At 32.8% G+C, this 144,179-nt stretch overlaps 3 protein-coding genes and 1 non-coding gene across 5 annotated transcripts in view; 2 read left to right on the top strand and 2 right to left on the bottom strand.

The window, feature by feature from the left end:
- Positions 1 to 25,389: 25,389 nt before the first annotated feature.
- Trnac-gca lies at positions 25,390 to 25,461 on the bottom strand. Its single transcript has one exon. It is a non-coding gene; the product is annotated as a tRNA-Cys (tRNA).
- A 14,090-nt stretch (positions 25,462 to 39,551) lies between these two features.
- On the top strand, positions 39,552 to 88,327 carry LOC124354876 (protein fem-1 homolog B-like). The gene is made up of 14 exons (XM_046805636.1): positions 39,552 to 40,040; positions 55,494 to 55,671; positions 59,856 to 60,059; positions 63,306 to 63,467; positions 66,045 to 66,237; positions 67,878 to 68,024; positions 68,437 to 68,611; positions 74,023 to 74,166; positions 76,319 to 76,447; positions 78,026 to 78,114; positions 78,310 to 78,426; positions 78,967 to 79,073; positions 81,211 to 81,394; positions 83,770 to 88,327. Exons 1-13 carry the CDS (start codon positions 39,915 to 39,917, stop codon positions 81,378 to 81,380), a joined length of 1,941 nt encoding a protein of 646 aa, XP_046661592.1. The 5' UTR covers positions 39,552 to 39,914; the 3' UTR covers positions 81,381 to 81,394; positions 83,770 to 88,327.
- Positions 88,328 to 102,172: 13,845 nt separating this feature from the next.
- Positions 102,173 to 119,741, top strand: LOC124354875 (cytochrome P450 2C31-like). Its single transcript, XM_046805635.1, has 10 exons — positions 102,173 to 102,316; positions 107,625 to 107,739; positions 108,314 to 108,550; positions 109,044 to 109,192; positions 110,496 to 110,732; positions 111,595 to 111,709; positions 113,554 to 113,734; positions 114,980 to 115,097; positions 118,126 to 118,267; positions 119,440 to 119,741. Exons 2-10 carry the CDS (start codon positions 107,655 to 107,657, stop codon positions 119,619 to 119,621), a joined length of 1,446 nt encoding a protein of 481 aa, XP_046661591.1. The 5' UTR covers positions 102,173 to 102,316; positions 107,625 to 107,654; the 3' UTR covers positions 119,622 to 119,741.
- A 6,512-nt stretch (positions 119,742 to 126,253) lies between these two features.
- Positions 126,254 to 144,179, bottom strand: part of LOC124354874 (cytochrome P450 2C31-like) — a 19,111-nt gene continuing 1,185 nt past the window's right edge. For both annotated transcript variants that reach the window (XM_046805633.1, XM_046805634.1), the window contains exons 2-10: positions 143,363 to 143,476; positions 141,740 to 141,976; positions 134,233 to 134,381; positions 133,633 to 133,869; positions 132,547 to 132,661; positions 129,795 to 129,975; positions 129,065 to 129,182; positions 128,154 to 128,295; positions 126,254 to 126,620 (exon numbers count right to left, since the gene is read on the bottom strand). In XM_046805633.1, the coding sequence (XP_046661589.1) occupies positions 126,439 to 126,620; positions 128,154 to 128,295; positions 129,065 to 129,182; positions 129,795 to 129,975; positions 132,547 to 132,661; positions 133,633 to 133,869; positions 134,233 to 134,381; positions 141,740 to 141,976; positions 143,363 to 143,447 (1,446 nt within the window). In that variant the 5' untranslated portion in view covers positions 143,448 to 143,476 and the 3' untranslated portion in view covers positions 126,254 to 126,438. The remainder of the gene's footprint in view (positions 126,621 to 128,153; positions 128,296 to 129,064; positions 129,183 to 129,794; positions 129,976 to 132,546; positions 132,662 to 133,632; positions 133,870 to 134,232; positions 134,382 to 141,739; positions 141,977 to 143,362; positions 143,477 to 144,179) is intronic.

Below are 144,179 nucleotides of genomic sequence, written 5' to 3'. Positions count from 1 at the left end.
TACACTTAGGTTGATGCAGGTTTTTTTATTGTTTACTAGAATTATTGTGTGATTAGAATATACACTTGACCAGTCTATTAAATTGTAACTACAACCTAAATAAGAGCAGCCCGCGCCAAAATAGTCTTATGACATTATGAGGCAATGTTGTTATATAGTTTACTAGAATTATTGTGTGATAGAATATACACTTGACCAGTCTATTAAATTGTAACTACAACCTAAATAAGAGCAGCCCGCGCCAAAATAGTCTTATGACATTATGAGGCAATGTTGTTATATAGTTTACTAAACATTGTTCAAAAATTATCCATCTTATTAATAACTCGGCTAAGTTTGTTGCCAAGCTCGAGCACTTTTTCGTTTCAATATGGCGGCCGTTCGAACAAATTCACAACTCTGCTATTTATGAACCTGGAGAGAAAGATAAAAAGTGTTATGAAATGCTCATAACATTTCCTAAATTTGTTGTTCTAGACAATTGTTTATCTCGATTAGATTACGAGACACTGAGAAGATGTAAATCTCACGAAAATAAATTGATAGTATTACAGTTGTCACAAATTCTACCTACTTATTCCGAGGGACTATTTAATTTTGAAGCCAACGTTCTTTATACGCCAATGTTTCAATAGTTATTTAATTGAAATTACTGTTGTTGACGTGACAACGTATTAAATTAGGTTGCGGCTCGGAGTCACTCATGAAAAAGTGTAACGCCCGGTAACGTTACGATGCCCGTCCAGTGGGTCCGCCGCACGAGATCCGCACGGGATAAAGCAGATAACTGTAGGTCCGCCGCACGGGATAAAGCAGATAACTATGTTTATTCGTGAAAATGTGGAGTGCTTAGATTCGTCATTTACAACAACTACAACAATAAAGGTAAATAATTGTACACTGATATTTCATTATCGTAAACTATGATTGATTGATTAATTGTTAGATTGACACAAAAGTTGAGAAACTGAGTTTATAGGTTATGTCATACTATTGACAAATGTTGATAGTGTTAAGTAAATTATTAGTTTAAATCACTCTGCAATCAATCGTAATTCAGTCGATTGAGAAGAAACAGCGCGTATTGCTAGTCAAACATTTAAAATAACAAATTATAACCTCTAACCTGTCATAACAGTGCGACCAAACAAACGAACTAAACCGACCAATCACCACGCGCGGAGTTAGAATTTAACTGTGTTTAGCAAGAATTTCAAATTCCAATTTTAGTAAATGTTTTATTCAACTTTACCATTTACAATAACAAATTTTAATTAATTTCAAATTATGTACAATGTTTTAGTAAACAAAATATATTTCTATAGTTAAAATTTGTGCAATTCTTATTTTCATTCAATTCCTTGTTCCTATTGTGCAATTTAATAATATTCATATCAATAAATATTCTACCGAGAAAAAGACGTTGTCACGTAAAATCTTCACCCGTAAAACCGACTTTACAGGCAACCATAATTTTTTTCAACACTTTATTCTGCCATTCATATTTTAATTCAAATGAAAATCTTAACTCACATATGAAAGTGAGACAGTGCTGTTATTTTAATCAGGGGCTAACAAAGAAATTCGTCAGCGATTAAGACGTAGGGTGAATGAGATAGATGCCACGAATGATTCGCTTGTTCGTTTATTGTTATTCCATTTTTGACGTAACGTGCCGACAATTCAAAAATAAGAAGTAACAAAGTCGTTTTTAATTTTAACGCGAGACAATTCGAGAGTAAGACTTCGCAATCGAGTGTCAGAGGTCGCACTTCCATCACTGTCCAGTAGTGAGTATGCAGCCCGCGCCAGGGCGTGCCTACCTCTGCAAGAGGCGGACAACGCCCTGCATGCCACCCTCCTTACATAACCCGGCCCGCTCCGTGGTTCGTGGTAGGGGCAGGCTAATTTTCTTCTACAAGTATTCATTACCATGAACATTAAAACACCTTTGCCCCACTGATTCGAAAGTAACAAGCAATATAGAAGCCTAGAAAAACAAACCAATCAAAATATGTATTGAGTAGTTATTTGTACGGGCTGCTATATAGAGGCAATAAAACGTAAAATCGCTCGTACATTTTTTTCTCTTTAATGGACCCTGTTTTATTTTATTTAAAGATCACTCATCGTAACAAAATGATATCTGACAAAAAAGAAATTTATTTCATCGGCAACATTTATTGATCGCTTGGCAAATTCGCCTTTTATGTGTATAGGAACTATAAAGACATTTTAAATAGTAATAGTTTGGAAGTGACACATGGTAGTAATAGTTTTGAAATTCTGGTCATGACTCAACATTTGATGATAATACAATAATATTTAATAATAATAGTATAAAAACATGTATGTTTGAACAGAAATAAAAGTAAAACTCTAAGATTGTTTAATTTGTCTTATAGGTATACATGGTAACGAGAAGCATACACAATAAACAAATTTGTTAACATATTATTCTGTGAAGGTTGATCTTTATAACATTTTTCAGTAAGTCACCAACACATATGATGAAGTAACTTTGTTTCATGGGTTGGTTTCATATAAAGCCTATACTTGTAAAGTACACAGTCAGTTTTAAAATAGCACTGTGCATACTTTAAACTGCAATTTTGTCTGCACGGCAAAGTACTCCATTTCTTACTGTGGATTGAGATTACTGATGAAAATGGGATGGTCGAAGCATGTACGAATAGGTGTAAAGCGAAAGAGTTTTCACTCGCCTTCTTTCAGTATTATAACTACATTTTTAATATAAATGGACTTCTCAATGAAATAAAGATTTGAGATATTTATCGTAGCTTACAACTGGAATCGATGCTATAATATAAAACTATTTATTTGTATAAAATACATTTGTATATGCTCATGTGTGTATATGCTCATACTGTGCACGGCAAAGTACTCCATTTCTTACTGTGGATTGAGATTACTGATGAAAATGGGATGGTCGAAGCATGTAGAATAGGTGTAAAGCGAAAGATTTTTCACTCGCCTTCTTTCAGTATTATAACTACATTTTTAATATAAATGGACTTCTCAATGAAATAGAGATTTGAGATATTTATCGTATCTTACAACTGGAATCGATGCTATAATATAAAATTATTTATTTGTATAAAATACATTTGTATTTGCTCATGAGTGTATATGCTCATACTGTGCACGGCAAAGTACTCCATTTCTTACTGTGGATTGAGATTACTGATGAAAATGGGATGGTCGAAGCATGTAGAATAGGTGTAAAGCGAAAGATTTTTCACTCGCCTTCTTTCAGTATTATAACTACATTTTTAATATAAATGGACTTCTCAATGAAATAGAGATTTGAGATATTTATCGTAGCTTACAACTGGAATCGATGCTATAATATAAAATTATTTATTTGTATAAAATACATTTGTATTTGCTCATGTGTGTATATGCTCATACTGTGCACGGCAAAGTACTCCATTTCTTACTGTGGATTGAGATTACTGATGAAAATGGGATGGTCGAAGCATGTAGAATAGGTGTAAAGCGAAAGAGTTTTTCACTCGCCTTCTTTCAGTATTATAACTACATTTTTAATATAAATGGACTTCTCAATGAAATAGAGATTTGAGATATTTATCGTAGCTTACAACTGGAATCGATGCTATAATATAAAATTATTTATTTGTATAAAATACATTTGTATATGCTCATGTGTGTATATGCTCATACTGTGCACGGCAAAGTACTCCATTTCTTACTGTGGATTGAGATTACTGATGAAAATGGGATGGTCGAAGCATGTAGAATAGGTGTAAAGCGAAAGAGTTTTCACTCGCCTTCTTTCAGTATTATAACTACATTTTTAATATAAATGGACTTCTCAATGAAATAGAGATTTGAGATATTTATCGTATCTTACAACTGGAATCGATGCTATAATATAAAATTATTTATTTGTATAAAATACATTTGTATATGCTCATGTGTGTTTCCAATGTCTTGCGTTGCGCTTCTGCGGAACAGTTTCACTCGCCCATTTCTGTCGGTTGCATGGTTCGCAGACTTGGTATACTCGGTTTCATAGCTTGCGTCTTCTACGTGTACATAAGAAATGCACGAGAAAATATTAAGATAAGTTTATTGATTGTGAACTCGTTAAGTTCACTCCTAAAACGTATTCACATGTTGAAAATGTGATGCTAAGAAATTTAATTTATCATACTACTGAATCACTTAATTTATTTCAATATTGTAAAATAATTTATTTTGCTTACAAACAGATTCATACTCCCAGTTTTATTGTACCAAAAGGTCGTATGTTAATATATTTTTAAATACATCAAATTCAAAATACGAATCTCCTGTTTGTTCATCATATGTAAAGTCACCTACTTTTTAGCGAAAAAATTACAAACTTCCAGAATCTCTATGGTGGAAAATAGAGGTAAACTTTAAAATTTCTTATGGATCACCTTATTATTTCTTGCAATTTTGGATATAAAATAAGATTTTAAAACGTGATTACTTTTGCCAATTTTTTTTTTTAACTTAATCGTTTCGTAGCTATGGTTTAATACAGTTTTTTTTTTTTTTAATTACGTGTTTTGACATATTTAAGAACGTTGTGTGGGTATTTAAAACGAATTAAAAAGGTAATGATTTTACGGTTGAGTAAACTATTAATATCGGGCCCAGTTTCAGTAATAAACCATTAGTGTAATTAATAAACTACCAACACGAGTATTGAAATTAAATACTAGTAGAGTGAAAAAGTAGTAATAGAAAGAACTTGAGTAGCCCGTAGTCCTAAAGGAGAAAGTTAAACATTAATTGCTAAAAACAAAAACATTTGCAAGAAATTATGTTACTCCATAAAACAAATAAAGTTTTTGGAATTATAAATTTATATTTTTTTACTTGTTATTAAACGCAGGTGAAATCTTTAATTTTAATTTATTATTTAGTAATTTTTGAGATATCAATGGTGATAATGTCAAAAAGGATATTATGTATATACTATATAGAGTAACTATATATGTAGACTACATCGGGCCTAACATAGGCAATACTTTTTCTATTACTCGTATAGCATATGGTTGAGGCATTCTGAATAAAGTCAACCGGTATGACACTGGACCCGAATTGCCTATTCACGTGGTGGTCTTGAAATAGTAAAAAATATTATTTATTCATTCCCTTTTTCTTTATGTATTCGGTACCTAAGTTTTCTCAATCTTCAAGAGCAAGAGCGTTCTAAGAATAAAAGGATTTATAATGGAAGTGGTTAAAACCACTGACAAAACCGGAGCACTGGGTCACTCCTGTTTACCTGCGAATGTTGCACCAGTCGAGGAGCCCAGGAAGGTGAACTGGTCTGCAAGATTGCGATAACTGTTTACGTTGTACATAGCTTGGACCATACAATATGTATGGAAGCTAACTAGTCTTGCTATGTAATGGAAGGGGCGAGAATCGCTAGCACTGCAACCACAGTACATAGGTTTACATAGGATGACATGGATGGAAGCTATGTAATGGAAGGGGCGAGAATCGCTAGCACCGCAACCAGAGCACATAGTTTTACATAGGATGACATGGATGGAAGCTATGTAATGGAAGGGGCGAGAATTGCTAGCACCACAACCAGAGTACTGGGTCACTCCTGTTTACCGGCGACCGTTGCACCAGTCGAGGAGCCCAGGAAGGTGAACTGGTCTACAAGATTGCGATAACTGTTTACGTTTTACGTAGCTTGGACCATACGATGTCATGGATGGAAACTAACTAGCCAGCTATGTAATGGAAGGGGCGAGAATGGCTAGCACCACAACCAGAGCACTGGGTCACTCCTCTGTTTACCGGCGACCGTTGCACCAGTCGAGGAGCTCAGGAAGGTGAACTGGTCTACAAGATTGCGATAACTGTTTACGTTTTACGTAGCTTGGACCATACGATGATATGGATGGAAGCTAACTAGCCTACTATGTAAGGGAAGGGGCGAGAATGGCTAGCACCACAACCAGAGCACTGGGTCACTCCTCTGTTTACCGGCGACCGTTGCACCAGTCGAGGAGCCCAGGAAGGTGAACTGGTCTGCAAGATTGCGATAAATGTTTACGTTTTACACGGACCTGACCAAAACACTGCGTCATTCACTCCACTCGAAGCCCCCTTCCCCCTCCACCCTTAGATGATATCATATCAGTCAGCAGGCCAGGTGTTAATTGTTCTGAGAATCGTTTTTAGTTCAAGGTGCTCCTGAAGAATTTGCAAGGCTTTTTGGCTCTACTAGGGCAAGCTAGTTCTGAATTTACATATAAATGGCAGTAACTTCTTTTGGAATATATTAGTTATGTCATTGCACCAAAACATTCCAACAACTAAACAATTTTTATTTTCTTTTAGCTTATTTTTTGTTATTTTAACGATATAAGTAAGTAAAGCATTGAATCTCAATTATACATTACTTTATAGTGTCAGAAGGAGAGAAAGTAGGGACGGTTAGATAATAATACATTTTTAGATTGCTATGAAAGAGGGTGAATAGTTTTCAGTCTGTCAGTATACGGTCTTTCATGATTGTGTAGCTTTAAATTAACGAAAATTATTGGAAATTTGAAATTCTTTGTAATGAAGGAAAATTTTCCTTATGTAATATCTCCACTTTCCATTGTTGCTATAGGATGAATTAATATTTTAATAACTGAACTTCCTTTATAAAATGTTAAATATTCCTAAATTTATAATTGTTCCTTTTGTGTGAAGCTCACATACTGTGTTCCTATATGGACCACATATAAAGGAACCACAGTTTGCGAATCATAAGAATAATTTCATCCCAATGGTTTCCCTTCAACGCCGCTTTTTACAACATCTGAAAATCAAATATTATACTCTGCACTGTTAATATTCTTAGGTTAACACCTGATAACATCCAGATGGCATCCAAATTGTGAAAGCTTGGGTGCGATCGTTCTCTAGGAAAACAGGAATTCGTTAAAAATCTAATTCTAAAATTCTAGAATTCTAAAAAAGTTTTGAGTTAAAGTGAGCAGAGAATGACATCGTCGATTTTTACTGCACCCAGTGTGATTTCTAGTGGCAGATTTTAACCAGACAGAAGTGCACCTTTCTTGGGGTGAAGATTTTCACTATAGCTTTCATACTAACTCACTTCTAGTCAATTATAATTTTCCCTAACGATTAGTTTTATTAACAACATATAAATAAATTAGGACTCCTCAATTCAGACATGCTACGCTCGCTTGTTTTGTCGGTCCGAAAATATAATAAATATACAACTTACCATTTCAATAATAAATCTGGATAAATCAATACCGTGTTCTTTGAGCCGACACTCGGCATAGGAACTTTCTAATTGTAAGTTCAGTAGCGCCAGATATATATTTGATGTATTCTAGGATCTAAACATATATTAACATTTTGGAAGATAACCGCTTCGATTTCATACTCAATAATTCAAACAATGTTTTTAATGATTACAATTTTAGAAAATATTTTAGAAATAGTCATTGAATGACATTCATGACAACATAGCACTAATTAAAAATAATATTCGGGTTTACAGATATAATTTTGATTTCTCATGAAAATCAAAAACGTTATAAAATATTTTGGTTTCTCTAAGACCTTAACATCTTTTGTGTTTTTCTAATTAGGTCAATATACACTGAATATTGTCAAAAACCTATAAATTATCTTTTTGTATCTCAGTTTCTTAAATAGTTAGTTGACTTTTTATAGCACACAATATACTGGGTCAAAATTCAACATTTTATTACACACATATTTGGATTTAAACAATGCTACAAAATAAAAAAAGAATGTTTGAATCTATAAGTAATAATCTGAAATTATTCCACAATTACAAAATACAGTTAGAATATGGAGTTATAACATCATTTTTTTTCTTTGCATACCAAATGCTAATTACCAATAAAGTATGGAATTGAATTCGACTAGATTTCTTATCCGACCCGATTATATCCGAAGTCTCAAACCTGGCGTTTAGGAGTTCTTGGACTAACAGACTCATGGGCATGTATCTATGCCGTTTAAACACCGGCATATATTTACTACTTAACCTTAAAAGCACGTTAACAATCCGTCATTAACCTGATATAATTTTTCTGTTTTATGTCTATTAAAATCCCTAAATTTAATTTGAACTATTTGTAATTTTTACTTTTTATCCAATTAGTCGATCTTCGTTCTAGTAGGCTAACACCCTTGCCACAATATATGCGCGAATGTGCGCGTGCGTGAACGGCTTGTAAACGTCCTTCACCCACTCGAGCACTGACCTGCACCTGCGCTATTTCTGCGCATGCGCCAGATATCACGTCAACTCTGCGATTGCGTCGTCACTGTTACTGCACTGCCACATACTGCAACTGATCATCTTACCACAGTCAGCTATTAACCTCGTTGAGAATATTTCATACAAGGCTCACCGAACATGGTCCCAGGCCCCAACACCATCTATCGTTCGAATATTTAATTATATTTCTTTTATTCATTTACATATAATATTTCAAATAAACGGTACGTTACAGTACAGTTACTTGAGTTCTATATTTAAGCAGGTTTATCACAGCAACCTAACAAAAATAACTCAAAGTAAAAATCAAAATTTCAATACAAAGAAATAAATGAACAATAATTATTAATTTTTGAAACTAGTAAATCACACCTTATAATGCATGTTCTTGGAGCACATGGCAATACTAAAATATAATAACTTATATAGATTCTTTTAAAGTATTTATATACAGGGTGTTTCGCCAGGGGTTAGCAAAACTTCAGGAGATTTTTTGCCTGTTTTGGTGTCTACTATATCATATCCTGAAGTTGTGCCAACCTTTCGCAAAACACCCTGTACATTCTTATGCAGCATATCACCGGCTCTTGAAGATTATACACCCGTAAATCCTAATTGATTACATTAAAACTCAGTATAAGAATAGTAATTATGTGTATTGTGTATTATAAGTTGCAACTATTTATATGTGCTCAAAATTATATCTCCACTAATAGTCAATACCAATTAAATAAAACGGTTACTAAATTTAAACTACTTGTAATTTTATACGTTCATGTAATTTTTGTGGTGGACGTTCAAACGCCATTTTCAAACTATACTTCAAAACGGAATTTATATAATATTTTATTTGCTTACATCAATGACTAAATGTACACTGTTTATATTAATTAACAACTAGAATGTACTATTGAGTGACTCTTTGGAATATCAGAATATGAGGAACGAGTAGATTCGTTGTATTAATTGATGATTTCCACTTAAACGTTCTCATCCCAAACTGATTATTTCATACTTTTGGGAAACTAAAGCAAATTCACCTTAATTCTAATATTTAAACTATTTTTAAGTTCACGCTTCACTCCTTATTAAAACATTACTAATACAATGTAAATCTTAGAATATGTCAGCGACGGTATGAAGAAACATATGCATTATGTATGTAAGATAATGGCTGATTATGTGATACATTATCACTTAAGGGTGAGTGAAAAGGGTAAAGTTGTATCGTGATTGGCTGAAACTCTATATACTCATCACTTATTTATTACAGGCTGCTAATTTTCTTCAAATATGATGCTAACTACTTTTTGAAGAGGTTTTCTTCCTAATTAGTCTCAAGGTTTTTGTTACTGTCCTTGGATAATAATAATAATAACATTTCACAACTACTTTTGCTTTGTCAAATTCTATTGTTTGTTTGGTTTTGTGACTTGTTTGTGTCCTGCCATGAGCGAATTTTCGTTTCGTAATCTGATATTTTTAGGAATTGAACTAATATTTTCTTACCGTGCTCTTAGTCTTTTCATATATCATACCATGTACTTATCGAAGTCATAATTTCCTCTACGCTTGCACCGGTGCAATCATACATTTCTGAGATGTAAAAAATGGTGTATAGGCTACCTCTTCACTTCCTGTTGCTTAAACTATCTCATCTCATCTAATTCTTTCCTAACTAAATACATATCAGAGCGAGTACAATCGACTGAGAGTGTACCGAGCTGTCAAGTACAGATTTATTTAAGTACAAGTAAGTTTTTAAGTACAAATTTAAAACTATATTATTATAAAACTATAATATTAGAGTACGAGTGCATGCAGTTTTAGGATTTTATGGTTTTTTTTAATAAGGCATACCTCAGATATATAATCAATCTCTCCAGGACAATTTGAAATGTTAAAAGTAAAACGCAAAAGTACGTCCGGTTTAGCGATTTCTTCTGTTAAAACGCCCCTGAACAAGAGTACAACTGCAGGACTACACTCAATAATTATAGTCTAGACAATAATAGTGTACAACTTTAAGACGAGTAAAGTAAGTATTTACCATAATTTCTTTACCCAGTAACCTAGTTATCAGCAGTGTTTGTGAACAGCACGCAACAGCCTGGTAATGTTTCGCAAGTGTAGTCAACTACGTATTAATGCAATTATCGCAATGCTGCAACCAGCTCAGCAGTTTACCACTCTAGTCTCCTGCTGTCCTGCTCCAGTTTTCTCGATAAGTTCAACAACTAAGCAGAAAACATCACGCGATATCCTAACATGCTGCAACCACCTCAGCAGTTTACCACTCTAGTTCCTGCTGTCCTGCTCCAGTTTTCTCGATAAGTTCAACAACTAAGTAGAAAACATCCCGCGATATCCTAACATGCTGCAACCAGCTCAGCAGTTTACCACTCTAGTCTCCTGCTGTCCTGCTCCAGTTTTCTCGATAAGTTCAACAACAAAGCAGAAAACATCCCGCGATATCCTAACATGCTGCAACCACCTCAGCAGTTTAATACTCTTGTCTCATGCTGTCCTGATCCAGTTTTCTCGATAAGTTCAACAGTTGTTAAGTAGAAAACATCCCGCGATATCCTAACATGCTGCAACCAGCTCAGCAGTTTTACCACTCTAGTCTCCTGCTATCCTGCTCCAGTTTTCTCGATAAGTTCAACAACAAAGCAGAAAACATCCCGCGATATCCTAACCTGCTGCAACCACCTTAGCAGTTTAATACTCTTGTCTCATGCTGTCCTGACCCAGTTTTCTCGATAAGTTCAACAACTAAGTAGAAAACATCCCGCGATATCCTAACATGCTGCAACCAGCTCAGCAGTTTACCACTCTGGTCTCCTGCTGTCCTGCTCCAGTTTTCCCGATAAGTTCAACAGTTGTTAAGTAGAAAACATCCCGCGATATCCTAACATGCTGCAACCAGCTCAGCAGTTTACCACTCTAGTCTCCTGCTGTCCTGCTCCAGTTTTCTCGATAAGTTCAACAACAAAGCAGAAAACATCCCGCGATATCCTAACATGCTGCAACCTGTTCAGCAGTTTACCACTCTAGTCTCCTGCTGTCCTGCTCCAGTTTTCTCGATAAGTTCAACAACAAAGCAGAAAACATCCCGCGATATCCTAACATGCTGCAACCTGCTCAGCAGTTTTTGACACCCTGTACACATATATACATGTATATATATATATATATAAATGAAACTGTTCGTGTGTAACAGCATCACTCACAAACGGCTGGACGGATTCGCCTAATTTTTTTTAAATTTGTTCGTCTTGATCTGTAGAAGGTTATAGGATACTTTTTTATCCCTTTCCCGATTCAGGATTCCGCCCCACTGGTTACAGAAATACCCGTAAGAAATGCATTGCAGCAAACATATGTTATTAAGTGAAAGAGTCTTTTCAAATTTTTAATCAGCTGTTCTTTGTAAACATATATAATGCGACAAAAAATTTTTGTTATTTTTGACAGTAACTAAGTAAACATAAATATTTTTGACGTTTCTATGTAAACAAACATTTTTTTGACATTTACAACGAGATAGATACGTATATTAAACAGTGAAACACTATTTGAAGGCGCTAAGTTATGATGTATAATTGTCTAAACTAAATTTTTTGGTTGAACTTAAAGGTTGAGTGGTAGACCACTTTGTAATAAAATACATTATGCATGTACAATACATTTTTGACATATTTTCTTGATCGTGACATCAAGGTAAAATCTACATCGGGGTTGGAAATATAATTTACTTCAACCAGAAATGCTCATACGCGGGCAAAACTTGCGAAAAGCGTGCGAAGCCGCGGGAAACAGCTAGTATATATATATATATATATATATATATATATATATATATATATATATATATATATTCAATTTCAATAAACATTGAATCACAAAAAGTACTTGCTCCGCCGGGAGTCGAACCCGGATCTCTCACTAATGAAAATAAATATTAAAAAATAAATATAAATGAATGGCAATAGCCTTATTTAATTTTTCAGTAAACATTGAATCACAAAAAGTACTTGCTTTTATATAGCATACATAAAATAGCGTCTAACGGCGGCTCAAAGAATCTTTTTTGACCTATATTTACAAGGAATTTTTTTTAATGATGAATACTATCGCCCACAGAAGTAGTATACTATATGTATAAATATATCAACGGAATAAAACTTATTCGCCAATAAAAGATCTCTTAGTGGGGCTTTCGTTTCTTTGTTGCCAATCCTTTGATGCACTCCGGGAGTCTGTTGATCACTTTGACACCAACCTGAGATGGAAGTTGTTCATAAACCTCCGTTCTGTGAGACCGAACCATCAAGTTGTCCCTCCCCCTCGTATTATACCCGTGGACGTCACTGCCCTGTGTCAAATCACGTTTGTATCGACTGCAGGCATCTCCCCACGACTATCTAAATTTTAAATTTACAATGATTCTGACTGCCTCTTTTGGAACCGAGAGGCTCTTTCAAATTTCTATTTTGCGCACCCACCTTACAAACTTATTCATCAGAAAACTGTGAGTATACTAACCCATAATAGTTCATTTTTATAACTTCTTCAGTACAACATTTTACTAGGTTCCGCAGAGCAAAGATACCACTGTGTTGTCAACTTTAGAACATAGCACGTGATCACTCCAAGTCAGCCCTCTATCGAGGAGCATTCCTAGGAATGTAGTAGAATCGACTTCCTCTATAAAAGAATCGTTCCCTATGACCACTGGTTAATTATCATCTTCTTGCTGTCACAAGTTGAAATGAGTAAAGTTTGTTTTTTGATTGTTGATTTTAAGGTTTTTCGACAAAGAATTGTATGCATGAATTAATTCCCATGTAGGTTTCGATTTCCAAGTCATCAAAACTTAAATCTCAGACAGAGAGTCGTGTCATCTGCGTATTGAACAAGATGATCACTTTGAATAGTATTGTTCAAATTGTTAACGTAAATCAAAACGAGAACAGAGCCAAGGACGGATCCCTGAAGGACCCCACAGGTCATCCTTATTTATATGAGATTGAGTTTTCAATTTGGATACACTGATTCCTGTCTTCAAGATAAGACGTAATCCACGTGTGAGGTAGCCCCCTAACCCGCAATGTCCAAGCTCACGCAGGAATGTAGCATGATGAACGCAGTCGAAGGCCTTGGACAGATTGAAGAAGACACTGAGTTAATACTGTCCAGCGTTTCCCAAACGGTGGGTCGCGGGTGGATTTAAGGTGGGTCGCGGCGTGACTGTCACTCGTAAAGGCCATGTCACACTGCCGTGGCGTCGCGTCCGTCCATCCATAGTATGAACGTCCGCGTATGCCGCGACGGTCTCGAATCCCGTCGAACTACCAGACACGCATCCGCGTCCGCGGCCAACGCCACGTATTTCTAGGAGGGTGGAAGCTCAGTACACAATAAAATGTCGTTACTCACACTTATGATTGTAGTTCACATTGCAGCTATACAGGGTGTTTGAAAAGTATGGGTACGGCTTAATATTTTAAAAACCATAGGAGATAACATCTATAAACTTTGCACAGTGTCATATGGCTATGTAAACTATTTTTCCTTGTTATTACCATGACATGCCAACCATGGGGGGACGGCCCACAGAGGAAAACATGGAAAGCTTAAATTGAAGCATGGGTCGAGTGATACCTCATTTGAAAGAGCTCACTTAGTAGAGTTGAATGCCGCAAACCGCATCTCAAAAGGTTTATCCAATCAGAAATGGAGGGTTGTTTTAGGTACACATTGTGAAGTACATTATGCGCTGCCATTTCTGACTGGATCGTCGTATTCTGATGCGGTTGGCGGCGTTTCACTCTACCTAACCCATGTGTTTTCACTGACTTTTTTAATTAGCAAATTATGTCATAAATTTATAACACAGTAAATAAAACTAAAAAAACATCGGTATTTATTGTGTTTTATTTATTGTGTTATAAATTTATGACATAATTTGCTAATTAAAAAAAGTCAGTGAAAACACATGGGTTAGTAGAGTGAAACGCCCGCCAACCGCATCAGAATACGACGATCCAGTCAGAAATGGCAGCGCATAATGTACTTCACAATGTGTACCTAAAACAACCCTCCATTTCTGATTGGATAAACCTTTTGAGATGCGGTTTGCGGCATTCAACTCTACTAAGTGAGCTCTTTCAAATGAGGTATCACTCGACCCATGCTTCAATTTAAGCTTTCCATGTTTTCCTCTGTGGGCCGTCCCCCCATGGTTGGCACGTCATGGTAATAACAAGGAAAAATAGTTTTACATAGCCATATGACACTGTGCAAAGTTTATAGATGTTATCTCCTATGGTTTTTTTAAAATATTAAGCCGTACCCATACTTTTCAAACACCCTGTATGTGTCCTGAGTAACTCGTAAAATCTTTGTAGCTTTAGCACAAATAGTTTTTGAGTTTTGACGGTAATGTAAAACACAGGTTTCCGGAAAATCGCTGTCAAAATTATTTTAAACACTAATATTTACATTAAAATTGTTTAAAATTTTAATTTAGCATATCTAACCAGCAGCATAACACCTTCTCTTCCTTGTCTTTTTCAATTCTTAGCTTCCTTCTTGCTCTTCTTACTTCCAGTGTTCCCAATTTTTGCCTTTTTCCTCCGAGTATCCCACTCTCAAGATGTCAAAATTTTCAATGAGATTCCTAATGGTTTTTTTCGACAACATATCTTTGTGAACGTGCCTTTTCAACCTTGGTTCACATCAAGAATAAGTATAGAAACAGACTGGTGGACGTTGAAAGCGATTTATGCCTCAAAATATCTAATTTTAATCCTGACATTGAATTACTTGTTCAGTCAAAACAATGCCAGAAGTCACACTAGTACTATAGAAAAATTATTTGTAATCTTGAATAACCAATAAACTCTTTCTATGTTTTCAATACTAAGCTGTGTACATATTTATTTACATTTTACATTTGTTTCTATACACGTATATAAATATAAATCATGTGTATTTTATATTAATGTTTATTATATATATATATATATATATAAATAATATACATATGCATATATAAAATCACGGGTGAGGGATGGGTCGCGAATGTGAAAAAACATTTGGAAGTAGGTCGCCAAACACAAAAGGTTGGGAACCACTGCTCTAGTCTATCAACTCTCCAACTACCAGATTCATAAACTTTTTATTACATTAATTTTGGAAACATTTTATGGAAGTCAAACTGGTTAAGTGAAGACTGGTAATTGTGAACCGTTCCACAAAGTTTTAACAATCAGTTCATGATAAAAGCTAATATTTCACAAATAGATAACATAAACAACTATCCAAAACGTAACATCCTAATATTTAGAGAGCTAAATAGAGCTAGAAAGATCCCCGATTCAAGCAGGTTGTACGCCAGTCCTGTAGTGAGAGATTTGGGACTTGGAATTGTTTTATGGATTAAATCAAGCATATATTTTAGGGAAAGACGTGCGGTGTTTGCACACATCTCAGATTTGAATTACACTTTATCCATGTGTCATCGTCGAAAGGAAAAGAATGTAAGATGCATCGAGACTTCCCGAAATACGTAAAGAAACGCGCGTGTTTTGCCGTGGTGCGAGCCGAAGTGAAACGTGTGTGTAAATGGTGCCCCTAGTGTTCGACCACCTTTACTACCAATGGTATAAACCATTTTCTGGCGTGGAATTTCAGCACCGACTAAATGCTACATATAAGTTGAAGAATTCTGTAATTCTTAGATAAAGTTTAAATCTGAATACAGATGGTAAAAGTAAATGTTGGTACAACTGAGAACTTGTTTTATTTCTTTATTAAAAGGTAAACGTATAATTAGCCTTCAGCTATCAATGATAATTAACATTATTCAGGTATTAAAATTATTCAACTTTAAAATTTTGGCGTGAAATAAATCAAATCACAAAAATTGATCATTTAATTTAAAAAATTTAAACTATGGTGAAATTGTTTAACTAAATCTATATTAAAATCGCATAAATTGGAACTGTATCTTTCACCACATATCTAAAGAGGATTTGCCATATTTTATGATCGAAAGGTCATTTGTCAAAAACAGAGTGTTCTAAAATATTTTTGATCCACATTATATTTGTCACAAACATAATTTTACGAATATATCAAGATGTTTTCAATTTTTAAGTGTATTTAGTAAAAGTGTTTATTGCAAATATTTATCAGAAAATATTTGGAAGAAAGAAGAGTTGCAACTTTGCAAATAAAAATCCTTCTGGCCACTATGTAACAAACAATAATTGTTATTTTAAAGATCATAAAATCAATATGTAATTTATGATTATTCTCACACTCCCAAGATAAGGAAATCAAAATTCGGATCGCTACACACCGATATTAAATGTAGAGTACTTAATATAATGAGAATAACCTGATATACTAATGGTCACTGATGGAAAGTCTGAAGTAGAAGAATTTCTAATTATAAAAGTTATTAAATCGTACATTTGAAATCTTGCTTATATCATAGTAAAAATTATAATAAAAAATAATGATCTTATATTAATTAATTATTTTACTGTTTAAAATAAAAATGAACAAAATTGTAGGAAAGCCAAATGATTGAATTTTTTAGCACCATCTATTTCACATGATCTCTCAATGTGTAGAATAATTCCTAAAATGTGTTTAGATTTAAAATTACACGAAGAAGCGCTAACTGTTAGAGTTTACAAGTAATACAAATAATAAGCTTATAATAGTGAGCATTTTAAAGGTATTTTTATTTATGCCACTCGAAGTATATATGGTATAAAACTTGAAATGTTCGTGATCAATAAAATTGTGGTTATTAATGGGAAAGATACAAAATTTGATTGAAAATATATATATTGAAAATGACAGTTATAATTTTCTATAGTACTATTGTCTTCATATATTATATGATCTCCTGAAAAAGAAAATAAAGCGGATAATCATGGCTCCCAGATTTAGCTTTCTTCCTTGATAAGCTCCAAATGAAAGTTAAAAGAAACATTCTCTCCACTGTTAGATTTATATATTTAAATCAAAACCATTCTGGTCTGTCCAAGATCCGGCCAATTACAAATGTATTAAAAGTCACGTTGGAACAGTTTATAGATTGGCAGGCCTTGGTCATAGAGAGCGATGGAGCGAAGCAGCGCGGGAGCACAGGCACGTCTGTCGGTTCCGCCTGGTCGACCAGCGCACTTATACAGTACATAACTCAACATGACATTCCCTTGTATTAATGGCCACCATCACTTTTACTTTAGATGATCGATGGTGGACTTAGTGAATTGTAAGATCGTGACGTTTGTGAGCTGCATCTGACCTCCCTCCAACCGGCGCGGCAAGGCGGTTCTTGTTGATGAGGAATATCTTACGTCCGAAAGTTATGTATCCTGTTCGGAAAGATTTTGAAAAAATAGAGCATCGTACTTTCCCATTGGTCTTTTAATACAGTAACTTAAAGGAACGATTAGCACTTTTTTAAATAAAGTGATATCAAGGCACTATTTTTCCCTAAAAACAAACATACATACAGACTGTAAACTAAGAAAGATATAACTGTATTTATATGACATTTCAAACGTATTTTGACCTGAAAATTAAAATATTGAACTTTGATAGAGTAATTTATTGACACTCTATATAAAATTTTAGATATGATCAAATCTGAGAGCTCAAAATCAGATTTGGCTAGATGTAACTTTTAGATATGGCTCTACGAGTGGAATTAACCATATTTGGCCAGCTCTGCTCCAAACCAGATCAAAAGTTTTTATCTGGCCATATTAAATAATTTACGATTATATGATTTAGCATTGTGGATTTAACTAACATCAAAACAAGTTCAGTATTTAAGACTGATATTGTCCACTGATAATACTGAAAGTTTGTTTTTACATTAAGTCCCTTTATAAACGAGTTTGTCTTGTTAAGTTAGTCTTTAGGCACGTTCAGTGTCATGCTTCTTGATTTAATAATTTTAATTTTTGTTTCTCTTATCCATCCCCCCTATCCTCCATATATTGCCAGCAGCATATACGGATCTTCGAATTAAATGGAACAAAGAATTGAAGTAGGAGAAAGTAGTCTTAAGAGCCGGTTGTATACTGGCACGGTGGCTATGTTCATTTTAGCCCCATAACAAAAATATTAAACCTCATACACTTTTACAACCTTATTTTTAGTTGTAGAATTAAAAGCGATAACTCATCTTGAGAATATAATTAATTTGCATCTAGAAGCTTTTTTCGATATTTTTTAGGTTATTCAGAACAATCTCATACATTGTAGTGCTTTTCCTTTTAAATATTCTTAAAGTATACACTAATACTTTTAGAATATTCAGTAATTAGTTAATATAATATTAATATAATAGTTAATATATAGTAAATATTCAGTTTTAAGGAATTCAGTAATACCTACCTTTCAGAATTAAGCCCCCGGATAACAGCTCCTTTAGCTCTGCTTAAGGTAATATGATAGCCACAGAAACCCTAATTGTAATGTTCCTGAGCACATAATGAGAGTTGAGGCTCATATTTACCAGAAGCACAACATAGAACTCTGACAACGTTTTTTGTGTTAAGTTTCAGATTAAAAAATTTAAAATGTTTGTAGATAGAAGTTGGCTCTGTTGGTGCGTACTTAAGCACGTAAATATGCTTTCCGGCTACGCTAAACTTACAAAACAATAATGCCATTCTTTACAAATACTTCTAAATCTTTAACAACAATTTTACCAATTTTAGTGTTAAACACGGTGTAAAATAAAATAAAATGTATTAAATATAATAAATTATTAATGTTGTAATGTAAAATATCGCTTTACTGAAACATATATCCCATCTTTTTGTACAAAATTGAAGAAACATTTCTTATTTTATTTTACATCCAAACTGCAAGCACTCATTACAGCGTACTATATAAAAAAAAACATAAGTTTATATAATAAACAAATAATGTTTGTAAAAAATAAAAATGCACCAATATGTTAATGCACCAAATTAACAAAATGAATTAAAAACAATAATAAACTACTTGGATTTAGTCCAACTAAGCAGGGTAGTACTAAATCCAATGTGGTCTGAAAGAAATTCAGCAGTCATCGTCTGGTGACATAGCAGCGTAATGGAGTAAATCAGTTTCCCGGCGTTTCCCCCGAGTAAATCCCGGCAGACGGGATTTCCCAGATTGTGCATCTTGGGAATGGCATGGTGAATTTAGTTAAGTTACGAATATATTGATGCCTGACGTAAAGGTTCAGCACATGACTAATCCTGAAGTAGAGCGCACTCAACAGCTAGGTCAGTCAATAGATCACAAGTTTGTGGAAAAAAGATGTTGACATTCATCTTTCCCCTGACTTGCAGATCGGGAAGATTAAACGACTCCTGCAGGAACACTGGATTACGGAAGCCCTGTATAAGTCCCACGATCCACAAAAAAACTCATGTGAATGGATTCCAGTTTCTCCCTTTGTCCTACAAGATTCTGGCTCCACACAGGACTCGTACACTGTAATATTTGCCGGACCAGGGAGCAATACAGCGCTATGAGCGTATCCTTGTAACTCGAGTAGAACATATAAGAAATTCGAAGAGCCTGTATGCTGTCGTATAGATTTTATCAACCATGTTAATGAATCAGCACTATGCTGGTATAAACAATATTTTTTAGCTTTTCCTTCATAGTAATAATGCAACTTTTAAATCCTAATTTCTCTTAGAAAGTATCAGGGCTGTTAAACCACAATGTTAAAACGAGATGTCGTCCAACTGGTCGAACTGAGGTGCCAATGTTTTGAAGTGTTTTACGACGGCCAAACGTTCCAGTATGTCATTACCGGCGACATTCACACGTGTCGTGTCCGTCGGCAACACTTTCTCCGGTGACCTTGAGATCTGAGGACATCCGGCGGTTTGATAAGAATTGATTATAACCGTGTCTTCCCCGGCACCGCCGCGCCCTGACGTGAGTGACGAAACCGAGCACGATTCATTGTCGGTGTAAATCACCCACCGGCAGATTACTTTGTTGTGAAAACTTGTTTATTATGTATTAAAGCGTGTCACACACAACACGTTGCTCAACTCCTGCCAAGGTCAGTGTTACAGCATCTTCAAGCTTTAATGGGTAGGCTAATCACAATAGGCCAGGATTGGTGCCAGGTTGAGTCTCTAAGTTAGGGGGCAGAGACTTCCTATGGGCAGCTCAGGTTCCAACAAATTCCAGACAAAAACACCCCGTAGAAATTAAGTGTATAAAAACTACTTCAGAGAAGTAATTTTCAATGTTTTTCCAACGTTCCGTGAAGAAGGACACAAACCAAGGACATTTTCGTAACCAACGACGGAATTTCATGGTTACTCGGTTTTTTGTGCTGCAATCGATTTTCGGTTGCAATAATGAATGTTTTATTAATAAAGAATATCGTAATTGTAGCCCCTAAGGGTGAAGTAAATAAAGTATCATGATTATTCCAAGAGGAGTGGTAGGAATTTTGGGACATTTTATAATCAGGCCTAAAGTCTTTATCTTCTTGTATACTGTTTACGAGAAGGATATCAACTTTTAAAAGTAGTTCGAGAAAGATTGTGAGAGGAAAACATAATGTTCTTAAGAAAACATTTATAAAAAGCAAGTACCTTCTAAGCTATATTTCGTTAAAGTAAAACAGTTTTCTCTTTAGTCAAAAATAGTAAAATATAGCATGTCATTCTCTAAACCTATAACTCGTGTACTTATTGTACACATTTTCAGCAGTTTTTGGACCTACATATATAAATGTCTGTAATATGTATGTAAGATATGACTAGAAGGAGTTTCATGTTTATAATGTAATTTTTTTATGAAAGTTTCATTACAAATACATAGTTTTAGGTTGTATTGAATTTTTAAAATGACATGTTTAAAATTATGTTTTTATATACACAACACAAATGTACGTCTTAATGTTCATTCAATTTCCCTTGAGATTACAAAATTTCTGGTGGAGTTCACAGTATCCCGAAGAATATATAATCAAAAATTATGGCTACTGTCTTCAGGAAAATAATATTAAAAAAACTAAGAATAATATAACAACCAATATTATTCCCTTCCGGCTCAGTTCCGGCTTTAGTTTAGATGTATAATTTACACAATTTTAATTTTCTGGCGAGACAATAGCTCTCAATGTTGACATTTTAATATAACTGTAACACTTTCAAACTTTAAAAAAGTCATAATCTTACAACCTTACAGACAAACATTTTTTGAGCATATACATTTCTCTGTAAAAACGTAACTTTATAAGTTATCGAACGATAAGTAGGAATAAATTTTAACTATAAATTGCTTGACATTTTTAAGAAAATATTCAATTTTTATTTATCTTATGAAATACATAAGATAAAACTTTTGTAAGAATGCGAATGACCGCCATCTTGAAACGTTTTATTGGTTAAGACACAAAACTCTGCAATTTCTTCTCGTATCATGTCAGATAGTACAAATTCTACACTGATATTAGATAATCAGAGTATTTAGTACAGTTTACATGTAAATTACAAATCAAGTCTTAGCTGCGTATAACGAGTTGTATCAGTAACTATTAGCCTTGAGTATAGACCAGAAGGATCTATAATCCAGGCTATTAGTAGACCTAACATTGCATTTTCGACTCTGATACTGGGATGTTGTTTTCCTCAACCATTAGATCAATTACGAAGTCAAGTCTGAGACTGGCATTTCTCCAGTTCCGTTACTTTCCAAATTTTAAAATATGAACAATCAACCTTAATTAATACTGAATACACGTAACTGATACCCTTTTAACTTTAACAAACAAATTATTATTACAAAACTATCAAGTAACGTTCCAATATCCGTGTATAATTTGGCTGACTGTGTATTTAAAATAAACGTTGACAAATCATTAAAATTTTGCCATGTTACTAATATACCCTGTTGCTATATGAAATCTGAACTTCGAATGAGTGAGCGTAACCCGAATATTGACAATGGTGCTATTGACCTTACTCAGTAGAATCTTGAATGAGAGGTATCTCTTTGTCTTGTGCGGTAATACTGACCAAGTTATGTTGGTTGAACATTTTAATTAGCTTATTTGATTATATATCCCACTAGTAGAAGCTAAAGATCTAGACAATTAGATTACCGATCCATTAATTGAGTTAGGATGTTATAGATTTTCTTCTGTATAAAATCCACATAAACTTGAAAACCGTGTATGGCATCTGTACCATCCACACCGTTTCGTTGCACTTCTACTATGTGGAAATAGATTCGTGGTGGCAATGGGTGCTTTCTTTTCGACGTACAAGATGGAGAACCGAAGAGATTCCTCTGAAACACAGTCCAGACAATATTGTTCTACTGCTAGATTCGTGGACTCGTAGACATTCTCGAGTATCTAATGAGGAAATATGCGAGGAATAACTAGTACGAGAAAGAGTGTATATGTAGTTTTCATTAGAAAAGTTCAACTTCCTCCTTCGCCACAGTCACTTGGAAATGAATCTTGTTTTTCAGACTTCAAAGATTAGAATGATTCAATGGTCTGCATCTTAGAGTTCCTACAAGATATCGGATTAGAGCTGTCGGATGTGGCTTCATGAATGTTAATAGCAGACTAATCTAATTACCCGCAGATCTGCATGTGTGTGACTTGTCACGATTCTTCAACTACTTGTGATGTTTTTCCTCCTTTTAACATTGCTCATAGTAATTTTTTACATGAAATCTTTTCCCATGTATAAAAAACATGTAATTCCGATTAGATTAAAATGAACACCATAATTACGATTTTGCGTTCTTTATTGTTAAACTGACTTACTTTTACTTACTTTATAACGCTTTACAATTTTTTAATGCAGTCATATTTAATGAGATTAGTAACAAATTACACCTCCCTTGAGGACATGAAAGTGAAATACTTCTGCAGGTACAATATCGATTGATTACTTCAATGGGTCCAACGACCTTGACCGACTGGGCAGTGTCCGTGGCTGTCGTCGTGCCGCGACGTCCCAACCCTTAACTACCTGAGAACTCCTCGCAGTCGCTTCGTCCCAATCATCCTAATCTATGATCGGCCCGAGCGGAGCCTTGGCTGGGTACATCGTGATTTATATCTCCGTGTTGCAGGAAAGGCCAGTCCACACGGCACGGGAGACAATCTCATAAATGTGTCAAGGGCGTGCGCGTGTCGATATTTGAGCATCGCCGTCGTGATCGGGTCCGTGACCACCCATGTCCGCGGAACACGCGCTCGTCACAGACACCTTAACTCGACATGTGGACATCTCTGGTAACGTATACAAGTCGTGCAATCGGTGGTAGGTTAGGATATTATTTTAAATTTTTAGTGTTAGCCCGATACCATAAATAAAGATAGATTTTTTTCTTCGTGAAGAGTTGTGGGGGTTTTATACTAGTATTTGGAGGCATATTATAAGTAGGTTCAAAGAAAACCTGTTTATGTAATATGTATTTGAAACCCGATTGGTGCTAAATAAAAAAAAATGTCTTACTAGAGTTTTATTAAAATGTGTAACTTTATTAAATTATATTCAACTGCAAAACATTGTTTTATTTTGGTAATAAATCATTATAAAACACGTTGCCCCCCTCAATCTATAACAACTCGTGTATTCACGCTTTTATTCTCAGACGTTTTCATTTGGCTCTGGTTACAAAACTGTCCAATGGTCTCATAGTAAACGTCTATAATTCCTTGTGGAGTGATCAAGAGTTTATATTTGTTATGTCTTCAAGATAGTCATTTGAAAGGGTGTGTATATGAAAGTAAAAAGTTTTATACTGGTCAAAAACTAATTACACACAAGGAATCTGTTGGGCTGATTTGTATCTTAATTAGAAAGTAGAAGATTCTAGTATAACCAGCCAGTGACTAAAAATACAAGTTACAAGATGATTGTATTATATGAAGAAGACTCTTAGACTGAACCAGTCACCAAAGACTTGATACAGCTCTATCTACAGACTTCAAAGTACTAATCCAATGAGCTCGTGATAAGAAGTTAGGCCTAATACAATCCACATAAAACTACCTAAAGGAATTAGTGTCTGCGTAATATGAAAACAAACAATCTCAATCGGTAGTAGACGTAAAGAAGCGTGTTAGGAATTAACTAATAACTAAACAAGTGTGGTAGATTACAATTAGGATAAAAATTATACATTTGGGTCTTTCAATTGATTAAAAGTTGGTTAAATGGAAACTTTGCTAGCCCCTAAACAAATCCGTATTTACACTCCGTAGGAATAGAACTCCTACCCTCAAGATTTTAATAATCGAGGTTTTTATAAAATGTTATTTGCATCAGTATGTAAATGTATCACCTGTTTAAAGTTAAGTCAGTGTTAGGAAAATTTAACATAAAATAGTGTTTGACAAAATATGTTTTCCATTCCGTAGTGTTAATAGAAATGTGCTTCTCACCCATCATAATCTATATTTTACTAGATTCACTAAAATTCCGTTTTTGAAGTAAAGAAATCTTAGTTTCAGCGAATATAATTTGTTATATTCATACTAATAATTAAAATCTCAAATAAATTTCGTTCCACGTTCTAAAACTGTATTTTTTAATACAGTTTCTTTTTATGAGTTTTTCGTTCATGCTAATAGTGTTTTGTTCGTTTATAATAGCACATGTCAAAACAAAAAATTTTAATTTTGAAACTATAAATGCTATTACAACATTCCATGGTGAATTTATTAGTAAATAACATGCAGTTAATACTATCTAAGACATTTACTATTTATTTCTAAAACCTGGAAATAATTAAACAACTATTTGTTTCTTTACAAATTTTTAGTTACATTGAAGTTTAATAATTTAAAATTCTTAAGTTTTTAAAATAATAAATAACATTCATTTTGAGATCTGTTTGTGTGAATGAATTCATATGGATCACATAAATTAAAATATTTATTAAATAGATTAAGGCTCAATTTATATAATATATTATGTTGATTATTGATAAAGCCTCAATTTTTAAACTCGATCCAGAAGAAGATATAAAAAAAGATAAGGGGGCACCCGGGTTTGAACCGGGGACCTCTCGATCTGCAGTCGAATGCTCTACCACTGAGCTATACCCCCACTTGAGACCCGCTCAGATCTACTAAAGGCATTTAATAAGGCAGTCCTGCAAATTATATTCTGAGCCAATTTGCACATTTTTGGCACAAACACAAATCATACAATTAGGTCTGGTGCCTTTGTAAAACAACCGTTCCAATTTTTTAGTTCATAGTAAATACTTTTTTATATTAGTAAAATTAAGCTGGGTTGTATATTTGAAGGATGAGTCAAACTATGTTTTTTTGCATTTACTGTCTTTATTTTAATTGAAAGAAAACCATTACATTTTCTAGAATCACTTGGCTTAGTACCAATCGTGTGTTAATGGGTTTTAGAGTTTAATTAATATTTCTTGTTTTAAATGGTGCCATAGGCAATGGTACAAATTGTGCTTGGAAACGTTTGCAAAGTTTTTTTTTATTTCATGTTTGCAAGCCATTGTCGAAAGAAGACGGGGAAAACCTCGTGTTCCTTAACCTGGCCACTGAATACATATCCAGTATCTAATATACGAATATATAATTGGTTTTATCATCTTCAATCAAATAATATCGATTATTTGATATCGTTTTCAACTTATAATTTGTTCAACATATCTATATTAATGTTTATCGCCCAGTTTGGTTCGTTGGTTGATAAACACACATTAATTCATTTAAAAAACATACAAATAAAACTACACACAAATTATTGATTGATTGATTGGTTGGTTGATTGATTGAAAGACTTTTCAATCGGGAATTTATGTTCGTTCTTACATTAATGTGTCACGTATAATCTGGAAGTCTTTTAGTTATTTAGGATAATTGGGGTCTGTTTTGCGCTCTGGTATAAGAAAGCTATACATAAGAAAATTTCCAAAAGGTTAATACTTTTTTGTTCACGTAGGACAAGACGATGAGGAAACCCCTCATTCTTGTGTCCTGTGAAGCCCTTAACATTTGGTAGCAGTAGCAGAAAAAGCTTTAAAAAGTTGAAAAGTTATATGAATTTTAATATTTTTTATGTAGTAATATTTATCTTTCAATTAAGTCTAATTCTGAGCCTCAATTACATATTTATTGAATTTTGTTACAATAATTATGGTTTATTTTGAGCTTAAAAATTCATTGAAATTTTAGGGTCTTATAATTGTTTAACCATTGTTTTTAATTGGGTTTATTTTAAGGACAGGATACCATGGTTAAACCACATACAAATACGGATACGGACGGCCATATTACGAAACACCTTATAACATTCATTTCATTCTTATTCAATCAACATAAATCGTAGTTTTGTCAAAAAAAAAAAAAAAAAAAAAAAAAAAAAAAAAAAAAAAAAAAAAAAAAAAAAACTAATTTCACTGATATAAAACATATAAAAATAGCTTTAATTTATACTTAAACTGTATGAAAAGTTCATCCAAAAAGATATTCTCCTTAGTAACTATTCCAGAGAGGAACAAACAAATCAGTAGCACCGGACGCGGAAGTTCGCTCTACAAATGGCGGGTAATGGGTATAACGATGATCCTCACTCAATATGGCGCAATTACAGCATGACCTGGGCAATTACACTCCATAGAGGAAGCTAGCGCGGGAAGTTCCCGCGTCCGCAATCGCGTCCTCTTGCCACTACTGCAATAATCTCCACGCCGCGCCGTAAGTCATTTTCAGGGCAGTATTTGTTAAACAATAATTAGAAAATAAAACATACAATAATACAAGTAGATTAAGAATTATAATGTTGTAGACAAACTGTTAATTCGAAGTACTTAAAGATCAGGAGGCAAACTTACAATTCCAAGTATTTGGGTGTTATTATACAAAGTTTATAAATCTTTCTTAAAAACTACATGCAACCATTTTAAAGCACATTTCATTGAATATACAAAAACATAAACCGTAAAAAAGTATGATTTGAAATGTAAATAAAATTGTACAAAACAAAGTAGGTCAAACATTTTAAACAGAGCTAAAATGTACCTAAAATGTAAAATGTAGCTAAAGTCTGTTATTGAGAAGTACACGAAGAAAAGGTTTTGATGTCTATTGCCATAGGTTTGACTTTCATTTGGAATATCATAACCGTTTAGAACCAAAATATGTTCCATAAATTTTCAAATGTTTCTACAGAGTAGAACATTTTAAAATGATTGTATAAGAGTTGTTTGAAAATTAAAATGTAAATAGTATTAGTTTCAACTTTATTTTAATTCGAGTTAGTATAATTGTGTTACGGATAATAATATTCCCTAAATATTAATAGTGAGCACATTCTTATACTTAACAAAAGTAGATCTGTGAGACATGAGATTTTTAAAAGTCGAAGTACGAGTAGCTCAAATTCTTACACATCTAGTTCGTTATAGGTTAGCGTAATTCATGTAATAAATGATGAAAAGTGTACAGTAAAAAATTAAAAATTCTTACTTATCCATTTAAAACAATAAATGTATAAATTCTGGAACACGAGAAGTATGAGAAACAAAAAGTAGCGCCTATGGCCAAAACTTCGAGCTTCATATTACTAAATCTATTAATAAATGTTTCATAAATAATTCTAAAGCTTTACCGATCTATATCGGACAGGAATTGAAAATTTTGGAACAAATGAGATTCCTAAAGTAGAAGTAGAGTCTGTTGGCACAACTTTGATTAGGTGAACTGTTTAAATTGTAAACAAATTACACCTTCAAATGTAAAACTCTTTTTGACCTATTCAGGACAGAAATTGTTTGAAAGTGAAGAACTGGTAGACTAGCACATGTGTTCACAAATTTGAAGTTCTTTCGATATAGTGTATACTAATGATAAAACATAAAAATGTACCTTAAAATTTAAAAAAATGCCTATAGATCCACGTTCAGCAAAGCATTTGAAAATATTATTGACACGGGGAAGAGCGTAACTCATATTTTCACAAGTTTTACCTTTAATTCATTACACATAAATCTGTAATAAATAAAGAAAAAGAACCTCTAAAGTAGTCAAAAAGAAGGGACAATCTCAATACATCTCACTATGTGCCTCGCCAGAGAATCCATGTGATAATCAAACCACAAGGTAGATGGGTACGCCATACCACGTGTCACGTGCAGGCTTTGCTAAGGTTGCTTGGTAAATTTATATAGTCTATAGCTCGATATCTCTTGCGGACAAATATACAGACGGACAATCATACAGAAAATTAATTTTTACGTAAATTTTAATCATAAGGGATAAATTTTGTCAATCTAATGGGCAATTAGTCACTGAGACTTCAATAACGTTCAGCCAAATCCTATGGTTGGACATGCGCCATCGTACAAGTCATTATTGTCTGTTTAGAATAAATTTGCATGTAAACGTTTAAGTCTTCAGAAAATATTTCTCGATATATCTTGTTGCATGATACATTCACATGTTCATTCATTGAGTTCGTTTCATAGCAGTGTTTAAATAATAGAAGTTCCAGTGAGCAAGAGAGAGTACTACCACACACGAGTGTGTTGTCTTAAATCTTGGCACCGATTTTTAACATTGACTTTACACTCTTCTTTTTTTGCTCTATAAATAAAACTCCAAACACAAAGCCACCAAAAGGTGTTGGGGTAGGTAAGCTACATGTGTTAATATGTACATCTTAAATTTCATATAATTGTATCCTGTTTAAAAATGTCTTTATTTTTTATTTTCGTATTGCCAATTCCATAAGACCAATATTAGCCAACACTCAGCCAAATCTCATCGAATAGTATGCACCTTGATCAAATTTAGTGATGCCTGTATAGAGTCTGTATGGAAAATTTCAAGCCCACACAGGTCCATCGTGCGGACAGAGAGGCAGACAGAAATGAACCGTCTTCGCTGACGCTCAGGCAATGAACCGAGTTCAAATTGGTTTACTTGTTTGGTGTCCGTAAATAACAAACAACAAATTTGTATTTATATATTTTGGTTTAGAATAGTCTAAAACAGGAAATACAAAAAAGTAGATAATTTTGGATTGCTATTGACAGATCTATAAAACTGGGACTATAAGTGCTACAAGAAATTATTAACATACTTGGCGTCTAATTAGCATAACTGGTGACGAAATGAACCATGAGCTGTTACTTTAAATTAAAAATTTATAACCAAACAAGATATTTAAAGGGCACATTTTACCAAAATAAATGGAAAATGTGATTTTTCCTCCTAATTTTGTAATGTGAAAAAGGTAATTTAGTTTTATCCAATAATTTTAGGTAATATTAAAAATTAAATCCCAATACTTTTACTTTTGTCTTATGGGTTACCATGGCCATCCACAATATACACAAAAACAGAGCAATATTCAAAATTGTATATAACATATTATGAAGTACTAGGACAGTTAATCGTAGGATGTTTTTCAGTAAGTTACCAACACACTTGATAAACTTACTTTGTTGGTTTTGTAAAAATGGAATAAATTAAAACTGAAATTTTGTCCATACAGTTGAGCGTTAGCGAAGCTCATTAATCGAGGTGATGAAAAATTCGTTTCTGTCTGTCAATATCGACCCGCAAGACATCTCGAGAACAAACTAACATATGCACTTAAATTTTGCTTGAAGCTCTATTTCTAAATAAGTAACATCGAGTTTTATGACGGTGCTTGAAATTTGGCTGAGCGTTAGAGAAAAGTTTTTCATTGGTCTTATCATATCTAAAACCATGATGGCAGAGAGAAAATCGTAGAATAAATAAATGTATGCAATATCAGCGATACCTGTTACACGACTGTGACAAGTTTAGAGTAAACTAAACGGCGAAACGTGCTGCTTCCTTAATGTAGAGATATTCACGCAATTACGTATCTAAAATGGGTTGCTTAGTACATGGGACACATATTCAGTGATTCTAAAGTGAACTTGCTTTCTTGTATGTATTAGTATAATTTTTAATCGATTTAAAATTGAGTTTGCCAAGAAATGTTTAAAATAGGTCAGAACTGGATGGCAATACAATAATATAAGAAATAGAGCACCGCAAGGTCCGCATTTTGCGTCTATGTGTGCTAAAAATGAATTAAATGGTACGGTAAGTTTATTAAATGTAAATTCTACAGTTGCACCCACAAAACGTATTCAAATGTTAAAAGTTTCATGATAACATATAATAGTGAAGTAAATAACAATTGCAGGAATCTAATTTTAATTGCTACTCTGTTTTAATTTTCCATACAATAACCCAACAAAATGTTATTTATTAATAAGTATACAAAATGTAAAAAAAATATTACACAACACTAAAATGTAAACAATTATTACACAACACTAAAATTTAAAAATAACAAATATTAATAAAATACTTCTTTAAATATATCATAAGAGTAAAATCATTTCACCTATTTTCAAGCTTATTGTACTAAGAGTGTGGACGAGGATATTAATAAATATGAACATATTTTTATTATTCAAATCAAAAAAGGAGTGCACGGGTGTTTTTATTAATTTATTTATATTAAAATAGGGGCATTATCTAATTATGTGAACGCCTTCAATAAATAGTTTTGCTGTTCAGTACACACATACACACTACAAGTAAGTATCTAAAATAACGCAGGCGTTTTTACTACCGCAACACAAGTAGTAAAACACTCAGTTGTCTATTAATTTATACCCTTTAGAGTCTGACGCATAAGATGTATCAACATTTTGACAGGTTTGAGCTGCTCCTAAGAAACTACGTACACAAGCAGTGTATTTTAGTCGTTCTTGTTAACAAAAGAAAATGAGGTAGTAAGAAACGACAACATAACGAGCAAATTTTATACTTCGAAAGCAAATTATGTTTGTATAAAAAATTACAATCACAACGCTAATTTTAAAATTATTTAATTTTTTGTTTACTTCCTAGGAATCTCTTTTAAAATTTATTTTCCCCAAAACATCTAATTTGAGCATCCCTTTAGTTAAGGACTCGAGCCCCTATTATATGGTGTTTAGTAATTTCAATTTATTATAATAAATAAAATTTGATTATTTGTTATAATGTTTTACTGGTGATGGAAGGTTTGTAATGCTGACAAGATTCTCCCCGCACATTTTCCGTTCTTCAGTGATACAATAAAATCATTAGCACGACGTTTTTAGGTCTTCAATCTTGTCTTTTCTTCAGGTGGATAACTAACCTAACACAGAATTACAACCTAGGTTAATTGTTATGTTAGTTGTCCACCTGAGAAAGAGATCAGATTCCAACGTAGAGTTCAGAAAAAATAACGTCATATTCACAAAATTCAACTTGTAGAGGAAACTTTATACCTGTATCTGTAAACCAGCTTCCAACACGCTAATAATTACAGAAATACATCAAAATAAGTATACATCTAAAATTATACCAAGATAAAATGTTGGAGAATTTCTTGAAACAATTTGATTATTATCGAGTAAGCTGGAGTCATCAATAAATCGATGCCTCTTACTTGTTGTTTGTTACAACAGAGATATGAAAGTGGTAAATGTAGTGGCTAGTGTAATATCAGACCAAGGTCGTGAGTAGTTCGTGCGTAAAGACACGCCTTCTTCGAGGACGCAATTCTTGAACCTTCCTTATACAGTTACCATCTGATCAGTAATGTGAAGAGATGTTCCTAATCTTAAATCCCCTTCTTTTGCCATATTTCCGCTTTCTAACTGGATAAAACACATTATCAATTCCCCAGTTCCGGTTGATTTCACTGTGTATCGTATATGAGATAAACAAAAACAAAATCATCTCCAAAGTGGATTTACTTTTAACTGGTTTATTCCTATCAGTACGAGTATTCTTGGCTCGACAACTCTTTATACAACATTTACATCTAATTGATTCTTATACTGATCGTATATGAGGTCAACAAAGACAAACTCATGTCCAAGGAGTGTCTATTTATAACTGGTTAATGCTCGTCATTCTGCTGTCAAACTTTGACTTTCGTGAATTCATCGTCATATATGGATTTGTCCTACTTTACCTTACGTTTTAATGTTTTCTGAGCTTGAATAAGAGTATAGATTCAAATCCTTTAAACGTAGTGTTCTATTTTTGCAACAAAAGACCATGGTAAATATCTGAAATCCTATTATTCTTTTAAACTCAACTTTTAGATATAATATAAAAAAGATAATTTGTAAATTTTATAGAACTACTATGCTTAGAATTGTTCAAAATTTATTAAAATGCATTTTCATATTTAGTTAGATATGATAAATAAATTGTGTTACAAAATGTGATAAATTAATGATTTATTTAAGAATGTTCCATGACTTCATGTTACTTTAAGAAAATTTGATATTGTTATCAATATTTGTCATAGTATGGGAAACAGTATTGGTGGCTTAATAAAAGAAATTTAGTGAACACATTGTTCGGATGCAGATTCTAAAAATAATTTTTCTGCATTATCCTCAATAACACAACGTTCTACCATATTAAAGTTTGGTACAATAATACATACATATGTCGCTGTCTCAATTGTCACCATATAAGAATTCAACTTTCAAACCAATCGTCACTAGTCAGTTCGGTCACTTCAACCCTTTAATCACAAAGTACAGATCGGTTATGAATAAGAATGAATCGAAGCTCAATAATGTGAAGGTGCAGCCATAAGTGGTATAGGTGCCAGGTGGCTAGTAACACGCAGGTACAAGAATTGTCACGGATGACTGCCGCCCGACTCCCTGACCCACTGCTGCAGTGACTGTGATGCCGATATTTATTGCTCTATGGTGGGTGCACATCTGATACTACCGGACACAGTCGAATGGCGTCAGGAATTGTTCAATGATATCCTTCTTGATATTGTCGGTCTTGGTGTACTTAGATCCTTCAATCTGGAATACCAAAGTCTACAATAAGAATATTAGGTAACACCAGACAATATGAAACAGCAAGGTTCTTTCCTTCCTTCATACATAATATTCTTCTAATCTACTGAACATTACACTGCCATAGAATACATTAATATTAGCGGCTATAAAAATGCTCTTATTTGGGTCTCGCTACATGTTAATAATATCGGTTTAAAATTTAGGTGGTTGAAAAATATTGATAAATACAATCGAGTCCTCTCTTGTCAAATCTACATCAGAATTTTGGGACTGTAATTTTAGTCAACCTCTATATAACGAAAATCTGCAAATGATTTTGAACTGTTTTTATCAATATCTAATAAAATTTAAATCTCTGTATCATTACTGTATTAATCTAATTCGGTACGATCACTGATCAGGCATACGATGATAGGCGCTGCTTCATACGTCACGGACACTATACACTCTCCGTTTCCCTTGGAAAATGTTAATAATATTCTATTATTAATAAAATTTTTCATTGTTGAATACATTGTATTTTGTTAGACGACTGGTGGATATAAGAATCAATTTGTCCTCGCATATAAAATTATTATATTTTAAACGTTTGAATTATTGAACTACTATCTTATAATTTATAAAAATGTTCTGTAGTTGTTGATCAACACACGTGATAAAACGTCTAGAGACATCTTGTGAACATTATAACGGCTCACACTAGAAAAGCTAAACTCTGCACAACTTTATGTCATGTTAGGAAGTACTTTTTGGGCATGTAATAATTACTACTTCGTTCACAAACCATAAATGGGGGATTTTTGGGACCAGTCAAAAGTTTTAAATGACGAGCAGCCCTCAAGGCTCAAGCGTGGTTATGGTGACAGAATTCGATCATACGATCAAGTGAGATATTTATTTAATGACATTTCCTGATAACAAGATCTGTTGTTGTAAAAACAACAACACGTTTTAAAGAAACTGGTTCAGAGAAGAATCGGCCTAAATCTAGAAGACTAAGATCAGCAAAAACCGATAACCATTTTCAATAAATATTTTAGAAGTATTTATTGTCATTAAAAATAACTGTTCCATTACAAACAGTTTTTGTATTTTGAACCGCTGATTTTTTAACCACAAATGTGATTCAGTATTACGTTGTTGTTAAGAGTAGAGCAGTAAATAAACAATTATTGATGTTTACAGTTTCATCATTAACAATGTAAAACCTTCCTGTTCGCTTCACTCCATGATGAAGATAAAGAACAATGTGACCAGAGTCAGTACGGTAGGACGCTGATGGTTTTTAGTATGTATTATCATTTAAACAAGCTGTTCCACTATAAACCGTTATTATATTTTAAAAACAGCTGATTTGATCAGTAAATAAACAAGTCATGTGTACAGTTTGTTCATTGTTTTATATAATAGTATTGAAGATAATAAGCCTCTGATAAGACAAGTAAAAACAACTGATTGCACGGGATAAAGTCCATAACTTGTGGAATGTAGTTTTTCTGCAGTTAGGAATCCCTAATAATTATTTTACTATTGTTATTTGCTATGATATTGATATGATGCTATGAAATTTTAACCCATACTTTACTGTGATTTTTTCCTTTCCTTAAAATATAATAAAAATACCTTAAAAATGAGAAGTCACTGAGTGGTGCTCAAAATTAAAAACCCGTTTAGCTGCTCTGAAAGGTTACTTATGCTTACGTTGGAAGTATTTGACTTATAAAACAATTTGCTGCCATACTTGGTACTAAGGTAGAATAAAGACCTATAGTTTGCGTTGTTTATTTTCCCATTTTCCTTGGCCCCAAAATATCGCCCATTTTTGAGTTTGTGAACGAAGTAGTAATTATGCTCTAAAAGTACTTTATAACATGACATAAAGGTGTGCAGATTTTAGTTGTTTTAGTGTGAGCCGTTAGAATATTAACGGGGGTCTCCAAACTTTTTATTAACCCTGTATACCAACGTATGAAAGAGGATTTTAGGTACGGTACTTGTTCAAATTACTGTATATACGAGGTATGGCTATTAAATAACGGGACTGATATTGTAAAAAAAAATTATTTTCATTTTAAACATAATTACTTATTATGTTCAAAATCACACCCCTTCAATATACACCCCTTCCCTATCCCTGCAACGCTCCATGCGAATTTTCCATTGTTGGAAACAATGCTGAAAGTCATCTTCTGTCAACTCTTTCAGGAGTCTTGCCGCTTTTTCTTGAACAGCTTCTACGGATTCAAATCTCGTACCTTTCAATGCAGATTTCACCTTAGGGAAAAGATAAAAGTCGCATGGTGCTAGATCTGGCGAGTAAGGTGGATGTTCTAACACTGGGATGCTGCACTTGGTCAGGAACCGCTTGACAGATAACGCGGAATGAGCTGGCGCATTGTCTTGGTGCAAAATCCATGATTTGTCCTTCCACATTTCGGGTCGTTTTTTTCTTACTCTTTCACGTAGTTTATTAAGTACCTCAAGATAGTAATGTTGATTAGTTGTTTGACCTTCAGGAACCCAGTGAAGGTACACAATCCCACGAATGTCAAAAAAAAAAAAACAATCATCATTGCTTTAAATTTTGACTTGCTCATTCTTGCTTTTTTGGCTCTCGGTGAAGTTGAGGTCTTCCAATGCATGGATTGGCGCTTCGTTTCCGGATCATAAGTAAAAAACCACGATTCATCACATGTTATTATTCTTTCCAATAACTTTGGGTCATTTTCAATGGCATTCAAAGTGTCAGTACAAACATTTTTACGAGCTGTTTGTTGATCAATCGTAAGAATTTTTGGTACCATTTTTGCACACACTTTTCGCATGTTCAAATTGTCATGTAAAATTTGCCGTACACATTCTTTATCAATGCCTACAGATTCAGCAACTGCACGAATGCTTAATCGTCAGTCAGACGGAATCAAATTAGCAACTTTTTCGACATTGTCTTCCGTTTTTGATGTTGAAGGACGACCTGGCCGCGAATCATCTTCCACGTCTTGTCGACCATCTTGAAAACGCTTAAACCATCCAAAAACACGAGTCCGCGATAAACATTCACTGACATACACTTCTTTTAGTAAATTATAGGTTTCGGTAGCGGTTTTTCCAAGTTTAACGTGAAATTTAATAACAATTCGTTGCTCTATTATTACGCTAACCATTTTTCCGGCAAAACAAAATAACAACACTTACATAAATGAAGGTTATGACACAACGATGTTGTTTACAGAAACGAGACTAACTGCATTCTGAAGAGGAAGTCTCAAACTACACAGCTGTTGGTCATTGTTGGTTGGCGCATGCGCACTCGTTCCACTGCAGCGTCAGTCCCGTTATTTAATAGCCATACCTCGTATTATGTAAAACTAGAACTGTAATACATAGAACAACTGAATACATGACTTCCTCGATACGTCCACGGGGTAAAAACCACAAGGTTGTTGGGCTTAAATAAAAAATAAAAAGAGTGATGAATTATGAAGTTAATTTCCATAGTAAAATCAATCACGCTGAACAAACCACTAACTAAATATGACTAATAAATTACATGTGAATGTTCAGTTTAGCTCCAATTCACCTTTCTATTAGAGCAGCATTTGGAATCTGACACTAACACCAAGAGGACAACAGCTGCTAACAACAATCAATGCAAAATAACTACACTAGAAATCCACATGTGAACCCACTTATTGGCCATAGAAGCTTCTTGATGTTTTTGATATTTTTATAGCAACCGGAATTTCTCAAAATTCCACCAGATCTTACAAATCCCTTTAAAAACAAACAATGACATATTATCTAAATATTAGAGTTCAGAAGTAATACCCAAAACAAAAGTTTCTCCAATACAACTATCAGTTTAACCCATTTACATTGAGAAAAAATATAGCTGAAAACGAAGACTCCACCGAATATGGGGGAATAGTAGAAATCTTGTCGAAACTGCTTTCAATAGAGCAGCTCAAAATCTGAAGAAAAATTCATCAATGTTTAAAATTCACAATTTTAATAATTTTACGCAAAATATGTCTGCATCTGCAGATACTTATTACTCTCTCTGGTAAACTATTCACTACCTAAAACAACCAGTAAAACACATTCCTCCTTTGAGAAGTAAAGATTGGTCATGGGCAAAAAGTAATGTTAAAAGCGCAAATACTTTATCTAAATATTCTACACAATTTTTAAACCTGATCCTTCTAATCCACAAATAAATGATAGTGAGTTATTTGACTCGCCCTTACAACTTTCTCCTCCTGTCCACCATTTCACTCCATCAAGGATAGGATGGATAAGGACAACAATTTTAAAGAAATATAAGCCTAAGAAGTTACTTGGTTTTAACTTATTATCTAGCAGGCTGTTAATGTATCTGCTTCAAAGGCTATACTGCTATTGGCATCTTTATTCAACGCCAAATTAAGATTGGAGTGTTTTCAATTTAATTGGAAGGTTGCACAGATAATAGTGATCCCAAAGCCAGGTAAACCTCCTCATGAAATTTATTCGTATAGATCTATCACTTTGCTGCATATCGCGTCAAAACTGTTTGAAAGAGTATTTCTCAAAAGGTTTCAACCAACTATAGAATCACAACATAATATAATTCCTGAATCCCAATTTGAGTTTAGAAGACAGCATTCTATAGAACTAGTGTTTAGAATAGTCAATATTTTAAGACTTTCTTTAGAAAGTAAACAGTTTTGGTAAAGTATATGGGTTTCTTTATAAACTTAAGCGTGGTTTACCTCAAATGCTCAACAATATTGTCATTAAATCTTATTTAACATGCAGAATATTCATAATACAATTTAAAGATGTGCAAACAAACTGAGAGTGGAGTCTAGAGTTCTCAGGGTAGTGTTCTCGGGTCGACTTTCTATGCGCCTTATACTGCAAATATTCAAACAAATACTAACACTTTTGCGGATAGTTCTGTTGTACTATCCAGAGATGATAATTCGGTTGTTACCACGTTGAACCTACTTGCATTCAGAATCTTCAAATATGGTTTCATAAATGGAAAATACAAGTCAATGAAATTAAGTCTACATATGTACCGGTAACATTTACTCTCAATACATGAGACGCTCTTTGTCACTTTTAATAAAGTTTTTATGCCTCAAGCTGCCAGCGTAATTTACTTAAAGATACATTTAGCCAAGCGTTTGACTCGGAAACAACATATTTGTAACAAAAGACTTCAACTAGATACAAAAAGAAAAATATCTTATGGGCAATTGGCAAACATTCAAAATTATATTTAAAAAATAAATTGAATGTATGTAACATAATAAAACCTATATGGACCTACGATATTCAAGTAAGTGGAGCAGCACGTATAAATATTAAAAAAATACAAAGTTTTCAACCCAATATTTTACGGCAAATTGTTGGCGCCTCCTGGCATGTGTGAAATAATAGTCTTAACAGCAATTTTAAAATTTAAAAAATAACACAAGAAATACGAAACTTCGGTTTGAGATGCCTAATAATAAAGTTTTATGACAACAGTAAACAAATTCAGCGACGCCAAAACCCAACTGCCTTGACCTCCCATTTTGATCCGTACATTATTTTTTTCTAGAGATGGTGAACTAGTGTTATTTTTGCAGGAACCGTTTCGAATAGTGTCTTGCTCACGCTAATTTGTATGTCCATAGTTTTGTAATATTTACAGAAGAGATTGTAAGATAATTCAGATATAAAAAATACATTTCTCACATTATTTTATAAATAAAAAAAAAACATAATTATTCAAATAAAAATAGTGGTTGGTAAACTAATTGTTTAACTTGTTTGGGAGAACTGGAGGCCGTGTACTCTAAACTTGGACTTTGGATCTGAGTTAGAGATAGCCTAGGTTCAAATCCTGCTTGTGACTATTGCACGTTTTATCAGTAGAGTCGACCTTGTACCGCGCTCCTTATTCTGTTTGATAAGATCCTCGCAATTGCCAGTGATCCACAAGGATGGGCAGAATAAGACTAAAAAGAGGATCCTTAAAAATAATTTTTTTAAGCCCTTCTTCTTTCAATTACGGGAAGTATAAAGGTATGGTCTAATAATAGTTTAATCATTGGATTTTATAAATAAGAGTTTGCGACCGATAAGAAGAGTAAAGTGTTAAACAACAGATAATACAACAGGTTATTCCGGTAATGAGAAAACAATTTTAATAAACGCTTTTTCAGTTACCCGTCTTACCGGTCAAATTATAAAATGACATCTAGCGCTCCAGCTGATAAATAAATTTGCGTAAGAAGTTGAAACTAAGATAAAAATCCGCTTTGGCATTTTTCTGCAAGTTAAGGAACAAGGAAAGGAACATAACGACGGTGTTGTTTGTCGTCATTCGTCAGTCTGCTGAGCTTCGGTGTGGTATTTGTGTCATCAAGCGACTTGTCTGTGCCGAACTAAAAACTCTGATAAATTCTCCTTTTACAAATAGTTACGAAAAAACCTAGTGACGTAGTTGTGCTTTTTTATAATGCATGGTTTATAATTAACTTAGATGAAGGTAATATTTCGGAACATGTGAAGAGTAGGCTACTACGTATGAAGTGTTGCTAATTCTGTTCTAAGGCCATTGTTTGTTCTCTTAAACTTTGTGGTGAATAGTAAATCAAACCTGTTGTTAAGTGTAATTAAATATTCTTCTAAGATGACTGAAATAAGTCAGTCTTTGAAGAATAGGGTCTATTATGCTGCTCGAGATGGAATGGCTGTCACACTGTGTGCATTGTTATCAGACAGAGATGAAGATGTGGTTAAGGAATTAGTCAATCAGGTAAGTGAACATTAATCGGTTTCCTTTGTGTTATATAAGTTTATAACTATAACATCATACAAATTTTTATGTAGTGTTGATGCAAACCAATTTTCATCAATATGACCAGGCCTGTGCTTTAGTTTTTCAGAAATGACATTGAAGAATAAATTTAGAGATGAACACAGGCCCATTCCTTGTTTAAAAAATAATAACTTCTCATCAATTGACAAAACATTTTTTTACATTAAACTTAGGCCTAATCTATACCCTAGATCAGCTAGGCTTTTGTTGGCTAGAGTATAATAAGTGGTCACCACCACAATCAAATCATCAATATTTTATTTTAATAATCCAGTATTACTGCTGAAAGATCGTTCTCAACAAATAAACGGATCGAGAACTTTTTATATGATTATCACAACTACCGAAACCAAAATGTCAAACAAAATTATGTTATATTTCAAATTGCATAGTAGTTCAGTTGTTTTTATGTCTAAAAAAGGGCTAGGCCCTAAATGTGAAATTAACTGCCAGAAGTGGCAATAGACGAGTTTCGCATTATTAACTTAACCTATTGTTATTGTCCCCCTGAAAGCTACAGTATAACAAGAAGCATCGGCTGCAGTATAATAAGAGGCCACCACCACAATAGAATCATATTAGCCTAATTTATGATTATCTAAACTATATAAACAAAAATGTTGACACGAATTATATTACATAAAAACTATCTGTTAAATGTGTATCTATAAAATGTAACAAACAAAACATTTAGTTACTTTTTACTGTTTTTAAGGATATACTATGATTCTTTTGTGGTGGTGGCCTCTTATTATACTGCAGCCAACCATTTTCAAGGATAAACGTGACGCTTTGTGAAACAAAGAACACACATACGTCATTGTTCTTGCTGCCATCAGTCAATAACACATGATTTCACTTTAAATTTATTTCCAACACGATTTTACTTTGAATAAATTGTGAGTAATGTCAAAGTGAATTAAGTTTTAGGTTATTAAGTTTGTATTAGCCTATAGAGAATCTATTCTTTGATATACGTAAGAGAAATATATTTATTTCCAATTGTATAAAATAAATAAACTTTACTTAAAATAGTCTTAAGTCACGTAGTACTTACAATTATTTTGCAGGGTAAACATGTATGATAGCAATTTAAAAATGCTCGATCAACATTATTATGACAGCAAAATTATGGATCGCTACCAATAAGCCTAATCATTACTTCCCGTCAAGGGTAGGGTCCAATAAGCGGACCCGGTTTTTTTATATCGAAGAATATAATCATCGATACCTAACATTCGCATATCGAATCATAGACTATCAATCGATATAAAAGTAATAACAATCATATGTTTTAAATTAAAATGTGAATTTAATGATGTAACAAATAACCTTTACAATTACCTTCTTTTTTGCATCTGAAGACGACCATGTTAGCTCCTCTGACAGTTAGTTACATTTGTTACCTTTCCACAAATATCACATAATGGATTCTTAGGTACTAACCCAACATTCTGAAGCCATAAAAAACATGTTTTATCGTCTTTTAAAGCAATTTCGTGAAGCTTCCTAAGATTGACAGCCATTTTTAATACACAATGTTACTTATGTGAAATTTAAAATATTACCGTAATTGTATTATTTGAAAATGTTTACAGCTGTTCATATAGATTATTTAAGTTAATTGTTAAAAATAATTAATCAGTATCGATTGATTATATCGATGGTTATGATTAAGTAATATCGTTTGCCAATTTCGATATAAAAAACTGGGTCCGCTTATTGGACCCTACCCCCGATCAATGCAATCACTTCTTACATGTTTTTAAGGATTTCTTTGTAGCTCTCCAATTATTAGATTCTGTAGTTTGGATGTTTGCAGAAGTTAATGGATCTACTAAGTTTGTATTTCAAACATTGCTCAGGTTTAAAAATACATTTTAAACAATATCTGAATACTCATCACCTTTGTTTTCTTCGTTGTTAGTAACCTACTCACTAAATAATCAAAATAACAACAGCTGGGTCAATGATGTCACTGTCCTATTCATAATGAAATAAAAACAGCTGGCAATTATTAATTATGAATATCTATAAGTCAAAGTTATGTTGGATATTATCAATATTTAAAATAGATTATTGTAGCGGTGGCCGCTTATTATACTGCTGCAGCCCTCCCCATTGAACTAATGGACTGATACTGATTAATTAATTTGAACAATTAACTTAAATCATTCACATAACAGAGCTATGGTGGGAAGGGTCGATTCTATGTGAATATTGAGTTTAGCTCAATTTCACCTTCCAAATAGTGCAGTTTCTGAAATCTGACACCAACTTTTCATCTCTTCAAATGAATGTAGAATCCAGCCAGGTTCAGGCACTGTTTCTGACAGTGTCAGTTTTCAAACACTGCATTAAGAGGAAAGTTCTAGATGAAGCTCAAAAACTCAGCAAATTTACCTAATTTTAATAATCTTGCACTAACATAAACACATTTTCAGATTGTAAATATAATATTTGATAAATGACTTCAGTGACAAATAAAAATTATACTTTAGAATACTAACCAAAACAACATTGAAAGACGATAAACTATGTTTTTTTCTTGGTGTCATGTTTGTGTTATGGTTTCCTTTTATTTAAATGAGAATTTTCTTATTACCTATCCTAATTATTTGTTTGATGGTTCCTGTATTGTTTACTAGCAATCGTGTCTATGCATGTCTATGAGCACTTTTGGTTTGAGTGTTGCCAATGTTGAGTGTGCCTTCTTGCCAAGAACAATAGAATGTCAAAAAGTGTATATTTATGAGCATGCAATTTGTTTTGGTCTCAGTATTTTGTGTGCAATAGTTGATTTTGTCTTATTTCCCCTAATCAAGGAACTATATATACATACACAGATTTGAGAAACCTACTTATGTCAAAAGACAACTAAGATTTATAATAGTCTTTTAATTTATAGTAAATGTTAGATAGGAACTTAGTATGTGTTACAGTACTATCCAAACACTGCATACTTAATATTTGCTTAAGTAGCCTATATATATATATATATATATATATATATATATATATATATATATATATATATATATATAGTTAAAAGCATATTTTTACTAAAACTTAATTTTATTATCTGAATATTATTCTACTGTGTGTTCAATAGTGATAGCAGAAAAGGGTAAAAATAAGAAGTGTTACTATCAAGTTTACTCTATGATCTCAATACTCTAAATCTCACCAAATTGAAAATAGTTTTATTTATTTATTTTTTGTGTTATTGAATTGCAATCTGTTCAATTTAAGACAAAGAATAAGTGAATATTATATACAGAACATCATTAATAATAGAATCGTGTTAGTAGTTTTGTAACACTAAATTAATTCAAGAACTTAAAAGGTAGTTTCATGATAGCAGGTTGTTTGGGTGATCTACCAACATGAAAAGTTAATTTAGACTGAATTTGATAATTTCTTCTTAGACAGTTGGGAAAATTGAAAATAGTGGTTATATCATATGGTTGAGCTGTCTTAAAACAATTTGTACACAGAACAGTTGATTAAATGTAAGAGGATCTTTCAATCTATACTATTATATAAAATATCTTTTTCTTCTTCTATTTACCTGATTTTTTTCTGCGAAATTGTATGATACTGTGTATTGTAATTTTGTAGTTTTGTGTGGAGACAAATCCAACAATAAGAGATCATTATAATTAGTACAGCCATTCTTGAGTTATAAATGGTGTGACTAACCCGACTTTGTTTTATATGTATAGATGATGTCATGTCATTTTAACTTTTATATTATATGTAATTAATTTCTAAGTTTCAAACCAAAGTATGACTGATAAATTTAGTATTTTATTACGTTGTCATCTGTTATACTAAGTTATATAAAACCTGGTTCACTCATCATATACTATCCGATGAAGTTCTTATTTTGTCAAAACCCTATTCACGTGATACAAAATACTTTCACATCCAGCCTCATTATTTTTTTAACCTGGAAGCTAAAAAACATATAACTCTTTTTAGTGACTGAAGTATCCTGCATCAATCTCAGTAATAGGATGGTTATTTATTTCTAACTCATGGTTCGATGGCATACAGCTCAAACTCAGTCAGCATATAGGCCTAAAGTTGTTGGGAATCACTCTTAAGCTGATTTCTCACTTTATAAAAGCTATTTGTTAAAGACAGCAGGCATGGTGAAGAATACCGTTTTTTAATCCTTAAAGCGTGGCATACGAATTTTTCTGTACCATCGGAATTGTACTAAACACGGTATAAGGAAATAGATTAGTTTATTGTGTAAGTTTTAATTCATGAACATGCTGCTGATGTGTTGGATTGCGTAAATATATTGATTTATAACCATCAGGAAGCAAATTGGATTGTGTGGCGGGTGAAAAATCATATAGAAGTCAGTGCTATTCTTTTATCAGTGATTTATCTTACGATGCAAATCACATCATGCATATATAACCGTACAGCACGTCCACTTACATTCTCTGGGTAGAGTATACTTAAATGTTTACAACTAGTAGAGCTCTTTAAAAATAATTATTTGTTATTTCTTCATACAAGAAATAGAAATTAAGTATAACTTTGGCAACAACTAAATTTCTTAAATCTCTAAATACATGCTAACTGAACCAAAGCCAAATTTCCTTGAGCACTTTAAGAGTTAATATTCAACAACAGCATTAATTTAGAAAGTAGATATTGATGTAAAAAGTCTGCTCTGTTGCTAAAGTTGATTCTGTGAATAGTTTTATTTTTTACAAAATGTGAGCCGTTTTAACATTAAAAGTGTCAGTCCACAGAATCTGTTGATCAAATATGTGCTGGCTGTGGTATACCTGACAGATTATTAGTTGGTGCAGTGAAAATGTACACTTCAGGATTTGATGTTTAACCGTGGACTGGCAAATAACTAGTTGTCAAAAGACTAGTTATTTTTAAATGTTTCCCATTCACAAATAAGGGTACTTACGTATTAACGCCATCACAGATAAAATGTAATAATTATCAAGTGCATACAATCTAAACTTAAATTTTTGCAAAATATTTCGCTCCAGAAAACTTTATACGAATACTATATATATATATATATATATATATATATATATATATATATATATATATATATAAACCACTCACAAAAAAACCAGTGCAGAAGCAAATACCTGAGCAGCCACATGCAGTGTTGGGGAGTGGGACAAACATCTCCTTGTCTCTCTGTTTTATCAGCTGTGTGGGTCGTGTCTGGTTTGCGCCATTTTGTTTACACTGCAGTTACTTACCTATTCTATAAGTATATTGTATTATTGTGTGTAGCGTATTTTGTTGTGCCTATACAAGCGTAAAATATTAATTGAACAGACTAATGTATCAGGAAGACACAGACTTATCCAGGGAACTTGTGTTTTGGTGTAAGGTTAGCCGCTAAGTGTGTGTGGCCAGGTCAGGGGATAGAGCAAGTGGGCGAGTGCCGAGAAGGGGTGAGGATACTGGGAGAGAGCGGCGCAGGGTAATATTACCCCACCCTGCATGAATTAAAAACATCCGTACTTCAAATTGTCTCTGGCACTAAAAACCCCACACTGCGGGCACTAAAAACATCCAAGCTCTAGATAGCACCGGTGTCTCAATTCAAGATTAGACCACTTTAGCATTTCAATCTCGATGTGTGTTGCATCGATTTATTAAATAAATAAGGTAAGTATAAATTTAGTCATTTTTATTTCCATGTATAATTAAGCAGGCTATAAATTTCCAATCACGCACATGACTGATTTGATTTTGTCCTGTATGCCAGTTAAAATGGATGGACTTCCAACCTTCTTATTGTTTAGTAATATCATCAATGATTTTCCGACTTGTAATTTTCATTTTTTTAGAAGAAATTAAATTAGTCCTGTCTATACTACAACTATTACATGCACCTAAACTAATGAAGTTATTCAAACTGTTTCTGGAAATTTGAACAAGAAGTTCCATATAATCTCCGATTCAGATTTTATTTGGGGCAAAAATGTAGCTACAGTTTCTAATTACAGAAATCTATGTTGTACTGTACAGTAAAGCAATGTCGCTTTATCTAATTAGAGGTCTCAATATAACTTACTATTTTATATCTCTTACGAATATATAACTAATCTAAATTTTGTAACTTCCTAATATGAAATACACTTTATTATTTACTTAATTATTTGACTTTATAAAGAATGTAATTATAAAGTATAATTATATATATATAATATAAACTATAATTATATAAACTATATAATATAAATTATATAATTAAACTAATTATATATAATTGAGGAGAATGTATTCCATTTCGTTTTAGTTGTCGAAGTTTTGAGTAGTATTTGTTTATCAGCAGTAAGTGTTTACACTTGAATAAATTCTGATCACTGCTTGCAGGAAATTATATTCAACTCAGGAAAATCTGGAGAAATTTGAAATAAAGTATTTACTATAGAAACTTATTTTTTATATTTTTCTTGGAGGATTTACACTTTTTTTAGATACTTAAAAGGAATTATATGTAAATTATAGTACTGTACTACCATGTTGTTAATTAATGTATTCATCTAATGTAAAGTGTTGTTTTAAATTTCCTAATACACAAGTCAATGTTTTCAACTTTTGAAAATCAGTTTGGAAAATAAAACATGTTTCTTCAGCTTATATTGGAATTAATTTGATGATTCTGAAAATGAATTATTATCACAGTTATATTAAGAATACCATTGTATTTTTAATTGTTAATTATAAAACATTATTCCAGGATTTATTGATCGAGAGCTAGCTTACTTGTATTAAAATGAGTAATTCTGACATGTTGAAGATTGTATGGTTAGATTGCCAATAATGGTAGAGGTTAATGTAGGGCAGGCATTGGCCAAGATTAATCGACAATTGACAGATTTATTGTAACTGCAGCTTTGTTTTTATAGAGTTTGGCTAAGCATATTTTTATATCACTACGGCAACTTAACTTCCAATTTTTCTTTATTTGGTTTGCTCACAAAATGGTTTTATTCATATTAAAATGCCATACCTGATTCTATTTTTTGTTTAATATAACCACACTTTTACTGTAAACGTTTTAAAACCCTATAGAACATTTATTTTTAAGTTACATAAAACATACTAAGTTATTATTTTGATACATTGTGAGTAATCTGGTTTTACTTTATTTGTAAAATATATGAATATAGTTTTAAGTGTTTGCATTTTAAAATTTTAACTGTTCAAGAATCAAGCAAACCAAACAATATATCTTAAAAAGTAAAATATCAAGACAACTATAAAAATATGTTTTAAAATATTTGATAAAAGTTAATAATTCTTTTATTAAACAATTTTAGTATAGTTGTATTACTTACTCTAATACACTATATAACAAAAATAATTCTTTAAGTTTTTAAGTGCAACAGACTGAGGGTGAATAACTTACCAGTAGACATAATATTTATCAGTTTGTAAAACATTAATATTAATGTTTATTTGAAAATATTTATAGAGACATAATTAAGTGTTGATTTAAAATGTAATTTGAACTTGATGGCTTTTTGAAATTTCTATAAAAACTATATTTATCATGAAAAATCCCTTCAATTTACTCACTGTTTAAATTAAGAGAATATATTTTTTCAAATCTTGTACCTTAAAATAGTTAACTGCAATAAATAGTTCCTTTTGGATAATGGATCAAGCTACACTAAAGAGGTGTTCAACATTTGTCAGCCCTGGTTTCCAAATTAGATTTATTTAAATGATTAGTCCCAAGTTTGCTGTAAATCGCATAGAAGTGGTGAACATTTCCAGTGTTTTCAGAGCCAGACCAGGACCTGTGGCACTATTGCACAGTAAAGTGGGATAGATCTGTGGCTCAACAGTTGGTGTCTATTCTGAGCGTCAATTTTGCCGCGATTCACGCAGTAGGCCAGCTGATATTACAAGGTCGCCCAGAACTGCTGGTGCCAATTTGCACACTCAGCCTAGGCCTTCATTCTCTAAAAATAATTTTTTTATCAATGATCTTCCCCATACATCAGTGTAAACTAATGTTCCCTGCCAACGTTCTAGAATTGTCTTGTTTATTGTTAGCTGATGTATGGACATTATTTTCATGATTTAAAAAAGTTTTTTTTCATAAAAATTAGAATTTTGTTGTTTTAGTTGAATTTTGCAGCTTTTTTCTTTATCAGAACATCAGTAGAAATTGTATTATTTAGTTCCTCCTTAACTTATTCACATTAGGTAGATGTATTAAGAAGAGTCCAGAATAAAGTTTGTAATTCTTCTTTATATTTCGTAAATAAATGTCCTATTAATAGAGTAAGTTTTTAACCAAAAAAGTTATATTGCTCTCCAATTTTTATTTATAAAGACATTATTTAGAATATGCACTAAAGCATAATAAAACTTCCATTTTTTTATTTCCATACTTTTAGGTGTCCGTTGTAATTTTACTTTAATTTTAGCCTTACTAAAGTTAGGCGCTAAATGATTAAGACACTTATGTCAGGATAAGCCAAAACGCTGCAGTATAGTAACATTGAACACAGATGTGAAACCATGTTTATAAACAGCTAGTAACAGCTCTATATGAATGAGATGTTAGATAAGGAAATTAAAATGGAATATTTCTAATGATTATGAATACCTGCCAAATTCAAGTGTCTTTACTATCTTATGAAATTCCTAAAATGCACCGTGTAGATATCAATTTTTAAAAGGAGTAGAAGTTTTTAGATTGTTCTGTATTTCTATTATGTCCAAATAATATTAAATAATCCTGAGTTTACACCTGAGAAATTTCCCCTGGTGTGTTCTCCTTTAAAGACTCACTTTTGGTTTCGGGTGCTTCTGATTCCTGAAGAGAAAGATCTATTGATTTAAAATAATTTTTATTGTTGGTTCAATAATATCTATACCATCCGGTTGTGGTTCTATTCTTGTTTGTAAAAACAATATATAAGCCAACAACATACAAGTACAACCTATGAAAAGCCATCTCACAAATCTGCCAGACTTTAAGAACTTTTAAGAAATTAAAAGTATAATCAAGAGCTTCAAGCCCAAAACCTCACTAGGAGTGGACGGAGTCTCAAGTCAGCAAGTTATTACAACAATGCTGTGAAACTCTTATAATATCTCTGATTTTCATAACCAATATGTCACTAAGATCAGGACAATTTTCATGGCCTTAAAACTGACCAAAGTATATCCTAAGTTCAAAAGTGGAAGTCCAAAGCAAGTCTGTAACTACAGACCAATCTCGCTCATCTCCTCAACCTTCTCCAAAGTGATTGAACAAGTTGTACTTACAAGGTTGAAAGGACCATTGTGAGCAACGTTAAGTTACTGATGACAAGACAACATGGTTTCTTAAAGGAACGATCAACTACTACTGCAATAATTGAACTTGCTGAGTTTATTATTGACCATTTTGAGAAAGGAGAACTAGTTACAAGTATTATGCTTGATTTCACTTAGACATTTATTTTGATTGCCAACCATAACTTAATTTTAAACAAACTTGACAACCTGGGTGTCAGAGATCCTGCTCTAAACTGGTTTAGGAGCTACCTTGAAGAACACAGCCAATTAATTGAAGTCAAACATACAGAAAGAGGACTAACTCATACTATAAGATCCAAGCCACACCAGAGGTGTACCTCAAGGATTTGTGATGTTTATCATATTCACAAACGACATGCCACAATATCTGAACAGACTCTGTCATACGTTTATGTATACAAATAACACCACCCTTCTGTCTTCTGGGAATTTTGCTGACCAATTGGCAGTAAGCTCATATACACACACAATTGAATATGGCTTACCAATACTGCCACATAAATGACCTAGTGGTTAATACATAAAAAACAAACCAGTTAGCATTCAGCAGAAGACGAAACCAAGTTCCAACTCTTCCAGAAGTTAAACCACAGGCCAAATTTTTAGGAGTGACTATTGACGAAAATATGTTGGCGTTTTGTGTAAGAAATTGAATACAAGCCTTTACATCTAAAAGGAATAATAGCCATCATCAACACTGCAATAACAAAATCAACATATTTTGCCCTATTTTAAACACACATACGATATGGCATAATAGTTATCTGGGGACATTTCAAGGGGAACCTATAAAGAATTCTGCGTCCTCAGAAGCAAGCGACAAAGATCCTAAATTGCCTGGGACCAAGAGACACCTGCAGAGGATCTTTTACAGACCTCAGAATTATGACCATGATATCCCTCTATATCCAGGAAGTTATATTTCATGTTGATGGGAAAAAACTTACCTCGAGCAGCTGACCTTCATGACTACTGCATCAGACATGCTGCAGACTACCATCTCACGCTGTATTAAAAGAAACCGGCATATGTAAGCCAGAAGCTGTTCAACCTTCTACTGGCAGAAATGAAGATTCTCACAGGAAAGAAGCTAAAGAAATCACTGAATGAATGACTAACTTCAAAACCCCTCTACACTCTGGAAGAAAACATGCATTGGGAAGATTTAAAAAAAGAAACGTTGCATTTTAACTTTAAAAGCACAACTATATGTATTATTGTGCAAACATTATTATTGTAAATATTACAGGTATTAAATTATTGTAAATTGACACTATACATTTTTAATGGAAAAGACATTTCTTAGATACTTCCACAATAAATTTATTAAAAATAGCGCTTTCGCCGGTTAAGGCATCATCAGTTTTTACATTGTTTACAGAAAACAACATATGTGTAAAATAGAATAAACATATGGATAAAAAGAATAAAATTTAAAACAAACTGTAAAGACCAAAATGTTTTCCATTAAAACCCACCTACTTCCACCAAGGATACAAAGCAGAAAATGAAAAACTATACATTTCTCAAAGATATTGTAATAAAGAGTTTCTGATTTCTTTGTCAGCATACATTTTGCTACTATTTATCTGTCATACATTATAAATGCAAAACACTATATTTTTCATGAAATATTAGGTATTAATAATAATAATTGTTGGCCCTTTTTGTAATCTAAAGGTTTATTTGAAAAAAATGTACGTACCTAGTAAGATGTTATTTAATTAATATAATATAAAACTGATTTGAGAAATAAGTAAGGTTATGTGTGAGTGATACAATTGACTGAATAACAAAACAATTGGGAATTATAAGGTGCTGAAATCTATATCCTTACCAATGCTGTGAAAAATTTTCATTTTGCTCAGGGTCACAATCAGGACCATCAGAGTTGCCTTAAAATTTGGATTAGAATTTCCTCAAATCTTAATTCTTCACTTTACAATTCTGCCAGGGCTTGAGCACCAATTCACTAACAAACAAAAGTAAACTTTATAAATAAAACTTTATATCTATAATAAAATAATGTGTCACATCGATGATATAGGTATCAATGTGTTTGGTTTGTATGTAAATAACAAAAGAACAGGTTTCTGTCATTTCCGATCGATTTACTTGACATTTATCATGCTTTGTAAGGTATGTTACAATAATAAAGAAATTTAATTGAAAATAGATCATAATTTATTTTTTTGTTTACTGTTTATAAAGAGAAATCGACTCTCTTTTCAATCTTGCCCTTTTCTCTTTTCTTATTCTGCCCATCCTCATGGATCACTGCCTTTGCGAGGATCTTGTCAAGTACAATAAGAGGAAAAGTCGATACAGTATAAGGTCGATGCCACTGATAAAAATTGCTATGGTCACAGACAGGATTTGAACTTACACTATCTTTAGTTCAGATTCAAAGTCCGATATCTTAGACCGCTCGCCCATTGGTACTTACTCAGAATTCATCTAACTTTCACAGTCTTGTTAAATTTGCTAATCTCTTATTTGACAATTTGAGTTACCTGTGACTCATAAGGATGTATTATTTCAGTGGAAATGTTGTTCCTCAGTAATTTGCGGTTATTGCGGACTTTGGTGTTTCATAGTTTTTAAGTCAGCGCTAGGTGAAGTTTTACCAGATTGTGTTCTGTCAGGGAGTGTATGATATATATTTTGAACCACCATGACTCATGCTGCACATTATATTCAACCAACAATGAATTATTGAATAAAACTCCAAAAAATGACAAATGTAAAGATCCTGTAGCTTGGAAGCCAAAGCAATAATGTAGCAGACGATGACAGCAGCTGAAATTGTTGTGAACAAGAGATAGAACTGTGCATGTCTCTGTGAAACATGCTGCACGCAAGAAATAACTATATAAGCAAACTATGTCATGTGTGATCTGAGGTACCTGTGACTTGTACATAATAATAAACTTGATTGTAATTATTATAAAATACACTTCTTATAACTTAAATTACCAACTAATTAGTAAAAAAGTTTAAAAATATATGTTACACAAAATAGAATAGGTTTGATTAAATCCAGTAAGGTTTTCAACTAAAAGTGTATGGTCACTAATGAACCATGCTGCAGTAAATGTGTTACTAACAATTTTAGAAAATAATGTGATATGTGAAAATAAAATAACCAGTGACAAATATTAAGTTATTGAAACCATTGCAACTCAGGGAATTTGGTTCTGATCAACCAAAGTAAGTATGCAAATAATTGACATTTGTGCTCGGGTAATGGAATATTGGCTGCCTATCGGCCATAACTAGCTTTGAAGTAGCACTCAGCTAAATAACGCAACCTACTGAAAAGCAGATAATCTGAATCTTGTAGTTATGGTTATAAATAGAGAATACATGCCCTTCCCATCCCTCTCTGGGTACTCAGATGGAAAAATTAAATGAAAAATTTTGATGGCAACCAAGCAGCTGAAGGAGAAAATTTACAAACAGTACACTTTAAAAATGTTTTTGTTTTTGCTCCTTCCTTCAAATTTCACAATTACGTACCAATTACAAATTATGGGTTTTTTTTTTTTTAAATAAAGACTATTATTTCACAGTGAAAATGTTATTGATTGCTAAACAAACTTTTAAAACTTACAAATGAATTACAAAAAATTCATTGTAAGTTATATTTTCATATAAGTAGAATTAAGCTGAAACAAAAAGTTTAACGAGGATTGGCAGGTGCAGACAATTTTTAAAGCATTGCATGGCACTTTTGATCGGAGCTGGCCACATTGAATGTGATACAAAGAACCTAACAATCTAACATATATGGAAAACTGCAAAAATTACTGAATTTTGTGAGAACCATTGTAAGTTAGTGAAGTTTACTCTGATCAACTAAACTAAATATGCAAAATATTTGTAGTTTTATATAAAAAGGCAAGCTATTAGTATTGTGGCATTCAAAATTTGTAATTCAGTGTTGAGCACAATTTTAGTTCGGTTAATAAAATGTTTAGTCGTTATGCACATCTCAACTGACCACATCATAATTTTCTTTCATCTAATTGCTAGGTGTGTATTCTACCTGAAGGAGAAAGGATATTATTGAAAAGGAAATATATTAAAATTCAGACCAAAGTTATGACATGTATAGGAAAGATATCTAAAATTTACAAAAATATATTTCTGTATGGTCTGTGTTACTAAATTGATCAAGAAACTCAATCTTATTACATATGAAATGTTTAAATTTCAAATAGGTATCTATTATGTAAAAATTTTTTCGATCTTTTGGATAATTTGTGTTGGTTGTGAACAATATATAAAATCACTTGAAAAGTCTGCAGTTTAATTTTTGAGTGTTGGTAGCACACTGTTAAAATGATGTAGCACAATTTAAATCTACTGAATGAAACCATCACCTTTGAACCAGTTGTAACCAGAAGATTAAGTTCAGAGGATTGATAAAGGCAATATCAGCTATTGGGTTTATCACTTGTTAACCTTTACTGAACCTTGATGTAAATTCTAACTAAAATAATAATACTACTCTGTATTAAAACTGTTATGTTTAAATTTTTTTGTTACTTTTTATCAAATAATTTAGGTGTAAAGGTACAGTTTCATCATGTCAGTAACTTTATAAGTCTGATGTTTTATGTGTGCTTAAGAAAGTAATGTTTGCATGTTATGTAATGACTATAAATATTTGCGTTTACAACACTGTTCATGAAAAATACATTTATGATCAGGATTTTTAAAAGATATAAAATAGTGAGTTCTGCTTATTGCTAATGAAAGTAGAATTGACTATATTTTCATGGTAGTTCTGATAACAAAATCTTAACAATTAATTGTTAGTTTGGTATAGAATTGTAGACAGATTTTTGATCTAAAAGATTTATTTTGATGTGGTTATCGTTCAATTTTTAAATTAAGTGTATGAAGGCATTCACCTGTATTTTGATCAGCTAACAGAGAAAGCCTTTTTGAAACCCTTTCAAGTGTTTTGCTTCTTATGCCTCTTTATCGTAGTTTTAAGTAATGTCAAGAAAATTGAAAGGCCTTCTGGTCTTAAAAAAACAGGGTGTCTTCTGGTCACGAAACTCTGGGAAAAATCAAGGCAGTTACCGAAAAAACACTGGAATTTTCTGTTAAAATTTAAGATTTTATGGCATAATGAAAATATCTATTATATAAATCTTCAACAAAGATTCAGATTCGATAATCGATCCACAGGAAAGGAATCTGTGAAAACTTGCTCCATTATTAGTTGTCGGCTGATTGGTAGCACACAAATTACCAATTGCTAAAACGATTTTTGTTGTTTGTGATTGAAAAATCCTAAATAGAATTAGTTTATAACATCTAATCGCCATTACACAATTTAGTGATCACTGAAATTTTTTTAGTCATACTTAGTGTTTGAAAAATCGTTAATAAATAACCTTATTAACGAATTTTCTGAGTTTTGTAATTAATATTTTGCTTGCAGTTAGCGTTTTCTATATTTATGTTCGTCGTGCATCACCATAAGTCTGCTGCGTATATTTGCGGACTACAATTCATGGGCAAGACATTAGTTACCAATTGTGTTTATTGTTGTACTTTGTACATGAAAATCCGTAGATACATAGACTAATTAAAAAGTTATCTTAATTATACAAGTAATATTTTGCTTACAGTTAGTATTTTGTATGTTAATGTTCATATATCACCGTGAGTCTACCTCATCCATTAGTGTACAACAGGTGATTGGTATTATGTAAATCACCAATCGTAAAACCTTGTACTTTGTGTATGAAAATCCATAAGGTAACGAAGTATTCTAGTTTTATAAATATTTTGCTTGCAATTCTATATATATAAAAAATGCATAGCCACGAGTCTGCTGCATATATTCACGGAAAAACAAAACCTTAAACCTACAAATAAGGCTCTGTAAGTTAACTTTGATTGTTTCTTTAAATTTCTAACACTGACTAACAAGTACTGTAAGTATTTACGTGAATAGGATTTCTCATGTCCAATTGGAGGCAGGTCACTCTGTACTTGAAACCATTCTCTGTAAATTATCCACCCACCTGTATGTTGTAGGAAGTGATAGACCCAGAGGGCCAGAGATGTACACCATTGATAGTAGCAGCAAGGCATGGGCACGACAAAGTTGTCAAAGTCTTCCTCAACAAGTTCTCACCAGACATCGAGCAGGAAGGTTCTGTCAAGGTGGACAGCTACGTCATCGAAGGTGCTAGCGCTTTGTGGTGTGCAGCAGGTATCCTACAAGTTAATTAATTTTGTGTTCGTTGATCCTGAGTAAATTTTATCAAAGGTACCTAAAATTTAAAAAAAATCAACAGGTCTTTCTTAATATTGTGGTATTGTCAGTTGTGCAATAACTATTTATAGAAATGTCTCAAATCCTTGAAACGCAGTATATAGGTTTCTCTGGATTCAAGGAAGAATGCTATTGAGTTTAGAGTCTAAAGATCGAAGGGCAACAAAGTAAGAAGTAAAATTCTAACATTTTTACATTGTCTTATGGGTAACCACTATTGTAACGAGACAAATGCACAGTTACTCATATGCATATTACTCAACAAACAGTATACTGTGAATGAAAAGTTTAGCTTCATTTCACCTTCCACTTCTTGCAATGTCTGAAATATGATACTGTCACAGACTTGACTCCTAGAATCTAGATTCCCCATCAATTCAGTAAACTTGAATTTCAGTTGATTCAATTAACTTAGTGGTGTACTTGATTGTGCATCTGGTGAGACAATGAGAACACCTTTTGATCTGGATTACAATGGGTGGCTACTGGGTAACCAGACATAGCTCTGTTGTACTCTAGGTGTCTGATGTCGAAATGATACAAACAGTTTGTTTTGAACGTCTTTGCCATCGACTTTATTTAATCGGGCAGGAACTCAAAATTCCTAGATTCAAGTCTATACCAGTGTCAGATTTCAAACACTGCAAGCAAGGCAAAATGGAGCTAAACTTATCATTTAATTGAATCAACCCATTCCAACATAGCTGCGAAACAGTATGTATTGTAATATAAATCAAATGACATTTTTCAGCAATTTACCAACATGTGACGAATTTACTTTGTTGGGTTGGTTGATTTTAAACTCTGTGTCCTACAAAGGTGTTTTTATGTTTGAACTGCCACCAGATGAGTATTTATCAGCCAATTTGTAAGAATGTTGCGTACACATATGAAACATATTCAATTTTATGAATAAATTAAATTTTTGATGTTCCTATCTGCAATAAAAACAAATTTGTGGCTGCTGAGAGCTCTGCATGGTTTAAATGGTAGCAAGCACTAACAATAAAATAAAATGTTATTGTGTTATTTTGATAATTATCGTTATTTACAACAACAGTATTAGCTTATGAAACTTATTTTCCTGATTCTTACCTTATGTTATATATAATGTAATACTATTGCTAGTGTTTGCTGCTGTTTAAACTATAAATTAATGTTGGCAACCGCCATGTTGTTTCTATTGTCAAAATCAAAATTTTAGGTTAAAGTTTTAAGTATGTTCCTTATGTGTATGTAAACATCTATGTAAACTAGCTGACATAATACTAATCTGGTGGCTATTACAAAATGCCAAAATATCCTTCATAGGACAAAGGATATAAAAATAAAAAATTTTAACTTAACCTGCAAAGTCGTTACATTCTGTCAGCTTCTTCAATACTCTGTTGTATCGTTTTATTTTTTGACTAAAATGTGTTGATGCACATTTAGAACTGTACATAATATTGATATGTGCAGTCTTCTACTAATCTTACCCTCGGATACAAGTGTAATGAATGGATTTATTACTTGGCAGCTAGTAGCACTCACTTTCAACACACTTTTAAGTATCAAAGACGCATTCAAAGTATCAAGTGTAAATTCACTGTAAACATTAAAATAATGGGTCATAATTTTAGTTAATTTAGCATTTAATAATTATAGATAAATAATAATTTAAGACGAATTAATTAGTAAAAACTATATTATAAAAAAGTGAGAAATTGATTTTGTTTTAAAAAGGATTACTATATTATATATTAACGCTTCTGTGGAAAAGTATATGATGCATGAAATGTGGTTGGTTTTTATGACTTTTCATGGATAATTTTAAAATCTCAAAATACTAGTTAATACAAATGGTTTGAACTTACTTTCTATAAAAAAGTGAATTTTTCAGCTAAAACACATTTTTAATGCTTTTTATTTTGATTTCGACATTATTGGGACAGGTGTCATATTCTTAAAAAGCAAAATATATAAAAATCTGTTGGATAGTTATTGTAAGGTATAAAGGGTAAATTATTCAGTGCATGTTTTGGTCCAATTTGGGCACATACAGGCTAGTGGACGGGTCATTAATATAGACCACCACTATGTTTGTCTATATCAGCTAATTTCAAAGGGGAAAAACATAAAATTATAGCGTTATAAAACTTGGGATTCTACTTGAAACTATAAAATATAGGGAACCGTAAGAAAAAATTGAAGTTAACAGTCATATTGGGAAATGGTGGCCTTTTTGAACTTATATAAAAATGAATAGGTGAAGTGCCTCATGTAAGTTTTGCTGTATTTCTTCAGTTTAAAAAATTCAAATTGTGACACATTTTTAAACTCAGCTTGTGGATCTATGCGTATGCATTCTTACATCTGTGCATTTATAAAATGTAATTATAAAATATCAATTAAAAATAAGGCAGATACTCACATATCCTGTTACATTATTATGTTATGATTTACATTTTATGAACTCAGAAGTATATATTTTCAAAGGAACAATCATGAGTGGTGTTGAGGTGATGTAATGTATTATCATGTTTTCATGGTACAATTCAAAATATTCTCAATATTAATCTCTCTCTAACGTATTAGGATTAAACATTGTTTTAATTAATTATTAAGTAGAAAGTGCTGTCACCATCCTTTAAGCAACCATTGCATATTTTAAATGCAATGGTTGTAAAGTATGAGACGGAGCTTTTATAATGAAACAAGTTTAAACTTGTTATTAACCACAAATACAAAAAGTGTCAACAATATAAATTCAAAACTTTATTCGTAGTAAAATTTTCTTTATAAAATTTTTAAACTTATTACTTCTACTGAAGTCGTTGATTTGTGTCTAGATAGCAGATTTATATTGTATAATCTAAAAGTTATCATGACTATAGGAAAGGTCACATGTCAGATTTCACATTTAACCTTCAATCATTAAATGTGATGTATATCATGTGCCTTGATTTACAATAACTAAGTTTTACCAATACAGTAGGCCTGATTTACTGTTTTAAAAGTGTTAAAATAATTTTTTATACATATTAGAAACAATTACATTCAAGTGCAATATCAGAAGGAGATCTACACTGTTAGTGGCTTTCAGAGGTTTAAAACAGTTCACTAACCTCATAGTGTTATTGCTTCAATGTTATTGACAATACATAGCTACTGTTTATTTTGTTTGCAATCATTATTTTCGTCAACATACTCATCTCGGTATGGCTAGCTCAATATTGAAAAAATAGATAGCTTCATTGTAAAATATATTTTCCTCCTATGTAAAATATAGTCAGAAGGGAGGTATAGATTTCATGGGTGTATATCACTTAGAATTAGTACAATATAACCTATAGAAAGTCATTGTTGAGATAACTTCCAAATTATTACTACACCTAGCTTTGCAGTAACTAAGCTTCGCTGAAAATGTATGATGCCATTTTCAGAAATCTTATTTTACCAGTTTCAAGTTTTGATCTCCTCAATCTCAACAGGAGTGTTCACTTCTGCCTGGTAGCACACTGGATATAGATAACCGATGATCTCGACAGGAAATAGTAAAAATCCTTTTATCTTCACATCTCATGAATATTGTTTCATTTTAGAAATTGTTTTATGTTTAAGTGTAGCTTTCTTAGAAAATAAGAAACAACTAAAGCACACAACTCAAAAACAAATTCGAAATGAAGATATACTTGGCTATCACTGCATTAGGCAGCTTTGAAAAAGATAATATGTTGGCATGTATGCGTTATTGAAAACATAGCAGTTTCTTTAGCATCCCAATACTTGTTTATTGTACCATTTGGAATAGACTGGTTCTGTCTAAGGGATTGTAGTTGTGCTCATTTTAACTGCAATTATAAAAGAAGAAGAACAGTTTTCTGATGTCTTTTTTGTTTGGAGATGCACTCAATAAAATAAACTGTTGCAGTTATTGTGCACTTGCAGCCATCAGAGAAAATGTCTGCACTGATGATCAGTCTGATTGCACTAACAAACACAACACATGTGAGAAAATGAATATATCTTACACATTAATGGAATTAAATATTTATTCAACATTATATCATCCTAGTATATGTAAAGTGAAAAAACTGTAATAAATTCAACTAATAAAATCAGTTATTTTTTATGGTTAGGTGCAGGTCACCTGAATGTAGTGAAGACTCTGGTGAAAGCGGGGGCTAATGTCAACCATCCGACTCTGACCAACTCCACACCACTAAGAGCAGCTTGTTTTGACGGTAGACTCGACGTTGTCAGGTACTTGACCGAACATGGGGCTGACATCCACATTGCCAACAAGTACAACAACACCTGCCTCATGATCGCAGCTTACAAAGGTATAATTTTCTTATTTAGATATGGTTTACATGTTGCAAGTTAGATAGATAGTGCCCATGTAAATTATTTATTTTGTAAATCAAGATGTGTTTCAATTGTCGTGCTGCAAAGTGATCGATATAGAAACAATAACAATATATTGAAAGTGATAGTAAATTTTAATCAATTAGATTGTTACCCTAATCCTTTGAGTGCCACAGAATCAACTATATTGCTGTATAGCTGTAATAAACCTAAAATATTTAATAGAAATTGGTCAAACATGAAATTTATGCAAGATTAACACACTTTGCATAAAACCCCACTTTGTATTGTGGGAAAAAATTTTTGTATTAAAAGTTTTAATTTAGTTAAATATACCATATGTATTTTATTGAGTATAGAAACTATATTCAATAAAATTACAAAAAATATACATTAATTAAGTAATTGTTTAAAAAAAACTTTTACCTTAACTCTTCCTTTATGTAAAATTTACTTTCAGACACATTACAATAGTATTGTTTTATTTCACTCTAGAAAAGAAGTATGATTATTTATATATATATATATATATATATATATATATATATATATATATATATATGTATTTTTCTTGTGTTCGTGTGTATGTGACTGAACTCCTCCTAAACGACTGGACCGATTTTGATGAAATTTTGTGTGTGTTTTCAATGGAATTCGAGAATAGTTTAGATTCACAATTTGGTCCAATTTAAATTGTTTATTTAATCTATATTTACAATATTTAATTTATAAATTGTTATTGATTTTGGAATGTTTTACCTTCGATCCGGCAGACTGCGCTACCATACGTAATACAAAGTAAACTGATTAATACTTTCAGCTGAAGTTCTTCAAAGAGGAAGAAACATTTGTTTACATTTAAAATTTAGAAAATTATTATTGTAACGTGCTTGATCAGTAATGTAATGCAGATTGCGTATAAGAAGTTATTGCCTAATTTCAAATTTAGATTACACCAATGATCAATAAACTATCTAATGCAATGAAAATACTATTAAACGTTGTTATAAAAACCACCTCAAAAAGCTGTAAATGTCTGCACATAAGGTAATCGAATTTGGTTAGATCAAAGGTAAATGAAAAGAGCCGAAAGAAGACGCTTTATGATCGAAATTGGTTTTTGTTGATACATATTCTTGATCAGAGCACAAGGCAAACACCAAAATAATACTGGAAATCTCTTAGACAGAAAATTAATTTTAACAGGCCGAATTTGATTCGTTATAACCTAATTAGTTTATCGAAATTCATCCATATAAATTAATTGTACATTATTGTACATTAGACTTATCAACACCTAGCAAAATCCACGAAAGATAGAGGCAGGAAATATGGTACCTACCTTATTAATGTGCCCAAGAGGCTCACTAAGGAATGACTATCAATTATGTCAGGAGTATTTAGAATGTGATAGAAAAAGAATACGTGAATATAGTGTACTGTTTTTCAACAGGAAATTGTGTGCGAAGCCGCGGGCAGCTGCTAGTTTATATATAAATTTGGTTAGTTTTTATAACCTTTTATATAAATCTAAAATATCTTGAAAAAATTAGATACATAAAAATGTGCTTCACTTGATTTTCGCATTATAAAGATGACAATTTTTATTACAACACATTTTTTAATGTTTTTATTTTTAATTTAACAATAATAGAATATATGTATATTATGAGAAATAGCATTTTTAAAGAGTTATGACAATCTGATGGAGAGTACATGAACAATAGCTTTTTTTCCCAAATGCTTGCAAATTTATAAAATATGACCCACCACTTTATGCATGTAACTTAGGGAAGTAGCCGCAACACTGATAGGGTTAAGGTTACTTGTGCTACTAGCAGGTGCATGTTGTGACGTCAGATCTTGTTTTAAGTCACGTGTTGGCAACTACCCTATGTTTGTTTAAGTTGTTTTATTTGGCAATGAGCTTTGTTTGATTTAAGCTTCTATTACGTATATGTTTTCTAATTTGCATCTCTGTATTAATACGTTTCTCTAATGCGTACTGAAATTGGTCAGACTTTTTAATTAGTTAATAAAACAAGAGGTCGTCTATCTAGCATTTTATGTTAAGTAGTTTAATACCTAAATCAAAGTGAAATTCACTGTTGACAGATTCTGTTGTATTTTGAAGTAAAAGTTAGTTAGCTAAGTAACATAGTTATTAGCTTATTATTTGGTTAGTGTTTTATGCCACTTCACACAGAATTTACGCTGAACTGTACCTTGAAAGTCATACATTAGCCTGTATTATATTGTAAAGTATGACATGTAGTTAGCTAAACAGTGAATTATTATCTTCATTTTATGTTATGTGTTGATCTGAAATTCTGCAACCCTGAAAATTTGTACAATACGGTTAATAAATTATGAACAAAGTTTTAGATTACATTTTTTGATAATATTGTTCATTGTTATTTACAATGGTAGCTTACGAGGTGTGTCACACACACACGGCAGTACTGTACGGAACAGAGCGCTGTGACTCACTGAGTGACCGGATCGTATTCAATGCCGAATATGGGAAGGAGTAGGTTCGCCCCTCCCCTCCAATAACCGGTTCGAGCCGGTCGGTTACGCCGCGGCCGCCTACTGGTCAGCGGTCGGATACTTTTTGGACAGATCTCGTATATATCATTGTAAAGTTTTTGTAAATATTGATATAGTATTTTTTATATACCGGTATATTCTTAATTTTTAAGAAATTATTAAATTGATTAAATGTATCCAATATAGATGCATTTTCACTTATAGGAACACAAATACAAGTTCTTTCCATATAAACACCAAAGCATAAAACTTAAAAATCAGTGCACAGCTAGAATTCACTAATAGCTGAGTAAAGCATAAACAACAAAATAAAGCCAGTGCTGCTAACTGAAACTCCCTTTTTACCGTAGCACATTTTCAAACATCCATATTTTATTGACTGTCCCTGTTTTCTTAATGGAACAAAACGTACAAAACAAAATATTTTAGAGTTTTTCAAAAATAAAAACTTTACATTCCACTTTTCCGTAGATCTCTAATTTGTCCTGAACAAAGAGAAAAACAAAATATTTGAACAGCATTCTTTAGATAGCACACATTTCTACATTTTAGAGAAAATTGGCCTGTACTTGCTTTGGTAGCAATAAATATAAATATCTTGATATTGATTAATGAAGAATTAAGTTTAGCAGCAAAGTTGGAAATGAACTTTTGAAGATATGATTTTGCAGGACATCTTGATGTGGTTAGTTACTTGTTGGAGAAGGGGGCGTTGCCAGATGAGAAGGCTCACTGTGGCGCCACTGCCATGCACTTTGCTGCAGAATGTGGACACACTAGCATCGTCAAGGAGCTCCTCGACTACGGAGCGCACATAACCAAAAATGAGATCGGTAAGTTTATTACTTGTTTTAATTTTATGGTAAATATTTCTACTCATGAAAGAGCTGATCTTTGATAAATTAGCGTTTAAGTAATCTCTAATCACAAAACAAATAAAAAGAAACTAGTTTTTTGGCATTAGTTTGAAGCTTAACTGTTGAGGCACAGCATACGGATATGTCCGTACCATCAAAATTGCGCTAAACACGGCATACGTATGTAAGAGTCTTGTCTTATTTTAGTTTTTTTTTCATAAGGTGATATATGATATTTTTTCATAGCACAGTAATATTGTCTAAAAATAAATCACTTTGTATTGTTCCATATTTTTTTATTAAAGCAAGCTTGTGTAAATCACTAACTTATCACATAAATTACTTTAATATTGCGTAGAATAACAATTTTAACTCAAATGCGATACAATTAATAATTGTCAAATGTTAGTACTTGACTTTAAAAAGAAAGTTAGAATATACAGCAATATTTATGAAGAATATATTGTTCCAAGCGTTTTTGTGACATAAAGCATTGGAAAATGAACTTTCGAACTGAAAGACCTTCGACATCAAACAGTGATAGCAAGTTGAGAAGATTGAAGTTTCTTATAAAGGTAGAGGGTGGCCACCCAACCGGGAAACTGGGAATACGCCGGGAAATATTACAAAAACAAATTTTCCGTCTCCAAGAACTTATAAAATCAAGACATTATTTTACAGCTTCTTGAATCAAGAATTTATTTAATCTCGAAACATTGTATTATACGCAACGTGTACAAAATCATCAAAGTCTGAATCATCAGGATTCGCCATAATTATGCAATAGAAATCAATGAAAAATATATGTATGACCAATATAGAACTATAAATGGTTTATCACATTATCGATATGGATAACCTCGCAAAACAAACAGCTAAAGCAGTATAGCAGGTTATAAACAATAAACAACAATACACAGCAACTGACTGTCACGCTTGCGTATTTCCGCTTAGAGCGTACAGCTTGCTCTCTGACGATGGCGCGGACTGACAAAGCAAATAAAAACTTCCGTTGGGATTATTCCCAGCTGTTTTGATGAGTCATGCTTCACATTGCGTCATATTAGAACACCAAATATTCACTCTCAAGCATTCTGGCAGCAATTTGTAGAACTATTCCGCTTCTAGAACTTCCGCGATCTATTCCGCTTAGAACGTTTCGAGATAGATTTACTCAGTGGAATATTCCGCTTACAGCGTACAAAGGGTTAATAGAAAATTGTGGATTTACTCCCAGCATGTTCTTTGTCCTGCCCTGAACTTCCTGATGTTTTGGGGCAAAGCATTAAATATGCATACCGCTGGTACTGGAAAGGAGTCCTTTGTTTTGCTCAGCCTACAGTATTGGGTGTTTTTATTTCGTTTCCCACGGATGTTGTGAGAACAATGATCTGCTCTTATGGCTAATGAGACTTGAAATGTAATGACTATTCACTGACAGGATATTTAGTCTACAGAAGATGGGCCTCCAATATCCATAATATCCTGAGGTCATAATTATCCTCAATGCTTTCTTCTGCGTATAAGCAAAACTTCCTCACAACTCGCTGCCTGGCCCCACAGTAACAGCCCATGGCTGTGAAATAAAACATTGTAGACAGTAACTAGATGCTTCTCAGTTAGTATAGGTTTCTGTTGTGCCCCTGACACATATACATATATTTAAAATTGGCCACCAAACTGAGTATTCAACACGGTCTCAACCACTAATTGGTGATGAAAGCAGGTTTCTGTCTTTGTGTGTCCATCAATATAAAAATTATGTTTCAAATAATTTAACTTGGAGAGTTGAAATTTGATTTCAAATTCCATCTCTGTATTGATACTCAAAATGTTAAACATCGGTCCCTGAGTAGTCATACTCTGAGCCGGGATGTTATTTGTTGTGAAGCAATGGCTCCCACACTGATGCAGAGTCTGGCATACGTTTCACCTTTTATTTCATAACATAGAATATAAAAATGCATATTTTACATACAAAAATCATATTTTTGTGGAGTTTTCAGTCCAACCTAACTTTTACCTTTCTTACTTCCAAACTTCACTATTGTTTGTGCTCTTCACTTACTATATTTCACTTTAAGTGGCGCTATATTTATTATGTTTGAGCGTTAGCAAAGCCTATAAACTCGAAGGGCTAGAAAAGTTTCTTTCTGTCTGTCAGTTGTTTTGTCCGCACAATATCACAGGAATGAACTGGCCTATAAACTTGAAATTGTGGCATAAAGCGTCAATTCGATATAGGGAACATTGAATTTGATGATAATGAATGTCACTTCATGGGATTTGGCTGATTGTCATTGAAGTATATCGCTGAGTAGGCTGGCACAGTTTCTATTGTCTGCCAGGAGCATGTAAAAATTCTTTTCTATTTAATTATCTGTCTGTCCAAAGGACATCTTAAGAATGAAATGAGCATCTACAGATTTGAATTTTGCATGCAACCTCAGTGAAGCCTGTTATGCAAAAAAGTGATATGGAACACACCTACCTTGTACATAAATAAGAGATGTTGCTGGTAGCTACTGCTGACTGACTTGTTACATGTTGCAGGAATGACACCACTGTTAGCAGCAGCGGAAAGGACTAGGGTGGATGTTGTGGAGTTCTTGGTTACTAGGCCAGAGATCTCTCTCGAAGAAAGGATTGATGCTTTGGAACTACTTGGAGCCTCCTATGCTAATGATAAGGACCACTACTGTCTCAACTCCGCATATCAGTACTTGCACCAGACTATGCAGCTCAGGTAGCATAAATAAAAGTTCATAGCATCACATATCATCATAACATCACTATTAAAACTTTCCAGCAACTTTGTTTGCTCATTAAATTTATTTGGCTGTTACCTAGTTATCCTAACATTTAATTTTTCTTTTAAAGGATGGTAGGTTCTTTCATAAAAGTCTCATCTTGCTAACATATTCTTAACCCTTTGAGGCCGGCTGTCAAATAAGGTTGACCGCTGTACTTCCGCCGAATGCTCACATGTCGACCAGATATTGCGGCCATTTTTTGTTATTGTAACTTTTGCTGTTCGGCATTTGAGTTGTTCGACACTTTGGACTTCTATTTGTGTTAAATGAAGACTACTTTGACTTTTACTTAAGATACAAGAGGCACTGCAAATAAAAAATAGAACACCATCTCAGGTATTGTGTGCACTCGTGTAGTGTTTACAATGATATTAGTATTCAAAATGAACAACTAATTATTGAGGAAGACCGAATATACCGAAAGACCGGGATATTGATGTTGAATCGAATGAGGGTGGAATTTCTTCTGCAAACTTTGTTGTTACCGGCTGTCAACTATAGGTTGACCGCAGTATTTCCGTGGAATACGTCGACTATAGGTCAACCAGATATTTTCGCTGGTTTTTTATATATTTGTTTTACTTTTTCATTACTAAAAGTAGGGTTGTACCTGGACCCAGGCCAAATAAACGTGCACATTCCACAAAAAATGTGGTATATGCATAGATTAGCAACGCTTAGCATGCACTTAACCCTAAAAAAATTAATATTAATTTTTGTAAAGTTCTATTTCAATTAAGATTTCTGAAGCTATTATAGTAAGTAATAAAATAAAAACTGATCTTTAAAGACTTTTAAAATGTATTTTTTTTTTTTTCAATTAAAATGTATAAGTAACTAAAATATGAAATTTGCCTATTCACTAAAAACAAGAAAATTAGAATACAAACAAAAATTGAAACTCTAATTACATTCATTGTAAGCAATGTTCAGATGTAACATATAACTTGCAATCCGAAATAGGAACAGAGTTTGTATAATGATCTCAAGAATTTTACTAAAATCCTCCCACACAGAAAATTTAATAGTAGATATGTTGTTATACGTGTGTTGAGTCATCCTTACCACACAGATGTTTGCGTAATATGCATGAGAAGGGTTGATTCGTTTTTTAATAGAATTCATACATTTTTGTTTTTTTATTAACTCTGGAGAGTTGGAAGGTATCTGGAGTATTGCAGTACTTCACCCATTGAGCTTCTGCATATTGTTAGTTACAAATGTACAATGTTGAATAGGTGGTGTGATTTAGAAAATCCTATCTTCAACCCCAAAGTTCCCTAATCCATGTTTACCCCAGTTAGATAGAGACTCCGATCTGGAAGAGTTGGAAGCTATCAATGGTACAGCAAAAGTCTGGTCTTGAAGTCCCTTGATATTTGTTACACCAGTAACAGATATAAAATATTGGATGGGTGGAGTAACTCAGAGAATCCTATCTTCAAGCTAAAAGTTTCTTGAGTTTCAGCAATTAGAAAAAGAGCCAGACTCTAGAAGTGTTGGAAGCTCTTAGAAGTACAACAGTATTTCATCCTTAGAGCATCGCCAGTAACAGATGAATAATGTTGGACAGGTGGAGTAACTCCGAGGGTACTATCTTGAAGCCCAAAGTTCCCCCAATCCCAGCATACGGCAATTGGGTAGAGACTCAAACACTGGAGGAGTTGGAAGCTATCAGGAGTAATAGCAGCGCCTTGCACATGGAGTCCCTTGCAATCAGGTATAGGCTTTTAATCATATATTTAATAAAGAAGAGGAATGAGCTGATTCAATTATAATTTTAACACTTAAAGGCTTTTAATTGTATTACACTCCATTGTACTATGCAACATAATAGTTGTTAGTTCTGAGATACAATTATTAATAATTTAATCATCTTTACTTAAAGTTGATATATTTTGGCACAAAGGCTGTGATTTTATTTATACATTTTAACGTTTTTACCCATTCCAATCACAATTGAAATGTACTATGTAATATACTAATACTATGAAATATCCATGTAACTATCCATGTACTATCCACATAATTTTCACTCAGTCGACTGGAACAGTTGCAGAAGAGTGAATATCTTCAAACAATCTTAGTGCAGGACAGTAAAACGATTGTCTGGAACCGGTTATTTATTACAGGGAGAGGATACTGGGCCAGCACAACCCTGAGGTGCCCCACTCAGTGATATTCCGCGGAGCAGTGTTTGCAGACAATGCCAGGTTCGACCGGTGTATACAGCTGTGGCTGCACGCTCTTTACCTGTGTCAACTCAACAAGGCCTCTGTTGTGAAGGATCTGCTGAGGTTCGCACAGGTCAGACCATCACCTGCTCAATTTTATCTGTTTCTAATTACTGTGGTATGAACTTTTGCATGCTGGACTGTTGAAACTAGTTGTATTTTGTGATAAAAGTAGGCAATGAAACTCATCACTGAGATCTAAAACAGATGAGCATGAAATTGGTGATAAGTACTCAATCAGTCATTGTAGTTGGTGTATTTTCAAATTCCATTTAGCCTCCTTCTTTTGCAAATTTTTAATATTTTAAAAATAATAGGCAGATACCAACAAAATTTTATTCTAACACTGATACCAAAATTGTGGTCTTGATTCTTATCTAAATTCAAAATAGACAGAGTAGACTTGCGATGATGTGCATACATAAGTATAAAAAATATGGATTGACATCAAAATATTATATACAAAACCACAATATTTGTTGATTAGGTTATCTATCACACTTTTCATACACTAAGTATCCAGGCATTCAGGTATCGAGTATTGGAATTGAATTATCCCTAATATATGTATAATATAAGACAAGCATACCTTATAAAACTTTCTGGAGAAACATTCAAGAAAATTATCCATTTGAGATAATGAGACATTCAATTTTTTGTCCTTCATCTTTGCATAGAAACAAAAATATGTGTAAAATATAATTGTCAAACTTTTTAATTCATGCTATAATTATGTATAATTTAGTAAAATAAAATTAATCAAACAATTTAATTCATAGAACACTGTTGTAGATGGAGCTTATATTGGTTACTTTTAACTTAATTACATTAAAACATAAAACCAATTTTAATACTTTTATTAAAAAAAATAAAAGTATTAAATATTGGTTTTATGTTTTAATGTAATTAAGTTAAGTTCATAGAACACTATTGAAAATTTGTATTCAAATGTATTCTACATAGAAAATAAATAAAATACATTTACAGATGCTTGAAAATTGCACTTGTCATGGAAATATGACCCCCAACCTCCATTTTCATTATTTAATACAGCTTCACGTTCATTGCAATTCACAGTATAATTAACAGGTCAGTTGTTGTAATTGTTCAAAAATAGATTTAAGAAGGTTCCTCACATGTGTGGTAACTTTTGTCTTTAATAGAATTGTCCTAGTATTTGTGGCAACCTCCCCTAGGAGTGTTGTTATGTTTAGGGAGAGGTAATGTGGAAGTGAGGATCTGCACTTCTCATTCTCGCCCATGTATCGTGCCTTGTCAGCCAACAGGCCAGGTGGAGGTTATCACGATCTGCCACAGACTTAGGTCTTTGCACTTGCCCTTCCATTTACATATTCAACCAAATATACCATATATTGCATCACAGTTATTATTTATATTTTCTGTTTCAAAACCAATATTAAGTAAATTCAGTAATATGATGCTAGTTTGTTAGTGCTATTAACAACAAAATTAGGAATTTTAAGGTAATCTATGTTAAGGTAAATGGGTTTCTGATACCAACATGATATCAGTTTATGCATGGATATAAAAAACCTTAATATCAGCTATGATGGGCCAAGCCATTGGCATTACAGAGTCCAATCCTATATATAAGATTATATATGTATGTGTATATATATACATACATACATACATACATACATACATACATATACATACATATATATATATATATATATATATATATATACACATACATATATATATATATATACATACATATATATATATATATATATACACATACATATATATATATATAAAATAAAAAATTTGAATTAAAAAGGTTAAGAATTAAAGGCTTAAAATAATGACTCTTCACATCTTTGCTGAAAGCCTTTATTGAAAATAACATGAATGGTTGTAAATGTATGTTTTTCTGTGCATTTCTATTAAGCAAAGTATGGTAAAACAATGCAAAATTGAATCATTAATTATCTAAAAAATACACAATTACAGTATATGTTTATGAATAAAAGAAAATAAGTTGAATGGTGATAAGGAACATTATACAGTACAATATTATTTAATTTTTTCGAAACAAGTCGGAAATCTTCACTTGTTTTCTAAAGTTAAGTCTTTCAGAAGTGACAAAAGATTCTGCCATGTTCAATGAATTGAAAATAGACTCACTTACGTCATTTTTACTTTCAAAAAATGTCTAAGTTCCATGATGTGATGTGCTGCTTTGGCCGCTCTCAGAACGTTATTTCCGCCCCAACTGATGACTCGCCGTCTTCGTCACCCGATGCCATGTCGCCATCTTGTTTATTGTTGAGCACTTCAGCGATGATCTCCGCGTCTGTTATCTCACCACATACTGCAACATTTTCATCCACGTTGACAAAATCTTCAAACGAGATGGCAGGGTCAGTAATGACGTCCTCCCAGCCGTCAACTGAAGGTACCGCTTCCGCTATAATGTCGTTGGCTTTTTCGGCGACATCCTCCTTTTTTACAAAACCAGCTTTTTTAAAGCAATGTTTGATCGTTTCGGGCGTTACTTTGTCCCAAGCTTTCTTGCACATGCGAGAGGCTTGAAGAATGTCTAACTTGATTTTAGGGCGTCACAATCTTCAGTCAGTATGTACTCAACCAATAAACGTCTGTAAAACTGTTTTAGATTTTTTATGATCCCCTGGTCCATAGGCTGGACAACCGAAGTCATATTGGCAGGGAAAAAAATTACTTTAACATTTTCCATTACTGGAATCGTGTTGTGCGCAGTACAGTTGTCTATAAACAAGATAACTTTTCGTTTTTCTTTTATGAACTTTTTTTCTAAGTTCAACAACCATTTCTCAAAAAGGTGACTGGTCATCCAAGCTCTTGTGCTGTTCACATACTCCACTGGTTTTGATTTGACGTTCTTGAAACAACGGGGACTAGCCGACTTGCCAATCATTAGTAAAGGCAGCTTTTCTGATCCGTCCATGTTTGCACCAACCAGGAGAGTAATTCTCTCTTTACTCAGTTTTCCAACGTGGCATTTTTCTTCTTTAAATGCGAGTGTTTTGTCAGGGGTGCATTAAAAAAAAAGTCCTGTTTCATCAACATTGAAGATGTCCCTTTCGTCCCGATCCTGAATCATCTCCTCCAAATCTGTTTTCCATTGGTTGGCTTCTTGTTGATTAACGCTTCCACTTTCAGCACAAATGGATTTCAACAAAATTTTGTTACGATCTTTGAAGCCGTCAAGCCACCCTGTACTAGCCTTAAAATCTTTTTTCCCCAATTCAGTAGCAAATTGTTCAGCTTTGCTTCTTATGAGAGGACCACTCACTGGAATCTTCTTATCCCTAGTTTGTTTGAACCACTTTAAAACACAGTTGTCAAAATCTGGATTTTCTGGCTCCCTTAACCTTTTCCGGTCTTTAACGTTCTCACTTTCACTCCCGAGAATTTTTTCTTTATTCTTTAAGTAGGTGGACAATGTGTTAAGAGGAATTCCAAAATCCTTGGCAATCTCAGATTTTTTCTTAACCCCCTTCTCTACTTCTTTGATTGCCGCTATTTTTTGAGCCAAAGACAAAGTTTTGTATGTTTGAGGATTACGAGGCGACGACATTTTGCTCAACGAACAAAGAGTCAAACACTAACAAATCATATGTAAAATTACGGAAGACATACAGTACTGTACGTAAACAAACGACATGCAAGAAAATTCACACACCCGCACAATTGTCAAGATAGACTAACCCCGTGACACTAACGGTTGAATCAATTTACAAAACAAAGAGCTGGTGAGGAGTGGATTGGGTGGGGGTGGAGTGATCTTGAAGGGCATTAAACAATTTAATTGCAAAGTAATATGTATGTTTGTAAAAAAATTAAGTGTTGTACTTTGGTATAACTAAAAATCTGGAGTTTCAAAAATTGTTTCTATTAGTGTTGGTAGGTTGGAATATTTTATTGTGTTTCATATAAAGAGTTAGGGTGTTATGAATGTAGATACCAAAAATTGTCAAAACATTATTAGAATAAATAAAAACCTTTTACAGGAATCAAATATTTTCATTCCAAAAATCAGCTAATTTATTTTTTTGACAGCGAAACATTTGTATCGTTTTTGTGATTTTAGCACCCCAAATTACAACTGCAAAGGACAAATACTGATATATATCAATTAAATACTACTTCGTACTCTTTAATGTATTAACAGTTCTTAGGGATTTACTTGTATTCTTAGAAAATGTATATGTGGTTTAAGGATAAACAAAAAAAAACACCAAAAGTAGGCCCAGTTGAATTTTTGTATTAGCTAAATGCTGAAATTCATCAAATGCAGTTTTTAATTTTGGTACTGTCAGGAACGGCGTCAAACATGCTGTTGGCTTTGAGCCAGACAAGTTTCCAATGAAAATGAAAAGTAGTGCTATTTCTGGCTAGCCTAGAAAATAAGTGAAGTAAGTTAAGTGGAATGAGAGAATAACAAGAATACAAGTCACGTGTTAAGTACGTAGTAAAAGTAGTAGTAGGAAGTCGGAATGTTATTGGTTCACAGCCAACTTGGTCTTTGTCCTCCTTGGCCCTCGTTCTCATTTCCTACGTACATGTTTGTCACTGAAGATTAAAATAATATTGACTCGACATTTAATGCTTTGTCATTGTCCCTAATATTCCGTTCACGTGGAAAATATTTTCATTGTCTTTTTTGAAATAAAGTTTGGAATTCAATTAGCTTTTATAATTTATATTGAACCAATGTTGTTTTTGAACATTGAATAGCTAGTATCCTTTTTCATGTGGTAGATATAAGTATCTCCCATAAATATTTCTCTTTTTTCAATTTTGTTAGGGTAAAAATACACTTAGGTTATAATTACCTAATTTTCCCAAACTTGTAAAGTTTCTTATTTTATTAACTTTTCTTTGTATTTAATCACATATTTTAGATTTACTAATAAAAAATAACAGATAATACTAGTTCTTAAAAAGAGATACTAGTTCATGATTCAATTCATATTTTTGTAAAATGATAAAGGGTTAAATAAATAATAAAGTGTACACACCAAGTTACTATAAAATGATGTTGGGATGTGTTGTGATAATTAGGCTACATGTATTAATATGTCACAAAATGTTGAAATATTTTATGATTATTCTAAGTTTATTTACAAATTTATTTATTCTGCTATTTTCTCGGTGCCATCATGGTTTCTCATAAGACCAATGTAAAAATATTTGTTAACACACAGGAAAATTCCATGGAATTACTTGTACCATAATCGAACTCGGTGTTCCTTATTCAGAAATGAAGTTTCTTGGACAATTTCAAGTTAGATCCTTTTTGAGATATCGTGTGGACAGACATACAAAAATGAAATTTTTCCAGTCCCATGAAGTGATAGACTTTGCTAACACAATTAACTTATGGGCAACTGATTCACCTAATTGATTAACATTAAGCATTTCTCAAAGACAAGAAACAAGTCATGATCCGTTCCTTTGTTTGGTGTGCAGGTGTTCTCACAGATGATCCATGTTGGCGTGGATCTGACGTTTGCCCACGTCGAGAGCGTGCTGGCTGCTGCAGTGCTAGAGTTGGAGAGGAACAAGGAGAAGATTGCAAATCCTGGACCGAAGGATGATGTTGCCCAGATCACTGTGAGTAAACACTTTTATTAAATCTTATTTATAAAAACAGTATAAGAAGTGATAACAGGGTTCTCACCTGAAACCGTGAACAAGCCATGAATTTCGTTAACTGTGAAAACTCTTTAATAAGTCCTGGCAACATAGTGGTGGGCGCCTCCTTATCACGAAAACAATATTTTTCAGCAAAGCATTACAACAACTATTCTTCATTCATGCTGTTCCATCAAAAGACTACTGATGAATGATGTGGGGAAGGGGAACTTGAATTGCTGTGGAACGCGAAACTTGCGTTGGCTGTATAAAAGGGTCCTGTGATATTGCTGTCACAGCCAACAGCTTTCATATGCACTCCGTTGGCATTTTTGTAGCCTGTGTGAAACCGCTCTAAATTGCAGCAGGAACCATCCCGGCGAGTTACCATGAATAGGATTGCGCAATTCTCGCTTGTGTGAACCGCTCCTATGGGCCGATTAATAGTAAGAGCTCTGATGTGATACAAGCGGCAAATTTTATCCCCTTTTATGCTTATTATCAAACAAACCACACCGTTGGACGCATACCACTCCATGCTGCTTGTGTCGTATCCAAGACCTAAAGTCTATTCCTAGTTATTTAGATGCAGCCATCTATTTCTGCACAAATCGTTGACACTGTTAGTGAGATAAGGAAAAGTTTTAAATAGTTTCACCATTTTGTTGCGTCTCAGAAAAGAGAGTTGAGACGTGAGATTACAGACGCCAAAGTGCTGAGGCCTACGCCACTGCGCTCATGACGTGTTTTAGCACTAGATACTGAAATCGACCACTCCATGTGAAAAAAATTATCTGCTTCTATTTTAATTTGTAATGTTTATAAAAACTATCGGCCATGAAATTACTATTTTTGTACCGTGAAAGAGTCATGAATTTTATGATAAAGATTGAGTGAGAACTCTGGATAACAAGTAGTTGGGACTTGTATGAAATGGTTATAGTTTGAGGTGGGATACACACGTCAGCAGACATCATGTCTGTTATCATCAGAACTGCATTGCCAATGATGTTGGACATGGAGATACCTATTTAAAAGAAAGTAAAGATGCAATGAGTGAAATGGAGATATAAAGTAATGTAACCCTGTGGGAGTGGTAAACCTAACCAGATACACTGCTGTATACAGTTGTGTATGTGAATAATTACTTTGTATGGGACCAATTATTAGTGTTTATCTTTGTTTTTTAATAATTAGTCATTTATAATTATAAAGTCTGTTTGTTGTTGTTTGTGTAATCGTACACTATTTACGACATAGGGTTTGAATTAATCCAAAATTATGTATTAGTATTGTCTGTTCGATTTATATTTAATTGTACTGTACTCTGTAATAATGAACTCTGAAATTAGCCAGTATAATGCAGTACTATCTATGCCGGATCAATAATTAATTTAATCACAGGTAACAATAGTTTCTTATGAGAAATCTACACATAAAATAATAAGCAATTGGTTTTAACAGATAGTTTCATTTTTTCAATTCATTATTATTGAAATACCAGAAACTTAGTTTCTGAAGTGAAAATTATGGATTTGAGATGAGTTACTATTTAAAACACAGTTTTAAACTTTAGCTCTGTGTTAAAAGCGGATCCTTCGATGCCCAACCAGCTAAATAGCGATCCCTCTTAAAGCTCTTGGTGTAATTATCAGGTATCTTAAATCTTCTAGTTATGTACAATAACTTGATATGGAATTTTATCATCTCATAGCATGCTTGAATGATGGATATTCTCAATTCTTGGTTTGTGCAATAGTTATTTTACAGACTGTCACATAAACTCTAATCCGTGATATTTCAGTAGTATTGAGAAGATCGCAAAGATGCAGATTTTGTAGTGGGTAAAGATGTCACTTTAATACCCACGGATGGATGTAGTTGGATTAATTTTAAGAGAATAATATTGTGGGTATCAGCATCTTTTTTCTATTTATGTTATTCATAATGTTTAAGGATGCACCAGAAGTTTCCAATGATTGGGTGAAGCTAATATTTTTCCCACTATGAGAGCTCTGCCATTTATACTAAATCCATTTCAGCTTATCATGTTCCAGGAACTATTGGGTAAAATTTATAAATACTTTCCCTATAGCACTCAATTTTCTTATGTCACAATCATCTGTTGCAGGAGGAGATGGAGAGCAATGTGATCACCGCCTTGTATATACTGGTGATACTGACCAAGCTAATGAAGACCTGCAATGCTAAGGAGGAATATAGAGTCCACCAGTTGGTTTTCAGGCTCAATAAACTGCAAGTGAGTACTCTACAGGCAATAATCACTTTATGTATTTATAAGGGAACAACCAAGTTCCTTGTTCAGATTGAATCGCAGTCCTAGAAATTATTGTTAGGGAAATTAACAGTCCTTTCTGTGTGTGATGACAAACAATATTAAGACAAAAAATATCAATATTATATATTTTAATCAATCTTTTTTACAGTTATGAACATAATTATATACATTAGTTCATAGATTAACAAATTTTCAATTACTACACATTCAAATTACTGTAGCCACACATTTAACCGTGAGGTGACCAATCCTACGAAGGATTTCTAAGACAACAAAATTAAACCGTTACAAGGCAATAATCACATTGTGTATTGAAAAGGAAATGGCCAAGTACTTTGTTCAGGTTGTGCACCACACAAGTCACATTAAACTGTAAGTAAGTACTCTACAGGCAATAATCACAATTTGTATTGATAATGGAACAGGTTGTGCAACACACAAATCACAGTAAATATGTATATTTTACCATTATTGGTAGGTTCCTCAAGAGTAGGTAATGGGACATTTCACAACACAAGATAGATTATATCGCAGCCCAGTTGATGCACAGTCCAAGGCCAGACTATGATACAGGCCGAAGTCCACCCTCTCCCTACCACCACTAATTGCTGTTACACTATCTGTCCGGCCAGCCATATACTTCTTAAGTATACACACAGCTCATTGCTTATAAGTGCACAAATCATACAGTATCTGTTCAATAGGTAACAGGTTTTGCTGTATCCTCAGTGGAGTGGTGGAGAGGGGTCTAACCGGTTGACCTCAGTAGAGGGGTCCCCCACCACTCAGGCACACTTTAATTCAGTCATCTGCGGGCATGCTTAGAGACAGGAGGTGGAGTTTTGTGACGTAAGATTTTTTATGCTGCCATTGCGCCAATATGGAGCGAACCGTCAAGCAATGCTACGCTGTGAAGTTTTTCTTTAAACTTAGGGAGTCCGAGTGTTTAAAAATCAGTTCCAATACTTATTGAACAGACCTTGTATATTATTTGTTGTCTGCTTCAAACTCTTTTGTTGTATAAAGGTTTACAAAGTATGCATGTCATTTTAAAATCTATTGCTAAAAAAGGTATTTTAATAAACAAACTATTAAAAAGGCAAAATGTTCTCTAGCAAGTATGGCATATAATTATCTTGCAAGATAAATACTGTAAAATATTAAAAATTTTAAGGCTGAGTACTCGCTTATTCCCATTGAATGAAGCGAAGCGGTCAGCTGTATTATAGACTGGCCGTGCACAATCACACTTATTTGTAGGGTAACCTTCTTACTTTCCTGACCAGTTCTGATGTAGTCATATGTAATGGTGATACATCAATGTGTATTGTGACTTATGATGTGTAAATTCTCTAGTGTTCCATTCAGGTGAATCCCTCAATAGTTGTATTAACTGTTCTGGCTCAGAGCCTTTATCAAACCAGTTTTATCTATTTAAAAAGGCAAATATAGGGGTTAACAAACACATCACCCTCTTTATTAAATACATTTAAATTTAATTTAATAAAAAGAGATTTGTAACTGATTTGAGTATTGTAGGTTGCATCAAGGCATGGACAGACTCTGCTCCACCTGTGCGTAAATGCTGAGACACCTGTCGACAACTTTCACACCAATGATGTATGCAAGTGAGTACATTGTGCTTAATGTCAGAGATGGAGCCAAAGTAAAATAATCTCTGTGTTCTATCTAATTCATATTGTTAGTTTTGATATACTTGTTAACTGTGAGGGGTTAGATTTGAAGTGAATTAACAGTTGTATGTCTACAATATTTTAATCCACACAGTGTCACTGTGAGCTTACGTAACATCTTGTTGGCAGGTTTCCGTGCTCTGCTACGGCCAAGCTCTTGATACAGTGTGGTGCCGATGTCAATGCCATGGACAGGGACAGGAACACTCCACTCCATATCATTGTCTGTTACCAAAAGCCCATCAGGTAGTTTTATATATATACACACACAAGTGATTGTAGATATTACTCTGCTTGTTGTGATCAGTGATAGAAGCTAGGTCGTGTCAATTGTTTTATACTATGAATAATCTATCCAGTAATGTTGTTTGGTAATATGTGGAGTCTGGTAATCTGAGTTGTCAGGCATATTAAAATTTTGTTTTTGGTTGTTCAAGAAAAGCTGTTAGGTTATTATTTATATCAAATATAATTGAATACAGCTCTTAGCCTTGATAGTATGTACTTGTATCAGGTCTTCTCTTCACAATTCAATAAATGAGAAAAAGACTGTTATGTAATTGAGGCTATTACTGGTATATATTTTTTCTGAATTTATATAAAATTCTTTCAATTTATATAAAATTATTTCATTATAACATTCAATGAACTTAAAAATATCTCTAATCTTACTAGCGCATACAGTTTATACCTTGTAATAATTACCATTTTATTTTAACCCAAACTAATTTATATTGCACTGTTATGCCATGTACATCTTATTTAGATTGATATTTGTCGTTCCAGTGATTTCTTGACTTTACACTCAATTATAATGGAACTCACGGAGGCAGGGGCACACATGGACACTGTCAATACTTCGGGCAAAACTCCCTTCGAGGCAGCTACAACAGGTCTGTTCAAATATTTTCCTATTATCACTAAATAAAAATATCAAATTTATATTAATGTTTTTTATTCAGAAATTATTGGAGAAGAAATTCAATATATACTTAACAGTTAATTTTTTTTCTTAATCTTCTTTAATTTTCTTTAAAAATCTGATGTTTTTCAACAATTTTTTAAAAGTATTTGAATAGGTTATGTAATAAAAGTATATAAACTTTCTGTCACAAAATTGATAATACCACTTTAAATAATGTTAGAAGTAAAAGTTAGTCACTAATGTGTTACTATGCGCAAGAAAATAATATACAAATAAGAAAAAAATGGTATTACGAAATAAAATCCAAATTTAACTGACAATAAACAGCTGTTGACACTATCAGCTGAAGTTTGCCAGACACATAAATATTTGTTCACATTTAAATGAACAACAGATGAGCAATAGTTGCTAAGGTTTAGTGCAAAGACGATGTTACTCTCTGCTTTTTACTACATACTGTATTGCACAGATGACGAATTTAAACCATTAATGCATTGGAAATACTATTGAAACACTGTTATAAAAAACCACCTTATTGAACAAAGCTGTGAATGTTTGCACATAAATTACTTGAAATTGGTTTGCTTCCTTGAGATTGTTTATGACATTTTTACTGTGCCTTTTAAAAAACAGGGGAATGGTCACAAACTGGCCTCAACAAGCCATTCTTTTTTAGACCACAATGAGAAAAACAACAAGACTTCTATCATGCACAAAACTCATTAAAAACGATTATATTGAAATGTTACATGAACTTAGATTAAAGGATTTTCCATTCTCTCTCTTATACCAGAAGCAGAACACAGGTGATGAAAATATATGCTTTTTGACCAAATTAGTCTTTTTAAGCTTACGTATGTAATATTTTCTAAATCAGGGTAGAAAAAAAACAACTATAGTTATAGGACCAGAAATATATACTAATTTACTAATATATATATATCCTAATATATATTACTAATATATATATCCTTCATAGTTTTGTACATAGTTGCATAGGTTATTTAAGTACTTGTTATTTCATAAAAATTAAATGTTGAATTCTTTCTTGTCAAAAGTTTTCCACTCAGATACCCAAAAATGTATGGTTGTCTTCACTTTTTCATCAATGATGAAGTTGTTCTTACCTAGATGGTGCTTTTTAAGTAATGGTTAAGGTGCTAATCGCTTAGGGCAAGTTCAGGACTATACTGTGGATGATTAAAAAACTTTCCATCTAAAAAAGTCATTGATTCCCAGGTCTGGACATAAGTATGAAGTCTGGTATTATCATAGAGGAGCAGCATTCCCCCATTGCCTTTGCGTATATTCCAGAATTAATTTTCTTTGATACATTAAAAAAAAAATTATTATCAACTTGTAATCCCAAAGATTTTGTTTGGAAATTTTGGCTGACGATTCTGTTCAATAAAAATGTTTGGTTTGATCGTATTTCTATTCTGTTTAGTTTCAAAACTAATAAAATTAGTGTTGCATACATTTCAAAATATATTATTACTTAAGAAATATTCTTGAAAGTTTGAGAATTGAATTTGGGTACTTTCAATGATATCACAAAGCTGTTGCACAAACTTTGGATAGTTTAGTCCATTCTAAAATTTCCTTGAAGACTTCAGTTTTTGTTGCTATAAAACTGCAGCCCCTGTTCTGCTATGTAAGTGTGTAATGTTTTTTTGTGAAAACTTCCAATGGTATACAATCTCTTACACACCACAATGGAGAACATATAAATCTTTGATAATTCCTTGTTTTGAAATCTTCAATGAGTGCCTTGTTTTTATAAACATTTGGTTCGGTTGAACATTTTCGTTTTGTAATCAGAATACGCACTGCTGCTCCCTCCTTTGTTTTTTGATGTGGTATTAATTCATTAAAGCAATCTGAAAATGTAGGTTTACCAATTTTTTTACTAAATACAGTGGCAAAGCCTTAGGATGGCAATGTGTACTGAAATTGTTCAACGTATAAAGTTGTTTACAATAAAAAATTTAAGTACATAATCTGTTATTATTGGTTGTGTCCCCTTTTTTGTAACATTTAATGGTGACAAGTGACCACACAAGTCTCTACATAATTTTTAATAAGTGAACCTTGTGAATCTACAGGAGTAGCAGAGATAATCCTGCGGACACAGACTCAGTTGAGCCTCAAGTGTTTGGCAGCTAAAGCAGTGCAGAAGTACAACATCCAGTACATAGGTCAGGTGCCTCACTCGCTGGAGAGTTTCATTGACCTGCATGGGCCTGGGGAGGTTCCCCCCGGTGACGAGGCATGAGCTAGCTAGATACGGTTAGTCAGTGCACTGATTATTACACTAATATATTTTTAAGATTGTACACACATTTTATTTAACCTTTTCATTCAAATTATCTTGGACCTGTTTTCCTCACTCATGTCTATTTAATTTTTGAAATAAAAGTATATATTTCACTTATTTACCCCGTAAAAGTATTTCTTTCATTTCTGTATGATTTATGATTTTTTGTTTGTAAAATATATATAACTACCTAAATTAAAGATTCATTTTAAATAAAACAAAAACATCCTTATTTTAAGCATATTTTATTAATAAAATAATCACTTTTTACTGTATTTCAAACCTGAAATAATTATGTTAATGAAACCTTTTGTAAGAACAATCATAATTCTAATATTTCTTTGGATTATGGAACTAACTAAGTAAAGAAAATTAACTACTGATATGTTTTATATTATTAACAGCATTAAGTTATTTTTTTAGAATTTCAAACAATACATAGTTATAAAACATAAATTCATAAGAAAAGTTTCATTAGTACTTTTGCTATTTTGTGATAAATTACCAATGTTTTCGTCTATTCTTTCCAAATTCTTAATGTAACAAGCTCAAAATAGCAATAAACTAAACAAAGTTTATAATTTGATATAAAAACAACTGTATAATAAAGTAAGCCAAATGTCAGTATGAGTGTGCAGCGGTTTGGACTGATGTGTTTACCAAGCAACCAGATAAACAAATATTTCAGTATCTCTACTTAGCAATGCAGTATTTAACTCTCAAAGCGTTAAAATCACACTGTACAATGTACTTGAACTACTTTAAAGTGCTAGTGTTGCACTGTGATATCTTTTGTTTTGTTCTGAGACAAAGGAACGTTTTTTTTAATTGTTGAGTTCTTTTTAACGTAAAATGTAGGGAAGATTCCTCTATGCACTGATGGAAGTGAAAGTACTAATTCCGAAGATTATTAAAAATACAAGTCAGCTGAATCAGTCGGAGTGACATATGTCAGTTAACTGTCCAATTGGTTTTTTGTTCAAAAAGCTTTGGTGGAACATTTATCTTATTCAGAAAAAATGTTGAAATAATTTTTATATGTTGCAATTTTTAGTATTACAGTATAAAATACTATACCTCATTAATTGAAAAATTAAAACAAATTTTCTATTCTGATAGGCAACAAGACCATTTTTCTAAATAGAAAATCAAACGTATTGTGTTTTTGTATTTACCTTATAGAGCACGTTTTTCTGAAAATAATTATTTATAATGCATGATATTTATTTGAACGTAATTTTAAAAAAACCATACATTTGAAAATGGGCTAGTACTTTAAAGTCATATGGATAGCATCTCAAATGGACAAATTCAAGGAACAAGTTTTGCACAAAAACATTTCAAAGATCAACACTTGTGGCAATTGAAAGATACTATACCTGTATATATTACCTGACTAAAAGGATGAGAAAGGACTGGCCTAACTTGTAACTGCCTTTTTAACATAATGCTGCTATACTGAAATGATAAAAAAGGTTTAAAGATATAACTACATGTTTCAATATGTATTTTTGAAACTTCCAATTGTTTAAAAATTTGAATGATCTAAAGTATTTTACATCGATTTTAAAGGTAAATGGATTTTTTTCAGACATTTGCCATTGTTCAGTGATAAATAAATCAGTAACACTATGTTTCGACATCTGCAGTATTATCTCATCCTCAGGTGATACTAACCTAACAAACAACTACATCTATAATATAGGTTAAAATAAACAAATCATACCTGAGTGTCAGCAATCACAACAAACATGTTTTGTGTCAACTCCATGCACATTATTGTAACTGAAGAAGTCTGCACTCAATGGCTAACCAATAATAACAGACAACACTGCCTGTTAAAGCAAAACATTTTTCAACAAACAATATTAGCATTTCCACAAAAAAATTATACAAAATCACCTTCATACATCAATCATTCTATTTACTCTTCAAGTTGTTTAAAGTGGATCAGCTTATTTACTCTGGTAACAGTAAAACCACATCAGCACCAATATCACAGTTTCGCCAAGGTTTTATTTTGTTTCTAAAAATAGCACATGCAAGGTCGTTTAAAGGGAAAACAGCTCTCATTCCTTCTTCATCCCTCTTCCCCCCTCGCCCTACTGGGCCCTTTTCCACCCTCGCTCCACTGGGCTTGCCCACGTGACAGTCCTTGCTCATCAGATCAGATATCAGAGGTGGTGGATATCACAGGGCGGATATGATAGGCTTTACTATAACTGTATTTTGTAACTGTTTGTATCAGAAATTAAAGATCTGGTACTATAAGAGAGTGAAATCAAATTTATAATAGACTTGATTTATCATTCCAAAATAAAATAAATAGTATTTTTTACATTTTCAGAGAGAGAAAGCAGCAGATGTGACCTGCATTGGACTGAATTGTAAATATCTACCAAGACATCACTTCTCCCTACTTAGTTCCCACACACTCTAGTGTAAATTGTATTTTTTACATTTTCAGAGAGAGAAAGCAGCAGATGTGACCTGCATTGGACTGAATTGTAAATATCTACCAAGACATCACTTCTCCCTACTTAGTTCCCACACACTCTAGTGTAAATTGTATTTTTTACATTTTCAGAGAGAGAAAGCAGCAGATGTGACCTGCATTGGACTGAATTGTAAATATCTACCAAGACATCACTTCTCCCTACTTAGTTCCCACACACTCTAGTGTAAATTGTATTTTTTACATTTTCAGAGAGAGAAAGCAGCAGATGTGACCTGCATTGGACTGAATTGTAAATATCTACCAAGACATCACTTCTCCCTACTTAGTTCCCACACACTCTAGTGTAAATTGTACAAAAGTTTATCTTTGAACTGCTATCTAATAGCAGCTGAGTTTAGAAGAGTTACAAAAATAAATGTTTCTGGACAAGCTCAATGGTGCATTTATTAGTACGGTGATAGCAACATAAGGTTAGGTGCTGTTATCGGGTGATATCAGGCAGTTGTGTTAAGCCTTATTAAAATAGAAGGATAGTTTGTGTTGTTCCTTTCAAGTTAGAAAAGTGTCACTGAAGACTATATAATAAATTCACAATATTAACATTAATGAATTTTAAAATTGGTTTGTAAATTTAATTACAATGCAAATTTTATTGAATGTAGCAAACACTCAATTAATAATACAATCCCTTCTATAAACTCAACATCTTATCCTAAGTTACTTACTACTGGATATGTAATGCTCTGAGATTAAAGCGTTGATTAGCTCTGGGGACTCTGTTCTAATAAGTATTCTAAATGTAAGACTAATGAAGGTTTTAATTTATGGAGTGCAGAGGATTTTAAAATACTCATATTATCATTTATAAGCTCCACTAAAGGCTGGATTGAATTTACCTTTTGTTCACAATTTTCTTTTGAATTTCATTTTCAACATACTTTTAGGTGGAGCTAGTTAGAGAGAGGTTATGTTTAGATTTTTAGCCTATTGGGAATACATACAATTAATGTACTGTGTAAGATCTTCTCAAAATTTCCAATTTTTGAACTTTATTCTTTTAATTTTACTCCATCTTTGTTGTAGTAGAAGACCATTATTTAGGAAGTTTATCAATTGAAAATATGGGTAAACAGAGATAAATTTGCTAAATCAATAAAGTCAATATAATCATGAAGCTTCTATCCCACAAAAACATTGATATGGTTGTCATCAATAATAAACATTTTAAACTTGTGACAGGAACTACATCCTAATATTTGTGTTCTTAGTTGACTTTATCGTACTCGTGTATTATGAATGTTCAAATTGATGTAGCGCCTATTTTTATAGTTCATTTAGAATATTAGAAGGTTACAGTAAGAGATGATGATAAGAAATTGTTTGTAAATGTTTGACTGTCCACTATTGAAATTTCTCCCATACAAGGTTTTGTTATAAGTAACCATAGCGCACTATGCAGGAAGGATTTTGCATTTAAGTAAAAAAAATAATGAATATCAAAAAATTGTTCTTAGTTTACTTAAAATCTAATTTTTGAGTAATATATATTTCAAAAATCCTTTAGTGCATTTTTTGAAACTTGGCAAATCTTTTACATACAAAATGGTAGCAATTTAATACTTTTAGGTAATATTCATAAAAATAAAAATGAAAAAGAAAGTCAATAGGTATAAAATCACCTAAAAAGATTAATTGTTTGCTATTGTATTTGTTAAGAACAGATCAAAACTACTATATACTGATATTTTCTGTTATGAAATAATAAATTTAAAAGGAATATAAAGGTCCCAGTTTCTTTTTAATAACAATGATCACTATTTTCAATTATGATAGGCGTATAGTCCTCTGATCTCTCTTGTGAAATTTCAAAGATTGTTTGTATGTGTGGTATTTACCAAGTTTCAAAAGAATACATTGAATGGTTTTGAAGAATAATGTAATATTAAAATAATAAAGACAAAATGGAAAATTAAGATTAAACTAAGTGAAATTTTTTTAAGTTTTGGACATTTTTGAGCTATATGTATAATCTTATTCTGCATAACACACTACAGTTTTTTATGACACTGTATGTAACGACACATAGATGTGGTTTAACATTGTTGATATAGCTAATTGAGACTGTTACGTTTTTAAGCAGCCCTAGGATTTACAAGTGAGTTTTAAAGATCCATTAACTTTTCTTTTATTATGTCACCTAACAGAAGTTTGTAATGATGTACCTTCAAAACGTTAGTTGTTAATATACATTATTGAGCTTATGTATAGTGTTTTTAGTTTATTTATTTAAAAAAACTGTATAAACTGTATGTTTAAAAATCACAACTTATTTTTTATCTATATATGTTGTTATTTTTGTATGTTTAATATTAGAATAGAATTGATCATTTTATAATTTTAGACAAGCATATTAGATGTGTGTTGATTACCTGTTGCTAGAAGCTTGTGTTTTTTTGTTTGTTTTATTTTAAGATGTACTTTCCTTTTGTAAAATGTACATTTATATATAAAATACACCACTATACAATGAATTTTACTGTAAGTTACTGACAGTCAGGACTTGAAACCTTATTTTTCCTTGTTTATATATAGAACTAGAACTTTCCTTGTTTATATATACACCCAAAATACAATTTGGAACAGAAAGTTCAGTCAATACACCATTGAGCTTGTAGATGGATATTATTCTCGTAAAACAATTGTATGTATTGTTACAAAGTCAGGTTGTCAACAGGATCTTGTTCTGTGTCTGTGTATTTGTGGCTAACGGTTGCACTGCTAGTACTGTATGTGAATGTGATCTATCAGATATATTTATACTGTCTTGGATCTGTAGATGTCCATGTTGAGCACAAAACTGTGAGAATTTAGTGAAACTAAGGAAGGTGTGGTAATGTTCTGTGATCGTTATAACTGAGAATGTTTAAATATTAGAGTATTGCTGTTGAAGAGATTTAAAATGGTTAAAATATCATGTCATAAAAGATATTGTCTTTATTCATAAAAGGATTTTAGTATTTTACTTTCTGTTTTATGCTTTTTTTTATTGTTGCCTTGGTTGAAATATTGAAAAGAATTGTTTTATTATTATATTTTTTATTAAACTATTGAAATATAGATGTTTATGGAAATTCTTTGACTGTTTTATTTAATACTCTACTATTTTAATAGTTTTCCATCATTTATACAAAACTATCAGAATTTTTTAGGAGTTTTCTTTGGGTAAAGCATAAAATTTACGTGTAATAGAAATTTAACATTGATACATTCAAATAGCTTTTTTGGTTTTAACTATTTTGAATCCCTTGAACTGTAACTAAGTGATGTTATGATTTTGTAATACATTGAAGAGTTTTGATATATAACAGTAGGAACAAAATATAATTACTTTACAGCAAACGTTTTTAGTGTGTTAATAGGTACAATGAGAACACAACGTTTTGGCTTGCATCTGGTTATTTTCCAATGCTGAATCAGTTGTTGCTTACCTTGATTGGACTAGTCGAAGTTCATTCCTTCTTTTTATTTATTTGTTTTTACACAGACATTATTTATAAATGATTTCAATCTTATGAGACATTTGAAATTCCAGACCAATCTAGAATGGGGAATTGGATAATATATTTAGAAATATAGCCATAACACAAATACTTAGTTATAATGTGCACTCACCATTGAATCTGGATTGTCAGTACACCTGGCCAAAAAAGACCTGTTAAATACAAGATTATTACTGGAAACTTGTATAACACGTTAATATCAGCAGAGTAGATTTTTGCAATGTAATCTAAAAGTCCATAGTTTATAAACTGTTTATTATGTCGGATGAAATGGATTTTACTCTCTCCAAATATGTCATTAAAAATAACATGCTCTACTGACGTAACTCTATACACTCAATAACTTATATTCTTACTCCTTGCACATTCAAAACATAACCATTTCTTGCAAAGATCCATCCTCTTGTTTTTTGGCCTACACTGTATTTTTTTATTTATTTGAGTGTGCATTTGACAATGGCCATAATTGTGCGAACTGTGTCATTCATAAGAATGGATTGCTTCAGCTGTAAATACATAATTTAAGATTTATATTAGCAATTCTAGTTCAAAATAAAAAAGTTTTAAATTATTTAAAACTGTCAGTTTTTACAGTTTAAAAATCTTGTGTTCTCATTGCTACACTTTGTATTCCTGGTATTTTTTTAAATTACTCATGTTTGAGGACTATAATTTTTACATGTTTTTAAAATTGTATTCAACAATATTATTTGTTGAGTTTAGTCTGAGAAAATAAATATGTGAGCTACCCAATACTCTTTTCTATGTTAAAGGAAACATCGTGAAAGAGGTAAACTTGGTGATAATTTACCAATATTATGTTTTAAACTTAAATAAAGTTTTATTTATCCTGTTTGCCATGTCAATTGTTTGTTGAGTTTAGTCTGTTATGTGAGCTACTATGTTAAAGGAAACATCGTGTGATAATTTACCAATATTATGTTTTAAACTTAAATAAAGTTTTATTTATCCTGTTTGCCATGTCAATTGTTTGTTTTTGAAAATTGTAATTTTCTAACTTCATTGTAGAATTTATTGCTAATAGATTAAAATAAGAAAATCCTGTATTTTACTTTGAATAGCAATGTATTTTTTAGAAGAATGAATAAATGAAAGGAAAATTTTTGTACTTATATAATTGGTTTTAGTTTTTTTTTTTTTGCAATGTTTTTGTGGTAATAGCTCTTCATAGAAGCAATTAAGTATATTTCTATAACAGTAATATAATTTTTTTAAAGTTAACAACATTTGTGGGTAGCAGAAGACATATTAAAGTAAATTATTAGTCATTTACTGTGGCTGAAGAACGTCACTGAATTTGCTTGTCAGACAAAAAAGTTTTTGATTTGTGAGCTTCCAGCACATTGAATTTATGTGTTAGTTCAACTCAGATATAGGTAATGTTTTAAATATTTAATGGGTTTGCTCATTTTAATATCATGTGTTCACTCATATATATATATACTATTTTAAGTCCTTTTTTTGTAAAAATGTGCAATTTTTTGAGTTGTATATTTTTACTTGTATTGCTCTACACGCTTGCACAAAATAATATTGTTATTCAATTTATTCTCTGTTTTTATACGTTGATGTGTTTTGTGATATTAATTTATGGATGGACAGGATCATCTCTTAGATTGTAGTTATATTATTTGTTAAGTACCACAGCTGCTTACTAAATGATTGTGAAAATAGAGGTGGTAAGATGAACTATTTTTCAGTAAATTGCATATTTAATTTATCTTGTTTGCACATATAATATGAATTTGCTGTGTGCGCTTTAAAAATTATCTATTTTAAAATATTAATTTTTGTTTTCCAGTAATGCATTTTTTTGTAACTACAACTATCTCTACTTGTCTTAAATTCTTTCAATGTACTTAAATTTTAATGATGATTTGCTTGCATGAATAATAAATTAAAATAATTTTATCATTTGATATTAATTTTGTCTAATATTAATTTTATTTAAAATTAGTGGTTTAAAAATTGGTAAGTGATAAAAAGAGATTAAACTGACTGTTTTATTACAAAATACATGGGCCTACATTTGGCTATAATTTGTTTAGGCATACCCCTTAGTGATTTAATTACTCACTTAATTTTCTTTGGATTGTGAATTGGATGTAAAATAATTAATTAGGCTTTAAATTTATTTTATATTTTTTCATGCTGTGTGGTGTTGTGATAAATATTGCTTGATTGTTATATATTTTATAAGTAATATTTAGAATATTTAATGTTAATATTATAACTGACAAGGTTCAACCTTAAATAAATAATTTTGCCATACAAATATATTTGTTTTGTTTTCCTGGGGTGTCTTTAATAAACTAAGGAAACAAATCATTAAAGAGAGACTAGGTTATTTGTATATCATTATAAGAAAATGTCACGTCAAGAATTTAACCTCATGAAATACAGCCAGATTCTATCAATACATTATATATAGTTTTTGGGTGATGATGACAAATAATTTCTCTCATATGATACTCATAAATGTGCCCTTATTTACAAATTTACTTCAAAACACTTTATTGTGTCCTTTATTAGTATTTATTTTTTAAACAACACTGATTTCTACTTCAATAGCTCTAATTCAAGAAAACTTGCTTATATTGGTAGTTTTTAGTAACGATCTAAAACTCAAATTCATTACGAATATGAAATGGTATAAATGTTTTGTGTAATTTTGGAATAATACTAGGGAAATAATACTAGGGGTTTTATAACAAAAATATTGTGTGACCTTGAAAGACCACTGGTATAATATTCAGATACCTTACTTATCCTTATATACAATTTTTTTGAAAGGGAGAGACAAAAAAAGGCAGCCAGCCTGTAGTGCAGGACTCAAGTGATGGTATGGAAGCTACAGGTTACCTAAAAAACCTCCTCCTCTACTCTTTAGGGTTCTAGCCTGGGATTGTTTTTCACATTACTTCAGACTAGGTCTAAATTGGGCTAACACCCATAGCGCTCTCACCGTTTAAAGCCGTGTGATCATTTGGTCTAGTCCACATCAGTCTTCTTTAATGGGAGGATACCCTGGATGAGTTGTGAAACCCAAACCCGGTTACCCTTACCTTCCATCATATTTCCGCAAACCTTTTCCACCTAGAATGTACCAAGTGAACAAGTGGCCTCCAGGCAGAGCCTTTCCCAACACGGGCAGTGAGAGAAAGTGTGTTCCGCGTCGTAGAGAATACCTGGGCAAGAGATACAGTCCGGTGAACCGGCTTTGCAACTTTTACTGTGCTCAGTATGGGTTCAACTGGAAGGTACAAACCAACCTAAAGTGATCCCTGCTTGGGAGTTTTGTTAGACTTATGATAATTTATAGTCTGGATTATGATTCTGATTCCTGTGTTAATTATTACTAAAAATAAGAATGTAGTTTGATTTTAGAAACAAATTGTATTTCAAATTGTAAACAAATTTAATTTTATAAGGGGTGGCCCGATAGCACCAATTTGATCTTGATTCTAAATTCGATATCAATTCTTGTATAAATAAATAATAATGAAGAGTAACAACTAAATAATATATTAAATAACTAAAGAATTTAGATAAAATTGGAAGAGCTTTACCATTACCAGATAATAATATATATAACTACACAAATTACGTGTAAAACAGGGGATGTCTGTTTGTTTACAGCCAAAGACTACAGTAATTTGGTTAATTTTGTTATCTATCTACGTTTTTCCATAAAGAAAATACGTTAGTAATACAATTTCCGAAATGTCGATCAGCTGTTGTGCGTGAGTATACGCAGCAGACCGTGGCAATCATAAATCCTATATAATATTACAGATTGAAGTATCCTATATAAATAAATTGAAGTCTTTCATTTTACATGATGAACCTATAAGGCTACCAAGTAGCAAAAGATATTGTTTTGAGAGATTCCTGTGTTATCTAATCGAACATGAGGATCATTATCTCTCTAAGAATGAGGTCATCTACTAATTGACTGTGACTTTCTGGGATTGTCCTAATGTAATCCTAATCCTAATAATGTTATAAATGTGAAAGTGCCTTTGTTTGTTTGTTTAGCCTACATGTATAAACTACTCAACTGATTGTACTGAAATTTTACATGGACATTCTTAGGGTACCTGGGATGAATGTCATAATGTAAGTATTGAAGAAATATTGGCCGGGACTCGTGGCATAGTCCTGTAATCCAGCTACTCGGAGGCCAGGTGTATGGATCTCCTCTGTCCCCGGGGTGATGCTCCTCCCCCTCCCATAGTAAGAGAGTCGTCCGCTCTATTGGATTAACTATCGGCGAGACAGAGCTAGGACTGTCCGCTAAACCCATAGATTACAATAAGACCAAATAGATGGGCTATGCCTATCTTGCCAACATTGGGGCAGGTGAAGTCCGCCATGTTGTCGTGGGATAGAAACTCAAAACTACGCTCCGATTTGTGTAAAAATTCAGTTCTCCCGTTTCAATCAACTCGTGATCTACCCTACTTAGAATAAAGAAAATACTTTGAAACTTTGTATGAGTGAAGTCAATAAGCTATGGATGCCTGTGGTATCATTCAAATGTTCAAAAAACTTAGTTTTGCAATTTAAATAATTAAATAAAGTTGAGAATTATATTTACATTTTAAAACTTGACATAAAAAAGTTAGTCGGCTGCTACTTTTGCCGTTTTTTGGTCAGGCAAGTTTAAAAACGGTGGAAAATGTTGTTGAATAGTTGAAGTTTTCAGAACATATTTTCTTATTTAATTAGCTCTTATGGTTTGGCCAGAAAGTTATTGTTTGTGAGACGTTAGTTTACGAGTGCCGCGACCGCTTGGAGCTCAACGAGCGGTCCGTGCCGGGCCATCTGTTTCCTCGTATCGTACATTATAGCATATTATAAAAAGTGAGTAGAACACGCTTTATTTGTACTTGTTTACAGTAATTATTTCAAATAAAATCACATAAGTTATGTAATTAAGGAAGGAATTCAATCTGAGTCAATACTCTAAACAAGTATAACTAAGAGTTTATTTGCTATTTATTTTTTGCATATATACTATAATATGAGCAAAGTTTGTATATGCGGGTAAATTATTAGATGAGTGAAACATGACTTTAAACCTTATAATCCTTCAGCTCAAAATATCCCAAAATACAATATCTAAAGTTTATGTTTACATATTGTAAAAAAGTGTATAAGGGTTTAATAAAATATTTTGTTAAGTCTGTAAACATTTATTATACAATTAGTAAGGCAATAAGTAAGATTTATAGATTAATTATGATAAAGTATGTGTAATGTATTGAATTACAATAATAATTATAATAATAATTATTATACATATTAAAAATTGTTTACTGGCAAGTTAAAGCCACAGGCCAAAGACCAACTGTATGATCTATGATGCTGTGACGTCATATGGGGTGATTAGTTTGAATAAATGCCATTGGCTGTTCTCATCACGCCACCAGATCGTACCACCTACCACTTCCAGTGTCCTGCCCTGCCTCTCGCTCTGTTTACCCTCCAACCTTAACCGAGCACAGTCGAATGATGTAAACTAATTCAGTCTTTTATTCCGATTCCCCGTAACCCGTACACAACAATTGGCGACGAGGATGGGATGCGATCCCGCGAGTGCAATGCAACCTGTTCGATTGTGCGTAAATAATTTCTCCGAAAATTATAGTGGGAGGAAGTGTGTCTGTAGTTTGGCGTCACGTGGACTCCAAAATCGGTACATTTTGATGTTGGAAGACAAGGGTCGTAAATTAGAACATTTCGTCTTTATTTAGTGAAACAGTAAAAATGGCGGGAATTATTGGCGGAATTGGTGACTTCGACAACAGTGCAGAAACTTGGAATTCGTATGTTGAACGATTTGAATTATTCGTTGACTGTAACAGTATTAGTGACGACAAAAAGGTTAGTACGTTACTAACAGTCGTGGGTGTGAAAACGTACAGTTTGTTTACGAGATTTATGTACGCCGGAAAAACCTTCAGTGAAAAAGTTCGATGAATTAGTGAAGTTAATTCAGGACCATTTGTACCCGAAGCCATCATTCATAGCTGAAAGGTACAAATTCAGCAAAAGGAATCAACAGGAAGGAGAATCAGTCGCAGAGTACATCGCCAGCCTCAAGAAAGTCTGCATACTGCGAGTTTGGCGCATCCCTCAACGACTATCTCAGAGACAGACTGGTGAGCGGCATCAGGAATGAGTCGACCAAGCAGAGGCTGTTGGGAGAGACCACCCTAAACCTTCGACCAGGCTGTGAAAATCGTCTGCTCAGTGGAAGCGGCGGAGAAGAATGCGGCGGCATTGACAGTGAACGGCGGCAGCCGGGTCCAGCGGATGGCAGCGCATCACCACCACCCACATGTGAGAGTCGGCGGCAGCGGTGGCAGCGCGAGCTACAACGCAAGGCACGAAGTCAAGGTGCAGTGTACGTGCTGTGGGCAGTGTGGGTCACTATAGGAAGCAGTGCAAATTGTTTGGTGTTGTGTGTCACAAAATGTGGTAAAAAGAAATCACATATCTAAGGTATGTCGATCTACTGAAATTAGTAAGTTACCAGACAATCAGCTTTCGAAAGTTAAGAAAGGTATATCTTATCAGTCTAATTTTCAAAACAGAAAAACAAAGATTATAAGATACATAATTTTGTAAATGATAGTTCAGAACTGTCAGATTCAAATAATTCTAAGAATTATGTTCAGAGTGATGAAAATCTTGAGAGTTATGTCGAGGACATACAGAATTTATTTAAAGTAAATGAAACTCACCGTAAAAGAATTAGAGTTGACCCAATTTAAGATTAAAGTCCTAGTGCAAGGTCGAGAAACCATATTTGAAGTTGATACTGGAGCTAGTGTCACAGTGTGTAGTGAGGATTTTTATGAATATAATTTTAGTTCTTGTAAATTGTTTAGAAAACGACCTAACTTTGAGTTCGTACACTAATGAACCTATTATACCTGTGGGCAAAGTTAATGTTGATGTTTGCTATGATAAAATACATAAATGCTTAGATTTGTATGTGATTAGAGGAGGTTCACATCCTTTAATGGGTCGTGATTGGCTTAAAGTACTGGGAGTTGACATTTCGTTTTAAAAATAACTTGTGTGTTATAAACAGACCTATAGATAACAGGCTAATTTCGAGACAATGACGTCCGAGCTAACTAATCAATTTCCAGAAGTGTTCACTGAGAAACTAGGTCAGTATACAGGCGAACCAGTAAAACTAAAATCTAAAAGAAAATTGCTAGACCTAGGTATTTAAGCCAAGACCGATACCAATTCTCATTGAAAAGTAAGGTAGAAAAAGAAACTACAACGCTTAGTTGACGAACAAGTGTTAATTCCAGTAAGCAGCTCGGAATGGGGAACGCCCATTGTACCAGTATTAAAAAAGAACGGTGAAATTAGGCTATGTGGAGACTTTTAAAGTTACTCTAAATCAGTATCTAGAAGTAGACAAGTACCCTATACCTAGAATAGAAGATTTATTTGCAAATTTACAGCATGGAGAACGTTTCTCTAAAATAGATCTTAGTCAAGCCTATATGCAATTAAAAGTTAGATAGTAAGTCACAAAATTATGTACAATTTAGCACGCATAAGGGTCTTTTCTCATATTGTAGAATGCCTTTATGGAATCTCATCAGCCCCAGGCATATTTCAAAGAGTTATTGAACAATCTTTGCATAATTTAGAAGGCATATCAGTGTTCATGGATGATATTCTTATCACCGCACTAATAACGAAACTCATGTTAAGTAGGTTTGCAAGAGGTTTGTAAACGCCTGAGTGAAAAAGGATTTACCGTAAAGAAAGATAAATGTACATTCTTTGTAGACAAAATCGAGTATCTTGGTTTTAGTATCGATAAAGATGGACTGCATACCTCTGAATCTAAAATTAAAGCTATAAATCAAGCACCTGTACCTAAATCTGTCACTCAAGTCAAAGCTTTTATTGGCTTGGTAAATTATTATGGAAAGTTTATCAAAAATTTGTCAACAATCTTGAGTCCGTTGTACAACTTGTTAAAAAAAAGGACGTGCCATTTGATTTTGATGAAAAATGTCTCAAATCATTTAGCCATGTCAAGGATGTTTTGACTAAAGCACCAGTTTTGGCGCATTATGATTCAAAGTTGCCTGTAAAACTAGCAGTTAGACGCAAGCTCGACAGGGCTGGGCTGCGTACTTAGTATCATAACCCCTGAAGGCGTTGAGAAACCTATTGCATACCACTCTCGTACTTTATCACCGGCAGAATGTCAATATTCACAAATAGATAAGGAAGCTTTTAGCAGTAGTATATGGAGTAAGGAAATTTCATCAATATTTGTATGGTCGAAAATTCACATTGTGTACTGATCACAAACCTTTAATTAGCATATTTGGACCGAAAAAGGGTTTTACCTGTTTTCGCAGCAAGCCGATTACAAAGATACGCATTAATTTTTTTAAGTGGATACAATTTTGATGTACAGTATGTAAGGTCAGAAAAGCATGGTAACGCAGACGCATTATCACGCTTACCATTAAGCACTAAACACGTTGTAAATAATAACAATGAACCAAGGTGGAAAGGTACCTATTTACACTGTATCGCTAAAAAGTTCCAGTACCTTTAACTTTTGAAGATGTAAAAGCTGAAACCCAAAATGGATCACTATTATAAAACAAATACATAACTATGTGATGTACGGATGGCCAAATTTTTTTTGTCAGGAGAGAATAGGGAATTGTTACCTTATTTCCAAAGGAAGGACGAGCTAACAGTTGAGCATGGCATTTGTTATGTGGGGATATAGAATTGTTGTTCCTAACAAGTTGCGTAGCTACATATTAAATGAGTTACACGCGAGTCACTTGGGAATTGTAAAAATGAAGTCAGTAGCAAGATCCTATATTTGGTGGCCAAATAATATAGATGAAAACATTGAAAGCCTAGCGAACAACAGTGCCAAACATGTAGTAAGAGTAATCTACATGTTTGGCACTATCCATCTATGCCATGGGAAAGATTGCATATTGATTACTTGGGTCCTTTCAAAGATAAGACCTACTTGGTAGTAATTGATGCTTACACTAAGTGGTTGGGAAGTATTTGAAGTAGGCTCTACTTCAGCTAAGCTAGCTATAGAAAAGTTAAGAGAACTATTTTCTAGATTTGGATTAACTGTCACTATCCATAGTGATAATGGACCACCATTTACCTCAGTTGAATTTAAAAATTTCATGCAACTTAATTGGTATAAGACATACATTTTCACCAGCTTATCATCCTCAGTCTAATGGTCAGGCTACCTCTCGCTCTGTTACCCTCCAACCTTAACCGAGCACAGTCGATGATGTAAACTAATTCAGTCTTTTATTCCGATTCCCCGTAACCCGTACACAACAGTATGGAAAATTACTTAAATGTACAATAAAATATAGTTTCAACTTTACAACTCAGTTAATTAATTATAACTAATCTGTAATACACAGTTGAGAAGAGGAGGAAGTTTTAAGTCATATATTATAAATGTTAGTTTATTGACCTTCGTTTATTGACACTTTATCAAACAGTCCGAATTCTGAGAAATTGATCCTAAGAAGGAACAATCTTCTGGTTGAAAGTTTAATTTTTCCTTTTTATTGAAGCATCCAAAAGCAACACATGACATAGGCATTGTGTGTTTGTGAAGACAACATCATCCACAACATAAACAAATTAAACAAGAGTAAACAACAAGATGTTTAGCAAAACGCCGGAAGCACACGCGTCAGTAAGCAGAGTGTATAGCAGGTCACTACAGTAAGCTCGACCATGGCGAAGTGAAGAGCGGGGGTGCAAGGCGACGCTCCTCAGTAGGGTGACTCACGCCCGCGCCGCCATATTGTTGAGTATTAGCCGCTCCGCAGTGGCTTCACCTGCGAGCACCCGTTGTCCTATCTATTGGTCTTATTGTAATCTATGGCTAAACCCCACCACTGTACTTGTACCCTAGACCAAATCGCACTGGGAAAATGTTATTATTATTGATGTTAATTTAAATTTTCAATAACTACATATATATATATATATATATATATATATATATATATATATATTGCTTCTTGGGGCACAATAGCAAACTCGAATTTTGTTTTGGAAATATAATTCATTTTTACTAGAACTGCAAAACCTGAAATAAAAATTACTCACAATTTTATTTAACCTCTGGTTCTCTTACTCATGAACACTGAAAAATGGGTACCTGATGCATGATATATAACCATTTCCATTTTAAATATATCATAGTACCCTATCATATTACATCACAAGTGCTTTCACTAAGAAAGTTAAGAACTTCGACTTTAGAGTTACTTTTACAGTGGTCTGAAATAGTTGAATTACTGAAATCGTGGAAGCTATTCCATCAAATACATAGAATGTTGTACAGACATTGCGGGTGAAGCCGTGGGTATGTGCTAGTCCTAACAATATTATAAATGTAAAGTGCCTTTGTTCATTTGTTTTGCTTTCACGAGTAAACTATTGTTTGTACTGAAATTTTACATGTACATTCTTACGGTCCCTGGTATGGTTACATTCTTATTTCGAAAATCCCTCTGGCCTACACCCCACTGGTTAAGTAGTGAAAAATCACAACTTGGTCTCTACAGTTGTGAAATATTACTTAAAAGAGCCTGTTAAATGTAATCAACTATTATATTGTATAAACATTGTTTTATTACAACCCAATCATATGTTTAATTAATTTTAACAACTTTCTTCAATTTGTTTACATTTATAATGTGTAAATTCTCTGGGGAGTAACAGTTAGTTTTCACACCACTTTTAGATTTCATCAATTAGGCAAGGACTCATCTACCTTAAAAAATGTCTTATAATATAAGATGTCAAATCAGAATTTGACTCCAAAGCCTCACTTTGAAGCAGTTAACAAGCACTAGATGAGTACTAGTATGCTCTCAATACAGCACAGTCAATACAGCACAGCTCAGGCATAGAGACATGCACCAGCACAATACTCGTCATGCTGCAGACTTTACACTACCAACTCACCATCTCAGCCTGTTTGGAAGGAAACCCTCAAACAAGGGAGCAGCATATTTCAACCGCCTACCAGACCATCTCAAACAAGAACCAGTCAAGACACTCAAGAGAAAGCTAAATCTATGGCTACAAGACAACACTTACTATACAGAAAATGAATTTTGTGACAATTAAACATGTTTATTTTTATGAATCTAATGACTACTGACTCGATGTACTGTTCTCAAAGAAATATGTCATAGTATATTGTGTATTGTCTATTGTCAAGATGAAAGTTCGCTGGACTGTGCTTTTGAACTAATGTACCAATTCCAGCTATAATGATCTAAAATATTTCAAATAATTTTTAAGTTTATAAAGGAACAAACACGTAAATAGTGTCATTGTTAATGTACTTTTAGCTGTACATTTTTAGCAAATATTAAGTATTAGATATCAAACACAAAGTTACTATCTAACTTTTACTATAAATTTAAAGACTGTTATAAAACCCATCTTAGTTGTCTTTTGACAGAAGTAGGCTTCTCATCTGTGTTTGTATATATATTTTCTTGATTGGGAAACAAGGCAAAATCAACTACTGAACAAATAATACTAAGACCGGGGTAAGGTACAATTACTGTAAATATACACTTTTAACATATTTCCTTGATTGTGGTAACAAAACAAACTCAAAAGTGAATCGAAAGGAGTGCTCATAAATCTATGAATTGCGTACAAAATCGCATATAACTGCTAGTAATGATATATATGCGAGTGTCGTATGTTTATTTTTTTTTTTCATGCGTAAACTATTCAATTGATTGTCCTGAAACTCTACATGGACATTCTTAGCATCCCTACTTAGGAAATAGGGTATTCTTATTTCGAAAATCCTTTTATAATACGCCCCACTGGCCTCTATAGTACCGAAAGATCCCATCTTGGTCCCTAAAGTTGCATTACAGCAAACATATTATAACGACTTGGATTGTTGATCTTAATATTCCAGAGTATTAATATATAAATCATCAATAATACATCCAAGACGATATAAAATATTTTTTGATTAGTAAAGATCCTAGTGAATATTAAGTACAATGTATTACTAAAATTGTTAACTATTAAATATTGTCTGGTTTGTCTAAAATAAAAAATCACAGTTCTAAATGAAAACAATGGATTTATTTTTAACTGGCAAATTAATAAGTTCAACGTTTCAGAATTTTTATCACTCTATTTTCCACAAAGAATTGACAAACCCTTTAGTAAATTTAAAAATTCCTTTGGCAAGAAATAAAAATATTAATCAAATTATCAAACTAAAAATCAGAGCTCTCTTCTAAAATAAAATAATAAAGTTTTAAAATAAAATGAAATACCACTTGGAAATAATTAAAATAAAAATGTTCACTTCTAAGTTCACTCAAAATACAAAATAAAATTTCAACTTCTCTTTACCCTATTTGAACCTTAACTTTCAAGTCTCTGCAATTCAGATTACAACTCTCTCTCTAACAATTATAAAGTTCAATTAATTTTCAATTAATAATTCACAATAAAACAGTTCCAGTTAAATATTAATAAATTACTACCTTTTCAAATCTCAATTAAAGTTATTAACAAAGTTCAATTTTAATTCACTTCTCTTGCAAGCATGAACCAAATGTAACTTGTATGATTCTATTATGCTCTATTGTTCTTCGAGAATAAGTTATTCAGATTGCTCTGTAGTTTCTATGAATTTAATTTTTTCCTATAAAAAAAGACAACAAGAAATTTAATATCAGATCAAGATGACTTTTTCAATAAAACGTACAATAAATTTGGTGCTTACCTCAAAATCACTCGCGGAAAAAAATTAAGAAATACGGCGCACTGCAATTAACTTTACTCACGAAAATAACCAAAAGAAGGGCGAAAATTATGAGCGTGCGCTTAAATACTTCCCTTTCCAAGACATCCGTGGAGCTCTCTCATTGGTCCAGCTGTATCAAACCAGGAGAACAATACTCACAATAAGACAAGTTCTAATCAATTCAAGGCAGTCAACCTGCCTTCCTAACAATTTAAAAACTACCAGTGCTAACTTGCCAAAGGATTACATGTTCGATTTTACCCTGACATTTCACAATCTAATCTAAAATTAAGTCCCAATATTTCGATCCCAAAATTTTTATTTAATTTAAGTTTTAATTAAAAAAAATAAATCAATGTAGCTTTAAAAACGCTACACATATATTATTAATTTAAAGAGCCTGTTAAATGTAATCAACTGTCATATATTTCATTAATTTAACCACTATTTTCAATGTGTTTACATTATTTATAAAGTGAAAGCATAGAGAATGCTTGATAGTAACAACACTCCTTATTTCAACCTTTTGCTGTAGCCGCTGTTGAGAACAGAGTAAGAAAATCTCCACTTAAGAAAATTAAATGTTTTAGTAGAAATATACTTTTTTATAAATGTTTATTAAGTATTAGATATAATAGATAAAGTTACTACTTCACTTTTAGTGTAAATTTAGACTTGTATATAAAATTCATCTTAGTTCCCTTTTGACAGAAGTAAGCATCTTAAATCTGTTTATATAAACACACACACACATACATTCTTGATTGGAAAACAAGGCAAAATCAACTATGGAAGAAAAAGTAATAAAACGGATAAATTTAAATGGTGATAAATATACACTTTTTGACAGATTTTCTTGATTGTGGTAACACGACAAACTAAACATTGGCATTAAAATATATAATTTACAGGAACCAGAAGTGCTCATATACTGTAAAGCCTACTGAAATTGCATAAGAGGCCGAGGATAACTGCTAGTTTATCTCATAAAATTAGGTTTGCTCCTTAAATTGTATTTATATTTTCTTTATTTTAATATTGATTCTTAAAATAATATCAAACTTGTCTGTATTTAAGTTTTTCTCATACTCCTTCAGCTACTAAACAGCTTATTTTGAAACCTCAGCTCTTTGCTATGACGGTTTCTATGTACACTCCATGTCAAGAGTATTCCTGATTGGACCTTCCTCGGATTCTAACCAGTGATCTCTGAGTTATCTGAGAGTTGAGACGGTATCTAGTAGTTTACAAAAGAAGACTACTAAACATTTTTAAAGTAACCTTATTATTGTTAGGTAATTGGCAAAATGATTACATTTTATGAAATATTGTTAGTTGTACGATTGGTTAAAGATATGGTCATGTTTCATGTCTACTGGTGTTCGTAACGAATAGTCAGTCACCTAATAGTACTTTCTGAAATATAGAGTCTTTTGGGAGGAATTTTTAAAGTTAATCAAACAAAAAAACTGTTTTACATTTCAATAGATATTTCAAATTTTAATCGTTTTATTCTCAATGGATTGTCTATATAGGTTAAATTGCTATACATCTTGTTTTATGTTTTTTAATGTTGACGTGTACATTTTTCACTAACTTCTCACTGTCTCCAGAGAGCTGAACATCAATATTACAATAATAAAAGAAATTCATTTTAAACTTAAATATCTACTCTTTCTTGAATAGTTAACCAGATATGGTGCAGAATGACATGTAGAGAAACGCACACACTATCACTGACCACTGACAGCGTTACTTAATCATTCTGAGAAAACATTGTTATCTTGAATGACTGTCAAGAAAAGAGCAAGTCATTTGTTATTCTTCAAATATATTATATAAGTTAACAATATTTGCTGTCCTGAAGCAGAATCTATTTTAAGAGTGACTTGGTCAGTGAGTGGGTTGTTGTGGCCAAGTTTTTGTAGTGTTCTGTTCAATCAACCGGCTTTAGTAAGGCCTACTACTGTGACTCCAGCTTTTATGAGATGTATGTTTTTCTTATGATCTTACTTTATTAATTTATTGTTTTAATATCATTTGCTATTACCTTTACAATGCATTCATAGCATAGCCAATATTTTTGCTTAGAACGATTTATGTGTGTTTAGATTAGAAAGTTTTTATCCCAAAAGATTAAAGAACAATGTAATACTATAAATAAATTTGTTTTTAAGAATTGGTATTTTAAGTAATTGTACCTTAATCTAATGTTTGTAAAAATTATTATTATTACCAATCCCACAAAAATGAATGCATAATAAAAAACACATTATGGTGACACAGTGTTCCACCTTTGTGTCATTCTCACGTGTTTGAACCTTCTGTATCAAATGTTCAACAAATAAACATAATAAAAAGAGACATATGCTAGAGACAGAAAACAAGCGTTATCTATTAATGTTTTAATAAGTTATTTCCTTGTTTTGAAACCCTGATCTAATTTCTGAAATAACTGTTAACCGTCATGATAAATCCTGTGTATTTTCCAAAATGTACAGTTTATCTTATCGTTGTGTTCTACATGAATCATTTAACAGCTGTTGTGTGATAAGATGCGTGCTTAAATAGCTTAAGTAAATAATTATTATGTTGTATTTTCTCCTCTTATTCCCTTTTTATATTTGTTTTGATATTAATATTCAAGAAAAACAGCTAACAAATATGTAACTGAATTGGCTGAGATCACCAAAGGACCTTGGACTCTGAAAATAGTTTTGTGATAACTGACTTTTAGTAGCAGTTTTGGAGTTTAATTGCAAATCAGTGTTATTCAATTGTTATATAAGTTACTGATCTTCTTTGTAGCCAGTAATACAAAATCGGGTTTTAATCATACTATAAAGAGAGGTAAAAAGTCATAATGTAAGTAGCAAAGGTTTAGATGCTGATAAAATGTCAGTAAAAAAACTGAATTGAAGTTTTGTTATCTAGCAACAACAATATTAATACAGTTTTAGATAGTGAACAATTTTGTTGTTGGGGATGTACTGAATTTAGAAGAATAGTTAAGCTTAAGTATATTAACGAGTTAATAGGAATACTTTACAAAGGAAAGTGCAATTTTTATACAAAATCATATTATTAGCTAGATGAGCGGTTCTTTAAATGCAATAAAAGTTTGTTTCGTAATATAACGTTTTTACAGTACAGCTTATAATAATAAATTATAACATTTATCAAGTCCGTATATCATAAATATAACAGTTTATAACACAGTTATATAAGAGATTCCGATAAAATAATCTCAGTGAATATTCTCTATATTATATTTGTGATTGAGCACATAATCTCCTCTTCTGGTAAGGATAATTAATCCAATCAAGTTAGCCATTAAAAAAGTAATTAGTATAAAAATGTTAATAATCAATTTTGAAAATTAGTACATTTGAACCTTAAAGGGTCTTAATAAACATACTCATAGAGTCTGGGAAGAGAGGGCGTGGTCTAAGGGAGGAAGGAGGTTCAAAGTACAGTTTTTTGCAAATATCTAAAAAGTTTTGCCCAAAATTATTCTATACTAAATGAAAAAGAATACAATTACATAAAAAAGGTCCTATGCAAATTCATTCCAGAATTAACGTTATTCGTGATATATGTGGAGGAAACTGCATAAAAGTCATAAATTCCTTGGATAGAATTATTATAGCCTCACATAATGCTAACTTACTTTCTCCTAATTGTGTTTGTCTGACCTAGTTTTGAAAACTGGTACATTTGTATATTAAAGGATCCAACTAAACATGTTAAAAAGTCCCCTGTTGTGGAGGGTGAGCGAAGGAGGAGACATAGATTCAAAGGCAAAGTATTTCAGGTTTTATATAAAAAACTGAAATATATAAAAACTTGTCTTGTGCAAAACTATTAAAGGTTACATTTTTTTAAAGTTGAAAAATCGTTTTATTCACATTGTGTTTATGTCTATCCATTTAAATATAACAGTGTTCAAGGAAGTTTTATATTTTGAAATGGCAGTGAATACATTATAACACTATTTTCATGCACCAAGGTCACTTCATTGTTGACATAATTCTACCTCTAGCTCTAGATCCACATGGACTACACAATTGCTAGAAGCACCCTGACAGCAGCTGCAAATTAAACCATAGAACAATCCGGCATTCACGTTTATCTCTACATGATTTAGTAGCATTACAAAAGCTGACATAGTATGTATTAAATTCCCTCATTCATTAGTTTCCAGATCCACTTCCGAGGGGATATTGGTTTTCCAGCCATCCCTGTACATGACTATACGAGTATGCTCTGTAGGAGTATTACCTTGCTGCGTCTGTGGTTGGGAAGACAAGCCATGCTTCATTTTGATGGTTCACATCAAGAAAGCGAGAGTACCAAAATTTTTTAGGGTCGTTTCAGACCTCCAATCCAAGCCAACTCCAATCAGTTGGATGAGGAGGAGTGGTATGCAGCTATAAAAATTATTTTTCCTGTCTTTTCTATTATATCGTTAGTAGCGTTGGGATCAGAAAGAGGTGTTGAATTGATTGCAGTTTGCTGTTATTATAACTTTATGATTCCTTGCCCTTTCTGTATTGTATTGCAGGTTTAGTTATCACAGTCACTGAAACAATGCAGAAAAAGGTTGGAAGATGAAAATATATATTGGAAGGCAAATTCGTTTGTTTAAACTTTTCTTTTCCTAGCAAAACATTCAAGAAAAATATTCTTCTCTTGAGGTGCTAATGCCTGACAACATCTTTTCTAATAACAGGAACTATAGTAGCCTATGTATTATAGCTTTCTCGATTGCACTTTGAATAATTTTAGTCGGCGTCACTGGTAAACGCCCGAGTTCCAATACTTTTATCTTCCAAATTCTAACGTATTTATAGCCGATAATCTATTTTGATCTGTTGAATAAATTGTAGGACACTATTAATCGTCGCATTGTACCCGTGCACAGTGACGACTGTGACTTGGGTGTATACAAATGCCCACACTTGGCATACTAGAAGTGACCACTGGCATGAAACAAGGCATTCTTTGTGCTTAAACAAGGTTAGCATACCAGTAACTGCAACTTTGTACAGCCGTGAACTGTTTCATAATGCTGTAAAGTCACTGCACCTATAGCACAGCTGTTGGCCCATTTTAGGGACGTCTCTAAAGACCCCCTGCGGCGAGGGGTTTGAGCAGTGCTATCCACCGTTACGAGGTAGAATGAGGAGTTTGACGCAGCGTTACGTACCTATTAAACGTCAATAATTGCTCGAAGTTATTCACATAATTTTCCCGTTTTCCCTAAATATTTTAAAGTTAGTATTGTATTTTCTCTCCGTACAAACGGATTAAGCGTTTATGACCGAGTAGGAGTTTTGAAATATGAGCCAAACGTGACAGTGTTTGATAAAGACTTTGTTTGGAGAATCTGTCTCTCTCTCTCACGCACTCGGCAGAAAAGGTAAAGCATTACGGATGAGATGAATATTGGTTCCATCACAAATCCAAATATGCAAGTTGGTAAACAAGAATGAAGCGGGATGCCATGGGAGGAAACAGGAAGTGTTGTGCTGTAGGTCTGGCGATATACATAGGCAGACACGGTATGACTTACTCAACAAGTAAGAAGCCGAATCAGCTGTTAGTTGTGCGTGTATGTACATTAAAGTCGAGTGTAAAGTACAGGAAATTGTATTTTTTTTCTTTATTTATATATTCTTTTTGCTCTGCTACATCGCGCTGTGCTGAGCATTGGCATGATTGTCTTGCTACGTTATAGTTGCATTTAGATTTTAGTTACAATGTCTAAAAAGGGACAGGGAAAACGGCTTCAGTTGTTAATTTTAATTACGAAAATGAACATCCCGTGTATGAACAGCGAATAGTTTAAAACGATGTTGTACAGCTGTGGTGCTAGTTTTATATTGATGAATCACGGTTTACACGTTTTTATTACATACAACTTTTTAAATAATATAAATTAGGGGAGGGAGTGTTGGTGGCAGGCGGTAGGATTACGTAATTATTAGGGTGTTAGTGTTACCGTTAAGAGTCTATTCAAGGTGGGGAGGGGGAGTCTGAAATGTTCGAATTTAGCGTAATGTAATTAAGGAAGACCGCTTTGCACCACACTGCTCAGTTAATTCATTACTTTAAACTGTTCTGTTTTGAAGCCAAGCAATTGCTATAGTTTATTATCAGTGATGTTGAGAGCCACTTACCTTGACAGCCATGATCGAATTGGATATATTTATCTTCTCATCTACTGTAAAGTTAACATTGCCAAAAATTGTGCGTGACTATAGCCTTTGATTATCTAACAGTCTGAGTCAAAGCCATAACTTATTTCATTGTGCTACATGTATTACTATGTCACATTTCAGAATGTCATGTTGATTATACTCAGTTTGTTTATAAATTTGTCAATTCTACGAATTTCTAGTTGCCGTCACGGGTGCCCATAGGACCAACGTAAAAAAATCACTAAATCAGCCAAATCTCATAGAATGACATGCAATTTCATGGAACTTGATTCGTTCGTACTTTATCTTCAATCTCAATTCTTTATTTATGTCCTTAGTTTTCATCATGTACGACAGTGGGAACATCCAACATTGGGATTGAAAATCCAGTGTTAGAGAAGTAATAATGTTTTAAATTACCGGGAACTTGTGAGATATTCAAATCGTGTTCTCTGCAAGACTCTAAGATGCGTAGGTCACTTTGGCCAGTTATAAATTATTATTTGTCAGATTATAGTGCATTTGTGTAAGACCAAAGTGGTTTAAATATTTGCTCTAAGCTCTGAAAATGCTAAACCTAGTGTTATAATGTAATAAATCTCTACACTCCGGTATAAGCTAATAAAACAAAACAAAAATCCTATTTAAACTTCAGTGGCGTAGAGACAAATCAATGGAACATAGACCACGTTTAAGTTAAAGCGTACTTGAGTTGAAGCGTGGATTATATGGAACCTTCCATGTTCCAGGGTTGAAACTTCGCAATTCTAAACACAAAAAACCAAGATGTATACATCTTGACAAAAACATCTGAAAATGTTTACTCAAGAAAAACTTTTGCTCTCTTATCTGTTGAATCTGAGAGCGACTATTCTGACTGCTTGCGTCGAATATAGATCTAACATTTGTACAGGATTCTGAATTAGTGTGATATGAACTGTTCAGTAAAGAATCTTATCTTTTACCAAACTACTACGGAATTTTCGATGTGACAAAGAAGCTTTTAAATCAACTATGAATAATTTTTTGTCCTGTTTGATTCTTATGGCTTATTTTTATCGACAATTTAATTGACTGCTTCGTTTTTAATTTCAGATAAAAGTTGGGAAAAAAATCTAAAGAAGAATGTTTGAAACAATTATTTTATTTTGCGTCTTCGTCGTCCTTATCTACCTATGGAAATACAAAAGACCTGAAAACTTTCCTCCAGGTAAATGTTTCCTGACTCTCAGTTCAATTATACTGTGATGTTTTATACACTTTAATAGGAAAATCAGTGTAAGCAGTAATTGCTTTTTATTCTTAATGTATTTATAATCTTTAAAAGATATGATTCTCAATGGTGTTTACATCATCTAAGGGAATCTTAAGGATAACTTTACAACTCGAGATAATTTATCATAGTTTTTCTATCGTCTAGTTTAATCAGTGATTAGAAGTCACCAACTTAAAAAAATAAGAAGAGCAAACTGTTATTGACACATTTTTTAAACACTTTACTGCTATAAAATACGTGAGATCAGGTAATCAGTAATATTTTAATTGAGGTGCAGCTAGACTACAAAACGTTGTTTAGTTATTCAGTCTTTTTATTTTTCAATTGAATATGCTTTTGTTAAAATTTTAGTGACATATTGAATCAATTGGAAATAAGAAAGATCTAGTAGTTGGATTTGTTTATTATATTCAGTCTTAGAAATAATATTACTTACAATTGTGTACATATTGGTCTAAACATTTTGATTTTATAAACGTGATATAAACTACTGTTTGTTTTTTTACAGGCCCCACCCCACTGCCTATTATTGGCAATTTATTGGAATTGCCAAAAGGACACCTTTATCCGAAGGTGGAGGAGTGGTCGAAGATTTATGGCCAAATTATAGGTTGCCGTATTTTCAGTGACCTAGCAGTTTTTGTGACAGGAGTTGATAACGTGCTTGCAGCTCTGCGAAAAGAAGAGTTTCAAAGTAGGCCTGAAAGCTTTTCAATTAAAGCAAGAAGTTATGGAAAAGCATTAGGTGAGTATAATATAGTGTAATGTGCAATACAAATTGTGCATTGACTTCGAGATTTATATTATTATGACTAACTTTTTTTCTACTCATGTTCTTTGTAATAGAGACTAATGGCGTGGCCTTAAAATCCAGCCATTTTATAGTTTGAGCCTAGAGTGTATTGGAAATCGTGTTTTCTGAGCTTCAATACACCCGTACTATACTAAAATGGTTATACTTCAATAACACGAAACCTTCTCACATGAAATTTTAAGAAATGTGGTTAAATCTATTCAATTATGAACAATTATGATAAAGGTGTTTGATGTATTCATGAATGTATTAAACATTATCATTAATTATACATTAATTATAAACACTACCTTATTCATCTTTCCGCTAAAAACTTGTACAGCTGCCCCAAAAGTATCGTCCTCTCCCACTTACAATGGAATATTTTAAAATTGCTTATTGAAATGTATTATTCTATTTTAGTAAACGTAAAATTCTCTTTCAGGTATATTTTTGAGCACTGGAGAACAATGGAATTCAAGCCGCAAATTTACCGTGAAACAAATGCGAGCTTTTGGGAAAATGGAAAAAGAAAATTTAATAGTTGAAGAAATTAATCAACTTATGGAAACTATCAAAGATGGAACCATGCAGGTAGTTTCACTACAATAGTGCAACTTTATTGTTAAGAGTAAATAAATTATTCGTTATGACCACTGGAAGCATAAATGGTTTTTGACAAATTAAATCTGCATTGGTGCAGTGTTAAAGACAAATCCAGCAAACATTTTTTCTTATCTCCTACTCTGAGGCCAGATTAACTTCAGGGTTATTAAATACAGTATTGTATAAAATCTCTCTGGTGCCTTGCCTAACAATTATTCTAATAAGATGTATGCTGTTATAAAATCTTTATGTCTGGCTAACATTATAATTGTACGTTTTATTGGTTTGAACAATAATATGGCTAACTATCTATATATATAAAGGAAAGTCGTGTTAGTTACACTATTTATAAGTCAAGAACGCCTGATCCGATTTGGCTGAAAATTGGTAGGGAGGTAGCTAAGAACTGGGATAAGAACATAGGATACTTTTTATCCCGTTCCCGATTCAGGATTCCGCCCCACTGGTCTCTAAAAGTTACAGAAATACCCGTAAGAAATGCATTGCAGCAAACATATGTTATTAAGTGAAAGAGCCTTTTCAAATTTAATCAGCTGTTCTTTGTAAACATGTATAATGCGACAAAAGAAACATATGTTTATATCATTTAATTACTATTTTACATTTCTTTACACTTATAGTTTGAAAGCATAGAGTAAGCTTAAGAGAAACAGCAAATTTTGTTTCAATAAAATAAAAACCATACGCAATTTCGTTTAACATCTGGAGCTCATAATCATTAGACTGTAATAATATGTACCTAATATATGCCTATTTTCGTTTCAAAATTACATTGAGCACCATCATTTATTACATCGTAGGCCTATGTGTGCAAATGAATTTGACTTTTGACTCCTGTCCACGCTGGGCTAATATAGTTCAATTGTATACAAAAATCATAGAATATTAGAGAAAAAATTCCAGTTATTTCACAAGTGCATATTGAGACTGTTTTAAAATTTAAATCTTAAATAGTTCATGAGCTTGGAGTATCTTTCAGTGACTATTTATCTCAGAAGGGTAATAAGGACGTTCAAAAGAAATATGCCCCCTATGTCCCAATTTTTCTGAAGGAAATCGCGTGCGAAGCCGTGGGTATCTGGTTGTAATTGGTATTTTATTGAAAATCAAGAGTTTTCGTTATAAAATACTACGAATGTATTGACGACCTAGCTGTTACCCGCGGCTAATCGCGCATAATTGCTTTTACTAAGTAATATAAGGACTTTTCTAAAGATTGTGTGCGAAACCGCGGGTAACAGCTAGTATAACCTAAAATCGTCTGTTTCAGGGCAATGGACTGTTTGGTCTAGCTGCTGTAAATGTCATCTGGATGATAATTGCAAGTAAAAGGATTGACTTCAACGATGAGAGATCGCGCAACTTCTTGAACAACTTAAATAAAGCTTTCCGTCTTGGCAGTCCCGGAGGAGGGGATATAGTGGACATATTTCCAATTTTTAGATTCATCAGTTCTAAATTTAAATTTACAATGAAGGTGATCAACGAAACTCATGATTTCATCAGGGTAAGTTTTCTCATATATTAATTTTCATTTTTAATTCCATGTTAAGTTGTAAATAGTTTATGATGACGATTAAATATAGTTTATGATTGAAATTATGATGACGATCGCAGAGATTTTAAAAGCTTCTTTAACTATATTTGTTTATCAAAAAGACTTTTTTAGTATGTATGTATACTTAAGAAGTTTTATACTATAACGATGTGAAGTAATATTGTGTGTGTTTGGGATGGAGGGGGGATTTGGAAGTCTATAAAACTTCTTTAAAAAGATGCGAGTAAAGACTATAAAAAATATAGTCATCTATTGATTGGTTTTCGTTCATAAATGTGGAAGAAGTGAAAGTTATAAAGTCTTCTAATAATAGGATGAAGGTTAGTGTTTGTGAGTTCAAGCATTTCCTGCACATAGTTGTCATATGTATCGAAGTTCTTTGCACATAAAGTGTCTCACAGTAATGGAGGCAATTGATGCGACTTCATTTGTTACTGGTAAAGGTCAGCAAATATTAGAGATGTCAAAGTAATTGGGCAATTTATTTGTTGCTTCATATATCTTGTCAGTTTCATACGAGTAAACATTCGCCGCAAACCAAAGATCAAGTATTTTGTAGACAGTTGATCTTTGATAACGTGAAGAAACAGATTACGAAAAAGAATATCCAGTGAAAACCCTCAACCGTACCTTTCGAAGATACCGGTTAGTAACAAGTACATATGTCTCAATTTAAATGGTATCCCAACAAATCGAAAGAGGCTAGTTATAAATATTAACACTTGTCAATGACTAAGTGTTTGGAGTACGTATGTTTTAATCGTATACAAGCTAAAACGTGTATATATGTACTTATAATCATTTTATCCAGGAAACGATACAGGAGCACAGGGAAGTTTTGGATCCCAACAATCCACGGGATCTGATAGACAGTTATCTTATTGAGATGGATTGCAACAAAGGAAACCCTGGCTCACATTTCACAGGTATGTTGTAAACACATTAGAGCCTTTATTGAGTTTCATTCGCGTTACCATCAGGGAATTATATTTTCATCCAAATGTAGTGTAGTTAAATAAGTATTGTACATTTGGGTGTAAAACACAGGAAACGGTCTGTTACCTAAAGACTTCCACTACTAAATGGATCTTCACGATTCTTTAAGTTTGAAAACGAATTTTGTACTTTGAAGGCGTTTAATTATGTACTAGTTTTGTATAGTAATAAAGTTAATCTTACTACAACTCTAAATTTTATCTGCACAGAAAGAAACATGTATTCGACAGAAGGATTTAAAAAAAAAAACGTTAATGGTTATTGATGAAACGCATTGCAATGTCACATCGCAATAATAATAAACCGTCAGAAAGTAAAATATTAATGACGTTTCAGTAAGAGGAAACTAACATATGGAACATCAGCTATAAAATCCAACTTTAAGAATGAAAATGTGAACGAGAGACACACAATTGGCTTCTTTGACATTGTTACCCCCGGTATGTGTCTGAAAGAAAGAACTGAGGGTCAGGCACTAGCATGATTCAGAACTGCACGAGGAAAAGCGAGTGCAGTGAGCCCGAAATCATTGCAAAGAGCAGAACAAACAAATGCTATGGGCACAATATTATCTGTAAGTGCCAAGAAAACCATTTAGTAGTGCAAAAATTGTTTGTTACAGTTTAAATGTTTGCTTATAGAGTTAAGTAATAGTTTTCAACAGTATCTCCACCGTTGTTATATAGTGTGATAAAAAGTACGGATACTCTCTGTTTAGTTTTTTATGGATAAAGATAGAGGGTTGGAACTCGGAACAACTTTCTAGGAAATAGAAGTGAACTTTTTAGTCACTGTTACAGCTTTGCCGCTTTTTTCCCCAAAAATGGGATTTGGGAGGGCTCTTTTTAAATGTAAAGTCCCATTAAGTGACACCTAATTTGAAAGTTCCTGATAAAAGAAGAACAGTTAAAACTAGAGCTTTTTATCTCAAATCAGTACAAATTGTTAGCTAATTCAAATTAATTAAGGCAAAACAAGAAGATCCACATTCTGAATATATAAACATTCAATAGACAACCACTTTCTTTACACACGCAAACCTGTTAGTTATTACCTGCTGCAGGGTAGGCCTCCCGTATCTTATCAGTTTTGAAGAAGTCCAGTGTCATGTTCAGTTTCTGGTTGGAATTACTAAAGTTAAGACGTGTTTTTGTGACACTTTACGTTGAAATGTAGTGTTTAAGTAAACAAGAGCGTATTATGATCCTTATAACGCGAGGCTACGGAGACCGGGTGAGATCTTATGATGAAGCAAGGAATTTATCTAATGACACGGGTCTTTACATTTAAAAATTTTGAGCCCCTCTCCCAAATCCCATTTTGGGGAAAGCGACAAAGCTGTAACAGTGACTAAAAAGTTCACTTCTATTTCCTGAAAAGGTGTCCCGAGTTTCATCCCTCCACCTTTATCTATCAAAAGCTAAATAGAGTGTATCCATACTTTTCTAGCTCATACTGTATAATAAATGTATACGACTAGTGAAAATGTTTGAACTTTATCCAACAAAGACTCCAACATTTTGAGGAAGAGGGGCATAATTTTGAAATCAATCAAAATTTTTCTAAATTGATATTATCACAGATCCCTAAAGGAGATTTCAAAATTCTCAACTGTTCAAAAGCTATATAATGCGAATCGAAGGTGTTGCCGCAATAACAATACTTAAATTACAATTTTTTTATTAATGTTTGGACAATTAACCGCTAAATACATAATGATAATTAAATGTAATAAAAATTTATATTAACAAAAATCGTCAATTCAATTTTTCAGAGGAGGATCTAATTGTGGTTGGAACTGATTTGTTCTCTGCGGGAGCAGAATCTACGAGCAATTCCATAGAGTTTGTGTTGCTGTACATGATCTTGTATCCTGAGGTCCAGGAGAAGATGCAAGAGGAAATAGACAGAGTTCTGGGGAGGGGAAGGAAGCCTCTGTTGGATGATAAAACCAAGTAAGTGAATTTCAAACATCCTCAATCCTGCATGTTTTTCCTGTTGAAGAGTGCCGGCACGTTCTCTCCCGTGTGACACAGAGTGCGCCAGTCGACCGTTATCTGAGTGAACAAAAACATCTAATTTTCGTTATTTCTTTAATATTATGCTTTATTTACCATGTTTATTCGAATGGCTCTTGCCAAAAAAGCCAATTAATGTCATTTTTCATATGTAAAATACACTTTACATGAATAGTACTGTAAAATAAATCACAAAGTAAAATTGTAAAGACAATTTTTGAAATAAATAGTTTTGTCAAATAAGATTGATAACATAGAGCACTGACTGAAACTAGAGGTCTGTCACTGTCAGACTGTAATTATGGTTTTAATTTAATTTAATTGTGTCATGCTAAGAAATATATCCATTTCAAACTTCACCAAAACTAGTGCGGCTGACAGATTGATTTCTTTGTCCAGTGAAAATCTCTCTATTGACGTCAATAAAACACACATTGTGTGCTTATACAATTCGTACTGGCTCTCGGCTCCTGAACTGTAGTTTATTTATAATTCGTGTTGAATTAGTAAACACACAAGGTTACAAAATAAGTAATGTCAACTTTACCAAAATGGGTTGGTGTTTACAACATCTGGTTGTAAGTAAAACTGAAAGGTCTGTAGAAGGAAATTTATCAACATGTTTTCAAATTTATGTCCAGTTATGTAGGTAGATAATTTGTATCATGTTAGGTATTATTTGAAGGGAAGGCCGATTCCCTTTTCCGCCTTATTCTGTCCGTCTTCTGTCCATGCGACGATCATGTTTGTAAGGTCTGTGTGAGGATCTTATAAAACAGAATGAGGATGTTTAGTATTCCAGTCGGTACAGTACAACATCGACGGTACTCATAAACAGTGCAATAGTTTTAAAGCCCGATTTCTTAAACCGTTGGACGAACCTCTATCCCAATTTATTTATTTTTAGGTTACGTAGAAAGGGTACACCATCAGATTCAATGTCGTGGCCAAAGTAGGTGTATATGATTTTGTTAGCCAGTTCAGAGGGAAATGGGAGTTTGTAGAGCATGAAGGGTACAGTGATTGTTTTGGCTGTTTTATGAGTTTAAGAATCGAAACATTTTTGATACATTACATTTATATATTTATCCCCCATAGAAAAATCGAATTAAAGGCAAAGATGGATGAATTTATTTTGCAAGATTTTCGTATAATTTTTTGTAACTGGTAATGATTTCACAGCTTGCACTATACAATGGCAGTTCTGAGCGAAGTGGAGAGAATCAACAGTGTTGTGCCCACCAATGTCCCTCACTACTGTGTCAAGGATACCACATTCGGGGGCTACTTTATTCCTAAGGTAAGTGAGGGAAAATGCATTATATTGCAACAAATTAATAGAACGAAATCTTAATCGCTGCTATGTTCTATACCAGGTAAAAGAGGAACATAATTGTACAAATTAATGACTGGATAATTTTATACTTATTATTATTGTTCAGCTCCTTAGAATATATTTGCATGTTTTTCTTTCCAAACTATTGTAATTTGGAACTTTTGTTCACTACGCACGTATGTGAATGGTACAACTGACTTATTTTCAGTTTGAGGCAGAACGGACAAATCGATTTAAGATCCAATTTAGATTTTATCAGTCGGCCGTCTTGAGAGTAGCTAGCAGTAAAACAATCTTGAGTTTTACTCGTTTTACCCCATAAGAACAAAACAACAGTAAAACCCATGATTGTTGCGTAGGTTCCACCCATTGCCACCAGACAGCAGCTCATTTTAGTTCTCTTTTTATGTTTTAAGTGCGCTGTAACCGTTCATACTTTTATTTATTATATACCATTGGCTAAAGTATTATTGAATTGAAATTTAATAAACTGTTGTAAAATATAAAACTTAATATAAATGTATTATTATGAAAGATTACACCCTAATTGGGACAGATCTTCTCGGCTATGACTGTGGAAGTGCGTCAGTACTAATAGTGGTGAGTGGAGTGCAGACTATTTAACAGCTACTGATTTCATACTTTCACCTGAGAACAAGCGGTAACTTTGTGGATGAAAACGTCAACACCGCATACTGTTGTATTTATAAGAACACAATAATCTCCGTGTTAAAATAGTGTAATATTTGCAAAAACTGTGAAACAAAACTAAGCAAATATGCTTAAACTATAGGTTAGCCGTAAGCAAAAAAGGGAAATTTTAAAATTGAAATTATTGCGTTGAAAAGTCTACGCAATATCAACGTGACATTTTTACTGAGTAAATATCAGAACGGAACCGCTGTTTGAGCAAGTTTAAAAATATTTTAACATTAGTAAGAGCTGGCAAGCCTTTTTCTGATGACGAGTTAGTGAAAACATGCATTGGGGAATTATGATTCTAAGCCAGCAAATATATCATTCACTCAGTTTGTTTCCAAATGCATTTGTGAGGCTAATAGAAAATATAGGCATAGACTGACATTAGATATCAGTTTGTAGATGTCTTCAATAAATTTGGGTGGTACGTATTTGATTGCTACCAATGTATACAATTTGGCTCCTGCTTTTTAAGAGAGATGTAAGATTTACACTAAATTGGTTTATTCCATGAAAAGGAACGTTATTAGTTCAGATTTTTTTAAATATAGTTTTTCTATTTGTGAACACAACTTGATCTAAAAAAAACGTAGAGGAAATAACTATTCATTGAGGTTAAATTATGTTTGGCTCTAAATCGCTTTTTAGACTGTGTTTGGAATGCTGTTCATAAATGCTGGAGGTAAGGGAACACGTGGTGTTTCACTGTATTATTCACCAACAAGCCTCGTGCAAAACATGTGAACTTTTAGAAGAGATTGAGGTTAAAAATTAATTATATTAGGTCCCACACCTGGAAAAATAAACATTTTTAAACATGTTTAAACATGTTATATAAATAGACAGTGAAATTTAATATTTCATTCCCTATCACTGTGATGTACGGTTAAGCAGAGGAATAGTGCTGCAGAGATATATGAACTATGTTATATGTTAAGCTTGTTCTTACGAGGATTTGAATTCTTGTAAGAAGGTTTTCAGGTAGAGACCGTACAAAGGTTTTTGACCATCATTGTGTAAATAATGTTCAATACTATAAGTATTAAATGTTTTAGCCGATTTAAGGTGAACTTGGTACTATGATAGTCCTTATATACTATTGTTTGGTAAGATGTTTCAGGATAGCAGCATTTACATTTATGGAAAATGCTGGCTTTATATGTTGTATTTCACAATATATATATCAAAATTGACATTTTTTGTAAAGTTGTCAAGCAATTACAACCAACATTAAATTTACTACTAATTATTCTGTAACTGTTAAGGTTTCAAGATAGTGGCTATTTAAATGTTTTAGAAATTTATAATTGAATCGTTATAAAGAGAATATATTCAAAAACATAATTTCGTATTCATTTCATAAATCACACACTTTATAAAAACATATTTATATACTTATAACAGTTTTTGTTGATGTATGTCATAATGTTGTTTCAAGATGATTGTGTTTCTGAATATTTGAATGTGTTACGAATAAATTAACCTTCATACCTTGAGAGTCATCGTCCCATAAGTGCTGTGCAAACTAAGCGTCTCAACCAAAAGTGCATATTTAATTTGACACTGAGATTACAGCCATACATAAAATCTACCTTTCGTCTTATTAGGCTGGAAGGGATATTTGTATTCTTACACATGCCTGAATAAAATTGTAAAAACCCCTAATTTGTAGTACCGGTAACACTAACTCTGCTTTTGTTTCAAATGTTTCGAGCTATACAATGTTATGTTTTTGCCCCATGTGCCTGTAGATTTTAATATCTTTGAAATACCTTTTTTATTTGCCCACTATACGGCCAATAATATCTTACATTCAGCTACTTGAGTCTAGTTTAATATATTTTGAATATGTCTGTATCAATTTTCTATTATTATATTACGAGTATATGAAATACTTATCGTTATTGAAATGTTATCGTTTTGAATATTACAATAAAATAAAACCGAATTGAATTATGTCCTACTTCCTCTATCCTTCATTACTTGGAAAAAGTAAATTTTACTATTTACTACCTTGTATTGTATTACTCGTATAATTGATAACATCATATGTAGTGTACTACTTAGAACAAACCATACTTTTAATAATTACTTTATACTTATTAATATATGATAAGATTTTATTTTAAACAAAACGAAATAGTTATTTTTTGACATATTTAATTTATTAGAACAGCGCTTTTGTTTTACAACATGATTCCTTGCGATACTGTATCCCCTCTAACATTTAATTTATACAATAGCTTCCATTTATTATTGTAAAAAACCAATTTTCACAAACTGTTTGTTTCAGGGTACTTTGATATCCATGAACTTGCGCTCTCTTGGATATGATACTAAATACTGGAAGAATCCTGAGGAGTTCCACCCGGAGAGATTCCTGAACTCGGAAGGACAATACACAAAACCTTCCAATATGCCTACATTTGGCCTCGGTAAAGAGCATGTGTTAAACATACTGTAGATACAAGCCTGTTAACTCTATGAGTACATTTGTAGGACGTGAGGAATTATTCATAATACGGTAAAGTTTCCTGGGTTCCAAATATTTAAAAAAAGTTCAGAATGATACTTCAATCTTTATGTTAATATTACCCAACACAGAATTATGATTTTCGATTTCCTGTTTTTCTGTGCTCTGTGTATAAGTACAGAGAAAAATTTATTTTATTATGCTGAACAAGTTAACTCTGTTGAAATCATGTATGATGTTATGGCAATTTCATTTAAATCAGTTTTTCTTTCAATCAAATCAATATCCTATAATAATATTAAGAGCAACCAAGAACATAGCCAGGAAAAGATTTGGGGGGGGGGCCAATATGACTCATATTTTATGTAGTAGATGGAAAGTAAGGCAAGTGCAGTCAACCACTCATTCTCCATTTTGTTCCTTAAAAATTCTTGGCCCGTTTCAATACTAAGAACAATATTTCATCAGTACATGTGAGTGGTATTGAATTATTTAAATAATAACAGTCGTTTGCTAAAAAAGTAATTTATAAAATTGAAAATTTGAGGGTCTAAACCCCTTGGACTTCCTCACTGGCTACATAACTAGGCCTTGTGAACAGCCTAAACTGTTTTTTGGCATGGAAATAATGAATAGTATTACTATTGATGCCATGTAATCTTCTCACAACAACTAAGACTCATAAGAATTACCAATTATTCAACGTAGGTTAAAATGCTTATGTCACTCTCACTGAGAAGATGAGATCCATCTTCATTCAGTAAATGTTGAACTAAAACTGGCAGGGCCATTAATGTACATTCTCGAGTATGTGAAGTTGGCAGTGTTTTAGAGTGACTGACTAGATTTTCGATAATCTGATGCCATTTTCTTTGTTGGAGTTATTTTTATTTTCGATCATTCCTAAGAATTCTTTTATTACAAAGTAATGAAATAAAAGTGTGAAAAATGGATTAATTAACAGTATTATATTTTACTATATTAATCAATATAATTAAAGAAGAAATATTTATTAATAAAATATGATAGTTTTAGGAATACTGTTAAATATATTTTAAGTGATAAGAGTATTTTTGTAGTATTTTAACCGACTTAACTTAACTAGTTACAAACATTTTTTTACATTTTATCCAGGTCAGAGAACATGTGTGGGCGAGATGATGGCCAGAAACACTATCTTCCTCTTCACCACAACTTTCTTCGAGAAGTTTTCCATCAGCTTACCAGCTGGGGAACCGAAACCTTCTACTGTGGCACTACCAGGGTTCACCACCGCTCCACAGCCTTTCAAGATCGATGTTAAAAGCAGATATTGATTTAAAATTAAAAGGATTGCTCATTATTTGTAACACGTGAAATAATATTTACAACTGATGTGTGTACGTGACATGTCACTTGTGTAAGTTACACTAAAGCAATAAACAAAAGAAATGCAATGTTAGTATTCTTCAAAGCCCTAAATATAAAATGTTGTATCTAATATGTATATATATCTAATATATATATATATAATATACGTAATTTAATTTGTCAAATCAAAAATAATTGACATGAGGTACATTATTGTAATTTCAAATTGTTATATAATATTATAAAGTATATGAAGACTGGAATAAAATCAAACTGTCAATTTGCAAATTTAAAAACGAAAGAAGCAGTGCAAAAGATAGAAACACGTAGCACTGCAACTGATGGATGCATTGTTGCATATTAATAGTAATTTTTTAAATGTATGCCAGTCAGGAGTCAGAATGTGTATAGTGTGTATTTTTCTACCCTTTTGGATCAAATATAATAGGAATACGTTTTTGAGCCGAAATCATTATAGCTAATAATTTTTTTGCGCTAAAATTTCACTTTAAAATGAAAATGACAAAACCAGTAAATATTCTACTTTACAAATCAAAAGACGTGAATGTTTCTGTAAGCTACTTTTGACCTACATGAATTTCAGGACTAGAATTAATTTTAATATTGTGCTTACGAAATGACCGTGTAATCTTGTTATTAAAAAAATGTCCATCACTGTGGAACAAAACTGATCAAGAAACTGCTCCGTGACTTAAACATATAACCATTAATAAATCAATAGATTGACTATTTTATTTTTCATTCGTTTTTTTACTGTTTTTTATATTTAGATTTAGTTAATTTGTAAACATAATTAGTTATTTTTACAATTTTTGTTTATACAAAAAATATATAAAAATACTAATATGGTAACAATATATACCATATTTATCACAGTCCCAACTCAGCCTGACAATAAAAGCATTTTTCATTTCACTTTAATTTTGACGTGACAACGTCTTAAATTAGGTTGCGGCTCGGAGTCACTCATGAAAAAGTGTAACGCCCGGTAACGTTACGATGCCCGTCCAGTGGGTCCGCCGCACGGGATCCGCACGGGATCACGGGATAGAGCAGATAACTATGTTTATTCGTGAAAATGTGGAGTGCTTAGATTCGTCATTTACAACAACTACAACAATAAAGGTAAATAATTGTACACTGATATTTCATTATCGTAAACTATGATTGATTGATTAATTGTTAGATTGACACAAAAGTTGAGAAACTGAGTTTATAGGTTATGTCATACTATTGACAAATGTTGATAGTGTTAAGTAAATTATTAGTTTAAATCACTCTGCAATCAATCGTAATTCAGTCGATTGAGAAGAAACAGCGCGTATTGCTAGTCAAACATTTAAAATAACAAATTATAACCTCTAACCTGTCATAACAGTGCGACCAAACAAACGAACTAAACCGACCAATCACCACGCGCGGAGTTAGAATTTAACTGTGTTTAGCAAGAATTTCAAATTCCAATTTTAGTAAATGTTTTATTCAACTTTACCATTTACAATAACAAATTTTAATTAATTTCAAATTATGTACAATGTTTTAGTAAACAAAATATATTTCTATAGTTAAAATTTGTGCAATTCTTATTTTCATTCAATTCCTTGTTCCTATTGTGCAATTTAATAATATTCATATCAATAAATATTCTACCGAGAAAAAGACGTTGTCACGTAAAATCTTCGCCCGTAAAAACCGACTTTACAGGCAACCATAATTTTTTTTAAGGTTTTTTTAGTTTTAATTTAAATTCCAAGAAATGAATTTAGCTAGAAATAACAACAGGGGTGCACCTGTTGTTATTTCTTAGTTACAGGCCAATTAACTTGGCCTATAACTTGGTGGACAGGAACTGAACTAGCAATGGTACCATTGTATTCCCTGGTGACCAAGAAGCAGAAGTAATAATTGCGATCGTTCATCATTAGTTATTTGATAATAGTACGGATTTATTATAGTACACAGTAGTTTTAATCTATTTTTTATATTCTTGTTATCAAGCATTTGCAAAAGTTATTTTAACTTTGTTATAAAAAAATACATTTATTCCGGCTGTAAAGATGTCCATCATTTTTGTAACAACACTGTACAGTAAGAGCTGACGACAGTTAGTAGTTTGTCGGTTGAGCGATTAGCTAAGCGTCTCCCCTCAGGTGCTGATGACGAAATGCAATTTCTGTTTGTGTGTATGCGCGATAACTGTTGAACAGCACAATTGCAAAGTATTGTCAGCTTAAATGTGAATGTTGCAAGTCCGTATCGGACACAATATGTAATAACTGTGTAATAAATATGTAATCGGACTTAGATAATAATGCTGTGACATAGGACAATTATTTTACAGCAAACAATTTAAATCTTAAAAGTTCAGTATAACTAATAATATCTTGGAAATCTTTACGAGTAGAAAACAACATGATGATATCCATTACGCCAACACAAGCTATTCTCTAGGCAAGAGAAAATCATACACATACAAAGTAAAAAAACAGTAAGTGGAACTTCAAAGACTTTTAGTCAATGCTAATAAATCTTCTGCAATTTGGTTTGACGGTTTAGGTGTAGAGGTGTACTTTCATAAAGTTAATAGGTGCCAATGTAAGAATGAGTATTGAAATGCGTGCAATACAGTAGGTTTATCATCTAGAACGTATGGAAAAAGTAAGGGAGAAGCAAGTTGATCAACTAGAGGATATTGAGAACCAAACTAAGTTGAATCATATCATAGAAACAAAATAAAAGTAATTAACTCAGACATGTTATGATTAATGATTTACTAGAGAGTAGGTCAATTCAAATGGAATTAAACTTGGAGCAGCTTTGTAACCTATTTCTTATAGGATCATAACAACTTAATATTGTTTTACACAGGATTGGTGAAGCAATGACAACCATACCCGATAGTTTGGAGAGAAGTTGAGTATCGTTTGGACATTTTTCGAGCGGCTAAGGGTGCCACATATTGAAATGTATTATCTTATGTAAAAATAACGGAGTTTCAGACGAAAAATTAGATGACTAAACAATATTAACTGTAAGGTAATTCGGGTTTTTCTTTAAACCATGTTCAAAACCGCACCATGTCTTTTATGATAACCATGTATAAACACATAATATTGTTTACGATAAACTATTTTTTAATAAACTAAAAGAATTTTAAACTAAAGAAAGTTTGGATAAAAAACTCATTGGATAAAAACATCAAAGTTTTGAAATTTTTTTTCTTAATATAGCGTTACTTTTTTTTAGAAAGAAGTGTAATAATAAACTAAATTTCTCGTTACCATGGATTCTCTACGAAACCTACGTAGGATTTCCATAAAGTAACAGACGTTTAAAATTAAAAAATTAACCAACTGAAATAGGAACATTTTATTATATACATTTTAAAATCTACGCTCTTTAGGTTTATTTTTTCAACGTAATCGCCGTTCAAATGGAGACATTTATCATAACCTGACGCAGGTTCTTGATTCGAGCTTTGTAGAAATCTGCCGCTGAGATCATAACCATTATAAAAACAAAAATTATGCAAATGATTACCTACAAAAATATTTTTGAGAAACAATGATATTTTCATTATTTCCCAATTATATAGATGAACAATATTTACCTTTCATTTTTTTGCTAAGGAAACATGCTATTTTTACATTACCCTGACTACAGCTGTGAGTGTCCTTCTATGATTGTTAATAAAGTAAACAACAACTGGCTGCAATGAAAGAAAAACGAATATTTGAGTACAGTTATACCAACCAAGAAAAATTACATACATTATAGTTAAGATGTAAGAAGGATGTACAGCCTGTACAGTGCTGGTATCTAGCAGACACCAGTACAACTACTTTGTAATCAAAGTTTCATGACAACCAAAGTACAATTATATTGACTATTAAAATTGGACATAAGTAATTTTTAAACCTTTTTACAAGGTTTTGGTTGCAGACAACTAACTAATAGATTATTCGTGCGTTTATAATCAATGAACATAATACTAAATGTTATGTGGAAATGTCACTTATTAACTTCGGGGTGAAGTTCAGCGTAACTATCGAAGCGCTGAGTTACAAGCCAGGTCTTCATTGCTGGGAAAGAGGTGGTAGTTTGCTTGGTGGCCAGATCTGGGCTACAAGGCGGATAATCAAACACTTCCCAATCAAAATCATCCAAGAATTGTCGTGGAAGACGTGTTGTGTTGTATGCGGATTGGCTGTATGGGGACGTGCATTCTCATGGAAAAAAAAGTTTTGAGCTTAATTACCCCCCTCGCTTGTTTTATTAAACAGACAAAATAGAACACAATGGTTCAAATAGGTAATAAAATTGCTAGAAAAATCCGATGTTGGTAGACTACTAGTCAAGTCCGGAAATTACGACCAGAGGCAGTGCAATGCAAGCTCAATGACCAAGAGCACAATAATAGCTTGGATTGGAAGAAGATAATACCAACCCGCAGATTGTCAGGATGTTTCTGTTTGGAACATCCTACCATCTTCTGGTAGAATGTGGAGTATTTGCAAGGAGAAGGGCAAACCCATAGCCGGTTTCAAATAGAAGAGCTGTTTAGTTTGACCCTTTTGTTAGTCTCCTGGAATCTGGAATCAGCGTCCATCTGATAAGAGATCCAAAATATTCAACAACGAAGAAGCTCGAAAAGAATTCTTTGCATAGTTTCGACATGAGAGACATCTAGATTACAAAAACAAGTGTAACCTAGATATTTAAAAGATTGTTGTTTCAATGAGTTACAGATCAGTTTTTTACCTGATGATACAATAAGAACACCTCTTCAACCCCAGACTTCCCATGGTTTTGTAATATAGGATGTCGTAACTGTGCAAGTTCATTTTGAGCTTTTTTCATTGCCGACTTTTTTGATATCTCTTCTGACGGACGGTGACTCTAGATTTCCAGGATTAAGTCTTGTTACGGCCGTCAGATTTTAGACGCTGTATTAAGCGGGAGGATGAAAATGGACTCTTGTTTAGTATTCAGTTTTCTTAAGGAAGACAGTATAGGCAGAATTATTATAATCAGAGTATCCCTCCCGCCTCTAAGGTCATGTTGCACTTCTTTCCCAGTGTCAACAATTATCGTATACAGGGTGAATATAAAGTCAGGACCCCCCTCCTCTACTTTTTTCCTATAGGTAATATAAGGAGATATCCTTTGGGTAGTGGAGCAATTTGGAAATGGAAGTTTCATTTTATGATATTGAACATTTTTTGTGTTCCCAAAAATGCGAAATTTTGGGGGCAACGCAAAAATTTTTAAAATGTAAACCCCTATCAAGTGACCCCTCATTTTAAAGAGCATAAAAACTTAAATAGTGGTGAAAAACCAGAGATCGCTATCTCTTTCCTAATCCGAAATAATAGCCAGTATTACCAAAACAATTTTAATAACTCACCACAGTCACGAAGTTCAAATCAAATGTTCAAAAACTGAAGCCCCCCTACTATTAACATGCCTTATTTTGGAAGTGGTTTGCTTAGTCTGCTTTTTTCCTGTTTCTATTTCATATCGCTCCCATTCATTATTTCGTAGATCTCTTTCCATCTATAGTTTCTTTCCTTTTTATTAGGATTAAATATACTCTCTAAAATATGTTTAAAAAATCTTGTTTCTGCCTGTCATCAATTTTATGTGGGGTGCCAGTTTAGCCGAATTACCTCCAAACAGTCAATCTTCATTGAAATCGCTGTATTCCAATTTATTACACCAGATAGGCATTTTCATACATGTTGTAATACAATTTATTTTTGCTCAAACCAATATTATTCTTAAGTTTAAATCCTTTCCCGTTAATGTTAATTTTTCATCCGCTGTTATACAGTTCAATTTCCTTTAGTTATATCAATCTAGGATTTGATCATTTCACCCATTTAAGTTCTCAGTTTTACATGAAGTTCAAACAACTTGTATCAATATAAGTTTGTTATGATCCCTATAAGAAATAGGTTACAAAGCTGCTCCAAGTTTAATTCCATTTGAATTTACCTACTCTCTAGTAAATCATTAATCATAACTTGTCTGAAGTTAATTACTTTTATTATTGTTTCAAGGGAGGCATTACAAAATACCCTTATAACACTTGTATGTTTATTTTGATTTGTCAGTGGCGGTTCCCATGTTTTAATTACGGTAACCTAAAGTAGACTATAAAATTTATACTTTTTTGTATGATTTATACACAGTATGTAACTGATTTATGGTTTCTTTCCACTAAATTGTTAAATACTTACCACAAAATAGTTTTTAATAATAAATAATTTTATCTAAAAAATAAAATGCATTTTTGTGTAAAATTGTAATATTGTGAGAAAATACTCTAATATTTTTCGAGGGAGTGACATTTATTTTTAGTGTTAATTATATTGTAACACCATAAATTATACCTATTTGTTCATAAGTAATGACTATTTTGTTTAATACGCGTCTCTTTGCAGATAATATGTCTTTAAATACTTTATTTAGATATTGATTAATAATATAGTTAATAATTCTAATAAAACATTAACCTTACTATGAATATCATTTAAAAAATAATATGTTATTCGGGAATTAATACATACATACATTTTGAACTTGAATAAGATTTATTGATATTTGGGATATTGAAATATTTATTATAATCGTATAAATGTTCTGTTCTATTTATTGTTTGATGTCACCAAGCATTAAAATATACTGAATAAGTATTTATATATTATGTTTACAAAGCCTTAATATTGTTGAGCAGTTTTCAATTTTTCAAGTTTTCTGTTAATATCTGCTCTTAACACTGATCTTGAAAGGCTGTGGAGCAGAGGTGATCCCTGGGAGAGCCACAGTGGACGGTTTCGGTTCCCCTGGTGGTAAACTGATGGAAAACTTCTCGAAGAAAGTTGTGGTGAAGAGGAAAATAATGTTTCTTGCTATCATCTCACCTACACACACTCTCTGGCCTACAGAAACATCACATATGAATGTATTTAAGTGCCATTTACATTACACATTTTAACTTAAAATAAACTTATTAATTATTAACTTTATTAATATCTGAGAGCAACAATATTCTGATACTAAATAGTAGATCAAAATGGGAAATATTAAAATTTTTGACAAACATTAGAAAATTAAACCAATCAGAAACACTGTGAATATAAACTAATCAATACAGGCTTCATTTATGAAAAACAAGTTATCAAAATGATGAATTCAAAAATGTTTCTCTATTAGGATTATTGTTGAAGTCTTATTATAAATACTATGAAACATATTATATTTCTACTTTACAGAATGAATATTTGAGACATTGTGCTATCCAACAAATGGACTGATTTTTTAAAGAAAACCAGAGTGATGTTTACATTTTTATATACATATTTATATTTTAAAAACTGCATTTTACATTTTTTAATAGAATATCATGTTTTGGACAAACAAAATGATCTAAAAGTCACACATCAAACTATTTTTATTGGATTTTACTAATTTTAGCTTTTTGGCTGTATTAAGGTTTTATCACAAGTTATATCTCTTGATTCGTTGTTTTTTCATAAGTTGTTGAAGACGTAATTTTAATTTAGTGCAAAATACGAGTACAATTGTACGAATTGAATATGTTATTTGTATGATTCTAGCTTCCGAATATATCACAGAAAAGAGTGATATCCATCCCTTTTTCTAGGTCTAGAAATGCTTATGGCAAATCAAAATGAAAACTATTTATATATAGGTAATTTTGTAAGAAAAAACTGGATCATAGTGCAAGTAGTTACACGCCATATTAACAGAACGATAACAAACACTTATTTAGGAAAAGTAACAATATTGTAAATTCAAATTAAATGTAAATATGCAGAGTTACCTAGTATTAAAATTATCAGATTCAAAAAGTGACACAGATCAGTGATTTAAACAATCAGTTGACGCCTTGTCTGAAGCAAGAAAAGAAACAGCCTCGGTTCTTTACTATTCTCTCAAATTAGATGGCGATACTCTTTAAAACAGCTTTCACGCCTACTGCACCTACATATAGCCGTATGTTATTCAAACTAATGATATTTCGAAAGGTCTACGCTAGATTGAAAGAGCGTATTCTTATTACATATTACACATTCATATTACACGTATATTCGATAATGTCATAAACATAGTTTAGTCTGTACAGTTTAATTTCACTGTTTTTACTATAATTTGTTATGGTAAATTTTATTAAAATTCACAATTGTTGGTTTCCAGACTTAATTGGTGCGAAAATATGCATGGGTTTATTTCTTCTCAAGATTTAACAAGAATATTAAAGTATTACTTTGAATTATGTTTTAATGCGTTTTACTGAAAATGTTTAGTGATTGTTTTGTTAATAATTCTGGACTCAAGACAAAGATGTCACTGTTCAGTGAATAACTATCTTCACCTCTTTCATACCGTTATCTGTAGCTCGGGGAGTTAAGGAGCTATGTAATATGAATATAAGAACAAACGCTGTTTACCAAGGCCAAATGTAGGCATATTAGAAGGTCTTGTGTATTGTCCTTGTGAATCCAGGAATCTCTCCGGATTGAATGTCTTTGGATTTTTCCAGTATTTGGGATCATATCCAATGGAGTGCAAGTTCATGGATATCAAAGAACCCTAAGACAGACAATTCGTACATACAAATCATTGATTGTGAATAAGACATTTAATTATATGTAGTCTATCTGTTATACGTGTATAAGATGGACTAATATTGCCAATGTTCTTTAACGTGTAAAGGAGCTGCCAATATGTTTATGAATAGATAACATTAAACTGTCCAACAAAAGTAATAAAATTATTCTACTCTTATAGTAACGCAATCTTCCTGAACAAAACTCATATGCTAACAAATAAATTAGTAATTAAATAAAAACAAATGTTGCTGTTTTGGTGTGTACTTAGTAATGTTTATTAATAAGAGGGGTTTGAAATGGTGGGCGTTTAAGTTACAAACTAGAATAGCTTTGTCATAATCCTTTACGCTTAATTAGTTACAATATTAAAACCCCAACCAAGCCACACAGATAAGATATGTATGTAAATGTATAAGATGTGTATGTTGTTTATTGATAAACAAACATACACACCTTATACTGAAGCAGGCACCTATGGGGTGTTTCCGATCGGTACTTTCCCCCTTTCCCGACCTCAAATCACGTACCAGATCGTCCAACACGAGCGCTCGTAAAGGTTATCTTTAACTTTGGTAGTACTGGAACATACTTATGATAACCTAATATAAACCTACTGGAGCAAGATTGATTTAGTCCTACTGAAATTTTTGTATGGGAACAAGTTAAGGACTTAGTACTTCTTTACAGCGTATTCAAAGGTTAGACCTTTCTAATGTTTAATTGTAATGTTATTCATTTTCCCTACTTACCTTAGGAATAAAGTAGCCCCCGAATGTGGTATCCTTGACACAGTAGTGAGGGACATTGGTGGGCACAACACTGTTGATTCTCTCCACCTCATTCAGAACTGCCATTGTATAGTGCAAGCTGTGAAATCAACAAAATTTACAATTACGTGGACGATTGTAAATAATTAATTGCTCCAAGTGTACATGACTAAATCCATGCTACTTTATTCTTTAAATTATTTTGGTATTGAATGTTTTAATTTCGCAACCAATAAAAGTTTGACTTACTTATAATATGATATCATTGGATATCAGGCATAGATATTTCATCCTTAGCATATGGCGTAAGTAAAGGGTTTAAAAGTAGGTATAACTAGTATTGAATATTTAGTTACAATTTATTTATTAATAATTGAGAAGAGAGTTGATCCATTTTTATCTTATGTTTAATTTTAATATTATTTTGAAAGACCTCGTATGAAATATACATTTATTTTGGAAAATGTGTGATTATTGCTGATATTCTAATTGAGTCTAATTGGTCCCATTACAAAATATAATGATATTTTTACTCGGTGATTGTTATGACATATTTCAACAACTTTCAATATACTACGAAATTAAATGTTATACAATGTTTAGTAATAAAAGTAAATGTGTAGTAAAATAATATTTTGCGTCTGAAACATCCATAAAACCTCCAGAACTGAACGTGTTTAAAACAAATGACTGTAGGTCAATGTTCGCTTACTTTGCTTTATCATCCAAAACAGGTTTTCTTCCCCTTCCTAGAACTCTGTCTATCTCCTCTTGCATTTTCTCCTGGACCTCAGGATACAAGATCATGTACAGCAACACAAACTCTATGGAATTGCTCGTGGTTTCCGCCCCCGCCGTAAATAAATCGGTTATAATCACAATAAGATTTTCCTCTGAAAAACGTTTTACCACTGAATTATTACAACAGTTGTGTTTATTTATAAAAAAAATATGAAAACTGCACATAACGTTTTACTTAGCTATCACAGCCAAATATGTTTGCTAAAGGAAGTAGATTAATATTTCGAGAACGATCAAATTTGAAAAATGAACTTGTCCAACCATGACAAGTAAATAACCTGAAAAATTCTCAAAGTAAGACAACTGGTCAAGGATATGAACCACTTGAGGTTGCACCAACTACAGTAAACAAAGATCTGTTAGTTTTAGAACCCACATTTCTAACTTTACAAAACTAGTCCTTACAATGGATACATTTATATTCAAAATTTTCTTGTTTCGTCAACACAACACCAAAATAGTTTAAAAATAGGCGTTTTATTTAATAGTGTAGTTATAGTGAAATCAAATAAATGCACTGCTCGTTTTTCAAGGTTTACTTATTAAATTGTGATTTAGTACATATAAAATCACGTTTTGCTTTAATCAATCAATCAATCATATTTTTATTGCTTTCAAACAATTTTATATACGTATTTGCAAACGTCAATAAATAAAGCTAAAAATCCTGCAGTTTGCTATTCTAAGATTCATTCACTGCTCGCAAACATACATTAAATTACATTCTCCCTCTCATTCATACATGGCCTCAGTATCGGTACTAAGTTACGAAAATTTAGTGGTCCCAGCGGCGTAAAATGAACTCATCTACAGAGTAAAACACTTCAGACACTAAAAGGTCCTTTAATCGAGCTTTATACAGGGTTGGGTTGTTGACATTTTTTATGCTCTCAGGGAGATTATTAATTAATCTGACACCAGCTTGTGAAGGAAGTTGTTCAGATGCCAGTGTTATATGATGTTGCATCCTGTAGCTGTCCCCACCTCTAGTGTCATACCTGTGGACGTCCCTGCCACGCACTAACTCACATCGGAATCGGCAATACAGAGCTACATCCAAGATATAGAGACAGGGTAATGTCAGAAAACCATGCTCCCTGAAAGCATCGCGGCACGACTCTCTAGGATTCAATTTGCACATGATTCTGATGACTTTTTTCTGAAACCTGAAAACTCTGTTGAATCTGATCCTGGCACATCCACCACAAAAGCGAATGCCGTAGATCAAATGAGGATATAAAAGGCCAAAATAGGCCATCTTTACAACGTCAAAAGTACAAAACTGTGCCAAATTCCTCAGGGCAAAAAAACGCCTGAAGCAACCCTTGCACATACATGCTCAACATGATCGGTCCAAGTTAATCCTCTATCGAGATATATTCCTAGAAATCGAGTGGATTCCACTTCCTCTAAAAGGGTGTCCTCTACCATGACAATGGGTCGAATTTCGTTAATTTGTTGACGGAGACAAAAACTTATATAATTCGTTTTTGTATTATTTGTTTTAAGATTTAAGTCCGAAAAATACTGAATACAAGAATTCAGTTCAACAAAAGTTTCTATTTCCAGAGCGGTATATGATTTTTCTCTGACGCAGAGAGTCGTGTCATCCGCATATTGAACTATCTTTCCATTCTGAAGATCGTTCACATAAACTAAGAGCAGTACAGGTCCAAGGATAGATCCCTGGGGTACCCCCTGATTCAAAGGAACTCTCTGTGACTGAACATTGGAAATTTCTATAAACTGATATCTGTCACTGAGATACGATTTCAACCACTTCAGTGGCAGACCACGTACCCCATACGATTCCAGTTTTCGCAAAATAGTAGCATGGTGAATACAATCAAAGGCCTTCGAAAGATCGAGAAATACACCAATTGTGTGCTCCCGACCTTCAAAACCCTCCAAGATCGCATCCACAAGGCTTGTGATAGCATCAATATTGTTGACATGTTTTTTAGAAATCCAAATTGGCTTGAAGACAAAATGTCAAACCTATTGAGGAAATCCATGAGTCTTGCAAGAAAAAGTTTTTCAATTAGGTACTTTAATTAAAACTGGCAGAATTGAAATGGGACGATAGTTAGAAATGCGAGGCAAGGATCATCCTTCTTGAAAACTGGAATCACTTTGGCTGTTTTTAGCTGGGCTGCAAACACTCCTATTTCAAAGGACATGTTAACCAGTCTTGTCAGTGGTTTCAAAATGTCCTTTAGGCAACGTTTGAGTAGCCACACTGACATGCCATTGATGTCACATGATTTTTTGTGTTGAATCCTCGTATCACCCCCGCCACCTCGTCCTCGCTAGCAGGAAAAAGCACCATGGACGATACCGGTCCCCTTATAGGTTCCAAACTAGACCGACTGCCGCTCAAAGTGCAGGTTCGGCACCGCGGTTGCAAAAAAATTACTAAACTCCCTGGCCACTTCTTCAGGGGTCTATAAAAGTTCATCCCCAACTTTAATTTTTATTGGTTTTGAAAATTTGAAAAAATCTGGTTTTAAATTTGAGTTAATAATTTCCCATGCTACTTTGGATATGTTATCTGCTTTCTTTTAATAAACTTGTATTGGTAGTAACACGAATAAGGCTAAGTCTGCAATTGTAAATGGTAATAACACATCTGTAAAGCCTGCAATGTGTACAGTATAGCCTACCTGTGAAATATGTATCAGGGTTTCCTTTGTTGCAATCCATCTCAATGAGATAACTGTCTATCAGATCCCGTGGGTTGTTGGGATCCAAGATTTCCCTGTGCTCCTGTATTGCTTCCTGCATAAAATAACTGTAATTATTATTTTTAATTTTGCTTCGTGCAGGTATAAAATTAAAGTTTTCCTGTAATACTTTTAATCCAATACTTACAAGGCTGTAAAATCGGATGTATATAGACAACTTCAGTTTTAATTAAACTTATGTTTAATTTCTCCCTCTTCAATAGTACTGATTATCGATAGTGGTAGTTGTTATCAACCACTAAAGTTCACCAGACTTCAATTAAAACAATTTTTAAGACATTTATTAATTATAAATAAAAAAACTTGCTATAAATAACTGTCATAAGAACACTAGTATTAGGCGCGCGCGCGCGCGCACACACACACACACACACACACACACACACACACACACACACACACACACACACACACACACACACACACACACACACACACACACACACACACACACACACACACACATTACCATTACTTCTGTGTTCTCTTCCGTATAAGAAATTTATGCAGGAAATCCTTGAGTTTCAATATTCCAACCCTAATCCAGCCATAATAAAAATTTGCAATAGTATCTCAATATACTATCTTATTAATAACGAGCACATCATATTTCAGGCACAAAGAGTTGCTTAAAAAATTCCGATCACCAAGCTTTCACATTCACTAAGAGCACTTCCCATTTAGCTAATTTTAACGAGTAAAGCCATACTATTTTATGTAAAATAGTAATGTCTTTCCTGTTTCATCCATCTTACCAGTCCAATGCTGTTCTCTATACTTTATTGAACTCTACAGTTACTTTTCTAATGTAAAAACGTAACTTTTGATAGGAATTAACTTACCTTAAAAGAAAAGCGCAGCTGTATTTTAATATAATTTATACATGTAAAAATGGAGAAAGGTGTTATTTTAATTTTTGTGAGCAGCATTAGCCAAGTAACCACAAATGTATTAAAAATGTATTACTGTAATAACTATTTAAATAAATTAAGGGATAAAACTTACTTTAATATAATTATGAATTTCATTGACTACTTTCATAGTCAATTTAAATTTTGAACTGATGAATCTAAAAATAGGAAATACGTCCACTATGTCACCCCCTCCGGGATCTCCAATGCGGAAAATTTTATCCAAGTTGTCCAAGAATCTTCGGGATCTCTCATCGTTGAAGGCAAGCCTCTTGTTTGCTATTATCATCCAGATGACATTTACAGCAGCTAGACCAAACAGATCATTGCCCTAAAGCAGAAAATTAAATTTATATTATTACCTTTTAGATTTTTACATCTCTAACAAACTACCCGATCTGATGTAGTAATATATTAAGCATACATTTAAATTGATATTTTTAAAACCTTACAGAGGTTTCCCTCACATCTTAAAAGCATTGGATTTATTCTAACTGTAAAATATAAAGTAACAAGTTAATATTATTACAAATTAATATTATTAAAATTAAAACAATATTGTCTTCCTGTATTTGCAGCACTACCTATGATAAAGTAAAACAGAACAAAAATATGATATGCATGCAATGATGATTCAATAAAAGTGTCATTTATTAACTATTAACCGCAAATATAACTGTTCAAGTAATACTACCTGCATGATTCCATCTTTGATAGTTTCAATAAGTTGATCAATTTCGTCTGCTATTAAATTTTCCTTTTCGGATTTTCCTAAAGCCCGCATTTGTTTTACAGTAAATTTGCGACTTTTATTCCATTGCTCTCCATTGCTAAAAAATTTACCTGAAACAGAATTGTATATTAGCTTAATAATAAAACAAATTCAATTAGAGTTTTGATTTAAAATATTTCTTCAAATTAACATGCTTCAAATTAATGATGAACTATAAAACCACTGCAAGGTATAGGAAAAAGTCGTAGTGTTAAATCTCCAGTCTCCAGTCTAAAGAAAATACACGACATCAGTTTATTGTATATTAAATCTGTCTTTTCTCTAAAAGAGTGCCTGTTCAACCTAATTTATATAAAGGCAAAGCCCTCACTCATCACTAATTCCCCAACTTATATCCACAACGCATGTATCATGACTTAAACAGAAAAACTCAAGTATGTCCATAAAGATCGACCATTCAAAGTGGATAAAATGTGAATAATAATTTTGTTATTGTAACTTCCCGAAGTCATAAAAATATTAAATTTGACGCATAGGGGTCCCATAACTTAATTGAAATACAATATAATTTTCATGAAGATCAACCAACCACCTTCTAGGGTTGAGTTTCGAGTTTCATTTCAACCCTAGAAGAACTTTACTAAATTTTTCTTTTTAACTTCGCGATATATTGAAAGGTGAAATTCGACACGCGCATTTACTATTTTCTCAACAGAAAAAGTAAAAGATTTATTTTGCATATAAATAACCCATAAGGTTAAAAAACAGGATTCAAACCTTAGAAGAACTATATTTTAATTTTCAAACTTAACAATGGCCTTGAACGATTAAATTTGAAATACTTTCTCTCAGTAACGAACAAAATAGTGTTACAAACGGCCGAGCGGTCGAACTTGGAACTAAATTAGAGATAAGTTAAAATCCTATCTATCGCACTTGTTATCAGTATCAACAAACTTTTACTGTCTCTAATCTCCGTATTATTATGTTTGATAAGATCCTTGCGCATGTCCGTAGTCCGTAAGAACGGGCAGAATGAGATTAAAGGGGTTAGGCCTCTCCTTAAAATTATTTTTCAGGACAACCAACCATCCCTAGCGATTGAAATAGGATTAAACTCCTAGAAGAACTATATTTTTGTTTTTTGACTTCACGCTCCTATACAGATGAAATTTGACAAACATGTCTCATCACCTAAAGAGATAAAAAAAATAATTTTTATAAAGATCAACCTCCTATAGTGATTTTAATGATTTTGCAACCCCCACGAAAAACACGTTTTTGTTTTTAACTTTCATGTTTTAGAAAGATGAAACTTTACAGACATGTTTATTAACATATCACAACAGACCATCAACAGAGTAGATTAGTATGAATGGAAGTAGACGCCATTTCATCGAAGAAAACTTTCCTTCAAACGTTTCTTCAGCACCCAAAATATTTTTGACCGGAAGTACATTACAAGGGGTGGAAGCAGGGGTGCCCATCCCCCCAAAGGCTATGGCGCATTCCCCCCCAAAACAATTACCATTAATGGGGGTGTATAAAATTATACAGTATAATTATTGTCAAATTTTTTTTAAATAAAATGAATAAACAACACATATGCCATACAAAATCATAAATCAATGTACAGTACTATAATTAAAAGTCAAAATGCCAAGAGGTGTTTCAAAAAGGTAACTAACTTGAAGAACTTAACCCTTGATTACCCTTGATGGCCTTTGTAAAGCAGCAGTTTTTTCCTGTTCTCACTTGAAAATGCCAAATTTGTCTATGATCTCACTGTTTGGAATTGATTGTAAAATATCCTTTTCGGATGCCAAAACCAACATATCAGACAACCAGGTATCACCCATACTGCGTCTCAATCTATTTTTTAAACGATTTTTAAGTTTGCTCATTGCTCTTTCAGCTGAGAAACTTGTTGCTGGCAGGGCGAGAGAATTATCTGATACAATGATGTCAAATATGGAAACCCAGATATGTTCAATAAACAGCGATAGGGTCTTATAAAGCCCTTCTTGATCCATTGATCAAGATATCGTTGCTTTGCAATTGTACTTGTACAATCCAATGTTTCATCAGAAGAATCTTAGGTTTCAACTTCAACTTCTTCATTGGTTAGTCTTGCATTTTTGTATTTATCATCTTTTGAAGAAAGGACATCTGACAGGTCAATATTTTGATAGCTGCCTTTGTATAACTGGCTGAAAACATCAAACTCCTCACAAAATTTCTCGGTATCCAATCCATAGTAACCACACAGGTCACTGACAATGTCTGGGTTTAGGTGTCGTCCCCAGTGTTTAGCAGCTTTTCGTGAGAAAAATGAGTCATTTGCTGCACAAAAATTTAATGACCTTTTCAGGAAAACGATCATGTAGTTGTGTGATCACGGAATCAAGCACTATAAAGAAGACTTGCCATAGGATCTAATATTATTTCATCAATGGCAAGTTCGTCCATGAATCTTTTTCTCTTTCGGATTCGTTTGTTTGAAGTTTTCTGGAGATTGTGTTCTTGAGCTAAATGATTAATAGTGCCCACCATTTTGTCCCATCCCTCGTCGGTTCTCATAGATTGGAGTTTAGAGATAGTTTTCAGACACCACTGTCGGAATCATTCCATAGTCAATAATTTTAGACTGTAAACAAACAGTCACTGGTGACAGAATTTTGAATAGTTCGGCAGCAATTATCATAACTGCAACAGATTCATAATCAAATAGTGCTTTCAGAAGTCCTTTTGCTGATGTTCTTGAGTCCGTTTCAGATTGAGTGTTATCAGATAAGTCTTCCAGGGTTTCTCTTAGCACATCATAGCAAGTTATAACGGTTTTTTTACGGCATCGTTTTTGCTTGACCACCTTGTCGTATTGACTCTTTTCAAACGCTTTTTTCTAGCCTGACATGTACCTTTTTCTAACTTCTCTACGAAAATATGATGTCTTTTATGTCCAGAACATGAAATTGTACAGTTCTTGCAGAGTTGAAAACATGTCCCTTATTTGTGGGCACAATTCCATTGATTTTTTCGACAACTAAGGCAAAATCTATGCGAACAACACCAAATGTAGAATGCTTTATAGGGCATTCCTTGAGGACAAATGATTTGACCCCACTAAATGGACCACGCATTTTTCCCGCACCATCCATGCTCTGCCCAATCATACCATCCTTATCAAATCCAATTTCCTGGAGAGTTTTTAATAGCTCAATTGATAAGTTTTTTGCCACTTGTGTCTCCGCTAGTAAACACGTTGAACAAGCCGCTCTTCTGGCTTCACATTCTCTTTGATTTCTCCGAATGTATCTCTGTGATCGACATATCGAATTAGCACTGTTGTGCATTCCTTCTTGCTAACATCTTGTGTGGAGTCAAGAATTATAGAATACGTATTAGTTTCATTAACATGATCCACAATTCTTGAAACAACAATTCTATTCATGAGATTTATTAAATCATAAATGTTTCTGTAGTAACTCAGAAAATTAAAACCAAGTTTAGTTTTATTTTCTTTTGACTTATCAAGCTTCTCCAAATAAACTCTTGCGTCTGGGTTATACTTAGCAAGCAATCGAAATAAATTTACTAGTTTTCCGTTTTTAGAGACTCATTTATTTCGAAAAGCCAACATCTCCCCGGTCAGATACCGACAGCAGTCTATAACGACCGATAGAACCTCACGGTGATGACTGACTAATTTATCATTTAGCTCAGTCAAATCAGTATCAACTCTTTTTTTGGATATCCCATTGCAATCTAACCAATTTGAGAAGAAATATGGATTTTTGATTTTTCATGAAGTTCAATATTTCGATCTCCTCTATGAACCGTTCAACCCCTATAACCTGTGGTACCCCAAATTGTTCTTTCTGATGGCAAAGCAAATATCAAACAATGCAAACAAAATACAGCATCAGAATGTCTACTGTAAACAAGCCACTTCCCATCTTTGGTTGTTCCATTAGGTAAAAGACTTTTTTTAATTTTTGTGTTGAATTTTCTACCGGATGAGGAAGGAAAATCTATTATACTTAGGTCTTGCGATTCCAGCTTTAGTGCTTCGTTAATTAGTTCAGCAGAGAGGTTTTTGTTTGCATAAAATGCTGGATCTGTAGGATCGATTGTAGAGAATTGAAGTTCGGTCAAAGTAATAGGTGTTAAGGTATCTTCTCTGTGGGTATGTTGTCCTCTATATTTTCTAAAACTTCGTCTTCTTCTTCTGGTGTTGACATTGGCAGGCTAGTTTCCATGGAGGACGTTGGAAGTTCAATTTCTTTATCGTGAACAAGTATTAGAGGCGTATATTTAGATCCATCTCCTCTTTGGTGACCACTGCAGCTCAACTTCTTCGTCGTTGCGGTCTTGGACAGCTGATGTTCCAGAATGTGGATTGTCTTCTAGCCCAAGCCCAGGCACCACCAATCTAAATATAAGAAATGCCTTCACTGTAAAACTTTTATATCAATAATCTGCTAGTCAAAATTTAGTAAAATCTAATAAACCCTTTTTTTCAAGTACAGATTAATTAGAACGGTTTTTGAGTTTATTATCAATAATATGCCACATTTCTGCTACACTGAACAGACGATAAACGAACGCACATAAAGCCATATATTTTTAGAGAAACCTCTTTTGTCTCAGGGCACCTCAAAATGGTAATTAATATCATACTAAAGTGGTAAAATATATTATGACAAAATGTTTTTTTTAAAGATAGCAACTCCTTTCTACATACAAAGAGTTGTTAATAGGGTTGAAGGGACAAAGCAAAAGCTGTAAGCTGTAACAATAACAAGTAAAACGATCTTGATATTTTAATTACAAAAACTCTATAGACCATTAGGCTTATACATTATTGAACTAAATTGTATTTGAATTTTATTTCATTAGATGCTTTTGCTTATAACGTACTGGACCAATACTACTTTAATATTTGGCTGATACAGTAAGTATGTTTGTAAATGTAAAATGCTAATAGTTACATATATTTAGCTTGTCACCATTTCAGGCAGGCCTCATCTCTTCAATACAGTAATAATATTTACTTGCATTTTAAAGTTTTTTATAATTTGTTAGTCTTCTTTTTATAAGCTTGTCCTTTTCTATGGCCTTCAATGCCTTAATTCATTGTTACTTAGAAAGGTTTTAATGTTAGAAAGCTTTAGGAGTGAGTCATTAATAGAGCATAGCCTATATGTGTTTACTCCCTGCTTATAAAATTCAACAAAAAACTAAGATATGGACATTTTGTTACTGTAATATTGCGGTACCTTTCAATAGCCGATGATTGCGCAGAAGTTGATGGTTGAGGTTCGTCGTCCATAGTTAAAGTAGAAACGTTCTCCACGTCCCATGTAGGGTATCCAAGGTCCACCACCTTCTTTCTCCTCTGTTATTTTATATTTTATATCAATATTGTTTTTGAACTTATAGAGGTGTTTCTTTTTACAGTGTTCTAGCCACTTGTCATGGCGTGCACCGTATTGCACATTAGTTCCAAATACTTATATTTGAATGCCTTTTTTAATTTACGAGGCATTATTTAATTCTATAAAACAAAAGTTATAGTTTACCACAGAAATACAGTAGCTACTTAATACTAAACTCGAATAACAAAACGAAACAGAAAAGGCACACACGACATTCAAATGGTCACTACGTTCGTAAAGACACTAATTATTGTGTTGTGTTGAGGTTATGTTTACACCACTACACACCAGTGCGCATTTCCCTATAGGCCCACTAGGCCCAGGCCTAGGGCGCAAAATTTTATATATATATATATTTATATATATTATATATATATATATATATATATATATATATATATATACATACATACTATTGTAATTATCTTTCATCAAAATTACGTAATTAAGAAATTTACTGGATTTCTACGTCAGTGTAATCAGAGTCCTCTGGGGGGGGGCGCTCTTTGGTCTGTAGGCCTAGGGGCGCCGAATTTGTAAATGCGGCCCTGCTACACACTACACTTGAAGACAATGCGTGACTGACTGAGACTGAGCACTGGGCGGCGCGGAAGGGATGAGGTGCGTGGACTTCCCCTTGACAACGACCTTGGCAAGGCGGAGGCGGGGGTCTGTTGGTCTAAAAATAGAACTAGAACTACTGCATATCGCCTCGTTTGAATTTGCAAAAGTTTAATTTCCTTTTATTTTTATTTTTTTTTGCCACTCACTGCTTTAATTTGTTAAAACTACTGCAAACTTGTAAATTTTTATTAACTTTGTAAATAACGTATCCGAAACCCGCTTTTTAAAGTTCCCCCCAAAATTTTCATTCTCCCCCAAGTTTTGTTTCAATGGCGCAACTTGCCCCGTGGGCGGCCCTAGGTGGAAGTACATGCTATATGACCAATAGACTACATGTTTCTCACAACACACACACACACACACACACACACACACACACACATATATATATATATATACAAGGTGTTTGAAAAGTCTGCCTACCGCCGCAATACGATGACTCCAGTCCAGTCAGAAATGGCAGCGCATAATGTACTTCACAATGTGTACCTAAAACAACCCGCCATTTTCTGATTGGATAAACCTTTTGAGATGCGGTTTGCGGCATTCAACTCTACTAAGTGAGCTCTTTCACTCGACCCATGCTTTCATTTAAGATTTCCATGTTTTCCTCTGTGGGCCGTCACCCCATGGTTGGCATGTCATGGTAATAGCAAGGAAAAATAGTTTACATAGCCATATGACACTGTGCAAAGTTTATAGATGTTATCTGCTATGGTTTGTAAATTATTAAGCCGTACCCAGACTTTTCAAACACCTTGTATATGTATGTATGTATGTATATATTTTCTTATCCAAAAGCTATAAATGGATCAAAATTACCTTTGTCAAGTAGATTGACGCTCTTTGACTGACGTTGGTTCTTCATATCTACGTACATACTTTTTTATTGTTACAAGGCAAAGTCTACTATGACGTTTGACACCAAAAGTGTTGTGCGAATTCCGAAATAAGAGCAACTTGCAATTTTGTTTAACTTGTGAATCTCTTGACCATAAACACTAAATAATATACCGTAAATAGATCTCCTCCGATTCAAATAATTATCATAGTACTCCGTCATATTAAATCATTAGACTGGTTTAAATAATTAAGTCGTTACAGAAATGTTTTGAGCTATCAAAGTATGTGCCGCGAGATTTGAGTATTTCATTGGTACCGTCCTCTTAAAAATTGTCACATTCTCCCACTTCAGGGACCCAAAACATCGTTCTGCGTCCAGTTATAAAGAAATGGACCAGGATATTTTAATATCTTCCAGCAACCACCACTTTTTTCAGAAGTAAACGTTTATTCAATAAGACCTTTTATTGAAAAGGAAATCACGTTATATACCGCAGGTAACTGCTAGTATATTATAAATAAAATTTTTACACAACAATTATTATACTTTACATCATACTAACCCAATGATTTTCCAAAACTCGTTGCTTTTATTGAAAAAATGTCCGGTCGACTCTGAAACTCTTCTTTTCGTAGGGCTGCAAGTACGTTATCAACTCCCGTTACAAAAACTATTAGGTCGTTGAAAACACGTAGACCTATAATTTGGCCATACATCTTCGCCCACTCTTCAACCTTTGGATAAAGGTGTCCTTTTGGTAATTCCATTATATTTCCGATAATCGGCAGTGGAGTGGGGCCTGTAACAAAGAAAACAAATAGGAAGTGTAGCAAATTTACAAAATTAGAATAGTTTTAATAAATTATTAGTATGCTTCTTTGTTATAATAAAGTTTCACATTTTGTAATGACTACTTAGCCCAACTACTAGATTTATTTACTTCTGACATTTACTACATTGTTCGTTGATTTAAAAAAAATGTTTATCTAAAATTTAATATGAGTCAGTTTTAATGTAGTTATTGGCGGATTAAAAGAAAAAGTCTCGGTGTTGAAATACACTTTCAAAATATTACACATAGCTATGAGAATTTGATCCAGGATGAAAACTATTTCGTGATATTTTCTTTTCATCTCTTTCAAAAGGTACAGTAGTCAATAGTATTATCAAACTCTCCATACGTTTGATCTGGAGAACTACTATTTAAGTGAATCTGGCTCCAAGTGAACAAAATTAATAATGGTACAAGGAGTTATTTAAATTATCAGTTGGGTAACTAGGAACAGATTATTGTAGTCTTTTGTTACCGTACTAACTGAACTGTTTCATTAAAGTGTAATGCTTCAAAACCCCTAAATATTACTCAACATATTCTTTAATGCTCTTAATATTGTAAACTCCATATCGAGTACATTGTGATAATACTTCAGAAATTCTTGAATCTTAAAAGTAATCCTTAACCCTCGGTTGGACAGTGTCAACTACATTTAAGAATCAATCGATAGTGCAATTATTATTTGACCTATCGTTACAACAGTCAGTGCCGCATTTCCCTATAGGCCCACTAGGCCCAGGCCTAGGGCGCAAAATTTTAGGGGGCGCATAAATTTTAAAGTACACAAAAGAAAAAAGTTGCGGCGGCGAGTGGTGTTGGCGCTCGGCGGGGCGGGTGGCCAAGGTCAACTAGGTCCGGGGTGCGACGTTGACTCATTCATTGGTTCATTGCTTTTATTTATTCAAAACACTCCTATATATATATATATATATATATATATATATATATATATACTACTATATATATATATATATACTATATATATATATACATATATATATACACACATATATATATATATATATATATATATACATATATATATATATATATACTATTGTAATTATCTTTCATCAAAATTACGTAATTAAGAAATTTACTGGATTTCTACGTCAGTGTAATCAGAGTCCTCCGGGGGGGGGGGGGGCGCTCTTTGGTCTGTAGGCCTAGGGGCGCCGAATTTGTAAATGCGGCCCTGACAACAGTTTTATAAGTTTGTTTTATTTTTTTTAAACTTTAATGTAAAGCAATCACACGTTGTTACTGTTTCAGTAATTGTACTCGTATCTATAATACTAGCACGTAATGTACTCGTACGGTGTTAAAATCTAAAAGACTGAAAATATTTACCTGGTGGGAAGTTTTCAGGTCTCTTGTATTTCCATAGATATATCAGGATGAGGAAGACGCAAAATAACACGATTGTTTCAATCATTGTTCGTTAACCTTTCCTTTAATTTGTATCTGAAATTTAATATTTCAGTTAATTTATTTATTAAACTAGCAAATCATATAATACAAAAATATACATAATTATTATAACGCTCCTTTTTTACATCCTTAATCACGTGGTAGAACCTGTTTTCCTTGATACGAGCTTTACAAGTCAAACTAGGAAGACGGGGTAACTTAAGAACTAAGAGGGGTTAATAATTAAAGAAATGTACGTCAGTAGTAATTTTGCTAATTAAGTAGCACCCTCCTCATGTATAAGTTGTTAAACATCTCGTGCAGATAATAAAAATAAATAGATTGTATGTATTAAATAAGTATGTGTAATTAATTGATAACATTAGAAAATGTATTCATGTTGACACAATTGTTCATTTACAAAATGGACTAAGAGGAAAAGTGTTAGTGTTGAAATACAGTTTTTAAAACATAACATATAGCTATGAGCATTTTATATGGGATGACAGCTATTTCGTGACATTTTCATTTCATCTCTTTCAAAAGAAACAATAGAATTGTAATACTCTCCATACATTTGATCTAGAGAACTATTTAAATGAATCCGGCTCAAAATAAATAATGTATAAGGAGCTATTTAAAATAGTATAAACAATAATTCCGCTTTGAGAGGCAAAATAAAAGGCTAGAGACCTAAATTTGACTCGGAAGACAAAAGAATAGTGTCCAACGAACTGATGAACTTTGTGGGTAGAAG

This window comes from Homalodisca vitripennis, chromosome 2, assembly GCF_021130785.1.
Source record: "Homalodisca vitripennis isolate AUS2020 chromosome 2, UT_GWSS_2.1, whole genome shotgun sequence".
In the NCBI taxonomy this organism is placed as follows: domain Eukaryota; kingdom Metazoa; phylum Arthropoda; class Insecta; order Hemiptera; family Cicadellidae; genus Homalodisca; species Homalodisca vitripennis.
Note: the sequence above shows the minus strand (reverse complement) of the source record. Positions and strands in the feature narration are given on the sequence as shown.

What these genes read in the sequence shown, in the direction of transcription:
- LOC124354876 (XM_046805636.1), top strand. Translation starts at nt 39,915, where the DNA reads ATGACTGAAATAAGTCAGTCTTTGAAGAATAGGGTCTATTATGCTGCT. An exon ending in TCAGGCTCAATAAACTGCAA is followed by an intron (nt 76,448 to 78,025) that starts GTGAGTACTCTA and finishes TGAGTATTGTAG; the next exon opens with GTTGCATCAAGGCATGGACA. An exon ending in CACACCAATGATGTATGCAA is followed by an intron (nt 78,115 to 78,309) that starts GTGAGTACATTG and finishes TCTTGTTGGCAG; the next exon opens with GTTTCCGTGCTCTGCTACGG.
- LOC124354875 (XM_046805635.1), top strand. Translation starts at nt 107,655, where the DNA reads ATGTTTGAAACAATTATTTTATTTTGCGTCTTCGTCGTCCTTATCTAC. An exon ending in GGGGCTACTTTATTCCTAAG is followed by an intron (nt 115,098 to 118,125) that starts GTAAGTGAGGGA and finishes TGTTTGTTTCAG; the next exon opens with GGTACTTTGATATCCATGAA. An exon ending in TATGCCTACATTTGGCCTCG is followed by an intron (nt 118,268 to 119,439) that starts GTAAAGAGCATG and finishes CATTTTATCCAG; the next exon opens with GTCAGAGAACATGTGTGGGC.